The sequence below is a fragment of the Lepidochelys kempii genome, chromosome 14 (genome assembly GCF_965140285.1).
Source record: "Lepidochelys kempii isolate rLepKem1 chromosome 14, rLepKem1.hap1, whole genome shotgun sequence".
Classification (NCBI taxonomy): Eukaryota; Metazoa; Chordata; order Testudines; family Cheloniidae; genus Lepidochelys; species Lepidochelys kempii.
Genome location: NC_136393.1, coordinates 46,287,708 through 46,413,513, shown reverse-complemented (window position 1 = coordinate 46,413,513; position 125,806 = coordinate 46,287,708). Strand labels below are relative to the sequence as shown.

The 125,806-nt window shown below is 53.6% G+C and overlaps 7 protein-coding genes and 4 pseudogenes across 12 annotated transcripts; 3 read left to right on the top strand and 8 right to left on the bottom strand.

Moving 5' to 3' along the window:
• Positions 1–12,745: 12,745 nt before the first annotated feature.
• LOC140897532 (acetylcholinesterase pseudogene) lies at positions 12,746–13,520 on the bottom strand (annotated as a pseudogene).
• A 10,431-nt stretch (positions 13,521–23,951) lies between these two features.
• Positions 23,952–30,252, bottom strand: LOC140897531 (acetylcholinesterase-like; annotated as a pseudogene).
• A 4,660-nt stretch (positions 30,253–34,912) lies between these two features.
• Positions 34,913–38,955, bottom strand: LOC140897530 (acetylcholinesterase). The gene is made up of 3 exons (XM_073310247.2): positions 37,460–38,955; positions 35,882–36,048; positions 34,913–34,947 (listed from the first exon to the last, which is right to left on the bottom strand). Exons 1-3 carry the CDS (start codon positions 38,953–38,955, stop codon positions 34,913–34,915), a joined length of 1,698 nt encoding a protein of 565 aa, XP_073166348.1.
• A 5,535-nt stretch (positions 38,956–44,490) lies between these two features.
• LOC140897529 (acetylcholinesterase) lies at positions 44,491–48,539 on the bottom strand. Its single transcript, XM_073310246.2, has 3 exons — positions 47,044–48,539; positions 45,460–45,626; positions 44,491–44,525 (listed from the first exon to the last, which is right to left on the bottom strand). Exons 1-3 carry the CDS (start codon positions 48,537–48,539, stop codon positions 44,491–44,493), a joined length of 1,698 nt encoding a protein of 565 aa, XP_073166347.2.
• A 5,387-nt stretch (positions 48,540–53,926) lies between these two features.
• On the bottom strand, positions 53,927–58,814 carry LOC140897901 (acetylcholinesterase-like; annotated as a pseudogene).
• Positions 58,815–60,435: 1,621 nt separating this feature from the next.
• LOC140897527 (acetylcholinesterase pseudogene) lies at positions 60,436–65,127 on the top strand (annotated as a pseudogene).
• Positions 65,128–71,937: 6,810 nt separating this feature from the next.
• On the bottom strand, positions 71,938–80,283 carry LOC144929328 (uncharacterized). The gene is made up of 2 exons (XM_078848613.1): positions 80,163–80,283; positions 71,938–72,346 (listed from the first exon to the last, which is right to left on the bottom strand). The coding sequence occupies exon 2, from the start codon at positions 72,317–72,319 to the stop codon at positions 71,954–71,956; it is 366 nt and encodes a 121-aa protein (XP_078704739.1). The 5' UTR covers positions 72,320–72,346; positions 80,163–80,283; the 3' UTR covers positions 71,938–71,953.
• An 8,241-nt stretch (positions 80,284–88,524) lies between these two features.
• On the bottom strand, positions 88,525–96,338 carry LOC140897897 (uncharacterized). The gene is made up of 4 exons (XM_073311133.1): positions 96,235–96,338; positions 95,175–95,293; positions 93,236–93,352; positions 88,525–92,575 (listed from the first exon to the last, which is right to left on the bottom strand). The coding sequence occupies exons 2-4, from the start codon at positions 95,260–95,262 to the stop codon at positions 90,525–90,527; spliced, it is 2,256 nt and encodes a 751-aa protein (XP_073167234.1). The 5' UTR covers positions 95,263–95,293; positions 96,235–96,338; the 3' UTR covers positions 88,525–90,524.
• A 3,745-nt stretch (positions 96,339–100,083) lies between these two features.
• On the top strand, positions 100,084–125,341 carry LOC144929325 (uncharacterized). Of its 5 annotated transcripts, XM_078848589.1 has the most exons (3): positions 100,084–100,171; positions 123,208–123,398; positions 123,828–125,341. In XM_078848589.1, exon 3 carries the CDS (start codon positions 123,830–123,832, stop codon positions 125,138–125,140), a length of 1,311 nt encoding a protein of 436 aa, XP_078704715.1. In that variant the 5' UTR covers positions 100,084–100,171; positions 123,208–123,398; positions 123,828–123,829; the 3' UTR covers positions 125,141–125,341. The 5 variants fall into 5 exon arrangements, with proteins under 5 accessions (XP_078704715.1, XP_078704719.1, XP_078704716.1 ...); XM_078848593.1 differs by lacking the exon at positions 123,208–123,398 and having other exon boundaries at positions 100,093–100,171; XM_078848590.1 differs by having other exon boundaries at positions 100,093–100,171; positions 123,205–125,341.
• Positions 100,102–107,746, top strand: LOC140897526 (uncharacterized). Of its 2 annotated transcripts, none has more exons than XM_078848573.1 (3): positions 100,102–100,171; positions 103,370–103,573; positions 104,024–107,746. In XM_078848573.1, exons 2-3 carry the CDS (start codon positions 103,435–103,437, stop codon positions 106,585–106,587), a joined length of 2,703 nt encoding a protein of 900 aa, XP_078704699.1. In that variant the 5' UTR covers positions 100,102–100,171; positions 103,370–103,434; the 3' UTR covers positions 106,588–107,746. The 2 variants fall into 2 exon arrangements, with proteins under 2 accessions (XP_078704699.1, XP_078704698.1); XM_078848572.1 differs by having other exon boundaries at positions 104,021–107,746.
• LOC144929326 (uncharacterized) lies at positions 110,557–112,463 on the bottom strand. The gene is made up of 2 exons (XM_078848598.1): positions 112,343–112,463; positions 110,557–111,894 (listed from the first exon to the last, which is right to left on the bottom strand). Exon 2 carries the CDS (start codon positions 111,593–111,595, stop codon positions 110,660–110,662), a length of 936 nt encoding a protein of 311 aa, XP_078704724.1. The 5' UTR covers positions 111,596–111,894; positions 112,343–112,463; the 3' UTR covers positions 110,557–110,659.
• Positions 125,342–125,806: the final 465 nt, after the last annotated feature.

Here is a 125,806-nt window from a genome sequence, read left to right as displayed (position 1 = left end):
CCCCCTCAACCTTCCCCCCTCCCTGTGGCTAACAGCGGGGAACATTTCTGTTTAGCCACAGGCAAACAGCCCAGCAGGAATGGGCTCCTCTGAGTGTCCCCTGAAGAAAAGCACTCTATTTCAACCAGGTGACCATGAATTATATCTCACTCTCCTGAGGATAACACAGAGAGATAAAGAACGGATGTTGTTTGAATGCCAGCAAACATACACTGCAATGCTTTGTTCTACAATGATTCCCGAGTACGTGTTACTGGCCTGGAGTGGTAAAGTGTCCTACCATGAAGGACGCAATAAGGCTGCCCTCCCCAGAAACCTTTTGCAAAGGCTTTAGGACTACATCTAGGAGAACCGCAAATGCCAGGGCAAAGTAATCCTTTCACATGCTTGCTTTTAAACCATGTATAGTATTTTAAAAGGTACACTCACCAGAGGTCCCTTCTCCGCCTGCTGGGTCCAGGGGGCAGCCTTGGGTGGGTTCGGGGGGTACTGGCTCCAGGTCTAGGGTGAGAAACAGTTCCTGGCTGTCGGGAAAACCGGTTTCTCTGCTTGCTTGCTGTGAGCTATCTACAACCTCATCATCATCATCATCTTCTTCATCTTCTTCATCCCCAAAACCTGCTTCCGTATTGCCTCCATCTCCATTGAAGGAGTCAAACAACACGGCTGGGGTAGTGGTGGCTGAACCCCCTAAAATGGCATGCAGCTCATCATAGAAGCGGCATGTTTGGGGCTCTGACCCGGAGCGGCCGTTCGCCTCTCTGGTTTTCTGGTAGGCTTGCCTCAGCTCCTTCAGTTTCACGCGGCACTGCTTCGGGTCCCTGTTATGGCCTCTGTCCTTCATGCCCTGGGAGATTTTGACAAAGGTTTTGGCATTTCGAAAACTGGAACGGAGTTCTGATAGCACGGATTCCTCTCCCCAAACAGCGATCAGATCCCGTACCTCCCGTTCGGTCCATGCTGGAGCTCTTTTGTGATTCTGGGACTCCATCATGATCACCTGTGCTGATGAGCTCTGCATGGTCACCTGCAGCTTGCCACGCAGGCCAAACAGGAAATGAGATTCAAAAGTTCGCGGTTCTTTTCCTGTCTACCTGGCCAGTGCATCTGAGTTGAGAGTGCTGTCCAGAGCGGTCACAATGGAGCACTCTGGGATAGCTCCCGGAGGCCAATACCATCGAATTGTGTCCACAGTACCCCAAATTTGAGCCGGCAACGTCGATTTAAGCGCTTATCCACTTGTCAGGGGTGGAGTAAGAAAATCGATTTTAAGAGCCCTTTAAGTCGAAATAAAGGGCTTCACTGTGTGGACGGGTGCAGGTTTAAATCGATTTAACATTGCTAAATTCGACCTAAAGTCCTAGTGTAGACCAGGGCTCAGAGGCTAAGGAGAATAATTTTTCTCCTCCTCCTTGTAACAACCATTCATATTCTTGAAAACTGTTATCATGTCCCCTCTCAGTCTTCTCTTCTCCAGACTAAACAAACCCAGTGTTTTCAATCTTGCCTCATAGGTCACGTTTTCTAGACCTTTATTCATTTTTTTTGCTCTTCTCTGGACTGTCTCCAATTTGTCCACATCTTTCCTGAAATGTGGTGCCCAGAACTGGGCACAATATTCCAGTTGAGGCCTAATCCGCTTGGAGTAGAGTGGAAGAATGACTTCTCGTGTCTTGCTTACAACACTCCTGCTAATACATCCCAGAATGATGTTTGCTTTTTTTGCAACAGTGTTACACTGTTGACTCATATTTACATTTTGATCCACTATGACTAAGGCTGAGTATCTGTCACGGAGGTCACGGATTTTGTGACTTTCCGTGACTTCTGTAGCGGCCAGTACTGTCTCAGGGCTAGCAGCAGCAGTTTGGGTATGTGGAAGGGGGCTCAAGGCTGGGGCAGAAGGTTGGGATGCGGGGCGGCACTTAGCTGGTGGGTGGGTGGCGGGGGGGGGGGGGTGGAACCCAGCTCCCTCTGGAATGTCCCTGCAGCTCCTAGGGAGAGGAGCTAGGGGGTTCCATGCACTGCCCTCATCTGCAGCCGCTGCTCCCAAACTCCCATTGGCTGCAGGTCCCAGCCAATGGGGGCTGCGGAGTGGGCACTTGTGGTAGGAGTATCGCACAGAGCCCCCCTGGCTGCCCCTCTGCCTAGGACACATGAAGCCCCTCTGGCTGCCCCTCTGTCTGCAGGGACATGCGAAGCTGGGTATAGAGCCTGCGAGTCCCATCAACCCTCCCCACCCAGCACCAGTGGGGGTCCTGTACCGTGTGCTGCTGTCTGCCTCACACCCAGCACCAGCAGAGGTCCCCAGCACTCGCGGTGCCCCCAGTCCGCCCTCCCCCAGCAGCTGTGGCCCCCCTGGCCCAGGTTTTACTTATAAAAAAGTAAAATATATACATGCAACCCTTCTGCCCGTCAGAGTTGGCAGCAACAAGGGCCGGGTTCAGTATCTAGGGGATCCATTCCAATAACACAATGCAAACCGGCTCGAGCCCCCACCCCGTGACCTGGGACAAATATATACCACCCCCGCTGGGCGCCTCCAAGAAGCAATACTTCCCCTCTGGCAAGCACAGAGTCTGAGTGTAGCAAAAAGCCTTTTAATAACAGAGAGAAACAATGTGGCATTGTGTTGGGGAAACACCACCAACAGGATTCCTAACACAACCCATGAGCAAAAAAACCCACCCCAAGCAAATTGGGGCATGCCCTTTCCCTTTGGTTCTTGAGTCCAGCAACCCCGAATCACCCAAAGTCCCAAAAGTCCAATGACCCAAAAATCTCTGTCCCTGGTCAGGGAAGCCCCAGAGTTCGAAAGTTTATCTGCAGAGTTTTACCTCCCAACCTGGGTGGAGATGGGGGTGGGGAAGAGGTAAGGGGCACCTTACATGATCTGAAGCTGACTGCCCCAAAGCTCCACAGGGCTTCGCTCCGCTCCGCTCCACCAGCCGGTCCACGAACTGCTCCGCTCCGCGTCCCACAAGCAGCTCCTGCCATCTCGCAAACTCTTCCACGATATATCCTCAGGCTCCCCCCCTACTTAACACAACGCTCAGTGATTTCAGCTCTTAGTCAGTTTTAGCTCTTTGGTGATTTCAGCTTGTAGTAAGGGAGCCTTAGTGCTGGTGCACCATTAGCCCAAAGTGAATTCAGTTCAGCAGCCTGTAACTAGACTCCTAATAGAATCAAAACTAGCTCTGATATTCCACAGTGGAGCGAGGAGGAAGTGCAATTACCATGTAAGGCCTTCACCAGGGGGCCCATACCACCAAGTATTAATACCTACCCCCAGCCTCTCTCCATTCAGTGGGTTTTGGAACCGATGACCCTTGCCTAGCGAGTGCTGCTTAGTTGATGGTGAGTCCCTCCATCATAACAAAAAGCCAAGTACAGTTCTACTGTCCTTGATTCCCATAATCAGGGTAATAACAATTTATTCTTCCTGCCGCAATAACAGAGACACTGGGGATCTCACAGCAGCCAAAGTGACCATTTGGGCAGCTATGGCCTCATTCTAGGCGGGGTGGGTGTGCCTATGCAAATAAGATCAGCCCCTGAAGTTCTTCTCCACAACTTGCCACACCTCACCACCAGATGTCAGGGTGGAGCTCATCCTGACTCTGCTTACACATATATAGTATAGTACTATATATAGTAAAAGTCATGGACAGGTCACAGGCTGTGAATTTTTGTTGACTGCCTCTGACCTGTCCGTGACTTTTACTAAAAATATGACTAACACGTAGCCTTAACTATGACCCCAAAATCCCTTTCTGCAGTACTTCTATCTGGCAGTCATTTCCCATTATGTATGTGTGCAACTGATTGTTCCTTCCTAAATGGAGTACTTTGCGTTTGTCCTTACTGAATTTCATCCTATTTACTTCAGACGATTTCTCCTGCGTGTTCAGATCATTTTGAATTTTAACCCTATCCTCCAAAGCACTTGCAACCCCTCCCAGCTCGGTATTGTCTGCAAACTTTATCAGTATACTCTCTATGTCATTATCTAAATCATTGATGAAGATATTGAACAGAACCGGACCCAGAACTGATCCAGAACTGATCCCTGCAGGACCCCACTGCTGCCACCCTCTTAGCTTGTGAGAGCGCCTCCAGGGGAGATCCTGGTTCTGACAACATGTGGTTGGGTCATGAACATTATTGACAGCTTTGGGCATGTTTGTTTCTCCTGTGGGGTTGGTCTGAAATTGCCCTGAGGTCCCTGCGTTGCTTCTCATAGTCACATGGCAGTAGGGTTTTGTTATTTCTAGTTGTCACCATTTGTCTGAAGTTGGGTGAGTCACAGTGGGACCCTGAGTGCACATTATGCCAAAAAATGTAGCCTAGATATCTGTTGTGGCAGCAGGGGAAGGGAATTGCTGACGCGTGGGATTGAGGGGCATCAACAGTGTTGTGGGAGTGGGGGAGCCCAGGGCTGGGATAGCAGGGGGCTGGGGTTCGGGACTGAAGGGCATTGGATGAGCTGCAGGGTGTGGGGGGAGCTGAGAGATGGGTTAGCAGGAGGCTGTGGGTTGGGACCGAGGGCCATCAGCAGAGCTGTGGGGGGCATGGGATCCCAGAGCTGGGATACCAGGGGGCTATGGATCAGCTTTGAGAGGTATCAGCAGAGCTGTGGGGGGATGCCTAGGGGTGGGATACAGAGGGCTGGGGGTTGGGACTGAGGAGCAGTAGCATGGCTGTGGGGAGTGGGGGTGGGGGTTACGAATGAGTTGGTGTCAGCAAAGTTTTTTCCTGGGGCTAATTTAATGTATCCCCCATCCTGTTTGTTCTCCTGTTGATCCAAAAAGGCACTGTCCCTTTCCCTGAGTGATCCCCCGCTGGGAAATTCCTGCCTGGACGTTTCCCAGGCCTCAGAACCGGATCTGCTGCCTCCGGGGCAGCAGGGAACCTGTCGTCTCTCTGTGCTGGGGAATCATCTTTCCATGGCCCAGCATCTGCCAGTAACCTGGAGAAGCCCAGCATGGCCCGGACTCTGCTCCTCACAGCTGCTGCTCTGCTGTGCCTCATGCTGCAGGGGGGGGTTAGGTCTGGGGGAGGATGGCACAGCTCATTTGGTGCAGAGACTCAGGGACAGTTTTGGCTGGCTTGGCCCCTAGGGACAGCAGTAAGGATTCTGGTGCCGCAAGTACCCCACAGAATGAGCTGGCTACAGGGGGCTGTGCACAGATGGACACCCCCCTCTCTCCCGTCCCACATCTCTCTATCTCCCCCCACCCCGTCCGTTTCTCGGATTCCCTCTCGGTGTCCGTTTGCACCCAGCAGTGATAGAGCTCAGCATGGCGATGCTGCAGCCACAAGGTTTTCTGCAACATCCCCTGATGCCTCAGCAGATGCCTCAACACTGACACGGTAACGCTATATGGATGTAGACCTAACTCTCATACTGACACCATGACCCTATGCCCATAGTGCTAACCCTGACATCTTAACCCTATCCCCATAACCCTAACCCCCTCTATTCGACATTGGTGAGGCCTCATCTGGAGTACTGTGTCCAGTTTTGGGCCCCACACGACAAGAAGGATGTGGAAAAATTGGAAAACGTCCAGCGGAGGGCAACAAAAATGATTAGGGGACTGGAACACATGAGTTATGAGGAGAGGCTGAGGGAACTGGGATTGTTTAGTCTACGGAAGAGAAGAATGAGGGGGGATTTGATAGCTGCTTTCAACTACCTGAAAGGGGGTTCCAAAGAGGATGGCTCTAAACTGTTCTCAGTGGTAGCAGATGACAGAACAAGGAGTAATGGTCTCAAGTTGCAGTGGGGGAGGTTTAGGTTGGATATTAGGAAAAACTTTTTCACTAGGAGTGTGGTGAAACACTGGAATGCGTTACCTAGGGAGGTGGTGGAATCTCCTTCCTTAGAAGTTTTTAAGGTCAGGCTTGACAAAGCCCTGGCTGGGATGATTTAATTGGGGATCGGTCCTGCTTTGAGCAGGGGGTTGGGCTAGATGACTTCCTGAGGTCCCTTCCAACCCTGATATTCTATGATTCTATGATTCTACCTTAACCCTATGCCTATAGCCCTAACCCTAACACTGACATTTTAATCCTATGCCCATAACCCTAATATCTTAACCCTATTCCCAGCACCCTAACCTGCACAGTGACACCCCAACCCTAACACTCATTTCTTAACCCCACACCATAGCCAAATCCCTCACACTGTTACCTTAACCGTGTGCCCATAGCCCTAACCCTAACCCTGACACCTCAAACCTAACCCACACCATTGCTAATGCCCAAATGATATCCCTTAATCCTGTCTCCCAACCCTTATTCTACCCCCTAATTCAAACCCTATTATGCTCCTTGTATCCCATAGCCCTATAATCCTGTCACCTCGCCCAGCCCCCCCAGCGCTCTCGCTCTCTCCCCTTTACACTCTACCCCATCCCCACTAATGCTAACCAAGAACCCCACCATTTACCCCCACACCCAGCCCTACCCTATAAGCCTGTTGCATCTTCTACAATCCTAACAGTCACCCCGTAACTCTGAACTGAACAGTTCCAACTATGCCCCATCATCCTTCCACTTAACCCTAACCCTCAGCTGCAACCGGAACCCATAAATCCCAGTTCCCAGCCCTAACACCCTACTTATAATTCTGCTCCCCAAATCTGACCCTAACTCATAAACCTTTAACATTAAGACTAACCTTAGCCACCCTGCCCGTCAGCTCTCCTCAAGCCCTTCCCAGCTTTAGCCAGCTTCAGACTCCCAAAATTTAGGTTTGAACCAGCCCCAATCCCAACTCCGCTGCCTTCCTTGCCTAACCAGGATGTAAACCCATCACGACAAGGCCCATCAGCAGAGTCCCACTTGCCCTGTCTGAGCTGGAGAAATAATAATAAAAGTAGCAGAAAATGATGAGAGAAATAGTGGTTTGATGCTTCTTCAGCTGACATCTGACAGAGCTGAGCTGTGGGGCATGCTGGAAGTCAGGATCTGGGCGGCTTGCCCTTCTAAGAGAGTCTGAGCCTCTTTCCATGCCCTCAGTGCCTGTTCCTGTATATGAGGTATCAAGGTTCCCTCCCCACTCTGAACTCAAGGGTACAGATGTGAGGACCCGCATGAAAGACCCCCTACGCTTATTTCTACCAGTTTAGGGTAAAACTTCCCCAAGGCACAAACTCTTCGTGCTTGGAGGGTACACTGCCACCACCAAGTGATTTAACAAAGAATTAGGGAAAGGACCACTTGAAGTTCCTATTCCCCCAAAATATCCCCCCAAGCCTTACACCCCCTTTCCCGGGGAGGCTTGAGAATAAACAAGATGAGCAAAGACCAGCCTTGGGTTTTTAGGACCCTAAAAACCCAATCAGATTCTTAAAAAACAGAACTTTATTAGAAGAACAAAACAAAGATAAAAGAACAACTCTGTAAGATTAGAATGGAAGATAATCTCACAGGCAGTCAGATTCAAAACATAGAGAATCCCTCTAGGCAGAACCTTAAATTACAGAAAGAAGAAAACAAACAAACCCACAAACAAACCCCCCAGGAATACACAATCCCTCCAGCACGGCGAATTTCACAAGCCAAAAACAAAAGAAAATCGAATGCATTTTCTAGCCAGATTACTTACTAACTCTATAGGAGTTGGATTGCTTGCTTTCTTGATCTGTCCCTGGCAAAGGCATCACACAGACAGACAAAGCCTTCTTCCCCCCTCCCCAGATTTGAAAGTATCTTGTCCCCTTATTGGTTCTTTTGGTCAGGTGCCAACCAGGTTACTGGAGTTTCTTAACCCCCTACAGGGAAGAAAATTTTATAGTACTGTATCAGAGCTTCTTAACCCTTCCCTTTATATTTATGACATGAGGATCCCCTGCCCCTCTGGAGGGTGTTTGAACCCCTTTCCCGGCACCCTGCAAAGTACATGCTTTGGGGGTCCGCAATCCCAACCCCAGCTACTGGGACAATGAGTAGCTGATGGGATATGGGTCTTTCCCCTCTCGGGGCTGCTGGCTGTCATCCAGCCCCATGGACTGCAGGGTATTGTCTGGCTCATGGGAATGGGGAAAGGGAGATAGGGTCAGCTCTGATTGCAGTGTTGATCATTTCCATCAGTTCATAGTGAGCTGTGGAGGCTCTGCCCAGCCCCCCTGTCCCAAACCCCACCAGCCCCTGAGCAGGGAGGCTGAGAGCTGATTGGACCACAGAGTACCTGCTTCTCAGAGGGGATCTGTGCAGGGATATGGGTCATGGGAGGGGGAGGGGGTTGTGCTGTGTGTTTGTGGAGCTCTCCCTGTCCCTATACCCACTTAGCCTTCTCCTCCGCACCCTGCCAGCTCGCTGGGAAAGTACCTGTGTCTGTGGCTTGTATCGTATAATGGCCCACAAGTGTCATCAATAAACTACCCATTTACTGAGACTCCCTGGTGTGTACAGTTCTTCCTCACTGTCCACTGAGCACCAGCAAGGGGAGGGTTTGTTTCTAGTGGGTTAGAGCATGGAGGATGGGAGTCAGAACTCCTCGGTTCTCTCCCAAGAACTGGGAGGGGAGTGGGATCTAGTGGTTAGAGCAGAGGAGGGCTGGGAGTTAGGACTCCTGGGTGTTATCTCCAGCTTGGAGATGAGAGTAGGGTTTAGTGGAGTAGACAAATGTGAGCTGGAAGCCAAAATGCCTGGGTTCTATCCCAGTTCCATGAGGCAGTTGGGGTCTAGTTGGTTAGACCAGGGGAGTCTGGAAGTCAGAACTCCTGGGTTCCATATCTGGCTCTGGATGCACAGTGTGATCTCTGGGCTTTGTCATTTGCCTCTTCAAACCCCAGAGCATCATTTACTCCCTTATATAATCTGTGTCCCTCATTATCTCACCACTTAACTCCCAACCCCACCCACAATTCTCTCTCTCTCTCTCTCTCTCTCACACACACTGTCCCCCCTGCTCAGGAGCTTCTAATCAACCCACACACCAGGGCTCTGTCTCCAGACTGAATATACTTTAATGCACTGGGGTGGAGGAGATACAGAGGGAGGGTCAATTAATGGATTCCCAGCAGGTTTATGAGCAGGATTCTCGTTAATGAATCGGCGGGCGCTAATAGGAACTGGATGCTCTTGTCTGCATGGAGGGTTCCTCCCATCAGAGGATTGTAAGTGCTCAGCTCTTCATCCCCAGCCGCCCAGGCTGGGCACAACTTGGGTCTGCTCCTGCAGGACACAGAGCGAATGGGGTTAACAGCAGTGGGGATGAGCTCAGACTATGCAGGGTTAGGTCTACTTGCAAATGGGAGGGGAGACCTGCAGGGGAAACCAGGCGCTGCGTGGGCTCGGTATCGGACACTCGCCCCCTACAGTCAGTGCTATTCCCCGTGCACTAGGGGGCGCTTTGCTGCAGATAGTGGCATGGGGGGTTCAGCAGGGGGCAGTCCCTGCACGGTCAGGGCTGTCCCCTAGTGCTACATTGTTGCAGTAGGGGATGCTCTGCTGCTGGAGTTCCCGTGTTTCCCAGCATCTGTGAACCCCGGGGTCCAGTGTGCAAGGTTCTGTTCTGCCTCACCTAAGAGGGCCCCTGGCATTCAGGATTCCCAGCAGCCACTGGATTCTCATTCAGTCCCTGTTGTACACAATTACACAATGGCTGTGCCCCTCCCGAGACTCAGCTGCATGTCATTCTTTCACTGCCTCCTTTCTCTTCTGTACCATTACCAGCCACCTGCCCCCATCGCCCAGTGTCCTTGGATCCATCCCCATCCACCCTGCGAGGAATCCATGTGTCTGAGCTCATTCCTGCTTCATTGGAATGGAGGGTATATGGGGGAACCTTGGAGAGGAAACATGGTTGTCATCTTCCTACCCAGCCAAGCAATAGAAGAAGGGGTAGAACCTGTGTCTTCCCTACAGTAGATGAGTTCTGGAGTTCCCAGGGGATGCGATTTCTACCCCAGGCAGGAGAATGGGGCCTCTCTAGGAGGCCAGAAGATCCCATGGAAATAAGAATGTGAGCTGGGATCTTTCTCTTCTAGAGGGGAGCCATCTCCAATCCAGCCCCACGTTTGAGGAACTGGGGGACTCAGAGGGGTGGGGAGACACGGGACCTTTCCCCTCTAGGGCTGCCATCCTCCCATCCTACTGATGCTCATCTGGGACTCTTGGTTTCTCTGACAGCTGTGATGCCAAGAATTCACAGTGCAAGGTGGGAGATGCCTTCTCAACTTGGGGTGGCTTAAAGCTGACGCGCTCAAAGTTCTGCTTTGTGAGGTCATAGCGGGGCCACTGCTTTGCACTACCTTTCCCCACCATGGGTTTCCTTTGTGGAAAATGAACATGCTCCACTGAGGTTAGTATCAGGGATTGGCAGGGACAGGAACAGGGAGCTGGCACCAGCTGGCATCCCAGATGCAGGGGTGATGATGAGCCAACTTGAAAAGTTTGGCCCCTTTCCAAAATGGCTGCCATCTTGTGTTGTTTCAAATTAGAGTAAAGCCATAGGATGTTCTCAGTTAAGATGGCTGCTGCCACCCGGTCTTTACATATGGGGTGATGCTACAGGTTTCCCTGTATAAACATGGCCACTGTCTTCCAATTATCTCTATGAGATTGAAGCCACAGGCAGCCCTGAGTTATAATGGCTGCCATTGGCCTAGAGCCCCTTGTAAAGTGAGACCTTCCCTAGGGAAGATGGCCACTGTTTTCCATTGTTTGCAATGGGACTGAAGCCAGGCAGATGGGCATCCTTTGTGCTCACAGACACAGGAAAGGGCAGCGTGGGGGACAGAGCAACATGCAGCGGGGTGGGGGGGGTGGATGGGGAAGGACAGGGAATGACACTGGGATGTCAGGGAACATAGGAAGACCTGAATTGGGAAGGGAGTCTGAAGCCACCATTTGCCCTCATTTAAGATGGCCTCTCTCACTTGTCCTTTCAACTAGGATGATGTGACATGCTGCCCTAATAAAAACGGTCACCATCTTACACTGACCCAATATGGCAGTTCTTATGTTCTTATGTACTTCCCCTCTCGGAAGTCTGGAATCTGAGTGTAGGAAAGAAACTTTTCATGACAGGAGGGAAGTAACCCATCATTAATTTGGGAAAACGCCCCAAAAAGAGTTCATAAACATTAGGCATGAGCAAAAGACCCACTCCCGAGTAAGCTGGGCAGTTCCTTTTCCCTCAGGTTCTTAAGTCCAGCAACCAAATGTCCCTTTGACATGCCCGTCCCATTCCCTGTACCCCACTCACAGTTGTTGTCCTTGGTTAGTGCAGGCCCAGAGTTCAGAGGTGCATCTGCAGAGTTCACTTCCCCCCCCCGGGTGGAGTGGCGGGGAAGAAGGTACCTTGCTCGCTCCACTGTCTGGGCACTTGTTCACTGCTCCTCTCTGCTGGCCACCCTGCCAGCCCACTTGCCATGACGTTTTCAGGTCCCACCACTTAACACAGGTCTCAGTGATTTTAGCTGTCAGTGCACGAGCTTACTAATACATACTGGGCAGTCTCTTGCATCAGAGACACTGTCCCAAAGCAGATCTAATACTTAGAGCTGGTTATCAGTGATTTCAGCTTTGCGGTGTGTAATAAGACTCTCAATCAACTTGGTTATCACACACTAAAGAGAAAAAGGATTAAAGAATGTCCAGGGTACTTAAGCAAAGCCCACACCACCAGGCACAAGTGCTTATCCCCACCTTTTCATAACTCACGGAGCTTTGGCACCCATGTCCCCTGCCTAGCGAGTGCCGTTTAGTTGAGGGTGAGTCCCTCAATCAGGGTACAAGCAGTTCTGCTGCCCTTGATTCACACAACAAAGATAACAACCCTTTATTACCCCTGTCCCAATAACAAAGAGTCTGGGGATCCAACACCAGCCAAAAGTGATCATTTGGGCAAAGAAATGCCATCATGCTGAGCCCCTAGGCAGGGGGCTTGTGCCCATGCAAACGAGATCAGCACCTGAAATCCTCTTCTCCAGCTCATCACTCGATGTCAGGGAAGAGCTCATCCAGACCTTGCTTACACTTGTTTATTTTTTCTGCAAGGGAGCATGCCAGTCTACATATGCCCGGATGTACACTTAATAGTTAAGTTGCCACAGTTATCTCAGTCGGAGACGTGAAAAAAACATACCCAGACTGCCAAAGCTGTGCTGACTTAGCCCCTGGAGCAGCTGTAGTTATGTTGTTGGAAAGCGGCTTTTGTCGATGTGGCTCCTGGTTTTTGGGCAGGTGATTTCCTCCACCGCTGGAGCAACCCCTTTGGCTGCTGCAGACTGTATTGACATGATGGGTGCTATAGCGATGCCTGTATAGTATTTGTCGCATGGACAGCCCTGGAGTTTGTGTGGCAGGGCTGGGAAAGGGCAGGCAGAGCTTTGAGATCACTGGCTACTGGCTAAAAGTCTTGTTTCCTTGAATGAGGATGGGTGTGTTTGTGGGATCACCGACATCCTGATGCGGGAAGAAGGGAATTATCCCTAACTTGTAACTAGGGGGCTCAGATTTTACCTTCTTCAAGTAAGATGAGCTCTAGGTCAGGGGCTTCACCCAAATAGATTAAGTATTTTTCAGAGGGATCCCTTCTTCCACATGGCATTGACCCGGGTCTTCCTGGAAGATGTGGACACCTGGCCACAAAGATACAGCTGCGCTCAGGGTCTGGCTCATGGGGGCAAGGGGATTCTGGGGGATTCCCTCACCTGCTTCTGGTGAACGCCGCAACATACTGCAGCACCTTCTCTTCTGGTGCCTCTGGCACTATCAGCCTCACCACCTACAGCAGCTCCTCCCAGCCGATGGAGCTGGCATTCTCCAGGTTGAAGCTGGGGGTAGCAAAAATTAGTATGTAGGAGCCTTCGTTTGAGGAGGAACCAAATCCGATTGTCATAGGCTGGTCGTGCCTGGCCTGCAGGAGTCTTGGTGGTGCATCAGGGAGAAAATCCCCATCTGGTGGTGGCACAAAGGGCAGCCCCAGCTACTTCTTGCGGTTCAAAATGGAGAACTCGTGTTTGGGGAACTCTCCGGGTTCCTTTCCCCTGCAGGCAGCCCACCAAGGCCGTGTCATCGCTATCGGTACAGTCCAGCAGCTGGCCCAGCCTCTGGCCTCTCTCCTTGGCCTCCTCAAGCAAAATCCAAGCCCATGGTGCATTCGGGGCTCTGCTCTGCAGTGCGGCCCTGGTGAAGAGGGGCCGGCTCCCTGGGGAAAGAAGGTGGAAGCCGACTGACGCAGCCCCAGCGTCCTGGCCAAAGAGTATGAAATGGGCTGGGTCCCCACCGAAGGCGGCCGCGTTGTCCCGCAGCCAGCGCATCGCCAGTCGCTGGTCCCACAAGCCGGCGTTCCCCGGGGCGGCTGGGGGCAGAGACAGGAAGCCCAGTGCCCCCAGCCGGTAGTTCATGGAGGCAACAATCACTTTCCCAGTGGCAGCTAAGAAGCGCCCATCATAGATGTCGAGTGAGGCATGAACATTATTAACGGCTCTGGGCCTGTTTGTTCCTCCTGGGGGTAGGTGGGTCTGAAATTGCCCTGAGGTCCCTGGGTTGCTTCTCATAGCCCTGGTCTACACTAGGACTTTAGGTTGGATTTAGCAGCGTTAAATCGATGTAAACCTGCACCCGTCCACACAATGAAGCCCTTTATTTTGACTTAAAGGGCTCTTAAAATCGATTTCCTTACTCCACCCCTGACAAGTGGATTAGCGCTTAAATCGACGTTGGCAGCTTGAATTTGGGGTACTGTGGACATAATTCGATGGTATTGGCCTCCGGGAGCTATCCCAGAGTGCTCCATTATGACCGCTCTGGACAGCACTCTCAACTCAGATGCACTGGCCAGGTAGACAGGAAAAGAACCGTGAACTTTTGAATCTCATTTCCTGTTTGGCCAGCGTGGCAAGTTGCAGGTGACCATGCAGAGCTCATCAGCACAGGTGACCATGATGGAGTCCCAGAATCGCAAAAGAGCTCCAGCATGGACCGAACGGGAGGTACGGGATCTGATCGCTGTTTGGGGAGAGGAATCCATGCTATCAGAACTCCGTTCTAGTTTTCGAAATGCCAAAACCTTTGTCAAAATCTCCCAGGGCATGAAGGACAGAGGCCATAACAGGGACCCGAAGCAGTGCCGTGTGAAACTGAAGGAGCTGAGGCAAGCCTACCAGAAAACCAGAGAGGCGAACAGCTGCTCTGGGTCAGAGCCCCAAACATGCCGCTTCTATGATGAGCTGCATGCCATTTTAGGGGGTTCAGCCACCACTACCCCAGCCGTGTTGTTTGACTCCTTCAATGGAGATGGAGGCAATACGGAAGCAGGTTTTGGGGACGAAGAAGATGATGATGATGAGGAGGTTGTAGATAGCTCACAGCAAGCAAGCGGAGAAACCGGTTTTCCGGACAGCCAGGAACTGTTTCTCACCCTAGACCTGGAGCCAGTACCCCCCGAACCCACCCAAGGCTGCCCCCTGGACCCAGCAGGCAGAGAAGGGACCTCTGGTGAGTGTACCTTTTAAAATACTATACATGGTTTAAAAGCAAGTATGTGAAAGGATTACTTTGCCCTGGCATTTGCGGTTCTCCTAGATGTAGTCCTAAAGCCTTTGCAAAAGGTTTCTGGGGAGGGCAGCCTTATTGCGTCCTTCATGGTAGGACACTTTACCACTCCAGGCCAGTAACACGTACTCGGGAATCATTGTAGAACAAAGCATTGGAGTGTATGTTTGCTGGCATTCAAACAACATCCGTTCTTTATCTCTCTGTGTTATCCTCAGGAGAGTGAGATATAATTCATGGTCACCTGGTTGAAATAGAGTGCTTTTCTTCAGGGGACACTCAGAGGAGCCCATTCCTGCTGGGCTGTTTGCCTGTGGCTAAACAGAAATGTTCCCCGCTGTTAGCCACAGGGAGGGGGGAAGGTTGAGGGGGTAGTCACGCGGTGGGAGGAGGCAAAATGCGACCTTGTAACGAAAGCACATGTGCTATGTATGTAATGTTAACAGCAAGGTTTACCCTGAAAGAGTGTAGCCACTATTTTATAAAATGTGTCTTTTTAAATACCGCTGTCCCTTTTTTCTTCTCCACCAGCTGCATGTGTTTCAATGATCACAGGATCTTCTCCTTCCCAGAGGCTAGTGAAGCTTAGAAAGAAAAAAAAACGCACTCGCGATGAAATGTTCTCCGAGCTCATGCTGTCCTCCCACACTGACAGAGCACAGACGAATGCGTGGAGGCAAATAATGTCAGAGTGCAGGAAAGCACAAAATGACTGGGAGGAGAGGTGGTGGGCTGAAGAGAGTAAGTGGCGGGCTGAAGAGAGTAAGTGGCGGGCTGAAGACAGGGCTGAAGTTCAAATGTGGCGGCAGCGTGATGAGAGGAGGTAGGATTCAATGCTGAGGCTGCTGCAGGACCAAACCAGTATGCTCCAGTGTATGGTTGAGCTGCAGCAAAGGCAGCTGGAGCACAGACTGCCACTGCAGCCCCTCTGTAACCAACCGCCCTCCTCCCCAAGTTCCATAGCCTCCACACCCAGACACCCAAGAACGCGGTGGGGGGGCCTCCGGCCAACCAGCCACTCCACCACAGAGGATTGCCGAAAAAAAAGAAGGCTGTCATTCAATAAATTTTAAAGTTGTAAACTTTTAAAGTGCTGTGCTTAAAGTGCTGTGTGGCATTTTCCTTCCCTCCTCCACCACCCCTCCTGGGCTACCTTGGTAGTCATCCCCCTATTTGTGTGATGAATGAATAAAGAATGCATGAATGTGAAGCAACAATGACTTTATTGCCTCTGCAAGCGGTGATTGAAGGGAGGAGGGGCGGGTGGTTAGCTTACAGGGAAGTAGAGTGAACCAAGGGGCGGGGGGTTTCATCAAGGAGAAACAAACAGAACTTTCACACTGTAGCCTGGCCAGTCATGAAACTGGTTTTCAAAGCTTCTCTGATGCGTACCGCGCCCTCCTGTGCTCTTCTAACCGCCCTGGTGTCTGGCTGCGCGTAACCAGCAGCCAGGCGATTTGCCTCAACCTCCCACCTCGCCATAAACGTCTCCCTCTTACTCTCACAGATATTGTGGAGCACACATCAAGCAGTAATAACAGTGGGAATATTGGTTTCGCTGAGGTCTAAGCGAGTCAGTAAACTGCGCCAGCGCGCCTTTAAACGTCCAAATGCACATTCTACCACCATTCTGCACTTGCTCAGCCTGTAGTTGAACAGCTCCTGACTACTGTCCAGGCTGCCTGTGTACGGCTTCATGAACCATGGCATTAAGGGGTAGGCTGGGTCCCCAAGGATACATATAGGCATTTCAACATCCCCAACAGTTATTTTCTGGTCTGGGAATAAAGTCCCTTCCTGCAGCTTTTGAAACAGACCAGAGTTCCTGAAGATGCGAGCATCATGCACCTTTCCCGGCCATCCCACGTTGATGTTGGTGAAACGTCCCTTGTGATCCACCAGAGCTTGCAGCACTATTGAAAAGTACCCCTTGCGGTTTATGTACTCGGCGGCTTGGTGCTCCGGTGCCAAGATGGGGATATGGGTTCCGTCTATGGCCCCACCACAGTTAGGGAATCCCATTGCAGCAAAGCCATCCACTATGACCTGCACATTTCCCAGGGTCACTACCCTTGATATCAGCAGATCTTTGATTGCATGGGCTACTTGCATCACAGCAGCCCCCACAGTAGATTTGCCCACTCCAAATTGATTCCCAACTGACCGGTAGCTGTCTGGCGTTGCAAGCTTCCACAGGGCTATCGCCACTCGCTTCTCAACTGTGAGGGCTGCTCTCATCTTGGTATTCATGTGCCTCAGGGCAGGGGAAAGCAAGTCACAAAGTTCCATGGAAGTGCCCTTACGCATGCAAAAGTTTCGCAGCCACTGGGAATCGTCCCAGACCTGCAACACTATGCGGTCCCACCAGTCTGTGCTTGTTTCCCGAGCCCAGAATCGGCGTTCCACAGCATGAACCTGCCCCATTAGCACTATGATGCATGCATTGGCAGGGCCCATGCTTTCAGAGAAATCTGTGTCCATGTCCTGATCACTCACGTGACCGCACTGACGTCGCCTCCTCGCCCGGTATCGCTTTGCCAGGTTCTGGTGCTGCATATAGTGCTGGATAATGCGTGTGGTGTTTAATGTGCTCCTAATTGCCAAAGTGAGCTGAGCGGCCTCCATGCTTGCCTTGGTATGGCGTCCGCACAGAAAAAAGGCGCGGAACGATTGTCTGCCGTTGCTCTGACAGAGGGAGGGGCGACTGACGACACGGCTTACAGGGTTGGCTTCAGGCAGCTAAAATCAACAAAGGGGGTGTCTGTACATCAAGGAGTATTTCAGGCAGGACTTCACAGAGGATTCCAATAAGAAATGGTGCACCTAAGTTATCGTTCTTATTGGAACAAGGAGGTTAGCCTGGCCTCTGATTGATACATGGCTAGATTTACCTCGCTGCACCTTCTCTGTGAGTGACTACAGTGTGACCTAGAGGAATGAGTCCCCTAGACAGGGGAGGAGGCAAATGAATACAAAACAAATCTGGTCTATTTCTTGTTTTGACCCACTCCATCTATCTTTTACATCTTTGGCTGGCAGCAGATGGTGCAGAAGGACTGCATGCCATCCACATCTCATGGCTGCTCGGCAGAAGATGGTACAGTACGACTGCTAGCCATCCTCATCTCTTGCCTGCCTGGCAGAAGATGGTACAATACGACTACTAGCAATCCTCATCTCTTGCCTGCCTGGCAGAAGATGGTACAGTACGACTGCTAGCAGTCCGTATCGCCTGTCCGCTCACCATAAGACAGTTCAATAGGACTGACTGCAGGACTAAAGAGAATGACCTGGTCAAGTCACTCCAAATTTAGTCCCTGCGCCCATGTCTGCCCAGGCGCTCCCAGCCGACGTGGCCAGGAGCACCTCGGACATGACGATGAGGGCTACCAGTCGTACTGTACCGTCTGCTGCCACAAGGGAAGGGGTTGCTGCTACTGTGTAGCAATGCCGTACCGCGTCTGCCAGCACCCAGGAGACATAGGGTGACGGTTACCTGAGCGGGCTCCATGCTTGACGTGGTATGGCGTCTGCACAGGTAACTCAGGAAAAAAGGCGCGAAATGATTGTCTGCCCTTGCTTTCACGGAGGGAGGGAGGGAACGGGGGCCTGACGATATGTACCCAGAACCACCCGCGACAATGTTTTAGCCCCATCAGGCATTGGGATCTCAACCCAGAATTCCAATGGGCAGCGGAGACTGCAGGAACTGTGGGATAGCTACCCACAGTGCAACGCTCCGGAAGTCGACTCTAGCCTCGGTACTGTGGAAGCGCTCCACCGAGTTAATGCACTTAATGCACTTAGAGCATTTTCTGCGGGGACACACACACTCGAATATATAAAATCGATTTCTAAAAAACCGACTTCTATAAATTCGACCTTATTCCGTAGTGTAGACATACCCCTAGTCACTCGCCAATAGGGGTTTTGTTTTTTCTAGTTGCCATCATCGGTCACAAGTTGGTCACAACTGAGCTAAGTTGGGTAAGTCAGAGCGGGACTCTGAGTGCATATTAGGTGAAAAGGTTTAGCCCAGATTTGTGGTGTGGCAGCCGGAGAGGGGGAGCTGTGCTGCGTGAGACTGAGGGACACTAACAGCTGCAGGAATGGGGGAGTCCAGGGCTGGGACAGCAGGGTCTGCGGGTTGGGGTTGAGGGTTACCGATAGAGCTGTGTGGGGAGCCCAGAGCCGGGATAGCAGAGGGCTGGAGGGCAGGACTCAGGACTGACAGGCATTGGATGAGCCATGAGGTCTGGGGGAGCTGAGGGAGGGGTTAGCAGGAGTCTGTGGGTTGGGATTGAGGGTCATTGGCAGAGCTTTGGGGGGTGGGTTCTCAGAGCTGGGTTACCAGGGGGCTGTGGATCTGCATTGAGGGGTATCAGCAGAGCTGTGGGGGATGCCTAGGGGGTGGGATAGCAGAGGGCTGGGGGTCGGGATTGAGGAGCATCAGCGGAGCTGTGGGGAGCCAAGAGCTGTGAGGGGATAGCTGGGGGCTATGAATCAGGAGTAAATAGGTGTCAGCAAAGAGTTTTCCTGGGGCTAATTTAATGTATCCTGCATCCTGTTTATTCTCCTGTTGATCCAAAAAGGGACAGTTCCTTTCCCTGTATAATTCCCCCTCTGGGAAATTCCTGCACTGGCGGTTCCCATGCCTTAGAACCAAATCTGCTCTCTCTCAGGAATCAGGAATACTGTCGGGGTATCATCTCTCCCTGGCCCCAGCGTCTGCCAGTGACCTGGAGTAGCCCAGCATGGCCTGGGCTTTGCTCCTCACAGCCACTGCCCTGCTGTTCCTTGTGCTGGGGGGTAAGTCTGGGGGAGGGGTGGCTTGGCTCGGCCTGTGCAGAGACTCGGGGACAGCTTTGGCTGGCTTAGCTCCTAGGGCCAGCTGGGGGATTCTTCTGCAGCGTGTACCCCCAGGGATAAGCTCACTGCAGATAGGGCTCTGTGTGCAGATAGGCAAGCACCTCTCTCCATCCTCCATCTCTCTATTTTCCCCCATTCTGTCCATCTCTCTGACGCTCTCTCTGTGCCCATTTGTACCCACTGCGGGGGGCCTGCAGTGCCAGGAGTGCACCATTGCGATCCCCCAGGTTGGTTGCATGCCGAATGGGGACACCTGCACCCCTGAGCCAGGCCAGTTCTGCAGTGTCATCACAGTCATCACACTATTACCAGCAGGAGAGTGGGGTGGGGGAAGAGAAAACCTTTTCTAGTGGTAAACACCCATTTTTTCATGGTTTGTCTGTATAAAAAGATCTTCTGTACTTTCCACAGTATGCATCCGATGGAGTGAGCTGTAGCTCACGAAAGCTCATGCTCAAATAAATTGGTTAGTCTCTAAGGTGCCACAAGTCCTCCTTTTCTTTTTGCGAATACAGACTGACACGGCTGCTACTCTGAAACCTTAACAGTGAAACCCAAACCCTAACACTCATTTCTTAACCGCATACCAATAGCCCTAATGCTAACACTCTTGCCTTAACCCCATATCCATAGCCCTAACCCTAACACTGAAACCCCAAACCTAACCCGCCCAATTGCTAGTGCCCAAAGCCAATCCCTTAATCCTGTCGACCAACCCTTATTCTGCAGCAGGGGTCTCAAACACATGGCCCGTGGGGTTATTTTCTGCGGCCCGCCAACTCCCCCGGCGTTTACCTACAGAGGCTCCGGCCTGGCCCAGCCTGCACTGGGGGCAGGGCAGGCTCCCTGCCTGCCTGCCCTGCCCCCTTGCCGCTCTGGAAAGTGGCCGGGACCTGGGGGAGGAGGAGGAGGATGGGAGGGGGACAGGACATAGGGGTCTGTGTGTTGCCCTGGACGCGCCTCCAGGTACCTCCCCCGAAGCTCCCATTGGCTGCGGTTCCCCGTTCCCAGCCAATGGGAGCTGCGGGGGGTGGTGCCTGGAGGCGCGGCCAGGGCAATACACAGACCCCTGTGTCCCCCCGGCCCTCCCACCAGGTTCTGGCTGCTTCCCAGAGCGGCGCAGGGGCAGGGCAGGCAGGTGGGGAGCCTGCCCTGCTCCCGGTGCATGGGCTGGAGCCTGCCCCCAGAACCCCTCCTGCAGCCGAACCCCCTGCCACACCCCACACCCGTCCTGCACCCCGACCACCTGCCCTGAGTCCCCTGCTGCACCCCGCTCTCGGACCCCCTGCCCTGAGCCCCTTGCCGTACCCCACACCCCTCCTGCACCCCAACTCCCTGCCCTGAGCCCCCTGCTGCACCCTGCACTCCTCCTGCACACCCTGGGGGCAGGGAGGGGGTGAAGTTGGGGTGGGGATTTCAGGAAAGGGGTTGGAATGGGGGCAGGGAAGGGGTGGGAAGAGGTGGGGCAGGGGCAGGGCCTCATGGAAGGGGTGGAGTGGGGTCAGTGATGCGGCCCTTGGGCCAATGTACTAGTCCTCATGTGGCCCTCGTGGTCCTTTGAGTTTGAGACCCCTGTTCTACACCCTAATTGTAACCCTATTATGCTTCTCTTATCCCACAACCCTATCACCCTGCCACCTAACCCAGCCTCCCAGCCCTCTCATCCTGTCCCCACCTCTGCACTCTACCCCATCCCCACTAATGCTAACCAAGAACCCCACCATTCAACCCCACGCCCTGTCCTACTTTACAAGCCTGTTGCCTCTCCTGTAACCTTATCTGCATCACCCTAACCCTGAACGTAACAGTTCCAGCCACCCTACCACTTAACCCTAACATCCAACTGGAATTGGATCCGCCAAGCTCCAAAAACTGACCCTAACACCCTAATTATAACTCTGGTCCCAACATTTGACCACCTGACTCTAACTCTTAAACTTTTAACCCTTAAATCTACCCCGAGACACCCCTCCTGCCAGTTCTTCTCAACCCCCTCTCAACTATAGCTGGCTTTAGACCCCAAATTTTAGGTCTGAGCCAGCTCCAATCCCACCCTACTTCCTTCCTTGCCTATCCACACTGTAAACCCATCCCAGCACAGCCCATCTGATTCACCCCACTTGCCCTTTCAAAGCCAGAGAAATAATAATAAAGGCAGCAGTGAATGATGAGAGAAATGGTGGTTTGATGCTGCTTCAACTGAGATCCGAGGAGATCTGAGAGAACTGAGCCATAGGGCATTCTAGAAGTGGGGATCTGGAGGGCTTGCCCTTCTAAGGTGGTCTGAGCCTCTTTCCCTGCTCTCTTTGCCTCTGACAGTCTGTCCCCTATCCCACTAGGGGGTGTCTGAGCCCCTCTCCCTGCCCCCCAAAGGGGAATCATCTGCCTCAGGAGGATGGGGAAAGGGACATGGGGTCTTTGCCCTCGGGGGAGTGGGGACTCTGGTTCCGGAGTTGATCATTCCCACAATGAGTTGTGGAGGCTCAGCCCTCAGGTGGGCAGGTGCCCCTGTGCCAAACCCCACAAGCCCCTGAGCAGGGAGGCTAAGGGCTGAGCAAGAACCTGTCTCTGTGGCTTGTATCATATAATGGCCCACAAGTGTTATAAATAAACCACTGATTTGCTGAGACTTGCTGGTGTGTACGGCTCTTCCTCACTATCCACTGATTACCAGCAAGGAGGGGAAGGGGTTCAGTGGGTTAGATCATGAAGGCTGGGAGAGAGGACTTCTGAGTTCTATCCCAAGAAATGGGAGGGGAGTGGTTAGAGCAGAGGGGGTGCTTGGAGTTAGGACTCCGGGGTATTATCTACTCCTGGAGGAATTCTGTGTTATTGCACATGCGCAGAATTCATGTGCCACGCAGAATCCACCCCCATCCCCGCAACAGAAAATGCCTTCTGCTGCAGTTGTGCATTTTGCCCACTAGGATCCTCTGTGGTGCCAGAACAGAAAGCATCCACTCATTGGCCAGCCCCAGGTGGGGAGAGGGAAGAGAAGAGGCTTCCTTCCTCACAATGCCCTGCCAGTGGGGCCAGGTCAGGAGGCATGGTATATGTGGGGACAGACAGCGAGGGGCACATGGAACTTCTTGGGGGGGGCACAGACAGGGGTTCATAACAGCTGGAAGGGGGGAGAAACTGGAGCAGGGGCTGAATTGGAGTAGGGGTGCAAGGCCACAAGGGGATGCGGGGAGGGTGTTCAAGGATACATTGGGATGGGGAGGGTGTGCAGGGCCACATGGAGGAAGGAGGTGGCTGAGAGGGGGCACAGGGCCTCATGGGGACAGGGGGGAGGGTGTACAGGGAAACATGGGGGAGGGGATGGCTGAATGGGGGCACAGGGCCAAATGGGAACAGGGGGAGAGGGTGTAGGAACACATGGGTGGAGGACAGTGGCTGAGTGGGGATAGAAGGACACGTGGGGATGGGGGGATGGGGTGCAGGGACATATGGGGACAGGGGCAGATGTGCCTGACTACATGAGAGAGCCAAGGGGTCAGCCAGGCTCTGCATGGGGGAGGCTCCCTAACTCCCTAACAATCCCTCCCTGCCCCCCAAAACACTTGTCCAATATTTCTCCCACCCACTCCCAACAATCCTTTACAAGTCCTTTACAGGCTCCTTTCCAGCAATTACTTCACTCTCCCTTAGCTCTTCTGTTACCCCTGATTCCCCCAAGCCTTTCAACTGCTTCTGGGGGTGGGCGGGAAATTTGTTTCTGCGTTGTAGTTTAAATGAATTATTACTCAAAGTTCTGCATTAATATGCTTACTAAGGAAATGATTTGTCAAAAAACATTTCCTGAATCTTTTTTGTTGTCTGTATTGTTTCAGACATACTTGCTGACAGGTATTTTGAGATAAATTACCAAAATAATTGAAACACGTCTGATTATATTGTGTTACTTTGACAAATAAAATATGCAGAATTTTGCAGAATTTTAAAATAATGTGCACAGAATTTTTAATTTTTTGGCACAGAACTCCCCAAAGAGTAATTATCTTCAGCTTGGGGACGAGAGTGGGATTTGGTGGATTAGACAAGTGTGAGCTGGAAGCCAAGATGCCTGGGTTCTATTTCAGCTCTGGGAGGGGATCGGGGTCTAGTTGGTTAGACCAGCGGAGGCTGGGAGTCAGGACTCTTGGGATTCATTTCTAGCTCTGAATGCACAGTGTGATCTCTGGGCTTTGTCATTTGCCTTGTGAAAACCCAGAGCATCATTTAACCTCCTCACCCTCCCCACCAATGTAATCTGTGTAACTCATTATTTCAACATTTAACCCCAAAACACACACACACAAACACACACATACACAAACACACTCACTCTCTCTCCCCTGCTCAGGATCAGCTAATCAACATCACACACCAGGGTTTTGTCTCTAGACTGAATATCTTTAATGCACTGTATATGGAAGAGTTGCAGAAGGAGGGTCAATCCATGGATTCCAAGGGAGTTTATTAGCAGGAGCCTCGTTAATGAATCAACAGATACTAACAGGCACTGGATGCTCTTGTCTGCAGGGAGGGTTCCGCCTGTCAGGGGATTGTAAGTGCTCAGCTCTTCATTCACAGCCCCCTGAACCGGACATGTCTTCTTGGGTCTGCTCCTGCAGGACACAGAGCGAGTGGGGTTAACAGCAGTGGGGATGAGCTCAGACTATGCAGGGTTTGGTCTAGTCGCAGATGGGAGGGAAGACCTGCAGGGGAAACCAGGTGCTGCACGGGCTCAGTATGGGATACTCACCCCTTGCAGTCGGTGCAAATCCCTGTGCACTTGCGGGCGCTTTGCTGCAAAGAGCAGCATGGGGGGATCATCAGAGGGCTGTCCCCGCACAGACAGTGCTCCCCCACTGCTATATTTTAGCAGTATGGGATGCTGTGCTGGTGGAGGTCCTGTGTTTCCCAGCATCTGTGATCCCCACTGTCCAATGTGCAACATTCTGCTCTACCTCCCATAAGAGCCCCTCCGCCTCTGGCATAAAAGATTCCTAGCCTCTTTTGGATCCTCCTTCACTTCCTGTGCTGCACAGTTACACAATGGCCATGCCCCTCCCCAGAGCCAGCTGTGTGTTATTTTTTCACTGCCTCTTTTCTCTTCAGTGCCATTATGGGCCACCTGCCCCTAGCCCCCTCTGTCCTTGGATCCATTCCTCCATCCTCACCCACCCCTGTTAGGCATCACCCTGTCTTAGCTCATGCCTCCTCCACTGGAAAGGGGTGTGTATGGAGTTTGGCTGGTACAGGAAACACGGGTGTTATTGTCCTGCTCAGAGGGGTTGAGCAAGTGAAGATGGGGCCGAACCTGGGGCTGCCCCATAGTAGATGGATTCTGGAGTTCCCAGGGGACAAGAGATCTACCCCAGGCAGGAAAAAGGGGCATCTCTAGCAGGCCAGAAGATCCCATGGAAGTGTGAATATGATTCAGAGTCTTTCTCCTCTAGGACTGGCTGGGTCATGTTACGAATTACACCTTGTAGGACACGCACATAACTGCTGCGAATTATACCTTGTAGGACACGCACACAAGTGCTACGAATTACACCTGGTAGGACACGCACACAAGTGCTACGAATTACACCTTGTAGGACACGCACACAAATGCTGCGAATTATACCTGATAGGACACGCACACCAGTGCTGCGAATTATACCTGATAGGACACGCACAGTTCGAATCTAGGCTGAGGCACAGAAACAAAGTCCACAACTGCAGAGTTCCCAAAAGACACTAAGTTTATTACGCTCGAGCGTGGTGCCCCCCTGCTAGCCAGGAGGGGACCCTGAATGCAGATTATACAAAGGTTATATACTTTTTAGCAAAGCATGTTGCTCTCGTGCATCGGAAACCTTAGCTAATAAACAAACCCTTGTCTTATCTACCACCTATCCCTGCTTGGTGCATTCCTCGTGCTATACCAGTATGTTAATTACACAGCATGGTCCTAAAGCTATGCATCAGTAACTTTTATTATCAGGATGGGAGGCCTCACATCAAGGCCAAGAGACAGGGAGTTAGAGACTGACAAAAACCAGATACTGGGAGTCAAGGCAGGCTGGAGACAAGGAGGAGGATTTTCACAGGGATTCAATATCTGAGGATTACTCCTCCTGGTGTATGATGTGCTGGCATTTAAACAATGGTGGGCCCCAAACCAAAATGGAGTCACATGTGCTAACTTTTCCTTAACAGTCAGAGGGGTGGGGAGACATGAGGACTTTCCCCTCTAGGGCCGCTGTCCTTTCAGCCCTCTGATACTCACCAATAGAGCTCGGCTTCTATGTGAGCAGTGTTGCCAAGAACGTGCAGTGGTGGGCAGGGGCTGTCTCCTTGACTTGGGGCGGCTCCAGTCCGATGCGAAAGAAGTTCTGCTTTGTGGGGTTGTAGGGGTGCCATTGCCTCCCACTGACCCCTATCTCTTTGAGGATCCTGTGGGGAAATTCAACACACTCTGCAGAGATTAGTACTAGGCCTGGGCAGGGATGGGAACATGCTCTGACTTGAGTCTGACATCCCAGTTGCAGGGGTCATTAGGAGCCAATTTGGCCACTTTCCAAAATGGCTGCCATCCCTTATTCCCAATAAGAGTGAAGCCAGAGGCTGCCCTGAGTTAAGATGGCTGCTGCCTTGTACTTTCTTTATATGGGGTGACTCTACAGGTTGCCCATTATAAAGCTGAGTAATGTCCCCATTGATCTTGTTGACATGGAAGTCACAGGCTGCCCTGATTTATGATTGTTGCCATTGGGCTACGGCTCTTTGTAAAGTGAGACTGACCCTAGGAAAGATGACCACTGTTCCCCATTGTTTCTAATGGGACTGAAGCCAGGCTTCCCCCAGGGAAGATGGGCATCCTTTGTGCTCATAGACATAGGAAGGGACAGTGTGGGGAGCAGAGTAACATGCGTGTGTGTGTGTGTGTGTGGGGAGACAGGGAATTACACTGGGATGTCAGGGAACATAGGGGCATAGATAGGAGGATCTGAACTGGAAGGAAATCTGAAGCCACCATTTGTCCTCACTTAAGATGGCGCCTCTCAGTTGTCCGTCCAACTAGGATGAGGTCACATGCTACCCTAACCAAAAATGGCCACCATCTCCCAATGTGGTCAAAGAGATTGAAGCCACAAGCTGTCCTGAGTCAGCTGCCTTTTGCCTACAGCCCTTTCACGTGGCAGCCAGGGTGTCCCTAGGAAAGATGGCCACCACCTGCCATTGTTCTTAAAGGAGCCAATAGCCACAGGCTGCCCTAAGTTTAGAAGGTTTCCCTCTGCTTGAAGGCCTGCAAGTAGCAGGGACGTGGCCTGGAGGAAAGATGGTGGAGGTGGCCTGTGGGAATAGCTGCTCTCTGGCTCCCTCTGGAGGCAAAGTAGGGGAACAGAGGCCAGCTTCCTGGACTAATCTGCATATGCAGCTCCCCCGCTCCCCCTGTGGGGTAGATGGGGAAGTAGAAGGGGCACCATCCTGCTAGTAGGTGTAATTTGCAGATGTCCCAGGCACTCCATGCAGTGCCCAATGCTGCACAGTTGGGGATTTTCCCATGTGTAGAGCTCACAATATGTGTCACATTGGCTGTGTTACTGCAGGGATGGGAACAGGGTGGCAGGTGTGAGAACACATGGATAAAGGGTAGACAATGGCCCTTCCTAGATTCATAGATTCCAAGCCCAGAAGGGACCATAGTGATCATCTCATCTGACCTCCTCTATAACACAGGCTACAGGAGTTTCCCCAAACAATTCCTAGAGCAAATCTTTTAGAAAAAGATGCAAGCTTAATTTAAAAATCATCAGTGATGGAGAATCTACCATGACCCTTAGAAAATTGTTCCAATCATTAATTCCTCTGTATATCTTATTTGAAGTCTGAATTTATCTTGCTTTGACTTCCCACCTTTAGATCATGTCAGACCTTACTCTGCTAGACTGAAAAGCCCATTACTAAATATTTGGTTCCTAGGTAGGTATTTATAGACCTCTTCACCTTCTCTCAGTAAAGCTACATAGATTGAGATCCTGGATTCTGTCACTATAAAACAGGTTTTCTAATCCTTTTGTCATTCTTATGGCTCTTCTCTGGACCCTCTCCAATTTATCAACACCCTATAATTGCCCAGGTGATCTCATTTACCCCTTTTATAAATTGGCATGACATTATCTTTCTTCCCATCTTCTGGAACTTCCCCTGTGCTCCAAAATATTTTGAAAATCAACATTAATGAGCCAGAGAGCTCCTTAGTCAGCTCTTTTAAAACTCTTGGATTCAGATTATCTGGACCTGCTGATTTAAAAATGTCTAATTTTGGTAGCTTCTGTTTAACATCCTCCAGAGATACTAGTGTAATGGAAAGAGTGTTGTCATCCCCATATGATGAGACTATATCATCTGTTTTTCCCCCAAATACAGAACAGAATTATTTATTGTAGACTTCCACCGTTTCTGCATTACTATTGATAATTCTGCCATTTCCACCTAGTAATGGACTAATCCCATTATCAGGATTCTTTTTGTTCTTACTATCATTTTAAAAAATCCTTATTGTCCTTAACTCCACTGGTCATAGATTTCTCCTTGTGACTCTTTGATTCCCTCCTCAATTTTCTACAATTGCTAATGTCTGATTTATATTCATTGCTATCAAATTCTCATTTCTTCCATGTGTGGTATATTGTTATTATTGTTATTTTTTTGTATAGCTGCCGTCCCTTCCCTAATCTAGGAAACAACGGACCCAAGATGCGTGGATAGGACTAGAATGGGGAATGTTGAAGAGATTTTTTTTTGGAGTTTTGCTTGCTTATTTTTGACATAAGGGAGTGTATCTTTGTATCTATGCCCTGGTGTACGCTTAAAAGTTAAGTTGCCACTCTTAACTCAGTCAGAGATGTGAGAAAACCCACAAATATGACTGCTGCTCCACTGCTGGAAAAACCCTTTTGGCTGGTGCAGGCTGCATCTACTTGATAGTTGGTGTAGCCATGCCCGTATAGTCTCCGTAGCAGAGACATCCCCTGAGTTTGTGTGGCAGGGCTGGGAAAGAGCAGGCAGAGCTTTGAGAGTACTAGCTCCTAGCTAAAAACCTTGTTTCCTTGAACGAGGATGGTTGTGTTCATGGGATCACGGACATCCTGGTGAGGGAAGAAGGGAATTAGCCCTACCCTGGAATCAGGGGGTCAGATTTTACCTCCCTGAAGTAAGTTCAGCTCTCGATCAAGGGCTTCAACCAAACAGATTAGCTATGTTTCAAAGGGACCCCTTCTTTGCCATGGCTCTGAGTCGGGTCTTCCTGTATGTTACGGACACTTGGCCAAAGAGTTACAGGCTAGCTGTTTTCCCGGGCTGCCTCAGGGGCACAAGAAGATTCCCTTACTTGCTCCCGGCAAACTTCCCGCAGTACTGCATCATCGTTTGGCTCATCGTTGCCTCGGCCTCCGTGTGTGTGTGGTTGGCTTCTCCCACGGACGCCAGGGTCCCGAACAGGTAGGGCAGCCCAGAGCCGTATGGCACCCCCGTCCACTCAGGTGTAGATAAGCCGCTCGTGCGGTGGGTGAAGTAGTAGGCGTACACAGGACTTCGGGCCTCTGCCTCTCGCCTAGCCACCTCGGCTACCGGGCACACAAAAGGGTAGTCGCCAGCAATTTCATCCGTGGCCCATCGGTATCGTGCCTCGCCCTGCCCCTCCCCTTCCTTGCAGTACCGCTCTGCCACGGCTCGGATGGCCAATTCTGGGGCTTCTGGCACCATCAGCCTCACCACCTGCAGCAGCTCCTCCCAGCCAACATTGCTGGCGTTCTCCAGGTTGAGGTTGGGAGCACCATAGATAAGCATGTAGGAGCCTTCATTGGCGGTGAAACCGGCCACGATGGGCATAGGCTGGTTGTGCCTGGCCTGCAGGAGTCTTGGTGGTGTATCAGGGAGGAAATCCCAGTCTGGTGTCGGCACAAAGGGGAACGCCAGCAGGTCCTTCTGGAGCAACACAGAGAACTGGTGTTTGGGGAACTCCCTTGCTTCCTTCCCCTGCAGGCAGCCCACCAGGGCCGTGTCTCAGCGCAGCCCAGCAGATGGCCCAGCCTCTGGCCTCTCTCTTGGGCCTCTTTGAGTGAAATCCAAGCCCATGGTGCATTTGGGGCTGTGCTCTGCAGCGCTGCGTGGGTGAAGAGGGGCCGGCTTCCTGGGGAGAGGTGGCGGAAGCTAAGTGACGCAGCCCCAGCGCCCAGGCCGAAAAGGAGGAAGCTGGCTGGGTCTCCACTGAAGGCAGCTGCGTTCTTACACAGCCAGCACATCGCCAGTCGCTGGTCCCACAGGCCGGTGTTCCCCGGGACGGCCGGGGGCAGGGACAGGAAGCCCAGTGCCCCCCAGCTGGTAGTTCATGGAGGCCACGATCATGTTCCCGGTGGCGGCTAACAAGCACCCATCATAGATGTCGAGGGAGGCTGCACCTGAGAAGAACCCCCCGCCATGGATCCAGACAATCATGGAGAACATATCATTGGTCCGGGGATGGGGCACCCAGATGTTTAGGAAGAGGCAGTCCTCGGACTGTGGCATTTTGGGTGTCCATGTTTCTGCCTCAGGGTAACCAGTAAGTGGAGACTGCAGGCAGTCATTGCTGAAGCTGGTGGCCTCCAGGATCTGGCTCCAGGGCTGGTGGGGTATTGGCTTCTGAAAGCGCAAGGCTCCCACGGGGGGCTCGGCGTAGGGGATGCCCAGGAAGGCCGTCACTGTGCTGGAGCCGACCTGGAGGAGCTTGCCCCGGATGGGGCCACTGGTGGTGAGCACCACGGTGCCATCGTCATCGGAGCCAGAGCTGGGGCCCAAGAGGGAGAGGAGGAGCAGGTAGGGGAAAGCGAGGAGGAGTGCCAGCATCGCGGCAGCTAGAAGGGAAACCCCCTCCCAGAGGGAGTTATAGGGAACGAGATACGTGGCCTCTCCCCTCTACAGGGTGCTGGGTCCCCTCCAGTCCCAGCCACCTAAATCCAGATAGCAGGAGGATGCTCCCTACATCAGCATGGATCCGCTTTAGCAAATAGAACCCCCTGGTCCTTTCCACCCATGCTCTGGCTCCCTGCTGTATTCCCTGCTCTGCATCAATCCTGATTCCCATTCTGGGAGAGGACTGGGATCTAGTGGTTCAAGTTGGGAGGGAGGCTGGGATTGAGGACTCCTGAATTCTATCCTCAGCTTTGGGAAGGCAGGGCTAGTGGGCTAGAGCGTCGGGCTCTGGGAGCCAGGGCTCCTGGGTTCTATCCCCAGGTCTGGGAAAGGAATGGGGTATGGTGGGTTATACCACTGTGGGACCGGAGTCAAGAGTCCTGGTACTGGGCAAACTGGTTGAAATTATAATCAAGAACAATATTGTCAGACATAGAGATGAATATAATTTGTGGAGGAAGAGTCAGCATGGTTTCAGTAAAGGGAAATCATGCCTCACTAATCTACTAGAATTCTTTGAGGTGGTCAACTCAGGTCGACCACTAGATCCCAGTGGTTAGATCGCCGGTTCAGCAGGCCTTGATAGCCCTACCCAGCATGGCTAAGTGCCGTAGGAGGGATCGTCATTAGTAACCCTGTTGAGGCCACTCGGTGCTTCTGTCCCGGGAGCTGCAATGTCCTTCGAAGATACTGCAGCATGTTCATTCAGCAGAGCTCGATGTTACTCGCAAACGAAGACCACAGGCTCAGTCCGGTGGCGAAGGCGCTCAGCCAGGTTTATTGTCCACGAAGCCCGGTCCTGGCTCCCTGGGTCAATGCCTGGGTCAAGGAATCCCTGTTGAGGTTACAGGGACAAACCATCCCGATGAGTCGAAAGAATAGTAAATATGGCAGGCGACCAGCTTGGCTTAATGGTGAAATCCTAGCGGATCTTAAACATAAAAAAGAAGCTTACAAGAAGTGGAAGGTTGGACATATGACCAGGGATGAGTATAAAAATATTGCTCGGGCATGTAGGAATGTTATCAGGAGGGCCAAATCGCACCTGGAGCTGCAGCTAGCCAGAGATGTCAAGAATAACAAGAAGGGTTTCTTCAGGTATGTTGGCAACAAGAAGAAAGCCAAGGAATGTGTGGGCCCCTTACTGAATGAGGGAGGCAACCTAGTGACAGAGGATGTGGAAAAAGCTAATGTACTCAATGCTTTTTTTGCCTCTGTTTTCACTAACAAGGTCAGCTCCCAGACTGCTGCGCTGGGCATCACAAAATGCGGAAGAGATGGCCAGCCCTCTGTGGAGATAGAGGCGGTTAGGGACTATTTAGAAAAGCTGGACGTGCACAAGTCCATGGGGCCGGACGAGTTGCATCCGAGAGTGCTGAAGGAATTGGCGGCTGTGATTGCAGAGCCACTGGCCATTATCTTTGAAAACTCGTGGCAAACCGGGGAAGTCCCGGATGACTGGAAAAAGGCTAATGTAGTGCCAATCTTTAAAAAAGGGAAGAAGGAAGATCCTGGGAACTACAGGCCAGTCAGCCTCACCTCAGTCCCTGGAAAAATCATGGAGCAGGTCCTCAAAGAATCAATCCTGAAGCACTTGCATGAGAGGAAAGTGATCAGGAACAGCCAGCATGGATTCACCAAGGGAAGGTCATGCCTGACTAATCTAATCGCCTTTTATGATGAGATTACTGGTTCTGTGGATGAAGGGAAAGCAGTGGATGTATTGTTTCTTGACTTTAGCAAAGCTTTTGACACGGTCTCCCATAGTATTCTTGTCAGCAAGTTAAGGAAGTATGGGCTGGATGAATGCACTATAAGGTGGGTAGAAAGCTGGCTAGATTGTCGGGCTCAACGGGTAGTGATCAATGGCTCCATGTCTAGTTGGCAGCCGGTATCAAGTGGAGTGCCCCAAGGGTCGGTCCTGGGGCCGGTTTTATTCAATATCTTCATAAATGATCTGGAGGATGGTGTGGATTGCACTCTCAGCAAATTTGCGGATGATACTAAACTGGGAGGAGTGGTAGATACGCTGGAGGGGAGGGATAGGATACAGAAGGACCTAGACCAATTGGAAGATTGGGCCAAAAGGAATCTGATGAGGTTCAATAAGGATAAGTGCAGGGTCCTGCACTTAGGACGGAAGAACCCAATGCACAGCTACAGACTAGGGACCGAATGGCTAGGCAGCAGTTCTGTGGAAAAGGACCTAGGGGTGACAGTGGACGAGAAGCTGGATATGAGTCAGCAGTGTGCCCTTGTTGCCAAGAAGGCCAATGGCATTTTGGGATGTATAAGTAGGGGCATAGCGAGCAGATCGAGGGACGTGATCGTTCCTCTCTATTCGACATTGGTGAGGCCTCATCTGGAGTACTGTGTCCAGTTTTGGGCCCCACACTTCAAGAAGGATGTGGATAAATTGGAGAGAGTCCAGCGAAGGGCAACAAAAATGATTAGGGGACTGGAACACATGAGTTATGAGGAGAGGCTGAGGGAGCTGGGATTGTTTAGCCTGCAGAAGAGAAGAATGAGGGGGGATTTGATAGCTGCTTTCAACTACCTGAAAGGGGGTTCCAAAGAGGATGGCTCTAGACTGTTCTCAATGGTAGCAGATGACAGAACGAGGAGTAATGGTCTCAAGTTGCAGTGGGGGAGGTTTAGATTGGATATTAGGAAAAACTTTTTCACTAAGAGGGTGGTGAAACACTGGAATGCGTTACCTAGGGAGGTGGTAGAATCTCCTTCCTTAGAGGTTTTTAAGGTCAGGCTTGACAAAGCCCTGGCTGGGATGATTTAACTGGGAATTGGTCCTGCTTTGAGCAGGGGGTTGGACTAGATGACCTTCTGGGGTCCCTTCCAACCCTGATATTCTATGATTCTATGACTCTATACACTGCCACTCACACATGTATTAATACTTACCCCTAACAGCCCACGGGACCTGCAACCCCTGGGCTCCATTGCCCAACCCTAACACCCTAATTATAACCTGGCTCCCCAAATCTGACTACCTGACTCTAACTCTTAAGCCTGTAACCCTTAAACCTACTCCTCGTCAGCCCGCCCCTCAGCTCTCCTCACAGCCATAGCTGGCTTCAGACCCCAGATTTTAGGTCTGAGCCAGCCCCAAGCCCAACCCCACTTCCTTCCTTGCCTATCCAGATTGTAAACCCAGCACGACCCAGTCCAGCCCGCGTGCAAAGTGCCACTCACCCTGTCAGAGCAGGAGAAATAATAATAGATACAGCAGTTAACGATGGGAGAAATGATGGTTCAATGCTTCTTCAACTGAGGTCTGAGTTGAACTGAGAGAACTGAGCCATAGGGCATGCTGGAAGTCAGGATCTGGCGGGCTTGCCCTTCCAGGGGATGGGCGTTTTGCAAGAGTTGTGCCAAGCCCATGTGCTCTAGGGGTTTGCGACACCACCCCGGTTACTGGGACAATGATTAGGTGGTTGAACAGGGGCCTTTCTCCTCTAGGGGAGGCTGGATCTGATGTGGGGAGGGGCAGGGAAGGGGGAACCAGCTGGTTCAGGGGATGGGGAAAGGGACATGGGGCCTTTACTCTCTCTCTCGAGGGCACTGGTTCCAGATTTTGTCATTCCCATCAGTGTGCACTGAGTTGTGGAGGCTCAGCCCAACCCCCAGGTGGGCCAGGGCCCCTGTCCCAAACTCCACCAGCTCCTGAGCAGGGAGGCTGAGGAATGACTGGACCACAGAGTCCCTGCCCCTCAGAGGAGATCTGTGCAGGGAATGGGGTCATGGGGAGTGGGTGATGTGTGCATTTGGGGCACTCTCCCCATACCCTGCCAGCTGGCTGAGAAAACATCTGTCTCTGTGGCTTGTATTGTATAGTGGCCCACAAATGTCATCAATAAACCACCAATTTCCTTCGACTCCTTGGTGTGTACAGTTCTTCCTCACAGTCCAGTGAGCACCATCCAGGAGAGGATTGGGGCTAGTGGGTTAGAGCAGAGAGGCCGGGGGTCAGGATTCCTGGGTTCTCTCCCAAGGACTGGGAGGAGAGTGGGATCTAGTGGTTAGAGCAGAGGGGGGCTGGGAGTTAGGACTCCTGGGTGTTATCCCCTGTCTGAGGACGAGAGGGGGTCTAAGGGTTAGAGACATGTGAGCTGGAAGTCAAGACGCCTGGGTTCTATCGCAGACCTTGGAGGGCATTGGGGTCTAGTTGGTTAGACCGGAGAGGCTGGGAGTCAGGACTCCGGCGTTCCATATCTCTGGGTGCAGAGTGTGATCTCTGCACTTTGTCATTTGCCTCTTCAAACACCAGAGCAGCATTTACCCCCGATGTAATCTTTGTTCCCCATTATCTCAACACAACTCCCATCGCACCAACACGCTCTCTCTCTCCTACTCAGGAGGAGCTAATCAACCTCACACACCAGGGCTCTGTCTCCAAACTGAATACGCTTTAATGCACTGGGGGTGGAGGAATTGCAGAGGGAGGGTCAATCCATGGATTCCCAGCTGGTTCATTAGCAGGATCCTCGTTAATGAATTGGCAGGCACTAACAGGAACTGGATCCTCTGGTCTGCATGGAGGGTTCCCCCCATAAGGGGATTGTAATTGCTCAGCTCTTCATTCATGGCCCCCCAGGCTGGGCAGGTCTTCTCCTGTGGAACACACAATGAGTGCGGTTAACAGCAGTGGGGAGGAGCTCAGACTCTGCGGGGGTTTGTCTACTTGTAAACAGGAGAGGAGATCTGCAGAGGAAACCAGGTGCTGCAAAGGCTCAGTATGGGATGCTCATCTCTTACGGTCAGTGCTAATCTCTGTGCACTAGGGGGTGCTTTTCTGCAAAGAGCGGCTTGGGGGGGAGTCAGGAGGGAGCTGTCCCCCCACATTTAGTGCCCCCCAGTAATATATTCTAGCAGTGGGGAACGCTGTTCTGCTAGAGATCCCGAGTTTTGCAGCATCTGTGACCCCAGGGTCCAACGTGGAAGCTTCTGTTCTGCCTCCCATAAGCGGCCCCCTGGCACACGGGATTCCCAGTGACTATTCGATTCTCCTTCAATCCCTGTCTTACACAGTTACACAGTGGCTGCATCCCTCCCGAGAGCCAGCTGTATGTCATTCTTTCTTTGCCACCTTTCTCTTCTGTGTCATTACAGGCCACTTACCCTCAGCCCGCAGTGTCCTCAGATCCATCGCTTCATCCCCAGCCACCCTACCGGGAATCCCTCTGTCTGAGCTCATGCCTCCTCCCCTGAAATGGGGGCTACGTGGGGAGCCGATGGAGAGGAAACAAGGTTGTCATCTTCCTACCCAGAGGGGCTGAGGAAGAGAAGATGGGGTAGAGCCTGGGGCTGCCCCACAGCAGATGGGATCTGGAGTTCCCAGGATATGCAAGTTCTCCCCCAGACAGGAGAATCTAGGAGACCAGAAGATCCCATGGAAAAGGGAATGTGAGCTGGGATCTTTTGCTGCTGGAGGGGAGCCATCTCCAATCCAGCCCAAGGGTTGGGGGCCTGGATGGCTGAGAGGGGTGGGGAGAGACGGGGCCTTTCCCCTCTAGGGCTGCCATCCTCTCATCCCGCTGATGCTCACCTGGGACTTTTGGTTTCTCTGACAGCAATGATGCCAAGAATTCACAGCGTGAGACGGGTAATGCCCTCTCAGGTTTGGGCGGCTTCAGGCTGATGCGCTCAAAGTTCTCCTTTGCGGGGTCGTAGGTGGGCCACTGCTTCCCGCTATCCTCTCCCACCATGGGTTTCCTGCATGGAAAATGAACATGCCTCACTTAGGTTAGTATTGTGGCTTGGTGGGGACAGGAATGTGCCCCAGCTGGTGTCTAACATCCCAGATGCAGGGGTTTGGCCTCTTTCCAAAATGGCTGCCATCCCATGTTGCTGCAAATGAGAGTGGAGCCAGAGGCTGCCCTCAGTTAAGATGGGTGCTGCCTCCCAGTCTTTTCATATGGGGTGATGCTACAGGTTGCCCTTTATAAACTTGGCCACTTTATTTCGTTGTTCTCCATGAAATTGAAGCCACAGGCGGCCCTGAGTAATAATGGCTGCCATTGTAAAATGAGACTTCCTCTAGGGAAGATGGCCACTGTTTTCCATTGTTTGCAATGGGTCTGAAACCAGCCTTCCCTCAGCAAAGATGGACATCCTTTGTGCTCACAGACAGGTCAGAGTAGTGTGGGGAGCAGAGCAACATACGGGGTGCAGGGGGACATGGCCAGGGAATGTGGGGGCATAGATAGGAGGATCTGAACTGGAAGGGAGTGTCTAGTTTTGCTCTTACTTAAAATGGCATCTCTCACTTGTCCTTTCAACGAGGATGCCGCCCTATCAGGGTAAGCTGCCACCACCAAGTTATTTAACAAAGAATTAGGGAAAGGGCCACTTGGAGTTCCTATTCCCCCAAAATATCCCCCCCAAGCCTTACACCCCCTTTCCTGGGGAGGCTTGAGAATAATATCCTGACCAATTGGTTACAAAGTGATCACAGACCCAAAGCCGTGGGTCTTAGGACAATAGAGAAATCAGTCAGGTTCTTAAAAGAAGGATTTTATTTAAAAAAAAAGAAGGTAAAAATCACCTCTGTAAAATCAGGATGGAAAATAATTTTACAGGGTAACAAAAGATTCAAAAACACAGAGGATTTCCTTCTGGGCCAAACTTTTAGGTTACAAAAAGAAAACCAGAAATACACTTTCCTCTCAGAACAGAGAAAATCACAAGCCAAAACAAAAATAAGCTAATGCATTCCCTTGCTTGTACTTACTGATTCTGATGGAGTTGGATTGCTTGCTTCCAGCCAGGTTACCTGAGCTTCTTAACCCTTTGCAGGGAAAAGGATTTTGTGCCTCTGGCCAGGAGGGATTTTATAGTACTGCATACAGGAAGGTTGTTACCCTTCCCTTTATATTTATGACAGGCCCCTTAACCTTCTCCTAGTTAAACTACATAGATTGAGATCCTTGAGTCTATCGCTATAAGGCAAGGTTTCTAATCCCTTAGACATTCTCGTGGCTCTTCTCTGGACCTTTTCCAATTTATCAAGACCCTATAATTACCCAGGTGATCCCATTAAACCTTCTTATAAATTGGCATGGCATTAGCTTTCTCCCAGTCTTCTGGATCAGGGGGACAAGAGGATTGTGGGGGATTGCCTTACCCGCTCCAGGCGTACACCGCAAGGTACTGCATCACTCTGCGGCTCAGCGCTACCTCAGCCTCTGTGTGGTTGGATCCTACCACGGATGCCAGGGTCCCGAACACGTAGGGGATCTCAGAGCCGTGTGGCACCCCCATCCATTCAGGTATAGACAAGCCACTGCTGCGGTGGGCGAAGTGGTAGGTGTACACAGGATTTCCAGCCTCTGCCTGTTGCCTTGCCATCTCCAGTACCGGGCACACAACTACATAGTCACCAGCGATTTGTTCCATGGCCCATCGGTACTGTGCCTCTCCCTGCTTCTTCCCTTCCTGGATGTACCACCGTGCCATGGCTTGGATGGCCTTGTCTGGCACCCCTGGCACTATCAGCCTCACCACCTGCAGCAGCTCCTCCCAGCCGATGGAGCTGGCGTTCTCCAGGTTAAAGCCGGGGGCAGCAAAGTATAATATGTAGGATCCTTCGTTGGTGACGAAACCAAGCCCGATGGGTATTGGCTGGCCGTGCCTGCCCTGCAGGAGTCTTGGTGGTGTATCAGGGAGGAAATCTCCATCTGGTGTCGGCACAAAGGGGAGCCCCAGCTGCTTCTTGCGGTTCAAGATGGAGAACTGGTGTTTGGGGAACTCCCCGGGTTCCTTCCCCTGCAGGCAGGCCACCAGGGCCGTGTTGTTACCATCGGAGCAGCCCAGCAGCTGGCCCAGCCTCTGGCCTCTCGCCTTGGCCTCTTCAAGTGAAATCCAAGCGCATGGTGCGTTCGGGGCTCCGCTCTGCAGTGCGGCCCTGGTGAAGAGGGGCCGGCTCCCCGGGGAGAGGAGGTGGAAGCCGACTGATCGAGCCCCAGCATCGTGGCCGAAGAGTAAGAAATGGGCCGGGTCCCCACCGAAGGCGGCCGCGTTGTCCCGCAGCCAGCGCATCGCCAGTCGCTGGTCCCATAGGCCGGCGTTCCCCGGGGCGGCCGGGGGCAGGGACAGGAAGCCCAGCGCCCCCAGCCGGTAGTTCATGGAAGCCACGATCAGGTTCTCAGTGGCGGCTAAGAAGCGCCCATCATAGATGTCGAGTGAGGCTGCCCCTGTGAAGAACCCACCACCGTGGATCCAGGTGACGATGGCGGCTGGCGGAGAGGGACGGGGATGGGGCACCCAGACATTGAGGAAGAGGCAGTCCTCAGACTGTGGCACTTTGAATGTCTGTGTTTCAGTCTGAGGGTAACCAGTGAGCAGAGGCTGGTGGCACATATTGCCAAAGCTAGAGGCTTCCAGGACGTGGCTCCAGGGCTGGTGGGGAATTGGCTTCTGGAAACGCAAGGCCCCCACGGGAGGCTCGGCGTAGGGGATGCCCAGGAATGCCGTCACTGTGCTGGAGCCGACCTGGAGGCGCTTGCCCCGGATGGGGCCGCTGGTGGTGAGCACCACGGTGCCATCGTCATCGGAACCAGAGCTGGAGCCCAGCAGGGAGAGGAGGAGCAGGCAGGGGAAAGTGGGGAGGAGTCCCAGCATCGCGGCAGCTGGAAGGGAAACCCCCGCAGAGGGAGTTATAGGGAACTGGATACATGGTCTGTCCCCTCTACGGGGTGCTGGGTCCCATCCAATCCCAGCCACCTAAATCCAGACAGCAGGAGGATGCTCCCTATGTCAGCATGGATCCCCTTTAGCAAATAGAACCCCCTTGTCGGTTCCACCCATGCTCTGGCTCCCTGCTGTGTTCCCTGCTCTGCATCAATCCTGACTCTCATTCTGGGAGGGGAGTGGGATCTAGTGGTTAGAGATGGGAGGGAGGCTGGGATTGAGGGCTCCTGGGTTTTATCCTCAGCTTTGGGAAGGGAGTGGGGTCTAGTGGGCTAGAGTGTCGGGCTCTGGGAGCCAGAGCTCCTGGGTTCTATCACTGGTTCTGGATAGGGAATGGGGTATGGTGGGTTATACCACTGTGGGACCGGAGTCAAGAGTCCTGCTACCGGGCAGAAATAGGACAGAAAATATCATGTTGCCTTCATATAAATCCATGGTATGCCCACATCTTGAACACTGTGTGCATATGAGGTCGCCCCATCTCAAAAAAGCGATACTGGAATTGGAAAAGGTTCAGAGAAGGGCAAGAAAAATGATTCGGGGTATGGAACGGCTTCCGTATGAGGAGAGATGAATAAGACTGGGACTTTTCAGCTTGGAAAAAAGATGGCTAAGGGGAGATATGATTGAGGTCTGTAAAATCATGACTGGTGTAGAGAAAGTAGATAAGGAAGTGTTGTGTACTGCTTCTCATATCACAAGAACTAGGGGTCCCCCAATGAAATTAATAGGCAGCAGGTTTAAAATGAATAAAAGGAAGTATTTCTTCACACAGCGCACAGTCACCCTGTGGAACTCCTTGCCGGAGGATGTTGTGAAGGGCAAGACCGTAACAAGGTTCAGAAAAGAACTAGATAAATTCATGGAGGATTGGTCCATCGATGGCTGTTAGCCAGGATGATCAGGGATGGTGTCCCTAGCCTCTGTTTGCCAGAAGCTGGGAATGGGCGACAGGGGATGGATCACTTGATGATTCCCTGTTCTGTTCATTCCCTGTGGGGTACCTGGTATTGGCCACTGTGCAAAGACAGGATCCTGGGCTAGATGGACCTTTGGTCTGACCCAGTAGGGCCATTCTTATGTTCTTATGCTCTGGGAAGGCAGTGGGGACCAGTGAGTGAGAGCAGGGGGTGCTGGGAGGCAGGACTCTTTGGGTTCTCTCCCCAGTTCTGAGAATGGGGTCTGTAGAAAGGGTATTAGGTGGGTAACTGCCTAGACTGATCCCAATTCCTGCTGTTCTTCCACTTCATTCACTCCCTGGTCCCCTCTGTCCCTATCTTTGAGCCAGTGGGGCCCCGGGTAGCACAGACTCACCTGCCCTTCTCCTTGGCACACTCACAGTCGTGTCTTGCGTCTCAGCAGGAATGGGAGCTGGGTGGATGCCTCAGATAGCAAGATTAACAGTCAGGGAGCAGCCACGGGGACTTATTTATCCTCAAATCCATGTTCTCATTGGGCTGTGCACACACGGGGGAAGGAGGATTGGGGCCGACTGGGTGGAGCTGCAGGGGAGGAGTCAAGGGCTTTGGGAACAGAGATCCAGTTGGGTTCACAGGGTGAGAGGTCTAGGGCCTGAAGGGCCGTGATCCCTGAATTGCAGCCACCTCTGCGGAGGGGCAGCTGGGTAACAGGAAATGAACTGGGGATCCTGTGTCCAAAGAAAGCACAGTGTTGATTTTTGGGTAGGGGGCAAAATGGAAGAAGTAAAGGGGGTGTTTAGCCAGGGGACCCAGGCGCATTCCCCACCCTGGAAGGATAGTGCCTGGGGATGTTCAGTGACAAGCGGGGCTTATGGCTAATGAGCAGGTGAGCACTTGCTGTAGCCCAGCACCAGTCCGGGGCATTTGGGTCTGCACTGACTCCAAGGGGAGGGCGCCCCCTAGTGAGTCCCCACACCCCTCCCTGCTGCATTGATTCCCCTAATGCCACGCTGGGGTATGGAGGTCAGCACAGATTGTGAGGGGAGAGGACCCTAGTGAGTGAATGCGTCCCTGTGGTAGGGCACATCCAAATGCCAGACGCCTTCTTGTCAACTTGATTGAATTGGCCTCGTTGGTACTGACCCCGCGCTTGCTAAGGCAACTCCTATCTTTTCAGGTGCTGTATATTTATACCTGCCTACTGTATTTTCACTCCATGCATTGATAAAGTGGGTTATAGCCCACGAAAGCTTATGCCCAAATACATTGGTTAGTCTCTAAGATGCCACTAGGACTCCTTGTTGTTTTTGCTGATACACATCTGAAAGCTACCCCTCTGAAATCTGTCTGGGGACAGCACCGCTGCCCAGCTCCCTGTAGCATCTGCAGATTTTCCGAGGTCTCCCTTTCAAATCCTGCCCTTGCTGCAGCCCTCTTAGCTTGGGAGAGCCGCTCCAGGTGAGATCCTGGTTCTGACATCATGTGATTGAGTCAGGATCATTAATGACAGCTCTGGGCATCTTTGTTCCTCCTGGGAGGGTGGGAGTAGGTCTGAAATTGCCTGAAGGTGCTGGGCTGCTTCTTAACCTCATTTGGCAATAGGGGTTTTGTTTCTTCTAGTTGCCACCACTAGTCACAAGTTGGTCACTGTTGACCCAAGTTGGGTGAGTCATGGCAGAATGCTGACTGCATATTACTTTGGCGTGGCAGAAGTCAACGTTTATTTCTTTATAATTTTGATGGATAATATCAAAGTTCGTTTTAAAGGATTTTTTTTCAATTTTTATTAATTTCAGCTTTTGGGAAATTCTGGGGGCAGGTCAGACAATTATTTAATGGCAGGTGAGAGCCAATAAGTTAAAGTTTCATGCACTGTAAAACATCAATTGTCAACCCCCCCCTCTCAAAAGATATAAAGTAAGTTGAACTTCAATACATTTTCAAGCGGGATTTTCCTTATTTTGAGTATCTGTACATTTCATTGATTATCAATGGAAATATTTTTCCATCAGATTGTGTGTGCGCAGTGAAATCGATGTATTATGAAGTGTACCGATGTATTGTAATCTTTCCAAGCCTAATATCGCTAAGGAGATTTAGCATAGATATCTGGGGCAGCAAGAGAGCAGGGGAGTTTCTGCTGGGTGGGATTGCGGAGAACTGGCAGAGCTGTGGAGGGGGGAAGCCCACAGCTGGGAAATCAAGAGGCTGTGGCTCAGGATCTGTGGGGAGTGGGGAGAAGTGAGGGCTTGGATGGGGCAGGGTTTGCAGGAGGAGACTGATGGTGATCGGCAGAGCTGGGGGAGAGGGATGGAGCCCAGAGCCGTGATAGCAGGGGGATCAGATTGGGATTGAGGAGTGTCGGTGGAGCTGTGGGGAGAGGGGAAGCCCAGGGCAGTGAGGGGATAGCCAGGGGCTTGTGTGTCAGGAGTGAATAGAGATTAGGTGAATTTTTCCCCTGCGGCTAATTAATGCATCCTCGTCCTGTTCGTTCTTCTGTTGATCCAAACAACTCACACGTTGGGTAATCAGTCGACTTGTGTGTGCGTGTTCTTTCCGTGCCCTGTGCAGCTCTGTGCAGATCGCCGGTTCAGCAGGCCTCGAGAGCCCTACCCAGCATGGCTAAGTGCCGTAGGTGGGATCGTCATTAGTAACCCTGTTGAGGCCACTCGGTGCTTCTGTCCCGGGAGCTGCAATGTCCTTCGAAGATACTGCAGCATGTTCATTCAGCAGAGCTCGATGTTACTCGCAAACGAAGACCACAGGCTCAGTCCAGTGGCGAAGGCGCTCAGCCAGGTTTATTGTCCACGAAGCCCGGTCCTGGCTCCCTGGGTCAATGTCTACACTGCCACTCACACATGTATTAATACTTACCCCTAACAGCCAACGGGACCTGCAACCCCTGAGCTCCATTGCCCAACCCTAACACCCTAATTATAACCTGGCTCCCCAAATCTGACTACCTGACTCTAACTCTTAAGCCTGTAACCCTTAAACCTACTCCTCGTCAGCCCGCCCCTTAGCTCTCCTCACAGCCATAGCTGGCTTCAGACCCCAGATTTTAGGTCTGAGCCAGCCCCAAGCCCAACCCCACTTCCTTCCTTGCCTATCCAGATTGTAAACCCAGCACGGCCCAGTCCAGCCCGCGTGCAAAGTGCCACTCACCCTGTCAGAGCAGGAGAAATAATAATAGATACAGCAGTTAACGATGGGAGAAATGATGGTTCAATGCTTCTTCAACTGAGGTCTGAGTTGAACTGAGAGAACTGAGCCATAGGGCATGCTGGAAGTCAGGATCTGGCGGGCTTGCCCTTCCAGGGGATGGGTGTTTTGCAAGAGTTGTGCCAAGCCCATGTGCTCTAGGGGTTTGCGACACCACCCCGGCTACTGGGACAATGATTAGGTGGTTGAACAGGGGCCTTTCCCCTCTAGGGGAGGCTGGATCTGATGTGGGGAGGGGCAGGGAAGGGGGAACCAGCTGGTTCAGGGGATGGGGAAAGGGACATGGGGCCTTTACTCTCTCAAGGGCACTGGTTCCATATTTTGTCATTCCCATCTGTGTGCACTGAGTTGTGGAGGCTCAGCCCAACCCCCAGGTGGGCCAGGACCCCTGTCCCAAATTCCACCAGCTCCTAAGCAGGGAGGCTGAGGAATGACTGGACCACAGAGTCCCTGCCCCTCAGAGGAGATCTGTGCAGGGAATGGGGTCATGGGGAGTGGGTGCTGTGTGCATTTGGGGCACTCTCCCCATACCCTGCCAGCTGGCTGAGAAAACATCTGTCTCTGTGGCTTGTATTGTATAGTGGCCCACAAATGTCATCAATAAACCACCAATTTCCTTCGACTCCTTGGTGTGTACAGTTCTTCCTCACAGTCCAGTGAGCACCATCCAGGAGGGAATTGGGGCTAGTGGGTTAGAGCAGAGAGGATGGGGTCAGGATTCCTAGGTTCTCTCCCAAGGACTGGGAGGAGAGTGGGATCTAGTGGTTAGAGCAGAGGGGGGCTGGGAGTTAGGACTCCTGGGTGTTATCCCATGTCTGAGGACGAGAGGGGGTCTAAGGGTTAGAGACATGTGAGCTGGAAGTCAAGACGCCTGGGTTCTATCGCAGACCTTGGAGGGCATTGGGGTCTAGTTGGTTAGACCGGAGAGGCTGGGAGTCAGGACTCCGGCGTTCCATATCTCTGGGTGCAGAGTGTGATCTCTGCACTTTGTCATTTGCCTCTTCAAACACCAGAGCAGCATTTACCCCCGATGTAATCTTTGTTCCCCATTATCTCAACACAACTCCCATCGCACCAACACTCTCTCTCTCTCTCCTACTCAGGAGGAGCTAATCAACCTCACACACCAGGGCTTGGTCTCCAGACTGAATATGCTTTAATGCACTGGGGGTGGAGGAATTGCAGAGGGAGGGTCAATCCATGGATTCCCAGCTGGTTCATTAGCAGGATCCTCGTTAATGAATTGGCAGGCACTAACAGGAACTGGATCCTCTGGTCTGCATGGAGGGTTCCCCCCATAAGGGGATTGTAATTGCTCAGCTCTTCATTCACGGCCCCCCAGGCTGGGCAGGTCTGCTCCTGTGGAACACACAATGAGTGGGGTTAACAGCAGTGGGGAGGAGCTCAGACTCTGCGGGGGTTTGTCTACTTGTAAACAGGAGAGGAGATCTGCAGAGGAAACCAGGTGCTGCAAAGGCTCAGTATGGGATGCTCATCTCTTACGGTCAGTGCTAATCTCCGTGCACTAGGGGGTGCTTTTCTGCAAAGAGCGGCTTGGGGGGGAGTCAGGAGGGAGCTGTCCCCCCACATTTAGTGCCCCCCAGTAATATATTCTAGCAGTGGGGAACGCTGTTCTGCTAGAGATCCCGTGTTTCGCAGCATCTGTGACCCCAGGGTCCAACGTGGAAGCTTCTGTTCTGCCTCCCATAAGCGGCCCCCTGGCACACGGGATTCCCAGTGACTATTGGATTCTCCTTCAATCCCTGCCTTACACAGTTACACAGTGGCTGCATCCCTCCTGAGAGCCAGCTCTATGTCATTCTTTCTTTGCCACCTTTCTCTTCTGTGTCATTACAGGCCACTTACCCTCAGCCCGCAGTGTCCTCAGATCCATCGCTTCATCCCCAGCCACCCTACCGGGAATCCCTCTGTCTGAGCTCATGCCTCCTCCCCTGAAATGGGGGCTACGTGGGGAGCCGATGGAGAGGAAACAAGGTTGTCATCTTCCTACCCAGAGGGGCTGAGGAAGAGAAGATGGGGTAGAGCCTGGGGCTGCCCCACAGCAGATGGGATCTGGAGTTCCCAGGATATGCAAGTTCTCCCCCAGACAGGAGAATCTAGGAGACCAGAAGATCCCATGGAAAAGGGAATGTGAGCTGGGATCTTTTGCTGCTGGAGGGGAGCCATCTCCAATCCAGCCCAAGGGTTGGGGGCCTGGATGGCTGAGAGGGGTGGGGAGAGACGGGGCCTTTCCCCTCTAGGGCTGCCATCCTCTCATCCCGCTGATGCTCACCTGGGACCTTTGGTTTCTCTGACAGCAATGATGCCAAGAATTCACAGCGTGAGGCGGGTAATGCCCTCTCAGGTTTGGGCGGCTTCAGGCTGATGCGCTCAAAGTTCTCCTTTGCGGGGTCGTAGGTGGGCCACTGCTTCCCGCTATCCTCTCCCACCATGGGTTTCCTGCATGGAAAATGAACATGCCTCACTTAGGTTAGTATTGTGGCTTGGTGGGGACAGGAATGTGCCCCAGCTGGTGTCTAACATCCCAGATGAAGGGGTTTGGCCTCTTTCCAAAATGGCTGCCATCCCATGTTGCTGCAAATGAGAGTGGAGCCAGAGGCTGCCCTCAGTTAAGATGGGTGCTGCCTCCCAGTCTTTTCATATGGGGTGATGCTACAGGTTGCCCTTTATAAACTTGGCCACTTTATTTCGTTGTTCTCCATGAAATTGAAGCCACAGGCGGCCCTGAGTAATAATGGCTGCCATTGTAAAATGAGACTTCCTCTAGGGAAGATGGCCACTGTTTTCCATTGTTTGCAATGGGTCTGAAACCAGCCTTCCCTCAGCAAAGATGGACATCCTTTGTGCTCACAGACAGGTCAGAGTAGTGTGGGGAGCAGAGCAACATACGGGGTGCGGGGGGACATGGCCAGGGAATGTGGGGGCATAGATAGGAGGATCTGAACTGGAAGGGAGTGTCTAGTTTTGCTCTTACTTAAAATGGCATCTCTCACTTGTCCTTTCAACGAGGATGCCGCCCTATCAGGGTAAGCTGCCACCACCAAGTTATTTAACAAAGAATTAGGGAAAGGACCACTTGGAGTTCCTATTCCCCCAAAATATCCCCCCCAAGCCTTACACCCCCTTTCCTGGGGAGGCTTGAGAATAATATCCTGACCAATTGGTTACAAAGTGATCACAGACCCAAAGCCGTGGGTCTTAGGACAATAGAGAAATCAGTCAGGTTCTTAAAAGAAGGATTTTATTTAAAAAAAAAGAAGGTAAAAATCACCTCTGTAAAATCAGGATGGAAAATAATTTTACAGGGTAACAAAAGATTCAAAAACACAGAGGATTTCCTTCTGGGCCAAACTTTTAGGTTACAAAAAGAAAACCAGAAATACACTTTCCTCTCAGAACAGAGAAAATCACAAGCCAAAACAAAAATAAGCTAATGCATTCCCTTGCTTGTACTTACTGATTCTGATTCTGATGGAGTTGGATTGCTTGCTTCCAGCCAGGTTACCTGAGCTTCTTAACCCTTTGCAGGGAAAAGGATTTTGTGCCTCTGGCCAGGAGGGATTTTATAGTACTGCATACAGGAAGGTTGTTACCCTTCCCTTTATATTTATGACAGGCCCCTTAACCTTCTCCTAGTTAGACTACATAGATTGAGATCCTTGAGTCTATCGCTATAAGGCAAGGTTTCTAATCCCTTAGACATTCTCGTGGCTCTTCTCTGGACCTTTTCCAATTTATCAAGACCCTATAATTACCCAGGTGATCCCATTAAACCTTCTTATAAATTGGCATGGCATTAGCTTTCTCCCAGTCTTCTGGATCAGGGGGAGAAGAGGATTGTGGGGGATTGCCTTACCCGCTCCAGGCGTACACCGCAAGGTACTGCATCACTCTGCGGCTCAGCGCTACCTCAGCCTCTGTGTGGTTGGATCCTACCACGGATGCCAGGGTCCCGAACACGTAGGGGATCTCAGAGCCGTGTGGCACCCCCATCCATTCAGGTATAGACAAGCCACTGCTGCGGTGGGCGAAGTGGTAGGTGTACACAGGATTTCCAGCCTCTGCCTGTTGCCTTGCCATCTCCAGTACCGGGCACACAACTACATAGTCACCAGCGATTTGTTCCATGGCCCATCGGTACTGTGCCTCTCCCTGCTTCTTCCCTTCCTGGATGTACCACCGTGCCATGGCTTGGATGGCCTTGTCTGGCACCCCTGGCACTATCAGCCTCACCACCTGCAGCAGCTCCTCCCAGCCGATGGAGCTGGCGTTCTCCAGGTTAAAGCCGGGGGCAGCAAAGTATAATATGTAGGATCCTTCGTTGGTGACGAAACCAAGCCCGATGGGTATTGGCTGGCCGTGCCTGCCCTGCAGGAGTCTTGGTGGTGTATCAGGGAGGAAATCTCCATCTGGTGTCGGCACAAAGGGGAGCCCCAGCTGCTTCTTGCGGTTCAAGATGGAGAACTGGTGTTTGGGGAACTCCCCGGGTTCCTTCCCCTGCAGGCAGGCCACCAGGGCCGTGTTGTTACCATCGGAGCAGCCCAGCAGCTGGCCCAGCCTCTGGCCTCTCGCCTTGGCCTCTTCAAGTGAAATCCAAGCGCATGGTTCGTTCGGGGCTCCGCTCTGCAGTGCGGCCCTGGTGAAGAGGGGCCGGCTCCCCGGGGAGAGGAGGTGGAAGCCGACTGATTGAGCCCCAGCATCGTGGCCGAAGAGTAAGAAATGGGCCGGGTCCCCACCGAAGGCAGCCGCGTTGTCCCGCAGCCAGCGCATCGCCAGTCGCTGGTCCCATAGGCCGGCGTTCCCCGGGGCGGCCGGGGGCAGGGACAGGAAGCCCAGCGCCCCCAGCCGGTAGTTCATGGAAGCCACGATCAGATTCTCAGTGGCGGCTAAGAAGCGCCCATCATAGATGTCGAGTGAGGCTGCCCCTGTGAAGAACCCACCACCGTGGATCCAGGTGACGATGGCGGCTGGCGGAGAGGGACGGGGATGGGGCACCCAGACATTGAGGAAGAGGCAGTCCTCAGACTGTGGCACTTTGAATGTCTGTGTTTCAGTCTGAGGGTAACCAGTGAGCAGAGGCTGGTGGCACATATTGCCAAAGCTAGAGGCTTCCAGGACGTGGCTCCAGGGCTGGTGGGGAATTGGCTTCTGGAAACGCAAGGCCCCCACGGGGGGCTCGGCGTAGGGGATGCCCAGGAATGCCGTCACTGTGCTGGAGCCGACCTGGAGGCGCTTGCCCCGGATGGGGCCGCTGGTGGTGAGCACCACGGTGCCATCGTCATCGGAACCAGAGCTGGAGCCCAGCAGGGAGAGGAGGAGCAGGCAGGGGAAAGTGGGGAGGAGTCCCAGCATCGCGGCAGCTGGAAGGGAAACCCCCGCAGAGGGAGTTATAGGGAACTGGATACATGGTCTGTCCCCTCTACGGGGTGCTGGGTCCCATCCAATCCCAGCCACCTAAATCCAGACAGCAGGAGGATGCTCCCTATGTCAGCATGGATCCCCTTTAGCAAATAGAACCCCCTTGTCGGTTCCACCCATGCTCTGGCTCCCTGCTGTGTTCCCTGCTCTGCATCAATCCTGACTCTCATTCTGGGAGGGGAGTGGGATCTAGTGGTTAGAGATGGGAGGGAGGCTGGGATTGAGGGCTCCTGGGTTTTATCCTCAGCTTTGGGAAGGGAGTGGGGTCTAGTGGGCTAGAGTGTCGGGCTCTGGGAGCCAGAGCTCCTGGGTTCTATCACTGGTTCTGGATAGGGAATGGGGTATGGTGGGTTATACCACTGTGGGACCGGAGTCAAGAGTCCTGCTACCGGGCAGAAATAGGACAGAAAATATCATGTTGCCTTCATATAAATCCATGGTATGCCCACATCTTGAACACTGTGTGCATATGAGGTCGCCCCATCTCAAAAAAGCGATACTGGAATTGGAAAAGGTTCAGAGAAGGGCAAGAAAAATGATTCAGGGTATGGAACGGCTTCCGTATGAGGAGAGATGAATAAGACTGGGACTTTTCAGCTTGGAAAAAAGATGGCTAAGGGGAGATATGATTGAGGTCTGTAAAATCATGACTGGTGTAGAGAAAGTAGATAAGGAAGTGTTGTGTACTGCTTCTCATATCACAAGAACTAGGGGTCCCCCAATGAAATTAATAGGCAGCAGGTTTAAAATGAATAAAAGGAAGTATTTCTTCACACAGCGCACAGTCACCCTGTGGAACTCCTTGCCGGAGGATGTTGTGAAGGGCAAGACCGTAACAAGGTTCAGAAAAGAACTAGATAAATTCATGGAGGATTGGTCCATCGATGGCTGTTAGCCAGGATGATCAGGGATGGTGTCCCTAGCCTCTGTTTGCCAGAAGCTGGGAATGGGCGACAGGGGATGGATCACTTGATGATTCCCTGTTCTGTTCATTCCCTGTGGGGTACCTGGCATTGGCCACTGTGCAAAGACAGGATCCTGGGCTAGATGGACCTTTGGTCTGACCCAGTAGGGCCATTCTTATGTTCTTATGCTCTGGGAAGGCAGTGGGGACCAGTGAGTGAGAGCAGGGGGTGCTGGGAGGCAGGACTCTTTGGGTTCTCTCCCCAGTTCTGAGAATGGGGTCTGTAGAAAGGGTATTAGGTGGGTAACTGCCTAGACTGATCCCAATTCCTGCTGTTCTTCCACTTCATTCACTCCCTGGACCCCTCTGTCCCTATCTTTGAGCCAGTGGGGCCCCGGGTAGCACAGACTCACCTGCCCTTCTCCTTGGCACACTCACAGTCGTGTCTTGCGTCTCAGCAGGAATGGGAGCTGGGTGGATGCCTCAGATAGCAAGATTAACAGTCAGGGAGCAGCCACGGGGACTTATTTATCCTCAAATCCATGTTCTCATTGGGCTGTGCACACACGGGGGAAGGAGGATTGGGGCCGACTGGGTGGAGCTGCAGGGGAGGAGTCAAGGGCTTTGGGAACAGAGATCCAGTTGGGTTCACAGGGTGAGAGGTCTAGGGCCTGAAGGGCCGTGATCCCTGAATTGCAGCCACCTCTGTGGAGGGGCAGCTGGGTAACAGGAAATGAACTGGGGATCCTGTGTCCAAAGAAAGCACAGTGTTGATTTTTGGGTAGGGGGCAAAATGGAAGAAGTAAAGGGGGTGTTTAGCCAGGGGACCCAGGCGCATTCCCCACCCTGGAAGGATAGTGCCTGGGGATGTTCAGTGACAAGCGGGGCTTATGGCTAATGAGCAGGTGAGCACTTGCTGTAGCCCAGCACCAGTCCGGGGCATTTGGGTCTGCACTGACTCCAAGGGGAGGGCGCCCCCTAGTGAGTCCCCACACCCCTCCCTGCTGCATTGATTCCCCTAATGCCACGCTGGGGTATGGAGGTCAGCACAGATTGTGAGGGGAGAGGACCCTAGTGAGTGAATGCGTCCCTGTGGTAGGGCACATCCAAATGCCAGACGCCTTCTTGTCAACTTGATTGAATTGGCCTCGTTGGTACTGACCCCGCGCTTGCTAAGGCAACTCCTATCTTTTCAGGTGCTGTATATTTATACCTGCCTACTGTATTTTCACTCCATGCATTGATAAAGTGGGTTATAGCCCACGAAAGCTTATGCCCAAATACATTGGTTAGTCTCTAAGATGCCACTAGGACTCCTTGTTGTTTTTGCTGATACACATCTGAAAGCTACCCCTCTGAAATCTGTCTGGGGACAGCACCGCTGCCCAGCTCCCTGTAGCATCTGCAGATTTTCCGAGGTCTCCCTTTCAAATCCTGCCCTTGCTGCAGCCCTCTTAGCTTGGGAGAGCCGCTCCAGGTGAGATCCTGGTTCTGACATCATGTGATTGAGTCAGGATCATTAATGACAGCTCTGGGCATCTTTGTTCCTCCTGGGAGGGTGGGAGTAGGTCTGAAATTGCCTGAAGGTGCTGGGCTGCTTCTTAACCTCATTTGGCAATAGGGGTTTTGTTTCTTCTAGTTGCCACCACTAGTCACAAGTTGGTCACTGTTGACCCAAGTTGGGTGAGTCATGGCAGAATGCTGACTGCATATTACTTTGGCGTGGCAGAAGTCAACGTTTATTTCTTTATAATTTTGATGGATAATATCAAAGTTCGTTTTAAAGGATTTTTTTTCAATTTTTATTAATTTCAGCTTTTGGGAAATTCTGGGGGCAGGTCAGACAATTATTTAATGGCAGGTGAGAGCCAATAAGTTAAAGTTTCATGCACTGTAAAACATCAATTGTCAACCCCCCCCTCTCAAAAGATATAAAGTAAGTTGAACTTCAATACATTTTCAAGCGGGATTTTCCTTATTTTGAGTATCTGTACATTTCATTGATTATCAATGGAAATATTTTTCCATCAGATTGTGTGTGCGCAGTGAAATCGATGTATTATGAAGTGTACCGATGTATTGTAATCTTTCCAAGCCTAATATCGCTAAGGAGATTTAGCATAGATATCTGGGGCAGCAAGAGAGCAGGGGAGTTTCTGCTGGGTGGGATTGCGGAGAACTGGCAGAGCTGTGGAGGGGGGAAGCCCACAGCTGGGAAATCAAGAGGCTGTGGCTCAGGATCTGTGGGGAGTGGGGAGAAGTGAGGGCTTGGATGGGGCAGGGTTTGCAGGAGGAGACTGATGGTGATCGGCAGAGCTGGGGGAGAGGGATGGAGCCCAGAGCCGTGATAGCAGGGGGATCAGATTGGGATTGAGGAGCGTCGGTGGAGCTGTGGGGAGAGGGGAAGCCCAGGGCAGTGAGGGGATAGCCAGGGGCTTGTGTGTCAGGAGTGAATAGAGATTAGGTGAATTTTTCCCCTGGGGCTAATTAATGCATCCTCGTCCTGTTCGTTCTTCTGTTGATCCAAACAACTCACACGTTGGGTAATCAGTCGACTTGTGTGTGCGTGTTCTTTCCGTGCCCTGTGCAGCTCTGTGCAGATCGCCGGTTCAGCAGGCCTCGAGAGCCCTACCCAGCATGGCTAAGTGCCGTAGGTGGGATCGTCATTAGTAACCCTGTTGAGGCCACTCGGTGCTTCTGTCCCGGGAGCTGCAATGTCCTTCGAAGATACTGCAGCATGTTCATTCAGCAGAGCTCGATGTTACTCGCAAACGAAGACCACAGGCTCAGTCCAGTGGCGAAGGCGCTCAGCCAGGTTTATTGTCCACGAAGCCCGGTCCTGGCTCCCTGGGTCAATGTCTACACTGCCACTCACACATGTATTAATACTTACCCCTAACAGCCAACGGGACCTGCAACCCCTGAGCTCCATTGCCCAACCCTAACACCCTAATTATAACCTGGCTCCCCAAATCTGACTACCTGACTCTAACTCTTAAGCCTGTAACCCTTAAACCTACTCCTCGTCAGCCCGCCCCTTAGCTCTCCTCACAGCCATAGCTGGCTTCAGACCCCAGATTTTAGGTCTGAGCCAGCCCCAAGCCCAACCCCACTTCCTTCCTTGCCTATCCAGATTGTAAACCCAGCACGGCCCAGTCCAGCCCGCGTGCAAAGTGCCACTCACCCTGTCAGAGCAGGAGAAATAATAATAGATACAGCAGTTAACGATGGGAGAAATGATGGTTCAATGCTTCTTCAACTGAGGTCTGAGTTGAACTGAGAGAACTGAGCCATAGGGCATGCTGGAAGTCAGGATCTGGCGGGCTTGCCCTTCCAGGGGATGGGTGTTTTGCAAGAGTTGTGCCAAGCCCATGTGCTCTAGGGGTTTGCGACACCACCCCGGCTACTGGGACAATGATTAGGTGGTTGAACAGGGGCCTTTCCCCTCTAGGGGAGGCTGGATCTGATGTGGGGAGGGGCAGGGAAGGGGGAACCAGCTGGTTCAGGGGATGGGGAAAGGGACATGGGGCCTTTACTCTCTCTCTCTCTCGAGGGCTCTGGTTCCAGATTTTGTCATTCCCATCTGTGTGCACTGAGTTGTGGAGGCTCAGCCCAACCCCCAGGTGGGTCAGGGCCCCTGTCCCAAACTCCACCAGCTCCTGAGCAGGGAGGCTGAGGAATGACTGGACCACAGAGTCCCTGCCCCTCAGAGGAGATCTGTGCAGGGAATGGGGTCATGGGGAGTGGGTGCTGTGTGCATTTGGGGCACTCTCCTTATCCCTATACCCACTTCGCCTCCTCCCCATACCCTGCCAGCTGGCTGAGAAAACATCTGTCTCAGTGGCTTGTATTGTATAGTGGCCCACAAATATCATCAATAAACCACCAATTTCCTTCGACTCCTTGGTGTGTACAGTTCTTCCTCACAGTCCAGTGAGCACCATCCAGGAGGGGATTGGGGCTAGTGGGTTAGAGCAGAGAGGCCGGGGGTCAGGATTCCTGGGTTCTCTCCCAAGGACTGGGAGGAGAGTGGGATCTAGTGGTTAGAGCAGAGGGGGGCTGGGAGTTAGGACTCCTGGGTGTTATCCCCTGTCTGAGGACGAGAGGGGTCTAAGGGTTAGAGACATGTGAGCTGGAAGTCAAGACGCCTGGGTTCTGTTGCAGATCTTGGAGGGCATTGGGGTCTAGTTGGTTAGACCGGAGAGGCTGGGAGTCAGGACTCCGGCGTTCCATATCTCTGGGTGCAGAGTGTGATCTCTGCACTTTGTCATTTGCCTCTTCAAACACCAGAGCAGCATTTACCCCCGATGTAATCTTTGTTCCCCATTATCTCAACACAACTCCCATCGCACCAACACGCTCTCTCTCTCCTACTCAGGAGGAGCTAATCAACCTCACACACACGGGCTCTGTCTCCAGACTGAATACGCTTTAATGCACTGGGGGTGGAGGAATTGCAGAGGGAGGGTCAATCCATGGATTCCCAGCTGGTTCATTAGCAGGATCCTCGTTAATGAATTGGCAGGCACTAACAGGAACTGGATCCTCTGGTCTGCATGGAGGGTTCCCCCCATAAGGGGATTGTAATTGCTCAGCTCTTCATTCACGGCCCCCCAGGCTGGGCAGGTCTGCTCCTGTGGAACACACAATGAGTGGGGTTAACAGCAGTGGGGAGGAGCTCAGACTCTGTGGGGGTTTGTCTACTTGTAAACAGGAGAGGAGATCTGCAGAGGAAACCAGGTGCTGCAAAGGCTCAGTATGGGATGCTCATCTCTTACGGTCAGTGCTAATCTCTGTGCACTAGGGGGTGCTTTTCTGCAAAGAGCGGCTTGGGGGGGAGTCAGGAGGGAGCTGTCCCCCCACATTTAGTGCCCCCCAGTAATATATTCTAGCAGTGGGGAACGCTGTTCTGCTAGAGATCCCGTGTTTCGCAGCATCTGTGACCCCAGGGTCCAACGTGGAAGCTTCTGTTCTGCCTCCCATAAGCGGCCCCCTGGCACACGGGATTCCCAGTGACTATTGGATTCTCCTTCAATCCCTGTCTTACACAGTTACACAGTGGCTGCATCCCTCCCAAGAGCCAGCTGTATGTCATTCTTTCTTTGCCACCGTTCTCTTCTGTGTCATTACAGGCCACTTACCCTCAGTGTTCTCGGATCCGTCTCTTCATCCCCGGCCACCCTACCGGGAGTCCCTCTGTCTGAGCTCATGCCTCCTCCCCTGAAATGGGGGCTACGTGGGGAGCCGATGGAGAGGAAACAAGGTTGTCATCTTCCTACCCAGAGGAGCTGAGCAAGAGAAGATGGGGTAAAACCTGGGGCTGCCCCACAGCAGATGGGATCTGGAGTTCCCAGGATATGCAAGTTCTCCCCCAGACAGGAGAATGGAGCATCTCTAGGAGACCAGAAATGGAATTTCCATGGAATTTCCATGGAAAAGGGAATGTGAGCTGGGATCTTTTGCTTCTGGAGGGGAACCATCTCCAATCCAGCCCAAGTGTTGGGGGCCTTGATGGCTGAGAGGGGTGGGGAGAGACGGGGCCTTTCCCCTCTAGGGCTGCCATCCTCTCATCCCACTGATGCTCACCTGGGACCTTTGGTTTCTCTGACAGCATTGATGCCAAGAATTCACAGCGTGAGGCGGGTAATGCCTTCTCAGGTTTGGGCGGCTTCAGGCTGATGCGCTCAAAGTTCTCCTTTGCGGGGTCGTAGGTGGGCCACTGCTTCCCGCTGCCCTCTCCCACCATGGGTTTCCTGCATGGAAAATGAACATTCCCCACTGAGGTTAGTACTGTGGCTTGGTGGGGACAGGAACGTGCCCCAGCTGGTGTCTAACATCCCAGATGCAGGGGTGATTAGGAGCCAACTTGAAAAGTTTGGCCTCTTTCCAAAATGGCTGCCATCCCATGTTGTTGCAAATGAGAGGGATGCCAGAGGCTGCCCTCAGTTAAGATGGGTGCTGCCTCCCAGTCTTTTCATATGGGGTGATGCTACAGGTTGCCCTTTATAAACATGGGTACTTTATTCCGTTGTTCTCCATGAAATTGAAGCCACAGGCAGCCCTGAGTAATAATGGCTACAATTGGTCTACGACCCTTTGTAAAATGAGACTTCCCCTAGGGAAGATGGCCACTGTTTTCCATTGTTTGTAATGGGTCCGAAGCCAGGCTTCCCTCAGCCAAGATGGGCATCCTTTGTGCTCACAGACCGATCAGGGCAGTGTGGGGAGCAGAGCAACATGCAGGGTGTTGGGGGGGGGGAGCATGGCCAGGGAGTGTGGGGCCATAGATAGGAGGATCTGAACTGGAAGGGAGCGTCTAGTGTTGCTCTTACTTAAGATGGCGTCTCTCACTTGTCCTTTCAACTAGGATGCTGCCCTTACAAATCTCACTGTGATCAGGGAGACTGAAGCCACAAGCTGCCCTGAGTCAGCTGCCATTTGCCTACAGCCCTTGCACATGGCAGCCAGGTTGTCCCTAGGAAAGGTGGCCTCCAGAGATACTAGTGGAATGGAGGGTGTTGTCATCCCCATACAATGAGACTCTATCATCTGGTTTCCCCCCAAATACAGAACAGAATTATTTATTGAACGCTTTTGCCTTTTCTGCATTTCTATCAATAATTCTGCCATGTCCACCTTCTAAAGGACCAATCCTATTGTAAGGATTCTTTTTATTCCTAATATATTCAGAGAACTCCTTATTGTCCTAAATTCTGCTGGACATAGATTTCTCTGTGTGTCTCTTTGCTTCCTTTATCAATTTTCTATAATTCCTAATGTCTGATTTATATTCATTACTGTCAATTTGTGCTTTCTTCCATGTGTGGTCTATTATGTTTTTGTTTTTTACAGCTGCCTTCCCTTCCCTAATCTGGGAAGAAATTGGCCCAAGCTAGGTGGCTATAACCAAAACGGGGAATGTTGAAGAGGTTTCTTTTGGGGTTTTGCTTGTTTATTTTTCATGCAAGGGAGCATGTCTTTTTTTATCTATGCTCTAATGTGTGCTTAACAGTTACATCACCACAGTTTCCTCAGGCAGAGATGTGAAAAAAACGCATCCCTGACTGACACAGCTGTGCTGACCTCACCCCTAGGGGAGCTGTAGTTATGATGATGGAAAGGTGCTCCAGGGTAGCTCCTGTTTTCTGGGAAGGTGATTCTTCCCAAGTACTGGAGCAACTCCGTTTGCTGCCGCAGGTTGTATCGACAGGATGAGCTGACGTAGCCATGCCCGTAGAGGGTTTGTAGCATAAACATCCCCTGCGTTTGTGTGGCAGGGCTGGGAAAGGGCAGGCAGAGCTTTGAGGTCATTCACTACAAGCTGAAAACCTTGTTTCCTTGAATGAGGATGGGTGTGTTCGTAGGACCAGCGACATCCTGATGCGGGAAGAAGAGAATTATCCCTAACCTGTAACTAGAGGGCTCAGATTTTACCTCCCTGAAGTAATTTCAGCTCTAGATCAGGGCTTATCATAGAATATCAAGGTTGGAAGGGATCTCAGGAGGTCATCTAGTCCAACCCCCTGCTCAAAGCAGGGCCAATCCCCAATTTTTGCCCCAGATCCCTAAATGGCCCCCTCAAAGATTGAACTCGCAACCCTGGGTTTAGCAGGCCAATGCTCAAACCACTGAGCTATCCCTCCCCCCAAGGGCTTCACCCAAATAGGTTAACTATTTTTCAAAGAGACCCTTTCTTTGCCATGGCATTGAGCCGGGTCTTTCCAGATGTTGCGGACACCTGGCCAAAGAGTTACAGTGGCTCTCATGGTCTGACTCAGGGGGACAAGAGGAATGTGAGGGATTTCCTTACCCGGCGCTGTCAAACACCTCAGCATACTGCATCACCTTGTGGCTCAGCAATACCTCAGCCTCCGTGTGGTTGGCTCCTACCACGGACGCCGGGGTTCTGAATGGGTAGGGCAGCTCAGAGCCGGGTGGCACCCCTGTCCACTCAGGTATAGTCAAGCTGCTAGTGCGGTGGGCGAAGTGGTAGGTGTAGACAGCACTGCCGGCCTCTACCTCTCGCCTAGCCACCTCTGCTACCGGGCACACAAAGAGGTAGTCACCAAAGATTTGATCCATGGCCCATCGGTACTGCCCTTCCCCCTGCTCCTCACCCTCCTGGCTGTATCTCTGTGCCATGGCCTGGGCGGCCTCTTCTGGTGCCCCAGGCGCTATCAGCCTCACAACATACAGCAGCTCCTCCCAGCCGATGTTGCTGGAATTCTCCAAGTTGAATCTCGGGGCAGCAAATAGCAGTATGTCGGAGCCTTCACTGGTGGTGAAACCGGCCACGATGGGCATCAGCTGGCCGTGCTCAGCCTGCAAGAGTCTTGGTGGTGTATCAGGGAGGAAATCCCGGTCTGGTGTTGTCACAAAGGGCAATCCCAGCTGCTTCTTGCGGCTCAAGACGGAGAACTCGTGTTTGGGGAATTCCCCTGCTTTCTTCCCCTGCAGGCAGCCCGCCAGGGCCATGCTGTTACCGTTGGAGCAGCCCAGTTGCCGGCCCAGCCTCTGGCCTCTCTCCTTGGCCTCCTCAAGTGAAATCTAAGCCCATGGTGTGTTTGGGGTGCCACTCATCAGCACGGTGCTGGTGAAAAGGGGCCAGCTCCCTGGGGAGAGGAGGTGGAAGCTGACTGACGCAGCCCCAGCATCCTGTTCAGCGAATATGAAATGGGCTGGGTCCCTGCCAAAGGCGGCTGCATTGTCCCTCAGTCAGTGCATTGCCAAGTGCTGGTCCCACAGGCCGGCATTCCCCGTGGTGTCCGGGGGCAGGGACAGGAAGCCCAGAGCCCCCAGCTGATAGTTCATGGAGGTCACAATCACTTTTGTTGTGGCAGCTAAGAAGCTCCCATTATCGAGGTCTAGTGAGGCTGCACCTGAGAAGAACCCCCCGCCATGGATCCAAACAATGACAGGGACCGGTGTGTGGGGCCGGGGATGGGATACCCAGATGTTGAGGAAGAGGCAGTCTTCGGCCTGCGGTGTTTTGGGTGTGAACGTTTCAGCCTCAGGGTAACCAGTAAGTGGAGGCTGGAGGCAGGCATTGCCGAAGCTGGTGGCCTCCAGGACGTGGCTCCAGGGTAGGTGAGGAAGCAGCTTCTGGAAGCGCAAGGCCCCCACAGGGGGCTCAGCGTAGAGGATGCCCAGGAAGACTGTCACTCTTCTGGAGCTGACCGGGAGGTGCTTGCCCCGGATAGGGCCAGTGGCAGTGAGCACCATGGTGCCATCGTCATCGGAGCCAGAGCTGGGGCCCGGCAGGGAAAGGAGGAGCAGCAGAGGAGCATGGGAAGGAGTCCAAGCATCACAGCAGTTGGAAGGAAACACTGCCCCGTCCCTGCGAGGGAGTTATTGGGAAAGGTATGGGGCCTTTCCCCCTTGGGTTGCTGGTTCCCATCCAGAGCCAGCTACATAAATATAGACTTGAACAGAGGGGGAAAGGGAGTGGAGGAAGTGGAATAACAGCTAGAATTGGGATCACTCTTGGTAATTACTCACTTGATACCCTCTCCACAGATCCCATTCTCAGAGCTGGGCATAGAACCCAGGAGTCCCGGTCCCCGTCCCCACCGCTCTAACCCACTAGACCCCACTCCTCTTCCAAAGCTGGGAATAGAACCCAAGAGTCCTTGTCCCCAGCCCCCCTGCTCTAACCCACTAGATCCCTCTCCTGTCCCAGAGCCAGGGACAGCAAGGGAAGGGAGCATCTGATCTGCCTTTGGTTGTTTCCTCCTGGCTGTGCAGTGAATTCTCACTACTGAACCCATTGCCTGCCTCCTCCTGGCACCCAACAGGCCCGAACCAGCAAGGATCCCCGAGAGAGCATCTGCCCAAGGAGAGCCCGGGGTCACAGCTGCTGGGCTCAGGGATACAATTCTGGCAGGCGCTGTGAAAGGCAACTTCAGGCAGGACACCTGGGTTCTATTCCCAGCTCTGGGAGGGGAGTGGGGTCAATTGGTGAGAGCAATGGGGGCTGGGAGACAGGATTTCCGGGTTTTATCCCTAGCTCCGGGAGGGGAGTGGGGTCTAGTCAATTAGAGCAGGGGTGGGCGCTGGGTTCTATCCCCAATTGTGGGAGCGGACGTTGTGGTCACCCCACAACCTCTTCCACTCCGTTCCCCAAGAACTCAGTTCCACTCCAGTCCGGTCGCTCTGGTCCCTGTATTTGGCACACAGCAAAGCTACGCTCAGTGGATCAGACTCAAGTGTAGGGGGCGGGCGTAGGGCCTACCCCACTCCCAAAGCTACGCAGCAAACCTCTTCCTTTGTAGACGTTTACACGTTACTCGGCATTCGCGACACATTGCATCCCGTATTTTGGGACTGGCTCCGTCACTTTGCAGGAACAAATCCCTCTGCAGCATGCACTGTCCATGCACTGTCATTGGACGACTTACTCTTTCCCTCATCTTACGTTCCAGGCTTCTCTTGTCCATTTTTATCATGCCCGTCGTAAATGGCTCCCTGGGGGTTCCCCCTTATTTCAGCTCAGACAGACTTTCTGCTTCCAGCCTGCTGATTTATTTACCTCCCTAATCCTGTCTCCCAAGAGATGAGGCCTCACCCATGTCCAATTATTGATGTCAAGCCAGGACTACAGGAGAATGGGGTCTAGTGGTTAGAGCAAGGGGCTGGGAGGCAGGACTCTTGGGTTTTATCCCCAACTCTGGGTGGGGAGTGAGGCCTAATGGGTTAGAGCAGGAGGCCTGGGAGTCAGGGATGACACAGATCTGGGACTGGGAGAACGGGGTGACTGACCAGATGCTGTATTTTTGAAAGGGGATCAAGACTGATATGGGGAGCTCCCACAGCTGTCTGGATTTGCGTGGCTGGGACTGGATGGGAGCCAGCGCCCCCTAGAGGGGAAAGACCCCAGATCCCGTTCCCTATAACTTCCTCGGGAGGGTTTCCCTTCCAGCTGCCGCGATGCTGGGACTCCTCCCTGCGCTCCCCTGCCTGCTCCTCCTCTTCCTGGCGGGCCCCAGCTCTTGGCTCCGATGACAACGGCACTGTGGTGCTCACCACCAGTGGCCCCATCTGGGCCAAGCGCCTCCCGGCCGGCTCCAGCACAGTGATGGCCTTACTGGGCATCCCCTAGGCCGAGCCCCCCATGAGGGCCTTGTGCTTCCAGAAGCCAAAACCCCACCAGCCCTGGAGCCACGTCTTGGAGGCCACCAGCTTTGGCGACGCCTGCCTCCAGCCTCCACTTACTGGTTACCCTGGTGCCTATATTTGCAAATCCAAGATACCGCAGTCCGAGGACTGCCTCTTCCTCAACATTTGGGTGCCCCATCCCCAGCCCTGTGAGCCAGCCCCCGTCCTCGTCTGGATCCATGGCATGGCTTTTGTCTCTGGTGTAGCCTCCCTTGACGTTTGCGATGGGCGCTTCTTAGCCGCCACCAAGAACGTGATCGTGGCCTCCATGAACTACCGGCTGGGGGCACTGGGCTTCCTGTCTCTGCCCCCAGCCACCCCAGGGAACGCCGGCCTGTGGGATGAGCGCCTGGCGCTGCGGGACAACGCGGCCGCCTTCAGTGGGGACCCAGCTCGTTTGATGCTCGTTGGCCAGTGTGCTGGCGGTTCCTCAGTGGGCTTCCACCTACTCTCCCCAAGGAGCCAGCCCCTCTTCACCCGCGCTGTGCCACAGAGCGGAGCCCCGACAGCACCATGGATTTGGAGTTCCCTGGAGGAGGCCAAGGAGAGAGGCCAGAGGCTGGGCCAGCTGCTGGGCTGCACCGATAGAGATGAGACCGGCCTGGTAGGCTGCCTGCAGGGGAAGGCAGCAGGGGAGTTCCCCAAACACGAGTTTGCCATCTTGTGCCGCAGGAAGCAGCTGGGGTTTCCCTTTGTGCCGACAGGAGATGGGGATTTTCTTCCTGATACACCATCAAGACTCCTGCAGGCTAAGCAGAGCCAGCCTATGCCCATCCTGACCGGCATCAACGCCAGCGAAGGCTCCTGTATAGTAATCTATGCTGGCTCCAGATTCAATGTGGAGAATGCCAGCTCCATCAGCTGGGATGAGCTGCTGCAGGTGGTGAGGATGATAGTTCCAGAGGCACCAGAAGAGGCCGTCCGGGCCGTGGCACTGCGGTACAGCCAGGAGGAAAAGGGGTAGGGTGAAGCACGGTACCGATGGGCCATGGATCAAATCCTTGGTGACTACTTCATTGTGTGTCCAGTAGCCAAGGTGGCTGGGCGAGAGGTGGAGACCGGCAGTCCCGTGTATGCCTACTACTTCACCAACCACAGCAGCGGTTTGTCCACACCTGGGTGGATGGGGGTACCGCAAGGCTCTGAATTTCCCTACCTGTTCAGGACCCTGGCATCTGTGGGAGGAGCCAGCCACACGCCCATGGAGGCCGAGGTGGGGCTGAGCTGCAGGGTGATGCAGTACTTTGCGGTGTACCCCTGGAGCGGGTAAGGGAATCCCCCAGAATCCTCTTGTGCCCCTGATCCAGACCGTGAGAGCAGCTCTAACTCTTTGGCCAGGTGTCCACAATATGCAGGAATATTCTCAATGCCATGGCAAAGAAGGGGTCCCTTTGAAAAATAGATAATCTCTTTGGTTGAAGCCCCTGACCTAGAGCTGAACTTACTTCAGGGAGGTAATATCTGAGCCCCTTGATTCCAGGTTAGCGATAATTCCCTTCTTCCCACATCAGGATGTCGCTGGTCCTATGAATACGCCCGTCCTCATTCAAGGAAACAAGGTTTTCAGCTCGTAGTGAATGACCTCAAAGCTCTGCCTGCCCTTTCCCAGCCCTGCCGCACAAACGCAGGGGATGTTTATGCTACAAACACTATACGGGCATGGCTATGTCAGCTCATCCTGTCGATACAACCTGCAGCAGCAAACGGGGTTGCTCCAGCTGGGGAGGAACATCAGCTGCCCAACAAATCGGGACCGACATTGACAAAAGCATCTTTCCATCAACATAACTACAGCTCCCCTAGGGGCTAGGTCAGCACAGCTGTGGCAGTCAGGTGTGTGGGTTTTTTCACATCTCTGACTGAGACAATTGTGGCAACATAACTTTTAAGCATACACCGGGGGATAGATAAGAAGACATACTCCCTTGCACTAAAAATAAGCAAGTAAAACCTCAACAAAATGTCTTCAACGTCCCCCATTCTAGTCCTAACCATCCAGCTTGGGACCATTGATTCTCAGATTAGGGAAGTGAAAGCAGTTGGGAAAATTAAAAAAATAATATCCAATACATAGAAAAAAGGGACGGTTGATAGTAATGAATATAAATCAGACATTAGGAATTGTAGACATCTGATAAAGGAAGCAAAGAGACACATGGAGAAATTTATGGTCAGCAGAGTTGGGGACAATAAGGAGTTGTTTGAATATATTAGGAATAAAAAGAATCCTGATAATGGGATTGGTTCATTTATTATTAGGTGGAAACGGCAGAATTATCAATAGTAATGCAGAAAAGGTAGACGTGTTCAATAAATAATTCTGTTCTGTATTTGGGGAAAAAAACAGATGATATAGTCTCATTGCATGGGGATGATAACACTCTTTCTATTCCACTAAAGTCTTGGGAGGATGTTAAACAGAGGCTATTAAACTTAGACATTTCTAAATCAGCAGGGCCAGATAATTTACACCCAAGTGTTTTAAAAGAGCTGGCTGAGGAGCTTGCTGGCCTGTCTATGTTGATTTTCAGTACATCTTGGAGCAGCGGGAAAGTTCCACAAGACTGGACGATAGTAAATGTTGTACCAATTTATAAAAAGGGTAAATGGAATGAACTGGGTAAGCATAGGGCTGTAGTAAAATGGCAGCCAACTCAGGGCAGCTTGTGGCAACAATTTCATTGAGCGCAGTGGGAGATGGTAGCCATTTTTAGTTAGGGCAGCATGTGACATCATCCTGTTTGGAAGGACAAGTGAGAGGGGCCATCTTAAGTGAGGGCAAATGGTGGCTTCAGACTGCCTTCCAGTTTAGACCCTCCTATCTGCACTCCCATGATCACTAACACTGCAGTGTCCTCTCTGTCGCCCTCATCCATATTGTTCAGACTGCCACACTGCTTCTTCCTATGTCTGTCAGCCCATATTCCCTGAGGGAAGCCTGGCTTCAGTCCCATTGGAAACAGTGGCCATCTTTCCTAGAGGCAGTCTCCCTTTAGAAAGGGCTGTAGGCCAATGGCAGCCATCATGACTCATGTCAGCCTGTGGCTTCAATGTCATCAAGATCAATGGGAGATAGCCACCATCTTTATTAAGGGCAACCTGTAGTGTCACCCCATATAAGGAGAACAAGTGGAAGCAGCCATCTTAACTGAGGGCAGCCTCTGGCTTCACTCTCATTGGGAACAATAGGGAATGGCAGCCATTTTAGAAAGGGGCCAAACTTTGCAAATTGGCTCCTAATGACCCCTGCCTCCAGGAGACAGACTCTGGCCAGAGCCCGTTCCTGTCTCTGTTAAGCCCGGGTACTAACTCTGTGTGCTCTGTTGAATTTCTCCCTAGGATCCCCTTCAAGAGAGAGCAGTGGCCCCTCTATGACCCCATAAAACAGAACTTCTTCTGCATTGGACTAGAGTCATTTGAGGTTGAGAAGATGGCCCTCACCCAATGCTGCAGCATCTTGGCATCACTACTTGTAAAGAAGCTGAGCCCCGCAGGTGAGCATCAGTGGGGTGAGAGACAGCAACCCCAGAGGGGAAAGGCCCCATGTCCCCCTCCCTCTGAGCCAGGCAAATCCCCCCACCCCTGGGGTTGGATTGGAGCTGGCATCCCATAGAGGGTGCCACTAGTACCCTGGAATACATTCCCATTTCCAGGGGATGTTCTGGGCTCCTCGAGATGGTCCATTCTCCTGCCTGGGGTAGTTCTCGCATCCCCTGGGAACTCCAGAACCCATCTGCTGTGGGAAGCCACAGGTTCTGACTCATCTTCACTTGCTTGACCCCTCCAGGAGGGCAATGACACCCGTGTTTCCTGTATCAGCCCAACCCAGTGTGCCCCCATTCCAGCGGAGGGGGCTTGAGCTCAGAGAGGGATTCCCAGCAGGGTAAGTGGGGGTGAAGGGATGGATCCAATGACAGTGGGGGCTCTGGGCAGGTGGCCCGTAATGGCATGGAAGAGAAAAGAGGCAATGACAGAAAGAAACACAGCTGGCTCTGGGGAGGGGCGCGGCCGCTGTGTAACTGTGTAGCACAGGGAGCGAAGAAGAATCCAATAGTTACTAGGAATCCTGTGTGCCAGGGGGCCTCTTCTGGGAGGCAGAAGAGAACCTTGCTCGTTGGGCACCGGGGTTCACAGGTGCTGGGAGACATGGGAACTCCACCAGCACAGCATCCCCTACTGCTAGAATATAGCACTGGGGGGGAGCCCTGACCGTGCCGGGACAGCCCCCTGCTGAGCCCCCCATGCCGCTCTTTGGGGCTCAGCACGGGGATTAGCACTGACTGCTGGGGGTGAGCGTCCCACACCGAGCCCACGCAGCGCCTGGTTTCCCCTGCAGGTCTCCCCTCCCGTTTGCAAATAGACCAAACCCTGCATAGTCTGAGCTCATCCCCACTGCTGTTAACCCCACTCGCTGTGTGTCTCACAGGAGCAGAGTCAGGACGTGCCCAGCCCAGGGGGCTGTGAATGAAGAGCTGAGCACTTACAATCCCCTGATGGGGGGAACCCTCCCTGCAGACAAGAGCATCCAGTTCCTGTTGGCGCCTGCCGATTCATTAACGAGGATCCTGCTAATAAACCCCCTGGGAATCCATGGATTGACCCTCCCTCTGCAACTCCTCCACCCTGAGTGCATTAAAGCATATTCAGGGGATGGATCACTTGATGATTCCCTGTTCTGTTCATTCCCTCTGGGGCACCTGGCGTTGGCCACTGTAGGAAGACAGGACACTGGGCTGGATGGTCCTTTGGTCTGACCCAGTGTGGCCGTTCTTATGTTCTTATGTTTAGTCTGGAGACAGAACCCTGGTGTGTGCGGTTGATTAGCTGCCCCTGAACAGGGGGGACAGCGTGTGTGTGTGTGTGTGTGTATGATAGAAGAGCTGTTTGTGTGTGTGTGTGTGTGTAAGGGCTCTGGATTGGAGTGCTTTATATATATATGCAGGGGTGGCAGTTGTGAAGGTGTGGGCTCTATCCCTGGGACCTGAGTCAGAGATCCCCATCCTCCCCCACCCCAATCCTGGGAGTTCACACGCTTCTGTGCAATGCAGATGCTGTTAACCTGTAGTACTCCTTGCTGCAAGATATTGCCCTTAAGGCTCATGCTCCTGCCCTCTCACACACACTGTGGCTGATTCATACTTGCCACCCACCTCCCCTCTGCCACTAATGCTCTCCGCCCCCCCGCCACTCCCAGGTGAGCCACCAGTCCCACCCTGTGCCCTTGGTCGGCCTGGCCCGCCCCCAGCTATTCCTGGCTTTGCTGAGGGTAGCGCTGGTGGATGGGATGTACTGAGACTGAGGGAGGGAATTTGGAATGTTCTTGCCCCTGGCAAGGGGATGGGAGAGATCTTGGGTGCTATCCCCTCCAGGACACCACTGACCCCAATGGCACCAGGGGGCGCTGTGCTGCAGGGACTCAGTAGGGGGCGCTCTCCCCTTGCAGTCGGTGCTGACCCCAATGGCACCAGGGGGCGCTGTGCTGCTGGGACTCAGTAGGGGGCGCTCTCCCCTTGCAGTCGGTGCTGACCCCAATGGCACCAGGGGGCGCTGTGCTGCTGGGACTCAGTAAGGGGCGCTCTCCCCTTGCAGTCGGTGCTGACCCCAATGGCACCAGGGGGCGCTGTGCTGCTGGGACTCAGTAGGGGGCGCTCTCCCCTTGCAGTCAGTGCTGACCCCAATGGCACCAGGGGGTGCTGTGCTGCTGGGGCTCAGTAGGGGGCGCTCTCCCCTTGCAGTCGGTGCTGACCCCAATGGCACCAGGGGGCGCTGTGCTGCTGGGACTCAGTAGGGGGCGCTCTCCCCTTGCAGTCGGTGCTGACCCCAATGGCACCAGGGGGCGCTGTGCTGCTGGGACTCAGTAGGGGGCGCTCTCCCCTTGCAGTCAGTGCTGACCCCAATGGCACCAGGGGGCGCTGTGCTGCTGGGACTCAGTAGGGGGCGCTCTCCCCTTGCAGTCGGTGCTGACCCCAATGGCACCAGGGGGTGCTGTGCTGCTGGGGCTCAGTAGGGGGCGCTCTCCCCTTGCAGTCAGTGCTGACCCCAGTAGCACCAGGGGGCACTGTGCTGCAGGGACTCAGTAGGGGGCGCTCTCCCCTTGCAGTCGGTGCTGACCCCAGTAGCACCAGGGGGCGCTGTGCTGCAGGGACTCAGTAGGGAGCGCTCTCCCCTTGCAGTCAGTGCTGACCCCAATGGCACCAGGGGGCGCTGTGCTGCTGGGGCTCAGTAGGGGGCGCTCTCCCCTTGCAGTCGGTGCTGACCCCAATGGCATCAGGGGGCGCTGTGCTGCAGGGGCTCAGTAGGGGGCGCTCTCCCCTTGCAGTCAGTGCTGACCCCAATGGCACCAGGGGGCGCTGTGCTGCTGGGGCTCAGTAGGGGGCGCTCTCCCCTTGCAGTCAGTGCTGACCCCAATGCCACCAGGGGGCACTGTGCTGCAGGGAGCCCTACAAAAACATCAGCAAGAAGCAATGGGCAGATTCAAGCGGTCCAAGGGCCTTTATTCACACAAAGAGGCTAGTGGCCTGATAGGTGGACTGATCCCCTCCCCTCTTAGGGCTGGGAGACCTGAACCTCCTTCTTGTGGGGGTCGTACCACACCAGCAGGATCAACTGGGCGTTTCCGACCCTGAACTCCACCCAGCACCCGTCGCTCTGCAAGACGAGCCTGCTGTCCTGACCCAGCCACATCCAGACAGGCTGGTGGCTCTTCAGCAGCTCCATGGCCCGGCTGAAGCAGGCAGCCAGCCCCTCCATCATCAGCCCCTTCTCCTCCAGCTCATTCTTCTTCCTCAGCACTTCGGTCTGGCTCAGGTCTTCACTGCAGTGAACCACGTCTTCCATGGGATGCTCTACCCGGGGGCTGTGGCGTCTCGGGCGGGGGCCATGTGCCCTCTGCTGAGTTTGGTTCTGATGGAGGTCGATGATCAATTTGCACCAGGTTTTGGGGCCAGATCAGCTGTTCGATCCCCTCCCCCTAGATGACAAGGTGGGAAATACATGGGTTTTGGATCCCCCTGGTCAGATCCATGGGCCCATCCAGCCCAGCATCCTGGCCCCATGCCACCCTAGATCAACGGGCCCGTCAATCTGGTATCACCCCTCCTCCCTGCCACCCTGGATCAGACCCATAGGCCCATCTAGCCCCGTATTCCCCCACCTCCTTTTTGCCCCAGATCAGAACCAGGGGCACATCCACCCCCACCCTCTCACACCACCCTGATATCCTCCCCCATCACCATCCTGGGTCAGACCCATAGGCCCATCTAGCCTGGTATCCCGCCTCCCTAGATCAGACCAGTGCACCCATCTAGCAACCTACGGAGAGCCAAGCTCCTAACAGATCCGATGCCCACTAGCCAGAGGCTGATGCTAGAAATCCAGGGCCAATTTGCCACCTTGTGTACATTGCAGCCTCCCTCTGCAGCCTGGGGGGGCCGGGGGGGCACTCACAGGTTTAAACCTGTGTCAGTGGTGGATTCTCTGCCACTTGAAGCCTGTCAGTCACGATTTGAGGATGCCAGGAACTGAGTCAAAGGTTCAGGTCTATCACAGGAGTGGGTTGGCAAGGTTCTGTGGCCTGCGACAGGCAGGAGGTCAGACTAGAGGATCAGGACCCGGGCTGTGGCCCCGCCCATGCTCCACGCTTGGGCCTGCGTCCTGGAAGTTGGGCCAGTGCTCAGGCCGGCCGGTAGCCCGGGGGTCAGAGCGGCTGGGGCCTCAGGCGGAAGGGGGCAGGGCCAGGGCCTGGCCTCCCCAAAATGGGGGTTCACATGCCGCCCGTGCCTTCTGACCTTAAAGTCTATGAGTCCAAGGTCAGTGGATCCGGGGCAAGTGACTCCCGTGGGGGATCTGTCCCGTCGCCTTTACACGGTAGGTGATGGAGAAATTGAGAAGAGTCGGGCAGGGGGCAGCTGAAGAGATGCAACGTCAGATGATGTGTCCCATTCCCCCCACAACTCTAATCCCACTGTGACACTCAGCTGGGATCCTCGCCCGTGGATGCCAGCTCCTTCCCCCATACCCTAGTCCAGCCTCCCCAAGGCTGGGACACCAGCTTATCTGCCTCCTCTGCCCTAAACACACAGCTCCCAGCTATTGACCTTCAGCTCCCAAGGGCTTTGGCCCTGGCCCAGACGCAAGCAGGATGGAGCAACTCCCCCCCCCACCCCCACGCACACACACAGGGCTTTGTCTCTTTCCCCTGAAACTGTCAACGGAGCAGGAGAAACTGCTTCTCAAACACACACACACACACACAGAGTGGATAAACAGGATTGTTCCCATGCTCCAGAAGGGGAAACTGAGGCACAGAGCAGGGAGAAGTACCCTGTGCCCCTCCCAGAGCTGGGGCTAGAACCCAGGAGTCCTATCTCTCAACCCCCACTGCTCTAACCCACTCGCCTCCCAGAGCTGGAGACAGAACCCAGGAGTCCTGTCTCCCAGTCCCTTCCTGCTCTAACCACTTGACACCACTCCCTCCCAGAGCTGGGCACAGAACCCAGGAGTCCTGTCTCCCAGTCCCCTCCCGCTCTAACCACTTGACCCCATTCCCTCCCAGAGCTGGGCACAGAAGCTAGGAGTCCTGGCTCCCAGCCCTCACTAGTCCAACCCAGGAGAGAATATTTACTCCTTCTCATTATTTACTCCATCTCCTAACACAAAAACTAGGGGTCACCCAATTAAATTAATAGGCAGCAAGCTTAAAACAAACACAAGAAAGTATTTCTTCACACAGTCAACCTGTGGAACTCCTTGCCAGGGGATGTTGTGAAGGACAAGACTATAACAGGGTTCAAAAAAGAACTAGATACATTCATGGAGGATGGGTCCATCAATGGCTACTAGCCAGGATGGGTAGGGATGGTGGCCCTAGCCTCTGTTTGCCAGAAGCTGGGAATGGGTGACAGGGGATGGATCACTTGAGGATTACGTGGTCTGTTCATTCCCTCTGGGGCACCTGGCACTGGCCACTGTGGGAAGACAGGATCCTGGGCTAGATGGACTTTTGGTCTCACCCAGTATGGCCGTTGTTATGTTCTTAATTCTCAAGTCTCCTGAGCTGTGTTCAGAGCACTGGGTGCATGGAGCAGAGATTAAAGGCCCGAATGGATGTTTTTCCTCCTTGTTTTTTTCCCGTATAAATAGGAGAAGGAGGGTCATATCTCAGCTCCATGGCGCTGGGGGAACGCTTGCTAGAGGACGCTCATGCAGCCTGGGACCTTTCTCAGCTATTCATTGCAGGAGGGTGGAAAGGGGTTTGAACCGTTAACAAAAGAAATTTTCCAGATGGAAAATGAGGTTAATACACCTCCCCAACCCTGTCTGTATTTAGACTGTCTCTCGCTGTGTGTCTGGGCAGCGCCCAGCACTACGGGGCCCTGATCTCAGCTGGGGTAGGGGCTGTCTCTCGCTGTGTGTCTGGGCAGCGCCCAGCACTACGGGGCCCTGATCTCAGCTGGGGTAGGGACTGTCTCTCGCTGTGTGTCTGGGCAACGCCCGGCACAACGGGGCCCTGATCTCAGCTGGGGCAGGGACTGTCTCTCGCTGTGTATCTGGGCAGCGCCCGGCACCACGGGGCCCTGATCTCAGCTGGGGTAGGGGCTGTCTCTCGCTGTGTGTCTGGGCAGCGCCCAGCACTACGGGGCCCTGATCTCAGCTGGGGTAGGGGCTGTCTCTCGCTGTGTGTCTGGGCAGCGCCCAGCACTAAGGGGCCCTGATCTCAGCTGGGGTAGGGGCTGTCTCTCGCTGTGTGTCTGGGCAGCGCCCAGCACTACGGGGCCCTGATCTCAGCTGGGGTAGGGGCTGTCTCTCGCTGTGTGTCTGGGCAACGCCCGGCACAACGGGGCCCTGATCTCAGCTGGGGTAGGGGCTGTCTCTCGCTGTGTGTCTGGGCAGCGCCCAGCACTAAGGGGCCCTGATCTCAGCTGGGGTAGGGGCTGTCTCTCGCTGTGTGTCTGGGCAGCGCCCGGCACAACGGGGCCCTGATCTCAGCTGGGGTAGGGGCTGTCTCTCGCTGTGTGTCTGGGCAGCGCCCAGCACTACGGGGCCCTGATCTCAGCTGGGGTAGGGGCTGTCTCTCGCTGTGTGTCTGGGCAGCGCCCAGAACTACGGGGCCCTGATCTCAGCTGGGGTAGGGGCTGTCTCTCGCTGTGTGTCTGGGCAGCGCCCGGCACAACGGGGCCCTGATCTCAGCTGGGGTAGGGGCTGTCTCTCGCTGTGTGTCTGGGCAGCGCCCAGCACTACGGGGCCCTGATCTCAGCTGGGGTAGGGGCTGTCTCTCGCTGTGTGTCTGGGCAGCGCCCAGCACTACGGGGCCCTGATCTCAGCTGGAGCCTCTGAGTGTTGCAAAAGCAGCTGTTTAACGGGCTCTGTAACGAAGCCAAACAGGTACATTTTAGAATATTGCTTGTGGCAGTTTCTCCCAGAGACACCTATGTGCTTTAATTAACTAGTAATCTCCGCTCCCCCAGCTCTTTCCTCACCTGGGACCTCTGGTTTTTAATGTCTGGGATGGTTTCCCCTCCCTCCAGGATTGCTGTTGCACAAATTTCAGAGGCACCTATCGGCGGCAACCGATATCAGCACGAGACGATCCCTGCCCTGAAAACCCTACAGTCTAAATGGACACAGGCAGGTTCATTCTCCCCATTTTACAGACACGTACTGACTTGGGCAAGGTCACCCCAGTGGTGGATTGCTGCATGGGCCCACGGGGCCCCAGCCAATTTGGGGCCCCGGGAAAAATCTCTCCCCCACCCGCTGTGGCCCCGTGGCCGGAGGAGCTCTCACTCCCCACTGTGGCTCCAGGGAACAGAGCTTCTCTGGTGAGCAAGCTGCCGGGGGGGGGGGAGGGCGCAGCGGAAAGGAGCGAGCAGAAGGCAGGGCTATGGGGGAAGAGGCAGAATGGGGTGGGGCCATGGGCGGGGCCACAGGTGGAAGGAGCAGAATGGGGTGGGCTGTGGGCGAGACCGCAGGTAGAAGGGGCGAGGCTGTGGGCGGGGCTGCAAGCAGAAGGAGCGGAATGGGGGCGTGGCCGCAGGAGGAAGGGGCAGGGCCCCACTTGCTCCGTCCCAGGGCCCCAGGAGACCTTACTCTGCCTTTAATGGGGTCACGCAGAGAGTCTACGGCAGAGCCAGGGTTTGAGGAGCCACACTTCCGGCCTCCCTTCTGCCTCAGAGCCGCCCCCCGAGTGCGTCTGTGGAGCCTGATTCTTCACCCTGGGAGGCGAAGGGAGCGGATCTGAAATGCTCGGCGGAACAAGGAGAAAGGAGCGAGATCTGGGTGGCAGGGTGTTTTATTTTGCCATGGCGCTAGGAGGCGCAGGACAGAAGCCCCAGCGCGGGGCTCCCATGCGGTGTTCCCTCACGGTGCCGGTGTGGGGGTCGTACCAGACCAGCAGCGTCTGCTTGATCTGGCCGGCGCGGAGCTCCAGCCACTTCCCGTCACTCTGCAGGACGAGCCGGATGTTGGTCCAGGGCTCCACGGGCCGCTTCTGCACCACTTCCATGGCCCGGCTGAAGCAGGCGGCCAGCCCCTCCGTCATGGGCCCCAGCCTCTCCGCCCCGTTCTTCAGCCGCAGCAGCTCCAGCGCGTTCAGGCCGTGGGTGCACACCCCGGCCAATGTGCCGCCCCCCTCTGGGAGAGCTTCCTCACTCTGCATGAGTGGGTGTGGCGTGGGCAGCGCCTCCTGCAGGGGGAGAGGGTGAAGCGCAGGAGCTGAGGACACGCGGAGGGTCCGATCCTCACCCAGCATGGGATCGGCCTCTGTGATTGCACACAGCGCCCCCCGGCTGGTGCTCCTCAGCTCTGCCCTTGCAAAGGATTCCCCCTCCAGGGGGCAGAGGTGAGGTTTGTCTCCAGGGCCTGTCTGGTCCCAAATCCCTCCCCGGTGTCCCATGAAAGGTGGCTCCACTCCTGGCAGCATCTGGGACTGTTCTCTGCGGGGAATCAGGCCCACGTGTTGTTCTCCAGTTCACGAACCAGAGAGAGAAAGAGAGACGCAGAAACAGAGAATGTACCAGAGACCCCGTCCCCTATGCCCCACTGACCCCAAGAATTCTGGCTCCCAGGCCCCCCTGCTCTAACCACTAGGCCCCACTCCCCTCCCAGAGCTGGGGATAGAACCCAAGAGTCCTGGCGCCCAGCCCCCCTGCTCTAACCACTAGGCCCCACTCCCCTCCCAGAGCTGGGGATAGAACCCAGGAGTCCTGGCTCCCAGACCCTCCCCCTGCTCTGACCCCAATTCTAGGGACACTCATCTGCAGCACTCAGGTGACCTGAGGTTGGCTAATGCATGTGGTTGCCAGCTCCTTCCCCAGGGCTTGGGGAGAGCCCCCACCGGTCACCTTATCCCAGCCCCCAAAGGGCCAGGATACCAGTGTATGTGGCTCAGTTCTATCCAGCCCATACCCCTCTTCCCACTGCGGTCCGGCTGGCTGCCTCTGGGCCCTGGAGCAGTGCAGGGCGGGGGAGATGGTTACAAGGATTCTGTGACCATCTTCTTTAAGGGAAGGGAAAGGCGCAGCTCTCTCTGTAAGCAGAAGTTGGGTCTGGGGCTGTGGGGAGAGGCCAGGCCTGCAAGGTCACTCCTCTAATGGAAGGGTTTGTCTCAGTGGTTGGCCTACGAGGCTGAGCGTCCAGATTCCAGGATTCTGTCCCTGTTTCTGTGAGAAGAGTGGGGTGTAGTGGGTTAGAGCAGGGGGGCTGGGAGCCAGGGCTCCTAGTTTCTCTTCCCAGGTCTGGAAGATCCAGCGGGTTAAAGCAGGGGGGGTAAAGATCCAGCACACCTGGGTTCTAGCCCCAGCTTGGGGAGGTGAGTGGGGTTCAGTGGGTTAGAGCAAAGGGAATTAAATTCCATATGCTACTGAGACTTTCTTTCATTCTCGCGTGTTTCCTCTCACATTCATTTCTCTTCCCAACACACATTCCTCTCTTCCAATCTCTCCCCTTCCTTACTGCCCCTTTTCCCCTTAGGATAGGAACTAGACCCGAGTCCTGCATGGCCTCCCGTCCTGAGCGGTGTTGCAGAAAGCTGAGGCTGATGGGACGACAGAGAAACAATGGGATCCCCCTTTTCGGGCTGCTCAAGCAACCAGGCCTGCATGAGACATTTCAAACATCACCTGAAGCTCGGGAAGGAAGACCACACCTCAGGCTCTGCGGAACTGTCTGATAGGGGGACAGCTGCTCCAGGCAGGAGACGGGGCTTTCTCAGGTGGCTGGTCCCAGACTGTGGATCAAACTCCCCCAGGAAGGAAGAGCCACCCCAATCCTACCTCCCCTTCTGCTCCAGGGGCCAGGTATATGTCTTTGACCCACCTTCTCTGACACACATATATAGCAACATGTGTATTTAAAGGGGGCACGCTTCCCTCACAGTCAGTGGTGACCCCAATGCCCCAGGGCACTGCTAGGGGGTGCTGTGCTGCAGGGAATGGGGTGGGATATGCAGTAGAGGACACTTGCCCCTCAAGGTCAGTGCTAACCCCAATTTCCCAGAACAGTGCTAGGGGGCACTGAACTGCAGGTAGCTGGGGATTCAGTAGGAGGCACTCTCCCCTCACAGTCAGTGCTGACCTCAAAACCCTAGAACAGTGCTAGGGGATGGTGGCCTGCAGGAGGCAGGGGCCCTCTCCCCTTGCAACAGACTACCCCTGTATTCACCCCTTGCACACTGTTATAATAATCTTTGTACAAAGTACACCTTGTGAGGTATCATTTGTAAACTCATAATTTGCTGGACATTATTGTCCTGATAAAATATGTGTGGCAACAGCGTATGTGAAGTTATAAGATGTTGGTGTATGGTCTTGTTAACACATTTTTCCAAACCACAGCCCTGCCCAAACAGAAGTTGGGAAAAAGGTCTGTCCTAAACAAAGGAACGTATGCTCTGCTTCATTTGCATTTAAGCAGCAATCAGAGGCATCAAGCAGGAAGGGTAGAAAAGGAACCACAAGCAGGTGAGGAAGAACAGCAGGAAACATCCTTTCTTGCACTCTCTTTGTCTCCTGCATCTCAGCTGGAAATGTTTTCTAACAGAGGGGCTGACACTATGAAAATGAGGGACAAATACCCCTTCTCTTTCCTTTCTCTCTGTCCATGGATTCACTGCACCACGCGGAACAAAGGAAGCAGCTGTTGAACTGGGGCTGGGGTCCTGACCTAAGAAGTTTGGCCAGTAAGACTATTGAGAGCATGTGATGAGCTTCAAATTTAACAAAGTTTGTTAAGTTAGGCATTTAGTTGAGTTTTATCTATATTTTTCTTGTAACCATTTCTCACTTTTATGCCTCATGACTTCTACTCCCTGAAAATCTCTCTCTTTGTAATTAATAAACTTGTATTGTTTTATCTAATCCAGTGTGTTTAAATTGAAGTGTCTGGGAAACTCCATTTGGGATGGCAAGTTGTGTGCATATTATTTCTATTAAAGAAAAACTGACTTTGTATTAGCCAGGAGAGGGCTGGGCAGTACAGGACATACATTTCGGGGGAAAGGGGGACGGAATCTAAGACTGGGAGTGCATTGGGGTCATCCTGCAGTACAACCCAGGTTGGTGAGAGCCAGAGTGTAACCCAAGTGTGGCTGGCAGGCTGCAGTTACACACACAGAAGCCAATTCCAGTTTGGAGGTGTCATGGGCATTTATTTAGGGGCAGCAAGGAGAGGGACCAAGGCCCGGGGACCATCCAGCACGATTGTTTCCCAGCCTAGGACGGGGAGGAGACTTGAACCTCCTTTTTGTGCTGGTCGTACCACACCAACAGGTGTTGGCTGGCGTCTCCTGTCCTGAACTCTAGCCAGCGTCCATCTCCTTGGATGATGATCCTGGCATTCTCCCAGAGCCAGTACTGCCTGGGGTCCTGCTGGGCCACCAGATCTATAGCCTGGCTGAAGCAGGCAGCCAAACCCTCCGTCATCAGCCCCTTCTCCTCCAGCTCATTCTTTTTCCTGAGGACGTCTATTGGGGTCACTTTCTTGCCGCATTCAACAGTGAATTCCATGCTGAGGCCAAAGGTTCCTTCCCTGACCTCCTGGTTGAAGGCTGCCAAGAACTGAAATAAATCGATGCATTGTGGATTAAGGGAGTGGCGGGTGGGGGTGGAGTCCCACTGTGCTGCAGTATCTCAGCTTTCATGCAAAAGAAAAAAGTTTGTTTCTAGCCCTCACAGCAGTGAAGAAAACATCCCAAACGTGGAGTTGGTGTAACCAAAGCAGTGATGCCTGAGTCTGCAGGCAGCCTGGGCCAGTCGCTCTGAGAGGCTGCCGCCTTCACCATGGTGGAACGTTGACTCTGAACCCTAATGACTACCTTTCAAACACATTGGTGATCAAAGCATGTAAGAACAGAAAGGAACTAGCATGGTCTGACGATCCACACGTCCCTCTGCAAGAAGCAGTTTTTACTGGTGTTGTGAGTGGATGGGGTTTTGGTTGTGGGTGGAGCCTGGGAAATACCACTACCCATTTGGGGGGAGAAGGGTGTGAAGGGACAGCATGTTGATAAGGAATCCCATTATCCTCCAATTTCTTGTATTCTCTATACCTGCAGCACTGCCTACAGACCCCACCCAAGAGGGAGGGCTTATTTGACTAAGCACTGTACATGCATATAGTGCAGTGGTTCTCAAACTTTTGTCCTGGTGACCCCTTTCGCAAAGCAAGCCCCTGAGTGCAACCCCCCCCCCCTTACACATTAAAAACACTTTAAAATATATTTAACACCATTATAAATGCTGGAGGCAAAGCGGGGTTTGGGGCGGAGGCTGACAGCTCGCGACCGACCCCCCCCTCCATGTAATAACCTCGCGACCCCCTGAGGGGTCCCGACCCCCAGTTTGAGAACCCCAGTTATAGTGTATATCTCTTACTATTAGAACCTAATCTAGCCCCAGAGCTGAAGCTAGAACCCAGGAGTCCTGACTCCCAGTCCCCCTTGCTTTAACCAGTAGGCCTCACTCCCCTCCCAGAGCCAGGAAGGTGGGAGGAGGGCAGACAGGAGATGGGAGCGTGGAAATTCTCACATTTGGGGGTGAAGGAGGAAAGGTAATTTTCTCAGGGGAGTTGGGAGGGGGCTGGAGAGATGTGGGGTTGTGGGGGGCGGGGACAGGGTACAAGCCCCGTGACCAACCAGCTCCTTCGCCGCCGGGAAACCTGGCGTCTGTTGCTCTGTCCGCTTAGCCTGTGATTTGCTGCCAGCGACGCAGCACCTGTGCCAGGCCGGGGCAGGCCCTGAACACGTGGGACGTGCAGCCAGATGCGACTGAGTAACCGGGCAGGGCGTGGAGCCAGGCGATAAGGGTAAAACTGATCTGGGCGGGAGCCAGAACTTTTCCAAGGGCCAGGCCCTGACTCTGGACTGAGTGCCCCCAGGAACAAAAGGCAAGGCCAGCCCAGCCCCCTGTTGTCCGCTCCGTGTGCCAGCTGCATTCGTTGACCTGCCTTCTCTAGCAATATGTGGATTAGTGGGAAGGGGGGGCACGCTCCTGGAGCTCCATTCCTCCCCCGCCCCCAGCTTCCTCTATTTCCCTGCTGCTCACCCAGATCTTCCCCCTGTGTCACCCTTATTCCCCCCTCCCCGACTTCCAGCTCCCCCCATTCTCAGCTCAATGCTAGGGGCTCACTGTGTCCCATCCCCCCTCGGTCCCCATGCCACAGGCTCCATCTGCCCCCATCCCTCCTCACTCCCCGTGCTATGGGCTCGCTGCCCCCATACTCCCCTCGCTTCCCATGCCATGGGCTCTGGCTGCCCCCATCTGCCCTCGCTCCCCATGCCATGGGCTCTGTGTGCCCTGCCATCACCCCTCCCCCCAATGCCCAGGGATCTGTCTGCCCTGCATTCTTCATACCAGAGTCCCCCACTTTCCCTCCACCAGGGATGCTGTGTACTGCACTCCCCCATCCCATAGCAGGGTACCCCATTATCCCCTGCATGCCAGAGGCTGAGTGAACTCCTGCTTTGCTGCCACACCCATTATTTGTCCGGGAGATAAATCATTCAAGGTGCCAACAGGTTCATCTCCACTGGGAGGCTGGGCAGGGGTATGTTTAAGCTGGAAAGCATTGGCTTGTCGCTCTGGCACAGGTGCTTGATGTTGGGCTGCGCTAATCCCGGGCGGGGCAGAATTCGATGTTTTATTTTTAAATTTTTGAATTTCGATAGGGAAAAAAATTGGTTTTTATTTTTTAACCTGTTCGTCCCAATTATGATTGATTTTAATTTAAGTTCTTACAGGTGACAGTGGCCAGGACGAGCGCCCCTCCCCCCCCCCCAAATGCCGGGGGAGGCCACCCCTCTGCTGAGTTTCCCCCCTCCTCACAGGCCTGGCTGGGGGGGCGGGGTGTGTGACACTCTGTACCTCAAAGCAGCACCCTGGAACCCCCATATTCACTCCTGTCATATAATTATGTCCTATTTCATACAAAGCATGTCACATAAGATAGTGATTCTCAACCAGGGGCTCTTCCAAGGATTACATCAACTCCTCTGGATATTTGCCACATTTTACAAGAGGCTAATTAAAAAGCCCTAGTGAAGTCAGTGCAAACTAAAATTTCAGACAGACCATGACTTGTTCATACTGCTTCATATGCTACACACTGAAAGGGAAGTACGATATTTATCTCCCAATTGCTTTATTTTATAATTCTATGAGAAAGGCAGCAATTTTCCAGTGCGAGCGGCTGTGACAGGTCTGTATTGTTATGTCTGATTCTATAAGGACGTCGTTTTTAAGTGAGGTGAAACTTGGGGGTAGGCAAGACAGATCAGACTCCTGGAAGGAGGACAGTCGTCTGGAAAGGTTGAGGTGCTGTAGGAAATGAGCAATCCTGTAAGCGATTGGCTTTGCCTCGCCAGCCTCAAGGGGAAGGAATAGCGAAGGCTCATGAATGTCTCCTCACGGGTCACTTGGGAGAGGAGGCCCAGGACCGAATGGCTAATTCAACATCTGTGCACTCAGGCACCCAGCCTGGGACTCAGGTTTTGAGAGGGACCTGTGTAACTGACCACCCAGAGGGGAGCAGGCACACAGCTGACTTCTTGGGGACAGAGATTGGGGTGACAGAGGGTACCCCAATCCAGGTCCCACCTTTTCAGGACGCGGGTCCTGATAGGCGTTTGGAAAGGAACCGTGTCTCTTTAAATCAAGGAGAAAAAATGTGGTCAAAGGCTGTATTGTCGTGTTCAGAAATAGTATGGAAATCAGTGGTTTTCAAACTTTTTGTATTAGTGATCCCTTTCACACAGCAAGCCTCTGACCCCCTCCTTATAAATTAAAAAGGGGGGAGGCAATTTAATTTAATGGGGGCTCGGTGCTGTCAGCCCCACAGAGCTGACAGCTCATGACCCCTATGTAACTACCTTGTGACCGCTGAAGGGTCACGACCCCCAGTTTGAGAACCCCTGATAAATAGACCTGACCTGACATTATCATGTTTATACAGAAGAAAAAGTCCGGCTATATAGCCAAACTGTATAGCAATGTCACCAGATTCTTTAATCGTGCATTATCGTCATACCTACAGTAAGTGCTGTGACTGCAGACAAAACTAGCCATCCTATGAACCAGTATAATGTAACTTAAACAGCTGCTGTTTTCTTGGAAAGGCTAGCATACCTCAAGATTTTCCCTCTTCTTCCACTGTTAATTCTTAGAATAACTATTTTATGTAACATTTTCTTTTCGATTGCCCCCAAATTTCCAATTCTCCCACATGTCAGGAAAAAAATGGACCCCCTTCTATTTTTTCCCAGACGTTTACAGGTTTTTTTCTCCTAGACCTTCACATCTCTAATCTCAGCTTTCATTCAGAACAAAAAGAAAGTGTCTAGCCCTAATGATTGCGAAGAAACCCTCCCAAATGTGTCCTCTGTGTATGTCTGCCTGAGTTTGTCCAGAGCCTGAGCCCATTGATCTGAGAGGGAGAGATGCTTTCTCAGGTGCAACTGATGCAGTGACTTCTGCCTGAGTCTGCCGAGAGTCTGAGCCGAATGCTCAGACAGCAGGAAGCTGCCCCTTGTATCTCTATAGGGCATTAAGTACCTGGGGCCGGGGTGCTGTGAGGAAGAGCACAGCTGACCCAACCCCCTATCCAAGCAGGAACACCCTAACTGCTGCATTCAGTACTGCGGGAGAGGGGCTCCTGTCACCCCTGTGGTGCAGAAGGGGGGCCTTGTACCACTGCCTCTTGGGAAGGTTGGGAGAGGTAGTGGAGCAGGTTCTGCCTCTCAGTCTCACTCCAACTGGGTGCAGGGCCAGTGGGAAGGATGCTGGGCATGTCCCTGGGGCTGGAGCGGGGAGGGTCCTGCAGTGGGGGAACAGAAAAAGAAGGGGGGCACAGGAAGGGGAGACAAGGACAGAGGGGGTAGGATCCAGACCAGGGGAGGAAGTGGGAAATCCCCACACCTTGGGGAGGAGGAAAGCTATTTTTCTTAGTGCGAGGAGAAGACAGGAGAGAAGCAGGATGGTGGGGGTAGGGGGTACGAATCCCAGACCTACCAGTTCTGATGCTGCTCCTGGGTCCCTGATGTGCAGCTTAGCAGCAAGCAGAGAAGAAGCTGGCTTTCCCCTCTGCTTAGCTTTCGCTTTCCTTTCCTCCCTGTGACGCACTGCCCAAATGGGAAAGGGAGGGGCAGAGATTCTGCCAGGCTTTATAAGCATGACAAACCAATTAGCCAGGTTTCAGAGTAGCAGCCGTGTTAGTCTGTATTTGCAAAAAGAAAAGGAGTACTTGTGGCATCTTAGAGACTAACGAATTTATTTGAGCATAAGCTTTCGTGAGCTACAGCTCACTTCATCGGATGCATACTGTGGAAAGTACAGAAGATCTTTTTATACACACAAACCATGAAAAAATGGGTGTTTACCACTACAAAAGGTTTTCTCTCCCCCCACCCCATTCTCCTGCTGGTAATAGCTTATCTAAAGTGATCACTCTCCTTACAATGTGTATGATAATCAAGGTGGGCCATTTCCAGCACAAATCCAGGGTTTCACAAGAACGTCTGGGGGGGGAGGGGGTAGGAAAAAACAAGGGAAAATAGGTTACCTTGCATAATGACTTAGCCACTCCCAGTCTCTATTCAAGCCTAAGTTAATTGTATCCAATTTGCAAATGAATTCCAATTCAACAGTCTCTCGCTGGAGTCTGGATTTGAAGTTTTTCTGTTGTAATATCGCAACTTTCATGTCTGTAATCGCGTGACCAGAGAGATTGAAGTGTTCTCTGACTGGTTTATGGATGTTATAATTCTTGACATCTGATTTGTGTCCATTTATTCTTTTACGTAGAGACTGTCCAGTTTGACCAATGTCCATGGCAGAGGGGCATTGCTGGCACATGATGGCATATATCACATTGGTGGATGTGCAGGTGAACGAGCCTCTGATAGTGTGGCTGATGTTATTAGGCCCTGTGATGATGTCCCCTGAATAGATATGTGGGCACAGTTGGCAACGGGCTTTGTTGCAAGGATAGGTTCCTGGGTTAGTGGTTCTGTTGTGTGGTATGTGGTTGCTGGTGAGTATTTGCTTCAGGTTGGGGGGCTGTCTGTAGGCAAGGACTGGCCTGTCTCCCAAGATCTGTGAGAGTGTTGGGTCATCCTTCAGGATAGGTTGTAGATCCTTAATAATGCGTTGGAGGGCTTTTAGTTGGGGGCTGAAGGTGACGGCTAGTGGCGTTCTGTTATTTTCTTTGTTGGGCCTGTCCTGTAGTAGGTGACTTCTGGGAACTCTTCTGGCACTGTCAATCTGTTTCTTCACTTCAGCAGGTGGGTATTGTAGTTGTAAGAATGCTTGACAGAGATCTTGTAGGTGTTTGTCTCTGTCTGAGGGGTTGGAGCAAATGCGGTTGTATTGCAGAGCTTGGCTGTAGACGATGGATCGTGTGGTGTGGTCAGGGTGAAAGCTGGAGGCATGTAGGTAGGAATAGTGGTCAGTAGGTTTCCGGTATAGGGTGGTGTTTATGTGACCATTGTTTATTAGCACGGTAGTGTCCAGGAAGTGGATCTCTTGTGTGGACTGGACCAGGCTGAGGTTGATGGTGGGATGGAAATTGTTGAAATCATGGTGGAATTCCTCAAGGGCTTCTTTTCCCTGGGTCCAGATGATGAGGATGTCATCAATATAGCGCAAGTAGAGTAGGGGTATTAGGGGACGAGAACTGAGGAAGCGCTGTTCTAAGTCAGCCATAAAAATGTTGGCATACTGTGGGGCCATGCAGGTACCCATAGCAGTGCCTCTGATTTGAAGGCATACATTGTCCCCAAATGTAAAATAGTTATGGGTAAGGACAAAGTCACAAAGTTCAGCCACCAGGTTAGCTGTGACATTATCAGGGATAGTGTTCTTGACGGCTTGTAGTTAGCCAGGGTGAGCCAGACCCCCTTAGGAGACTCACCTCCTCTTCTAAAGGGACTCCTGGGTTCTCTCCCCAGCTCTGGGAGGGGAGTGGTGTGGGCCTCGTGTTTAGAAGCAGGAGGGGGCTGGGATTCAGGACTCTTGGGTTCTCTCCCCAGCTCTGGGGAGTGGGGTCTAGTGGTTAGAGCATAGGGAAGCCAGGACTCTTGGGTTCTATTCCTATTTCTGGGAGGCTGTTTATCCCGCACTGGGGGGTTGTGTTGAGCATGGGGACCAGATCTGAATGGGTGGGGGGGGGGTGAGTGTGACTCAGTGGCTGGGTTGACACTGGGTTTGTGGGGTGTGTGGCCCCAGTTGTTAATGGGGTAGCTGCATCTCCCACCAGCACTGCCCAGCCCCCCGGGGTTAGTGGACTCAGCAGGGTGGTTGAGAGCAGACCCGGTCCCAGAGCCCCAACTCCCTTCTGACCCCTAGAGGGGATCCCTGCAGGTGCAAGGCTGAAGTCCATGTGTGTATGAGTGTGTATGTCTAGGGTCAGTCCCCAGTGCGGGTGCAGCAGCTGGGCAAGTTCCTCTTGCCCACACAGTGCCCACTGCTGGTACACCTCAGCCTCGCACCTGCAGTTACCCCCCTGCCTCCAGCCTGACCTCCCCTTACTGTGAGAGTGGGGCCCGCAACTGGCTCTTAAAAAAATCATAGTCTCTAGCAAAATGTGGTGGGAGCCAAATCTTAATAACTGTCTCTGCATCTCCGTTTGGGATGTGACACACACACACTGTTTCTGTCTCATGGGGCTCTTCTCCGCATGTCTTAGCGGAAGGCATAATTAAAGACAAGCAAACAAACAACTACTTTATTATTAAATAAATGAAAAATATATGAAACAAACCCAAACAGTAAACAGTCCCAATCTCTGCTCTCCGGTTCTCTCTGGGGAGCGTTTTCAACAGATTGTGTGACATGGGGACACTGAGGAAAAAAAATAATCCAAATTCACTTTTAAAATGGATTAGTAGAACCTCATTAAATCCCTGTGTGGATGCTCTTATTAAGAATTAGAGCCCTGGTCTACACTAGGACCTTAGGTCGAATTTAGCAGCATTAAATCGATGTAAACCTGCACCCGTCCACACGATGAAGCCCTTTATTTAGACTTAAAAGGGCTCTTAAAATCAATTTCCTTACTCCACCCCTGACAAGTGGATTAGCGCTTAAATCGGCCTTGCTGGCTTGAATTTGGGGTACTTGGGACACAATTCGACGGTATTGGCCTCCGGGAGCTATCCCAGAGTGCTCCATTGTGACCGCTCTGGACAGCACTCTCAACTCAGATGCACTGGCCAGGTAGACAGGAAAAGAACCGCGAACTTTTGAATCTCATTTCCTGTTTGGCCAGCGTGGCAAGCTGCAGGTGACCATGCAGAGCTCATCAGCACAGGTGACCATGATGGAGTCCCAGAATCGCAAAAGAGCTCCAGCATGGACCGAACGGAAGGTACGGGATCTGATCGCTGTATGGGGAGAGGAATCCGTGCTATCAGAACTCCGTTCCAGTTTTCGAAATGCCAAAACCTTTGTCAAAATCTCCCAAGGCATGAAGGACAGAGGCCATAACAGGGACCCGAAGCAGTGCCGCGTGAAACTGAAGGAGCTGAGGCAAGCCTACCAGAAAACCAGAGAGGCGAATGGCCGCTCCGGGTCAGAGCCCCAAACATGCCGCTTCTATGATGAGCTGCAAGCCATTTTCGGGGTTTCAGCCACCACTACCCCAGCTGTGTTGTTTGACTCCTTCAATGGAGACGGAGGCAATACGGAAGCAGGTTTTGGGGATGAAGAAGATGATGATGATGATGAGGTTGTTGATAGCTCACAGCAAGCAAGCGGAGAAACCGTTTTTTGTGACAGCCAGGAACTGTTTCTCACCCTGTACTTGGAGCCAGTACCCCCCGAACCCACCCAAGGCTGCCTCCTGGACCCAGCAGGCGGAGAAGGGACCTCCGGTGAGTGTACCTTTTAAAATACTATACATGGTTTAAAAGCAAGCATGTGAAAGGATTACTTTGCCCTGGCATTCGCGGCTCTCCTGGATGTACTCCCAAAGCCTTTGCAAAAGGTTTCTGGGGAGGACAGCCTTATTGCGTCCTCCATGGTAGGACACTTTACACTCCAGGCCAGTAACATGTACTCGGGAATCATTGTGCAACAAAGCATTGCAGTGTATGTTTGCTGGCGTTCAAACAACATCCGTTCTTTATCTCTCTGTGTTATCCTCAGGAGAGTGAGATATAATTCATGGTCACCTGGTTGAAATAGAGTGCTTTTCTTCAGGGGACACTCAGAGGAGCCTGTTCCTGCTGGGCTGTTTGCCTGTTGCTGAACTGAAATGTTCCCTGCTGTTAGCCGGGGGGAGGGGGGAGGGTTGAGGGGGTAGCCACGCGGTGGGGGGAGGCAAAATGCGACCTTGTAACGAAAGCACATGTGCTATGTATGTAATGTTAACAGCAAGGTTTACCCTGAAAGAGTGTAGCCACTATTTTATAAAATGTGTCTTTTTAAATACCGCTGTCCCTTTTTTTTCTCCACCAGCTGCATGTGTTTCAATGATCACAGGATCTTCTCCTTCCCAGAGGCTAGTGAAGCTTAGAAAGAAAGAAAAACGCACTCGAGATGAAATGTTCTCTGAGCTCATGCTGTCCTCCCACACTGACAGAGCACAGACGAATGCGTGGAGGCAAATAATGTCAGAGTGCAGGAAAGCACAAAATGACCGGGAGGAGAGGTGGCGGGCTGAAGAGAGTAAGTGGCGGGCTGAAGACAGGGCTGAAGCTCAAATGTGGCGGCAGCGTGATGAGAGGAGGCAGGATTCAATGCTGAGGCTGCTGGAGGACCAAACCAGTATGCTCCAGTGTATGGTTGAGCTGCAGCAAAGGCAGCTGGAGCACAGACTGCCACTACAGCCCCTGTGTAACCAACCGCCCTCCTCCCCAAGTTCCATAGCCTCCACACCCAGACGCCCAAGAATGCGGTGGGGGGGCCTCCGGCCAACCAGCCACTCCCCCACAGAGGTTTGCCCCCAAAAAAGAAGTCTGGCATTCAATAAATTTTAAAGTTGTAAACTTTTAAAGTGCTGTGCTTAAAGTGCTGTGTGGCATTTTCCTTCCCTCCTCCACCACCCCTCCTGGGCTACCTTGGTAGTCATCCCCCTATTCGTGTGATGAATGAATAAAGAATGCATGAATGTGAAGCAACAATGACTTTATTGCCTCTGCAAGCGGTGATTGAAGGGAGGAGGGGAGGGTGGTTAGCTTACAGGGAAGTAGAGTGAACCAAGGGGCGGGGGGTTTCATCAAGGAGAAACAAAAAGAACTTTCACACCGTAGCCTGGCCAGTCATGAAACTGGTTTTCAAAGCTTCTCTGATGCGCACCGCGCCCTCCTGTGCTCTTCTAACTGCCCTGGTGTCTGGCTGTGCGTAACCAGCAGCCAGGCGATTTGCCTCAACCTCCCACCCCGCCATAAACCTCTCCCCCTTACTCTCACAGATATTGTGGAGCACACAGCAAGCAGTAATAACAGTGGGAATATTGGTTTCGCTGAGGTCTAAGCGAGTCAGTAAACTGCGCCAGCGCGCCTTTAAACGTCCAAATGCACATTCTACCACCATTCTGCACTTGCTCAGCCTGTAGTTGAACAGCTCCTGACTACTGTCCAGGCTGCCTGTGTACAGCTTCATGAGCCATGGCATTAAGGGATAGGCTGGGTCCCCAAGGATAACTATAGGTATTTCAACATCCCCAACAGTTATTTTCTGGTCTGGGAATAAAGTCCCTTCCTGCAGCTTTTGAAACAGACCAGAGTTCCTGAAGATGCGAGCGTCATGTACCTTTCCCGGCCATCCCACACTGATGTTGGTGAAATGTCCCTTGTGATCCACCAGAGCTTGCAGCTCTATCGAAAAGTACCCCTTGCGGTTTATGTACTCGCCGGCTTGGTGCTCCGGTGCCAAGATAGGGATATGGGTTCCGTCTATGGCCCCACCACAGTTAGGGAATCCCATTGCAGCAAAGCCATCCACTATGACCTGCACATTTCCCAGGGTCACTACCCTTGATATCAGCAGATCTTTGATTGCATGGGCTACTTGCATCACAGCAGCCCCCACAGTAGATTTGCCCACTCCAAATTGATTCCCAACTGACCGGTAGCTGTCTGGCGTTGCAAGCTTCCACAGGGCTATCGCCACTCGCTTCTCAACTGTGAGGGCTGCTCTCATCTTGGTATTCATGCGCCTCAGGGCAGGGGAAAGCAAGTCACAAAGTTCCATGAAAGTGCCCTTACGCATGCGAAAGTTTCGCAGCCACTGGGAATCGTCCCAGACCTGCAACACTATGCGGTCCCACCAGTCTGTGCTTGTTTCCCGAGCCCAGAATCGGCATTCCACAGCATGAACCTGCCCCATTAGCACCATGATGCATGCATTGGCAGGGCCCATGCTTTCAGAGAAATCTTTGTCCATGTCCTGATCACTCACGTGACCGTGCTGACGTCACCTCCTCGCCCGGTATCGCTTTGCCAGGTTCTGGTGCTGCATATACTGCTGGATAATGCGTGTGGTGTTTAATGTGCTCCTAATTGCCAAAGTGAGCTGAGCGGCCTCCATGCTTGCCTTGGTATGGCGTCCGCACAGAAAAAAAGCGCGGAACGATTGTCTGCCGTTGTTCTGACGGAGGGAGGGGCGACTGACAACACGGCTTACAGGGTTGGCTTCAGGGAGCTAAAATCAACAAAGGGGGTGTCTGTACATCAAGGAGTATTTCAGGCAGGACTTCACGGAGGGTTCCAATAAGAAATGGTGCACCTAAGTTATTGTTCTTATTGGAACAAGGAGGTTGGTCTGGCCTCTGATTGATACATGGCTAGATTTACCTCGCTGCACCTTCTCTGTGAGTGACTGCAGTGTGACCTAGAGGAATGAGTCCCCTAGACGGGGGGGGGGGGGGGAAGCAAATGAGTACAAAACAAACCTGGTCTATTTCTTGTTTTGATCCACTCCATCTATCTTTTACATCTTTGGCTGGCAGCAGACGGTGCAGAAGGACTGTATGCCATCCACATCTCTTGCCTGCCCGGCAGAAGATGGTACAATATGACTGCTAGCCATCCTCATCTCTTGCCTGCCCGGCAGAAGATGATACAGTACGACTGCTAGCAATCCGTATCGCCTGCCTGCTCACCATAAGACGGTTCAATAGAACTGACTGCAGGACTAAAGAGAATGACCTGGTCAAGTCACTCCAAATTTAGTCCCTGCGCCCATGTCTGCCCAGGCACTCCCGGCCAGGAGCACCTCGGACACGACGAGGACGGCTACCAGTCGTATTGCACCATCTGCTGCCAGAAGGCAATGGGTTGCTGCTACTGTGTAGCAATGCCGTACCGCGTCTGCCAGCACCCAGGAGACATACGGTGACGGTTACCTGAGCGGGCTCCATGCTTGCCGTGGTATGGCGTCTGCACAGGTAACTCAGGAAAAAAGGCACGAAACGATTGTCTGCCCTTGCTTTCACGGAGGGAGGGAGGGAAGGGGGGCCTGACGATTTGTACCCAGAACCACCCGCGACAATGTTTTAGCCCCATCAGGCATTGGGATCTCAACCCAGAATTCCAATGGGCAGCGGAGACTGCGGGAACTGTGGGATAGCTACCCACAGTGCAACGCTCCGGAAGTTGACTCTAGCCTCGGTACTGTGGAAGCGCTCCACCGAGTTAATGCACTTAATGCACTTAGAGCATTTTCTGTGGGGACACACACACTCGAATATATAAAACCGATTTCTAAAAAACTGACTTCTATAAATTCGACCTTATTCCATAGTGTAGACATACCCAAAGTGACCTCTATCAGAAGCAAATTAAGCTAAACTGAATTAACTGAAATGAAATGAAGGTGAGAGACAAGTAAAAGATACATGATCTCTCTAACATCCTAGGACCGATACGGCTACAACAACACTGCAAATGATTAAACAAATGTCTCATTCCACCCCTTTATTTTATACCATGATCCACTTGCCTGCTGCATTATTTCCCATGTATTTGTTGTTAACCTTTTCCTGAAGACTTAAGAGGGAAAAAAACCCCAACAACCTAATTCTGGAAAAAAGCCCACACTTTTAAATACTGTTTGCCCTGCACTGTCGAACCTGAGAAGACAACAATTACAGGGGGAGTTTTTAAAAAACAATGTAGCAAATGGAGAAATATTATTTTAATGACGAATTGATAGCACAATGGTTCATTTTCTCTGACATTCCCCTTCCCCCTGAGGCCCAGCCCCCACGACACCCCTTCTCCCTGAGCTCATGCCCCCACACCGCCCCTTCCCATGAGGCCCCACCTCCATGCTGCCCCTTCTCCCTGACCCCCGCCCTGGCCTTGCATCACCCCTTCCCCCTGAGGCCCTGCTCCCGCCCTGCCTCTTCCCCCCCAAACCCCGCCCCCTGGTCACTCTTCTCTGCCCCTCCCCGGGCCAATAAAAAGTGGGAAGGCCATGGCCCCCTGACCCGCCCTGTGCTTGTGCCCCTGGAACCCAGGTGTCCTGCTACCAGAGCTCTAGCTGGAGCATGCTGCCCCCTAGGGCGGGGTACCTGTCTTGCCCGGGTCTCCTGATTTACAGACCTGCTAGGCTGCACTGTTTTCTAATAGGCAACAATTCAAATGCCCAGAGAAAGTGGAGTTCAGTAATCCAGTTGCTAGTGGGACTGGATAGGACAGCAGGTGGCCTCATCAGCAGGGGGCAAGTCATAGCAGCCTCCAGGTCTCAAAACCCAGTTGAGGCTTTTATGCCCCCCTGGGCAGGTTTGTGAGGGTGAATGGGACACAGACAGTCTCTGTCATCCCCACCCAGGACAGGTGACCAGCTGCGCTAAGTGACGGGACCCGGCCTGGATTCAGGACCCACGAAGGGGCGTCATCTCCCCCAGCTTCCTTCTCAGTTCCGCTCAGGGTCATCCCCTAAGAATTACGGGGTTACTTCTCCTGGGATGGCCTCCCAGCCCTTCCCACGCTCCAGCCGGCCCCCGAGAGATTTCCTGCCTCTCGCCCCTGCATTGAGTTAACAGTTCTCAGTCACCAGGTCCCCAAGAGCAAACCTGGTGGTGTCCCTATGTAATCCACTGGGTGAGCGTTCATTCCCAGTCCCCCTCTGTGCCAATCCACAAGGTATGAGTTGTGACAGAACCTGACTCAAAGCTTTAAATCAAGCTGTAGCAGACTACTCATGCTTTTAACTCTGGCTGTTCCTGGTTCAATCCCAGCATTTCGACCAGCTCCCGCCTCCCTCCTCCTGACTGCATCAGGAACCACTAAAGGGATCAAGATCTAGCTTCCTTCCCCCCCATTTCAGCCTCGTCTCCCAGACTCGACTACCAACGTCCGTTCTGGTGAAAATCCTGGATCCTGCTTTGAAATGTTTCCTGACACAGCAGCTCGAAGAATCGCTGAGCTAATGGGGAACGGTATAAAATGTGGTATTCTGGCTAACAGGGAATGGTGTAAACGTGACACTCCGGCTAATGGGGAATGATATAAATGTGACACTGACTAAAGGGGAATGAAATAAATGTGACACTCTGGCTAATGGTATAAACCTGGTATTCTGGCTAATGGGGAGTGGTATAAATGGGATGCTCGGGCTAATGGGGGACGACATAAATGTGGCACCCAGCCCCGCTTGCTCCTGGGACTTAGCGCCTTTAGCCTGTGAACGCTTGCCAGAAACCATCCCGAAATGGGCCCTTATCCTGCAGCAGTGAGTCCCATGGGTCCGTTCTGCCTCCCATTTCCAGGCGTTCTCCTTTTTGACCTTTGCAGCCTGGCCTCCTCTCCTCCGGAGTGCCTGAGTGCTGGGTGCTGCCCACTGAGAAGCGGTACCTCCGCCTTTCCCCAACTTCTGTCCAGTGCCTCCTCTGAAACCACCTATGGGTCATGGATTGTTCTGTGCGAAAAGTTTCTCTCTCAAGCCTTTATTTCATCCACGGACGAGCGGGAGGCAGCCCTGACGCCTGCCCAGTGGAGGGGAGATAGAGACCGGGGAGAGGGCGTGCGTGAGGGTGGACGTCAGGGGTCGATGTGGTTTAGGGAAAGTGACGGCACCTCCCCTCCCTCTGCTGCTTCCCATCCAACTTGGGTGAGAGGAGGAGATTCCTCTTCATGGCGTGCCGGCCACTAGGGGCTCACTGATCAGCGGCTGGGTGCAGCCGAACACGCGTGACGGACGAACATTAGCCCCAGTTAGTGCATGGATTGGAATTCTTGGCCCTGAGAGGATTCCCCGATGCCTAATACAGATCAAACTCAAAGGGGTTCCTCTCCCAGGTGGACTCCTTGTTATCTCATCCCTAGCAGACACCTTCCCTCTTAGTTGCACCTTTGGCAGGAAGGTTCCTGGGGTTGGTTTCCCTGTTGTCTCATTAGGGTCCCTTCCTGGTGGTCGCGTTCCCCCTTACTCAGCCCCTTGGGAGGAGGGTTTCTCTCTGGGGTGGTTCCTCTGATGCCGGTAGAGATGGGAGCTGCGCCCGAAGCATTTCCCACAGTCGGCGCACTGGAAAGGCTTTTCGCCGGTGTGGACACGCCGGTGCCGCTCCCAGTGGGAACTCCAGGCGAAGCCCTTCCCGCAGTCAGCACAGCGGAAGGGTTTCCCCCCAGCGGCGTGGAGCCGCCGGTGCCTGGCCAGCGCCGGTGCCTGGCTGAAGCTTTTCCCACAGTCCCCGCACCGGTAGGGTTTCTCCGCTGCGTGGGAAGGCCGGTGCTGGTCGAGGTCCGTGACGCAGCTGAAACTTTTCCCGCAGTCGCCGGAGCCGTGGGATGTGTCCTCTCTGCCAGCCCGGTGCTTGGCCAGCGCCGAGCTGTGCCCAGAGCTCTTCTGCTGGCCTGCGTGCACCCGTTTGTGTTTCACCAGGTGGGCGCTCTGGCTGAAGGCCTCCCCGCACTCCCCGCAGGTGTGGGACCGCTCGCCGGTGTGGACCCGCCGGTGCCGGGCCAGGTGCGAGCTCCAGGCAAAGGCTTTCCCGCAGTCTCCGCACCGGAAAGGTCTGTTGCCCCAGCGATGCTTGGTCAGCACGGCGCTCTGTGGGCACTGGTGGGGCGGACCCGCTGCGTGGAGGAGGCGCCGGTGTCTGTCCAGCTGGGAGCCTCGAGGGAAGTTTTTCCCGCAGTCGGGGCAGGGATGGGGGGAGTTGTCCCCCGCGGGGCTCGTCTGGGCTGAGCTCTCCCCACTGTCGGGCTGCCTTTCGGTGTGGCTTTTCCGGTGCCTCACCAGCGCCGCGCTCCGAGCAAAACTTTTCCCACAGTCGCTGCACTGATGGGGTCTCTCTGCCGCTGGGCGTTTCGCAGCCAGGCGGCGTCTCTCCCCGCCGGCGTGGCACCCCCGGTGTTTGGCCAGTGCCGAGCTGTCCCCAAAGCTCTTCCCGCAGTCCGGGCACCCGTAGGGCCTCTCGCCTGTGTGCACCCGCTTGTGTTTCACCAGGTGGGCGCTCTGGCTGAAGGCCTCCCCGCACTCCCCACAGGTGTGGGGCCGCTCGCCGGTGTGGACCCGCCGGTGCCGCTCCAGGTGGGAGCTCCAGGCAAAGCCTTTCCCGCAGTCCCCGCACCGGAAGGGTTTGTCTCCCCGGTGGCTCCGACGGTGCCGGGCCAGAGCGGCGCTGCGGGGGAAGCTCTCCCCGCACTCGGGGCAGCGGTGGGGCTGCCGGGGGGCTGCGTGGGCCCGCTGGTGCTTGTGGAAGAAGGCGCTGCTGTTGAAGGCCTTGCCGCAGTCCGGGCACTCCAGGGGCTTCCCGCCGGCGTGGGCCCGCTGGTGCCGGTAGAGGTGGGAGCTGCGCCCAAAACATTTCCCGCAGTCGGCGCACTGGAAGGGCCGCTCGCCGGTGTGCAGCCGCCGGTGCCGGGCGTAGTGTGAGCCCCAGTCGAAGCCCTTCCCGCAGTCGGCGCACTGGAAGGGCTTGATCCCGGTGTGGAGGCGCAGGTGAGTGGCCAGGTGGGAGCCCACCCGGAAGCGCTCCCCGCACTCCGAGCAGCGGTAACGCTTCCCGCCGGGGGCCTGGGGACGGCGGCGCGGGCCGGGCTCCTGCCCCGCGTGGGACCGCTGGTGCGTAAGGAGGGCGGAGCTCTCGATGAAGCTCTCCCCACACTCCGGGCACGGGTAGGAGCCCTGCCCCACGTGGGATCTCTGGTGGGTAAGGAGGGCGGAGCTCTCCGTAAAGCTCTCCCCGCACTCCGGGCACAGAGAGGGCTCCTCTCCTGCACTGAGCCTGGCTTCGGGGCTCTCCCCCAATCTGCCTCTCCGCGGGGCTGCCCCATCCCGGACTTTCTTGAAGCCTCCGTTGCATGGAGCTTCTCTGCCCTGTCTCTTCCCCGGCGGCTTTCCTTGCTGGCCTCCGGACCTGCCGGCCTTGCCCCCTTTGGCATTGCGGGCCACCTTCCCCCCGCTGCTTCCCGATGATGCCGTCTCAGGGCCTCCTGTCTGTGGAGCCTCCCCTTCGGTCTCGCTTGCTGTCCCTGGGGTAAGGAGAGAGTCCAGATGTAAGCCAAGCCATGTGCCGGGGGGCATTGCAGGGACTCCCCACCACCTCTCCTCACTCCTCCCTTCCCCCCATACTCCCTGTTCCCACTGTGCCAAGGGCTCTGTGTGTACCCCCAATCTTGCTGTGCCCCCTTTTCTAGAGGCTGTGAATGCCCCTCTTCTTTCTGTCTGGGAGAGAAGTCATTCCAGGGGCCAGTGGGAGGACGGGCAGAGAGGAAACCAGGCAGTAGTTATGTTAGAAAGCGCTCACGGCACCATCAACCAGCGGCTTGATCAACAGACAACTGCAGAGGTGCTGGAATCTTGGCTGGGCTCCTCAGCTGGCAGGGGCTCCGTGTGTCTTGTCTCCCCCCACCACCCCCCATTTTCGGTTGTCTGATTTTCCCCAAAGTGGATCGGGTTCTGACCGCTCGTCCCGAGAACATGCCCCGAAACTTTGGAATCGAGCGGACGTGGCATCCCAAAGTCATTGCAGACACTGTCGTGTTGAGTGGAAGGGCCCCCCAAAAAGCTTGGCCGTCAAGCCAAGGTGCTGAGCCGGAAGTGGGAGAGCTCCCAGGGGGGCTTCCTTGGGAAAGCCAGCTCCCGACTTTGCTCCCAGATGGTTTCTGAGCTGGTCGAACGGGTTTCCTCACCTGGGCTGGCGTCTCTCGGGAGGTCTCTTCCCCCAGAGCCCTGGAGATCCGGGGGGACCCACGGCTCTTCCCCTTGCTCCAGCCGGGAGATCACGTCCGGTTTAGGGATGGGATATTCTGCACATGGGTACGGGGATAAAAGAGGGGAGAGATTAGGGTTTGTCAAGCCATTCACCTGACAGCCTCCTTAATACTCTGCATCAGCCGCCACCTCCCACCCAGCGTGGGCTTTCCCAGTCCCACCGCACCCCACCTCCTGGCCTGTCTCTCCTGCCTTCTCACCAGCTGGGCCTGGTGCAGTGTGTGAGCTTGTCTCCCCATATTGGCTGGCCCCGGTACTGCTACTGGGTTGATCCCTCGGGATTTCCTGAGGCAAGCTGTGTTCCTTAGATGCATGAGCGGGGCACCTATGGCCCCTGCCACATGCAGCTGCCCCACCCGTGAAGCATCCTTGGCCCATATGCAGCACCATATGCAGAGATGGTATGATAGGATAACATGATTTTGCCAATTAATTGATCTTTAAATATTCATGGTAAATAGGCCCAATGGCTTGTGATGGGCTGTTAGATGGGGTAGGATCTGAGTTACTACAGAGAATTCTTTCCTGTGTATCTGGCTGGTGAATCTTGCCCATATGCTCAGGGTTCTGCTGATCGCCATATTTGGGGTCGAGAACGAATTTTCCTCCAGGGCAGATTGGAAGAGGCTCTTGGGGTTTTTCGCCTTCCTCTGTAGCATGGGGCACGGGTCACTTGCTGGAGGATTCTCTGCACCTTGAAGTCTTTAAACCATGATTTGAGGACTTCAATAGCTCAGACATAGGTGAGAGGTTTATTGCAGGAGTGGGTGGGTGAGATTCTGTGGCCTGCATTGTGCAGGAGGTCAGACTAGATGATCATAATGCTCCCTTCTGACCTTAATATCTATGAATCTATGAACCCAGCACTCTTAAATCCCAGCCCAAAACCCTACCCACCAATTCATTCCCTTTCTCTAATCCGTGAGCTCTATTTGCAGTTCTGTGCAAGCCGGCGAGTCGGGCAGCCTTGGTAATCGAACCTGCTTCTCCTTAAACAAAACCGAACCACAACCTCGGAAATGAAATGAAAACAAAAATCGTCGTGAATCCAGCCCTACAGCTGAGCCATGATGCGCTCACAAGCCAGACCGGGGCAGAGACGCGGTTTTGCTTTTTTCGGGTCAAAGCCTTATGGAACCTCCATGGCCTCGGTGCTTGAGCGCCCTCTTGAAGCCAGCCCTTAACTCCGCCCCTTCGTGCCCACCAATGAAGCTACAATCTTGAATGAACTGAACTGGTAGAAACGTTTTCATTGGAAAATGGGGTTCTGTCAAAACTGACATTTCCCCCACTGGGAAAATGTCGATTTCAATGGAATTTTTCCAAAGTGTTTCGTGTCCTACGAGGTAGGGCTGGCTTCTGATCTGTTACGCCCGAGGTGACACAAAATCAAATATTATTACTAATTCATCCTTGCAGTATTCACCCAACATAAGCACGGCCAAACCGGGGCAGAGCAATGGTCCATCTAGCCCAATAGCCTATCTCGGCCGCTGGCCAGTACCAGAGCTGCAGGGGGACAAGACAAAACTCCTACTGATTTCAAAGGTGCTTTGTGAGGACTGTGGGACTCCGGTCACTAGGGCAGAGCTGTTCTTTGCATCCCAGGGAGCACAGAGGTCCATGAGAAGCAAAGAGTAACTTAGAGCAGCCTTGGAGCTGCTCTTACTCATGCTGACCAGCACCGTGCACAGCCCCAGTGTATGAGACAACTTCATAGACTCATAGAATATCAGGGTTGGAAGGGACCTCAGGAGGTATCTAGTCCAACCCCCTGCTCAAAGCAGGACCAATCCGCAACTAAATCATCCCAGCCAGGGCAGACCATCCCATAACCGAAGGCAGACAGTTCCTTACTGAGGGACATCAGGGTCTCATAGCTCTCCTGCATGACATCTCTGTACAGGGCCCTCTGCCGAGGATCTAGGAAGAGCCACTTCTCCATCGGGAACACGCAGCTGGCTCCTTTAAAGCAGCTGAAAGAACAAGAGAGCCCCACTCAGCACCTGCTGCTCCTGGGGCGATCCCAGCTTCCCCCAAAACCCCATATGCCGTTCCCAGGAGTGCTGATTGGTTAGACTCCCCCTCCTGAACAGAACTGGGTGCTTTGGGGAGCTGCTCCCCCATCCCACAGATGGGGACATTTCCGCCTCCTCTGGCTTTTGTCTCTTCCAAACAATACGGCCTCAGATGAGCCGAGTCCCAGAAAGTTTGTCCCCCAAAGAGTGAGAGGATCCAGAGCGAATTGTGGCCGTTATTCGGCAGCCTGCCAGGATGGAGCAAGGCGACTGGGGTGGGGCCTGAGTCCATATCACCCCCCGAATCCCCACCACCCCCCACTCTCTCCCTGCAGACAGATGGATTGGGCCAGGCTGGGTCACTTTATCCCAGCCTAGCCCCGGCCCTTCCCAGCAGTACTGAACCCACCCAGTGACCGAGTCTTGGGACCAAACGCCAGCAAAGAGCCAAGTCAAAGGGGCCGCTTTGGGGGATCCCCGCCCGACACTGTCCCCCAGGACTCAGGCAAGACAGGACCTGGCTTTTCCTCTCCCAGCTCCTCACCTGGGTCCCAGGAAAGTCAGCTCTGCCCAGGGATGGATTTGGCCAAGGCTGGGAGCTGGGAACCTCCTTCCCCACTTATTGCTCCGGCTGCCCCTCCCACTCCCCCCCCCCCACCCACCCCCCATTTTTCTGTCTCCTTCCCCCTCTGCCTAGGAGACTGTCCTGTTCCCGGGGGCGTTCGCTCTCCCCGCGCCGGATCAGCGGCTGAGAGCCTGGGGGCGGCGGGGAGCTGAGGGGGCAGCAGCTCTGGGACTCGCAGGATCCCCGGGGAGCAGAGCTGGGGCGAGCAGGGGCCCTGGGTGCAGAGACACTGTCCTGCCCGGCCCCGGCCCTTTCCCCCGGGTCCCCCCATCACCTGCAGGCTCCGGCCCCGGGGGCTGGTGCGGGCCGAGCCCGGGGCTGGTGGCAGCCGCCGCAGACGGTCCCCACCCGGGCTGGGCACAGCGGGGGCCTGGCTCGGCGCTACGGAAGCAGCAGCCGCTAACCCGGGAAGTTCAGCCCCCGGATCTGCTGATCACAGGAAACGCCCGGCCGGGGGAGCGGGAGAGGGCTGCCGCCTCCCGTCCCTGAGCCAGAGCCAGAGCCAGAGCCCACTCGCGGGGGCAGCTCCGGGGACCCCCCCTTCCCAAGCTCCCAGAGGTGCTGGACTGGGGTGGGGTGGGGGCTGCCGCCCCCCCTGGCTTGAAGCGGTTCCCATCATATGCAGGGTTTGCAGTTTGGGTCAATGGCTCTCCGCCCCCGCTCCCCCCCCCCCACTGTACAAATTGTTGCGGCCCCCCTGTAGGACTGAAAGTCTCTATCCAGGGGAAATGGGGCCCGGCTGGGGCCAACCCTCGGCCCAGCAACCCCATGTGGAGGAGAGACACCCCCCCACACACGCACCCCATGCTCTGTCACAAGTTGCTACCCCGCCTCCAGCTGCTTGACCCCCACCCGCACCTCCACCCCGGGCCAGTCAATTTCCACCCCCTGGCCACCCGCCTCCTCCACTTTGCCCCTTTCTAACCCCTGTAAAAAGCAGTCAGAAGAATCTGGTGCCAAGTGAGGGCAGGGTGAGGGCAGCGGGCGGCTTCAGCACATGTTACTGAGCCTGCTCAGTACGCACCCTCAGTAGCAAATGATGTCAGGTAGCAATTTGGGACAGTGCACCCCCAGGAGCTAATTCTCCTTTCGACCTAGCGCTGGCCAGGCTGGGGCTTAGGTCGGTTTAACGGCATCACTCAAAGTAGTGGATTTTTCACACCCCTGAGTTATACCGACCAATTTCCTAGCTTAGACCAGCCCGATGTCTACACTCCACACTAAGCCCGGGCTCTGACCCAGGGTTGAGTCCAAGCCCCCTTTTCTGTCCACACACAAATCAGTCTGACTCGGCTCAGGAAGCGCTCTGGACCCAAGTCCTAGGACCTCGCTGTGGGGGTGGGTGAGAGCCCAAGTCCCGCTATGACTCGGGTCCAAGGCCTGTCATTTTGCAGTGTGGACGTGGCTCAAGCCGCAAATCTGAGTCAGAAGGCCTACGTCTTGGGGAGACCAGGTCTGGCAATCGTAAGGCCAGGTTTACAATGCAGCGTGGACGCTGCAAGCCCAGGTGCCACCTGTCCACAAGCAAGTCCACAAACACCAAGACTACAAGCCCGGGCTTAATTTGCCATGCAGACGTAACCCGGCCTAGCACTGTCAACCCCGGGGGCTAGGTCGGGCGAACTGTGTTGCTAGGGAGGTGGCTTTTTCACACCCTTGAGCAAAGTATCTGGGTTGACCAGACCTGAAGCTCATGACCTGCAAAGGGTTACACTGAGCCTGAGTATGGGCAGACAGAGGAGCCTACAGGACGTACAGAGTTTTAACTAAAAAGAAAAGGAGGACTTGTGGCACCTTAGAGACTAACCAATTTATTTGAGCATAAGCTTTCATGAGCTCATGAAAGCTTACACTCAAATAAATTGGTTAGTCTCTAAGGTGCCACAAGTCCTCCTTTTCTTTTTGCGAATACAGACTAACACGGCTGCTACTCGGAAACCAGAGTTTTAACTGCAGCTGCAAGAGCGTTTCAAGTGTAGACAAGCCCTAGGCGTCCCCCAAATCTGTGTGCCTACCCAGATTGTCCTGCAATTTGCTGTGCCTTACGGGGGCCCAGGAGAGGGTTGGTGACTCAAATGTCAGGTCATTTGAGCATGAGATTACTGAGATACTGCCCCCCCCCAACCAAAACAAACCCACTTTTCTTCGAGGTCACAGGTTCTACCAACACACCTGTGCATACCTGGCTTCAGAACTGCTGGTGACTAAATGGGACGGGAAAGGGAGGGTGAGCTGGAAATGGGGCAGAGGGGGGCGATATGCTGTGGGGGGGAAAGGGGAGGAGAAAGACGCAGCACAGCACTCCTCACTCACATGCTTCGTGATCAGTGACGGGAGCAGCGGAAATGCCCTAAAAGTGGGGGGCCTCATGCGTCCGAACCATGGCCCCATGCGCTGCACCGCCCCCCCTGAGGCCCCACCCCCGCACTGCCTCTTCTCCCTGGTCCCCCACCCTCACATGGCCCATTCCTCCCCCAGGCTCTGCCTTTGCACCACCCGTTCTGCCCCAGACCCTGTCCCTGCACTGTCTCTTCCCCCAAGGCACCCTCCCCTCCCCGCTCGCCCTTATGGACAGTAAAAAGTGGGAGGGCCATGGCCCTCTAGCCCCCCCTGTTCTGGTGCCCTGATTAGTGATCCAAATGTGGGGTCATTTGGGCAAGGGACTGAGGTAGGCTTGGAAGGATTAGTTAGAGGCTCACCTGTAAACATCCGTCAACGTGGATTTCACCGCCCAGGCACAAACCCATGAACCAATCTCCCCATGGATAACAACTGAAAGGTACCGCAAGGCAAAGTAAGAAACATGCCTCTTGGCAGCTTAGTCGAATTTGATTTAGGGCCATTTATTTGGCATATTACAACATGGGATGGTGACGGCTGGTGTTTTAATGGTACTAAAACTTGGACTTTTTGAATCTTCGTGTCATTCCACAATGAACCCCCCCCCCCCATTGTCTGACCCTCTGGAACCATGAAAATTTAAAGAGAGAAAACTGCTTAAAAATAAACATGGGTATTATCCATTCAAATTATAAACCAGTAAAAACCCAGTTCTACCAAGCCTGGATTGAGAAATTTAGTGCACTCCCGCGCTGAGCAACTAGAATAATTACACAACACCCAGATCTGTCTATTGGTCCACTGATCCCCCAGACAAGTCTAGCCCCGCATGTCCCCAGCTATCCATTGCCAGGCATATATACCTGTGCGAATTATAATTCTGCCTGATCATTACCTATCTCCCTGTGCTCCCGCTGTCTCTCTGGCCCTCTCATCTAGGCCACAGGTTCTCACACTTCATTGCACCGTGACCCCCCTTCTGAGCACAAAAATTAATACACGACCCCAGGAGGGGGGATCGAAGCCGGAGCCCACCCGAGCCCTGCCCGCTGCCCTGGGGCCAAAGCTGAAGCCCAAAAGCTTGTGCCCTGGCCAATGGGGCTCAGGCTTTGGCTTCGGCCCTAGGCCCCAGCAAGTCTAACACCAGCCTTGGCAACCCCATTTAAAGGGTTTAATCTTTGCGAGCTCCTGATCTAGGCCCAAGTGTCCCACCTTGGTTTAGCTGTGATGCTCTGCTTAGTTCCCCAGCCCTGAGGCAGGGCTCTGTGTAAGCTGGGAAGACTGTCTCTCTCCCCAACAGAAGCTGATCCAGTCAAAGATATCACCTCCCCCACCTTGGCTACCATCGAGCCAGGGCATTTCTAGGGCCCGCACAAGGGGGAAGTCCCGGGGGGGGGTGTGTGCTTTCCCCACAGACAGACCCGCTTGTGGGCTGCAATCTTGGGGCGAGGTTTCTGCAGCTGTCCCCACTAGATGGCTCTGGTATATTGCTCAGGGCTGGGAGCCTGCTGCCTCCCTCTCTCTGTCTCTTTCTCCCTGGGTTTCCTGTGAGCAGCAGATCTGGGGCTGAACTTCCCGGCTGAGAAGGGAGCCGCTGGGTGCTGCCGCTTCGGTAGCCACCCCGGGGGGGGGGAGCCGGAGAAACCCCTCCTCAAAGCCCCCTCTGTGCCCAGCCCGGGGTGGGGACTCTGTGCGGTGGCTGGAACCAGCCCCTGCGGCAGCCCCGAGCTCTGCCCGCTGAGCCTCCAGGGGATGGAGAGGAGAGAGAGACCAGCAGGAGCAAGAAGTGGGGAGGGAGGATCCCAGCTCCCAGCCCTGCCCGGATCCATCGCTGCAGCGTCCCTGGGCAGACTGACCCTCCTGGGATCAAGGTAAGGAGCAGAGAGAGGAGAAGCCAGTTGCTGCCCCTGCTGAGTGAGGGGAGGGATAACTCAGTGGTTTGAGCATTGGCCTGCTAAACCCAGCGTTGTGAGCTCAATCCTTGAGGGGGCCATTTAGGGATCTGGGGCAAACGTTGGGGACTGGTCCTGCTTTGAGCAGGGGGGTTGGACTAGATGAGGTCCCTTCCAACCCTGATATTCTATGATTACCACCTTTGAAAACTCCCCCCCCCCCCAAAAAAAAAAAATCCAGCATGCAGCCCCCAACCACGAGGCAACTCCGCAACCCCCACCCCCCTTCAACTGTCACTTATAGTGATTCATGCCTAGGGCCCTACCAAATTCACGGTCCATTTTGGTCAATTTCACGGTCCTAGGATTTTAAAAAATCGTAAATTTAGTGATTTCAGCTGTTTCAATCTGAAATTTCATGGTGCCGTAATTGTTGGGGTCCTGACCCAAAAAGGAGCTGTGGGGGGGGTCGCAAGGTTATTGTGGGGGGGGGGGGTTACGGTGCTGCTACCCGTACTTCTGTGCTGCCTTCAGAGCCGGGCAGCTGGAGACGGCGGCTGCTGGCCAGGAACTCAGCTCTGACGGCCACCAGCAGCAGAGCGGCTGGCAGGTACGGGATTGCCCCCCTTACTTCTGTGCTGCTTCTGGCAGGGCGCAGCCTTCAGAGCTGGGCGGCCGGCCAACGGCTGCTGCTTCCTGGCCACCCAGCTCCGAAGGCAGCAATGCAAAAGTAAGGGTGGCAATATCGTGACCCCCCCCCAAAATAACCTTGCGACCGCTGTGCAACTCCCTTGTGGGTTAGGACCCCCAATTTGAGAAATGCTGGTTCTGCCGTGAAATCTGGTCTTTTGTGTGCTTTTACCCTACACGATACAGATTTCACGGAGGGAGACCAGATTTCACGGTCCGTGACGCGTTTTTCATGGCCGTGAATTCGGTAGGGCCCTACCCGTACCCTTTCTCTCACACCTGTGCACTGCGCTTGCATATGGATGGGCAGACAGCTGCTGTATTTTCCACGGTTTTGATCTATTATTGCTTAAACTGCGGGAAATACAGATGGGAACGTTGCAGCACCTTTAGCTGGACACAGAAACTTTCAACAGTGGATAGCCCAGTGTATTGTGAGAATAAAATGAAAATCTTTAGACCCATGTACAGAAACCAAAAACCTGGCAGATTGACTTATTTTTCTGACAACTAGCAAATCCATAAAAAAAACTGGCCAGGCCAGTCAAATATGCGCCACGTGGTAACTCTATGGCTACGGAAGAGCTCTCCCTCTCGTCGGCACAGAGTGTCTTCACCGGACTAGCCCTCTAAGAACTTTCGACAGCTTTCTACAGCCGCAATTGGACTTGCTCTGCCCTGTGCTGGCTGGCTGATTGCTGCAACCCTCCCATTCCCTTCCTGCCTGGTCTACACTTAAAAATTGTCACTCCCTCAGCACTGTAGTGAGGTTGACCTAACTCCTGGTGCGGACGCGGCTAGGTCGACGGAATGATTGATCCCCCGACCTAGCTACCTCCGCCTCGGAGAGGTGGAGGGACGACAGCGATGGGGAAAAAAACAAAACAAAAAAACGTTCCAGAGATGTAGGAAGTGGCAGCTTAGCTGCAATGCCATAGCTGGATGCAGTGTAGCCATACTAGGGATGTAAATAGTGGTTTAAAAAGTTAACCAGTTAAACTATTAAAATTATATCATTTAACCGGTTAACTGTTAACCAAAGTAGCTCTGGGGGGCCTAGCACGGGGGTGGGGGAGGCTGGGGGCTTGCTCCGACCCAGCTGGGGCTGGGGTCCCACCGACGTGACCAGGGCTGGGGACCGGCCAGTGCGGCTGATGGTGTGGTCCCTCTGGCTGGCCAGCCCGACGCAGCTGGGGCTGCTCCAGCCATTGTGGCCGGGGCTGGGATCCCTCCCGCCGGCCCGGCATGGAGCGGCCAGGGTTAACGGTTAAGGTTTGTTAACCGGTAAGCCTAACGCTTACCAGTTAACCGGTTAACCTTTTACATCCCTAAGCAATGCACACAGTCTCTTCATCTCAGCATCGCTCCATACCTCTCTATTCCTCACCACCTCCCCTACCCTTTCCTTTCCATTGAGCTGATCCCCGCCTAACTGACCCCTCCTCTACAAAAAACAACCACCCACCATGGTACTAGCATGCCGTTTGCCACGACCACGTTGTTCGCTCCGCTTGTGTGTTGTACCCCTTCCACACACTGTGTCTGTCTGGGTCGTTTTAGACAGGAAGGTCTGTGGGGTAGGGAGTAGCGTTTGGTTCTGTCGTTGGACAGCACCTAACACAGGGGGGGCCCCGGTCCATGCCTGGAGTCCCCAGGTGCTATGCTAATACAAATAATAAATGTTGATAATAATAATAATTAATAACAGGTGAATTTATTTTGGAGCATTTGAGGCTAAACCTCTTAGCCTTTGTTCTGAGCAGGCGCCGTGGAGGTGGGGAGCATTACGTTTTGCCATTTGAAGAGTGTTGTCAGAGTTTGACCAATTCCAGCGCCTTTGGGGATGGAAATTTTACATTTGACAGAAAGAGAATTACTAGGTCAGGCGCTTTCCTCTCTGTCGTCTGGTGAAAATCGGTTTGGATGCAGATTTGTTATGAGAGTGGAGTGAATGTCTCTTGTGCGGGAACACGGATTATTTCCGCCCTTGATAAGGTTTGTTTCCTCACGGAGGAGCTGAGCCCGGTAACGCGCACACCCATTTGTTTGGGACTGTGCGAACAGTCCCATTAACGTTCTTAAATTTAAGGAGAGAGTTTGAAAATCTCTCAGTCCTGGTGTGGGAGCGGCATTGTGCTGAAATAAAAAGACACAGGCTGGGATCTTTCAATTCAGGAGCCTAAATTTAGGCTCCTGAATCCATATTCAGGCCCCTGGGTAAGTGGCCTATTATCAAAAGTTCTGGGCACTCAGAACTGAACCCCAGCGACGCCCGCTCGGGATTTGTAAAAACCAGGATTCTTATTCAGGATACAGATTGATGAGGTGAACTTTAGGATGGTATTTGAGGCAATCACGTCTCGTGTGTTACGTCCAAACGGCACAGTCTAGAATTTCTGTCTGCAGGGAGCTTGCGAAAGGGAAATGGGTGTGAAATGGACTCAAACCGCTGCTGAAACTTCCCCATTTGCGCTTCTCGCCTGACAGGCTGCAGAAGAACGTCCGTGTTTCACTCCAGGTTGTCCGGTCCTCCTTGGGGACAGGAAAAGGGAATGGCTGCAGCAAAAGCAGTGACCTTCGAGGAGGTGGCTGTGTATTTCACCGCGGAGGAGTGGGCTCTGCTGGACCCCGCTCAGAGAGCCCTCTACAGGGACGTCATGCAGGAGAATTATGAGAATGTGACCTGGCTGGGTAAGTCACCATGAGCATTTTCCACCTACTCGGGTTGCAGGTCCTCGCTGGCCAACGTAGGGCTGGGATCTTCCCAGTATCGTCTGTGTAACGAGGAAACCGGGAATCTGTAACCAGCCCTGATCGCTCCGGTTCTCTCTTCCCCGGGCAGGATTCCCCATCCCTAAACCTGACCGGATCTCCCGCATGGAACGAGGGGAACAGCTGTGAGTGCACCAAGCAGCTATTCCCTCCCTTCCTCTATCCTCTGTGCTATGGTATCGATGCTGAAGCTCATTAGTTGCCAGCTGTGGGGAGGAGTTTGGGGAATATTCCCCTGCTGACTGTTCAGCTGATCCAAAAGCTTCTGCCGGTGTGACAAACCCTTGCCGATCCCCTTTCCCCGGGGCCCTTTCCTCCCTCCCTAGCACAGGGCGTGACTCATGCTGGGTTCTCTCCTTCCCCCAGCAGGTGATAGGATGGCCAGGGAGACCGAGGAGGAGAATCCCCAGCAGGGAGGCCCTGAGTTGGCAGAACCACACGGGACATTCTCGGGAAGGTCCCAGGGGAACATTTGCCAGGGAGGAGCTAGCATGAGTCAGGGCAGGTCGGAGGAGCAGCGGGGAAACCTGCCCGGGGAGAGAGAGGGTAAATCCTCTCCTGAAGAGGGATGTTTCAAGAAACTCAAATTGCTGCTGGACCTTAAGGGGAAGCACAACAGGGGGACGGGAAATACAGGTGCTGAACATGGGCAGGGCTCAGGAGAGATGCTCTGTCCGGGAACCCACCCAGAAGACACATCCCACAGATGTGGGGGAAGCCCCCAGCAGAGCTCGGCGCCTCCACAACATCCAAGTGGGACCCCCCATCGATGTCTCCACTGTGGGAAAAGCTTCCGCTGGAGATCACATCTTCTGAGACATCAGACGGTGCACAAGGATGGGAAAAGCTCCAACCCCAGCGCAGCCCGCACCATCCAGCAGAGAATCCTCTCGGGGCAGAAACGCTGCCAGTGCCCCGACTGTGGGAGAAGCTTTGATCGGAGGTCGACCCTCATTGCACATCAGAGGCTCCATACAGGAGAGAGACCCTACAAATGCCCTGATTGCGGGAAAGGCTTCGCTGACAGCTCCAACCTTATGAGGCATCGGAGACTCCACTCGGGCGAGTGCCCCTATCAATGCCTCGCTTGCGGGAAAGCCTTCCGTGTCAGGTCCAAGCTCCTGGAGCACCAGGCCACGCATTTCCCAGGGGAGCCTTTTGCATGCCCCAAGTGTAGGAAATGTTTCCCCAGCAAGGCCCTCCTCCTCCGGCACCAGAGATCCCACATGGCGGAGTGGCCCTACAAGTGCCCCGACTGTGGGAAAGGCTTCGTGCAGCGGTCGCATCTGGTGCGGCACCAGGGGATCCACGCTGGGATCAAGCCCTGCGTCTGTGCTGACTGCGGGAAGAGCTTCGTCAAGACCTGGAACCTGACCAAACACCAGTGCTGCCACTTGGGGCAGAGACTCCGTCAAAGTGCTGAGGGTAGGGAAAGAGTCCGTCTGCGCTCAAACCTGGCTAACGAGGAGGGACCCGATGGTATGGCCCTGCCGGAGCGTCACACAGCAGAGAGACCCTACCGCTGCCTCGACTGCGGCAGGACGTTCAGCCGGAGCACGGACCTGCTGGCCCACCGGAGCACCCACACAGGTGAGCAGCCCTACAAGTGCCCGGACTGCGGGAAGGGCTTCCGCGTACGCTTCAACCTGATGGTGCACCGGAGAGTCCACACGGGCGAGCGACCCTATGCGTGCCCCGACTGCGGGAAGGGCTTCAGCCAGAGCTCCAGCCTCACGGCTCACCGGAGAGTCCACACGGGCGAGCGACCCTACCTGTGTCCCGACTGTGGGAAGGGCTTCAGCCGGAGCTCCCACCTCAAATTGCACCGGAGAGTCCACACGGGTGAGCGACCCTACCCGTGTCCCGACTGCGGGAAGGGCTTCAGAACCAAAACGGCCCTGAGCACTCACCACCGGAGCCACACGGGCGAGAGACCCTACAAATGCACCGAGTGCGGGAAGAGCTTCAGCCAGAAGGCGCATCTGGTGCAGCATGAGAGGACCCACCTGCGAGGCAGACCCTACAAATATGCCGAGTGCGGGAAGAGCTTCAGCCAGAACGCCCACCTGGCCAAGAACAGCCGGACCCACTGCACGGAACGGCCCTGCGTCTGCACATACCGCGGGAAGGACTTCGGCGACACTTTAACCCTGATCCAACACCAGCGCACCCACACGGGGGAGCGTCCCTACCAGTGCACCGAGTGTGGGAAAGGCTTCAGATGGCGGGCGCACCTGGTGCGGCACCAGAGGACACACTCCGGGGAAAAGCCCTATGTCTGTGCCGACTGTGGGAGAAGATTCACGGAGAGCTCCACCTTGATCAAGCACCGGCGGATCCACACCGGGGAGAGACCCTACAAATGCAAGGAGTGTGGGAAAAGCTTCCGCCAGCACTCCAACCTGGCCCAGCATGCCTGGGTCCACTCAGGAGAGAAACCCGGCCAAGACCACGGGGGCAGCTGCACGGACCTCACGGCCCTGCCGGAGCGCCGCATGGCGGAGAGACCCTACCGCTGCCTCGACTGCGGCAGGACGTTCAGCCGGAGCACGGACCTGCTGGCCCACCGGAGTAACCACACAGGTGAGCAGCCCTACAAGTGCCCGGACTGCGGGAAGGGCTTCAGCATACGTTTCAACCTGATGGTGCACCGGAGAGTCCACACGGGTGAGCGACCCTATGCATGCCCCGACTGCGGGAAGGGCTTCAGCCAGAGCTCCAGCCTCACGGCTCACCGGAGAGTCCACACGGGTGAGCGACCCTACCTGTGTCCTGACTGCGGGAAGGGCTTCAGCCGGAGCTCCCACCTCAAATCGCACCAGAGAGTCCACACAGGCGAGCGACCCTACCCGTGTCCCGACTGCGGGAAGGGCTTCAGCCGGAGGTCCAATCTCACCGCTCACCAGAGAATCCACACTAGGCCAGCTGATTAAGGGCTGGGCAATAACTTGGATACAGGCGACGACCTCTGAAATCCCGGACAAACCTTACTGAATTTCTGTTTAACACCTCTGGGGTTTATGCAAATAGAGTTACAAATGCAAATGTTTCTGTGCTAAAGTGGGATTGTTTGGAACTCCATTATCAAGAAGACAGGATTAATACAACTGCTGGGACATATGCTGCACATGGAAGGAACTTTTTGCAATGGGTGTAAAGCAGATTTTCAGGAAATCCCTGTGGGTGAGGGAAGTGCATGCCTCCCTTTGGAAGGTAAGCCCTGGGGAGAGAAACCAGTTGTCTGCTAATTACCCACACCTGGAAACTCCAGCTGGGCAACCCCTGGACTGTATAAAGGGTGAACTAAATGTGGCAGAAGCGGGCTTGTTGTGAGCCGAAGCTATGATGAACTTGAAGCCCCTGAGACCCCTTGGGTGGGGCTCTGAAGGACTTCTCCTACCAGACCCATATGAGAGTGGGGGGTCAAATCTGTGGAGCTTATTTGCACGCGTGCAGAGCTCTGTGATTGGTTTGACTGTTTCCTCTGCAGTGGAATAAAATAGGCTTACACAGGAAGTGCGGTGTGGTACCTTTTATAGCTGGGCAATTCCATTGCGTACGATCCTGGAGGGGGAAACCAAGCAGGCCCCCCAGCCTGGGTGGAGCCTCTGTCTGCCCCTTCTGCCCCACCCCCCTGGCCTGGAGGAGCCCCTCCCCCACCATGTGGCCAGAGAAGCCCTGGGCCAGCGGTAGCCCTGAGCCCCTCTCCCGCGCCCAGAAGAGCCCCCCCCAGCTGCGCCACACGTCCCCAGACCCCAAGCTGCCCCATGGGAAAAGCTCTCGTCTCTTCTCTTCTGGATGAAGAACCTGAGCTTTTGATAGGTGCCATGTAGGTTCCCGGGGCGGCCGAGGAGGCGGTCTGTGTTCATCAGTAACCTCTCTGGAGTCCAGGGCCATTGCTGATGAACCCAGCAAGCTGAATAGCACATTCCTCCACCGCCTCGGAACCTGCATGGGGCCTAATAAGAAGCAAAAACGTCCCCTGCCGAACCCCGTAACTGGCGTTCGGCAGCAGCCTCCCCGGTGGATTAAACCCACCGCACATGTTCGGCAGTCTGACTTTTCTGGGAATTACACAGGGAAGTGTTTGGCCTGGGAACACGGGCTCCGGCTTTTGGGTTTGCCGGCAGGTGCTTCTCTCTGCCCCTCCCACCCTGTGCAAGCGGTGAGCGGGGCCTGTGGGGGAAGAGGCTGAGTGGGGCAGGGCCGTGGGGCAAAGGAGCGGAGCAGGGGCTGGGGCCTCAGGGGAAGGGGCAGAAGAGGGGCAGGGCGCCAGGGCCCACAAAAGACTAATCCGGCCCTGCTTGAGTCTTGGAGCACCCACAGAATCGGCACCTATGTCTGGGAACATCCCAGTCAGAAGGGAGAGAGACATGGACCCCAGACAGGGACCGGCGGGGGGGAGGGGGCAGAAGGTTGAATGTGGGGGCCCTTGCCGAACTGCTAAGGGGCAAGACAGGTGCAGTTGCCCCGAGCTGCGACAGCTGGCTCTTCGACTGCTGTCCCTTTGGGGGTTGGGGGCTCTTTGTTTTGTGCCTGTACAGCGCCTAGCACAGTGGGGTGCTACTCCATGAGACAGGCTCCTTGGTGCTCTAATTAGCTCCCCTGGGAGGTGGTGGGTGGCGGCAGGGATCAGGGAGGGGATGGATAACCAAGCGGGGAAGATGGGGCGTCACATTGAGGGCTAAGCCGCAGGGTCTGGTGGTCAGAGCATTGGGTTGGCCCCAGGACAGCTGGGCTCCGTTCCTGTTCGGCTGCTGACCTCCATGATGGCCAGGTGGGCCCTTAATTGGCTGAGCACAGCACGGTCTAAGGTTCGACTGGCTGGCATTTGTCTGCCTATGGGAATGGCAGGAAGGGGGTGGGGAGCCTCCAGAGACCCGGGATAGGGGGTGCATACAGATTTCCTGGCACGGGGGGAATGAGGGTACACGGAGCATGAGGAGGAGGGGAGCTCATGGGGAGCTTGGAGCTATGCAAGAGGCCTGCAGCAGGTGCTTTTCGCTTGGCCGAGAGGAGCAACAAAACATGCAACCAAATGGATCCCTAGTGCTGTCTCTACGCTGCAATGGAAGCCCTGGTGCAGACTCAGGTTTGAGCCCCAACCCTTCTGTCTACACACAAGTCTCTCAGGCTCGGACCTAGGGTACTAGGGCCCTGCAGGGTGGGAAGGGCCGAGCCCAGCCAGGATCCAGGGTTCGAGACTCTGATCCCAGAGGCCCTGTTTCAGCCAGGCCCATTGGGGTGACCCCTCTTCCTTTAGGGCACAGGACTCCAGGAGTGTGAGGACCCCAATGACCCATCGCCCCCCCGCCCCCAACTCGCAGCCCACAGCCTGGCTCAGCCCGGCCCATTTCAGGCAGAACCAAGCCCATGGGGCCACCCCAACCATCAGCCTTATTAAGGGGATGGAAAAGCACGGATCCACTGGGGGGAGGAGACACTGCAATCCCGCTACTCAAGGAAATCCCGGGATCAGGGTTTAGCGGGAGCCGTGGTTACAGGGTGTCATCGTGTTAACCCCTTCTCTACTGGCAGCCACCCTCCCAGGAAAAGATTGGTTTCTGCAGGGTCAGGGGTGCTGATCCCAGCTGAGACTTTAATTATCTTCTTGTGGGAGGGGACGGGGGTGCATGGTGGATGGGGGCAGACAGTCTGTCATCCCCTTGCAGGACAAGGCAGATAAAGGGGATGCCCAGTGGGGTGACAGAGTCCTCTTCACACTCTGGCTTCAGTGATGGTGGCTGCGGGGGGCATCTGGATTCCCAGCCCATTGGGTGGGGCTTGTCTCATGCAGGTTCCTTCCTGGGTACGGTCAGCTGCAGCATTTCAGGGTGGTAGGGGCTGAATCAAATGTAAAGTCAATCCAACCTGTCCCAACTGGCCATGAGCTGGGTGAGGTTCCACCTGGCCACAAGAAAGCCTAGGTTTAGACCCCCTCTCTGCTGGGCTACGCCCCTGCTTACGGTGGCTGTATCAGTCACTGGAACCCCCAGGGCGGTCGTTAGCAGCCAGCCCCTGAATTTTCTCCCTGGAGGGGAGAAAATTTTCTTAATTGTGCTTGGTCTCCTGCCATCCCTCGCAAGTGGGGAAAAGTTCCCAGCAGTGATCTACAAAGCCACCGGCTCGCCCTGACTCACGCCTCTCCTCTGCCGTGGTGGAGATAGGTGACTGCAGCCTGGCAGCTGTGAGCTCTGCTCCCAGCTGGCTGAGGACCATGTGCATCCCGTTAGATTTCTCACCCGCCCCATCCGACCTGCTGGTTTGCCTCATCCAGCTGTTACCCCTGGTCTTTTGAACTGCAACCTCTTTGTCAGCTCCTAAGGACCTCAAGATACAGATTGTGGTGCATCAAGGACTGTGCTGGGAGGGCAAGCTATCACTTCAGATGTGGTGGGGGTTTCTGGTCCTGCAAGCAGGCTAGGGGCTCTAGGGAAGCAAGCAGTCAGAGTCAGTCTGGAGAAAGCCAGCTTAGCGCAAGGGTAAGTTGTTCCTCTCTGTCTCAGAGAGCAGCCTGCTTTGTCTCTCTCTGTTTTTGGTTTGTGGTGTGTGAGCGTACTGAATTCTACAAAATGTAGTTGTGTTACAGGGCAACCTTCCACTGAGAGGATTTATGCTTTTATTGAAGGTCTTGCCGTGTATGCCTAGAGTATAACGCAGAGAAGTGCCTACATCCCATTGAAATCAAGAGGGGAGACCATGGTGTATCATGGGAGAGGCAGGCTGACGAGGGAGACGGGCCTAGAGAGGAGAATGGGAGCATAAGTAAACCACAACTCCATGACACCGAGGCACCGCAGCAAATATTTCCGTTGTTGGCCAAAATGTTTTAGCGTTAGAAATTTCCCTGAAAAGTTAAAATTTTCCATGGAGGGAAAAATAACCCAAAAGAAAACCCTATTTTCCAACCTGCTCTTCTGAAGACTGATTGACGTGGAGTCTCCAGTGCACCATAAGGTCGGATCTCTGCTTGAAGCTGCTGCCTCAGTGGGGGCATGAATTGCATCACTTGCCAGCATGGACTCTCCCATGCATTGCAAGGTTGAAACGCAGGCCAAAGCCTTTCCCGCAGCATGAGCACATGTAGGGCTGCTCGCCCGTGTGGCCACGCTGGTGGGCGAGCAGGTTAGAGCGTCTGCTGAAGGTCCTGCCGCAGTCGAGGCAGCGGTAGGGTCTCTCTGCCACCCGGTGTTTTGGCAGGGCTGTACCTTTGCTGCGGGGCCTCTCCTCTGGGGCCGGAGAGCGCTGGGCCAGGTCGGAATGCCGGCCAAAGCTTTTCCCACCCTTGTGGCGTTTGTCGGGCCTCTCTCCCATGTGGCCCCGCCAGTGTTTGATTAGGGCCGAGGCGTTGAATCTTTTCCCAGAGCTGGTGCAGACACGGGGCTTTTCCCCGCAATGAGCCCTCCCGGGCTGCCCCAGGGGTGCCTGCCGGCCGAAGCTTTTCCTGCAGTTGGGTTGCTCCCCCTCATGGGCCCTCTGGTGCATGGTGAGCTTGGCTCTCTGGTTGAAGCCCATTCCACAGTCAGGACACAAAAAGGGGCGCTTGCCTGTGTGGACCCTCCGGTGCATCGTGAGGCTGAATCCTTTCCCGCAGTCTGGGCACGCGTAGGGACTCTCTCCGGGGTGGAATTGCTGGTGCTTCGTCTGGGCCGAGTTCTCAGCAAAGCATTTCCTGGATTCTGGACACTGGAATGGGTTCCTCTGCAGGTCGGGGTATTTGTAGAGCCTCTCTCCTGTGTGGAGCCTCTGATGTGCCATGAGGGTTGAGCTCCAAACAAAACTTCTTCCGCAGTCGGGGCACTGGCGAGGTTTCTGCCTCGAGAGGATTCTCTGCTGGATGGCGAGGGCTATGCTCTGATGTTGTGGAAGCACTGAGTTTTGCTGGGGGCTTTCCCCACATCTACGGGATGCCTCTTCCAGTTGGGTTTCCAGATGGAGCATCTCTTGTGAGCCCTGCCCACGTTCAGTGCCTGCTTTTCCTGTTCCTCTGTTGTGCCTCCCCTTAAGGTCCAGGAGCTCTTTGAGTTTCTTGAAACATCCCTCTTCAGGAGAGGATTTATCCTCTCTCTCCCCGGGCAGGTTTCTCCGCTGCTACTCCGACCTGCCCTGACTCGCACTAGCTCCTCCCTGGCAAATGTTCCCCTGGGACCTTCCCGAGAATGTCCCGTGTGGGTCTCCCAACTCAGGGCCTCCCTGCTGGGGATTCTCCTCCTCGGTCTCACTGGCCATCCTATCACCTGCTGGGGGAAGGAGAGAACCCAGCATGAGTCACGCCCTGTGCTAGGGAGGGAGGAAAGGGCCCCGGGGAAAGGGGATCGGCAAGGGTTTGTCACACCGGCAGAAGCTTTTGGATCAGCTGAACAGTCAGCAGCGGAATCTTCCCCAAACTCCTCCCCACAGCTGGCAACTAACGAGCTTCAGCATCGATACCATGGCACAGAGGATAGAGGAAGGGAGGGAATAGCTGCTTGGTGCACCCACAGCTGTTCCCCTCGCTCCATGCGGGAGATCCGGTCAGGTTTAGGGATGGGGAATCCTGCCCAGGGGAAGAGAGAACTGGAGCGGTCAGGGCTGGTTACAGATTCCCGGTTTCCTCGTTACACAGACGATACTGGGAAGATCCCAGCCCTATGTTGGCCGGCAAGGACCTGCAACCCGAGTAGGTGGAAAATGCTCATGGTGACTTACCCAGCCAGGTCACATTCTCATAATTCTCCTGCATGACGTCCCTGTAGAGGGCTCTCTGAGTGGGGTCCAGCAGAGCCCACTCCTCCGCGGTGAAATACACAGCCACCTCCTCGAAGGTCACTGCTTTTGCTGCAGCCATTCCCTTTTCCTACCCTCATGGAGGACCGGACAACCTAAAGTGAAACACGGACGTTCTTCTGCAGCCTGTCAGGCGAGAAGCGCAAATGGGGAAGTTTCAGCAGCGGCTTGAATCCATTTCACACCCATTTCCCTTTCGCAAGCTCCCTGCAGACAGAAATTCTAGACTGTGCCGTTCGGACATAATGTACGAGACGTGATTGCCTGAAATACCATCCTATAGTTCGCCTCCTCGAGCTGTATCCTGAATAAGAATCCTGGTTTTTACAAGTCCCGAGCTGGCGTCGCTGGGGTTCAGTTCTGAGTGCCCAGAACTTCTGATAATAGGCCACTTACCCAGGGGCCTGAATATGGATTCAGGAGCCTAAATTTAGGCTTCTGAATTGAAAGATCCCGGCCTGTGTCTTTTTATTTCAGCACAACGCCGCTCCCACACCAGGACTGAGAGATTTTCAAACTCTCTCCTTAAATTTAAGAACGTTAATGGGACTGTTCGCACAGTCCCAAACAAATGGGTGTGCGCGTTACCGGGCTCAGCTCCTCCGTGAGGAAACAAACCTTATCAAGGGCGGAAATAATCCGTGTTCCCGCACAAGAGACATTCACTCCACTCTCATAACAAATCTGCATCCAAACCGATTTTCACCAGACAACAGAGAGGAATGCGCCTGACCTAGGAATTCTCTCTCCTTCAAATGTAAAATTTCCATCCCCAAAGGCGCTGGAATTGGTCAAACTCTGACAACACTCTTCAAATGGCAAAACGTAATGCTCCCCACCTCCACGGCCCCTGCTCAGAACAAAGGCTAAGAGGTTTAGCCTGCATGTGGGACCCTTGATGTGCTTAGAATCAATCTGTAGGTGAGTGTTCACAGAACTGACCCTTAAGTGAGGAAACAATTCTGATCAAAGGGGGAAAGAAGCTCAGTGTGTCTGCACATTAATCTTTTATTCACCTCTGACGACAAAGCTGTAGCAGAACCGGTGTTTATGAGCCTACAGCGAGAAGCGTGTCTGACTTGGAAATTCTCACCCTGCCATAAAAATTCTCACCATAAAATTCGTTGTCCAAAGGTAACGGAAGTGTTGAAAAACTGACACAGGTTGTAACTTGCGCCTCCCCTCTGGCCGCTTCTCAGGAAAAGGCTCAGAGGTTTTATCCTCAAACTTTGCCAAACTAAATTCACCCCCTGGGCAGAGACCTTCAGCCCAAAAGATGAACCTAAGCAGTGCCAGCCTGGATCAGAGCTGAGGCCCAGCTAGTAGCGTTGAGCGTGGTGTAAGCCTGTGGCTCTCAACCTTTCCAGACTACTGTACCCCTTCCAGAGTCTGATTTGTCTTACGTACCCCAAGTTTCACCTCACTGGAAAATGACTTGCTTACAAAATCAGACACAACAATACAAAAGGGTCACAGCATGCTAGTACTCTAAAATTGCTGACTTTCTGATTTCTACCATATAATTATAAAATGAATCGACTGGACTATAAATATTGTCCTTACATTTCAGTGTATCGTCTATAGAGCAATATGAACAGGTACATTGTCTGTCTGAAATTTTAGTTTGCACTGACTTCACTAGTGCTTTTTATGCAGCCTGTTGTAAAACTAGGCCAATATCTAGAGGAGCTGACATCCTCCCTGAAAGATCTCGGAGTACCCCTAGGCGGGGCACGTACCCCTGGTTGAGACCCACTGTTGTAAGTAACTGGACAACTGGCTTCACAATTTCAACCCAACCCTACCTGTCTGTTCCCCTGTGCGCTCCAGCTAGAGCAGGTTCCAAGGAGTAGCTTTGGAGGAATTCCTTTCCCTGCGGCCCAGCCCCTGACAAATGAGAGCCAGAACGGATTTGTCCTCTCTCTGCTCAGACACCTCATCCCCAGGAAAGCCAGTAGGGCCAGGGATGACGCAGGGAGCAGATCTGGGCGGGTCGGGCAGCTGGGAACCACCCTCTCCACTTATTGCTCCTGCTGCCCGGTCAGATCTCTCTCCCTTTCCCCTCTGGCCGGGAGATTTGGTCCCTGGCCCATGCCCTTGGGGTGTTTGCTCTCCCGTAGCTGAGACCCAGAGTGGGTCAGGGAGGGCAGCAGCCCTGGGACTTGCAGAGGGGGGAGCAGAGATGGGGCTGTTGGTGCAGAGTCACTTTCCTGCCCAGCCCCAGCCCTTTCCCCCAGGTCTCCCCATCACCTGCAGCAGTTAGAATCATAGAATCATAGAATATCAGGGTTGGAAGGGACCCCAGAAGGTCATCTAGTCCAACCCCCTGCTCAAAGCAGGACCAATTCCCAGTTAAATCATCCCAGCCAGGGCTTTGTCAAGCCTGACCTTAAAAACCTCTAAGGAAGGAGATTCTACCACCTCCCTAGGTAACGCATTCCAGTGTTTCACCACCCTCTTAGTGAAAAAGTTTTTCCTAATATCCAATCTAAACCTCCCCCACTGCAACTTGAGACCATTACTCCTCGTTCTGTCATCTGCTACCATTGAGAACAGTCTAGAGCCATCCTCTTTGGAACCCCCTTTCAGGTAGTTGAAAGCAGCTATCAAATCCCCCCTCATTCTTCTCTTCTGCAGGCTAAACAATCCCAGCTCCCTCAGCCTCTCCTCATAACTCATGTGTTCCAGTCCCCTAATCATTTTTGTTGCCCTTCGCTGGACTCTCTCCAATTTATCCACATCCTTCTTGAAGTGTGGGGCCCAAAACTGGACACAGTACTCCAGATGAGGCCTCACCAATGTCGAATAGAGGGGGACGATCATGTCCCTCGATCTGCTCGCTATGCCGCTACTTATACATCCCAAAATGCCATTGGCCTTCTTGGCAACAAGGGCACACTGCTGACTCATATCCAGCTTCTCGTCCACTGTCACCCCTAGGTCCTTTTCCGCAGAACTGCTGCCTAGCCATTCGGTCCCTAGTTTGTAGCTGTGCATTGGGTTCTTCCGTCCTAAGTGCAGGACCCTGCACTTATCCTTATTGAACCTCATCAGATTTCTTTTGGCCCAATCCTCCAATTTGTCTAGGTCTTTCTGTATCCTATCCCTCCCCTCCAGCGTATCTACCACTCCTCCCAGTTTAGTATCATCCGCAAATTTGCTGAGAGTGCAATCCACACCATCCTCCAGATCATTTATGAAGATATTGAACAAAACCGGCCCCAGGACCGACCCCTGGGGTACTCCACTTGATACCGGCTGCCAACTAGATATGGAGCCATTGATCACTACCCGTTGAGCCCGACAATCTAGCCAGCTTTCTACCCACCTTATAGTGCATTCATCCAGCCCATACTTCCTTAACTTGCTGACAAGAATACTGTGGGAGACCGTGTCAAAAGCTTTGCTAAAGTCAAGAAACAATACATCCACTGCTTTCCCTTCATCCACAGAACCAGTAATCTCATCATAAAAGGCAATTAGATTAGTCAGGCATGACCTTCCCTTGGTGAATCCATGCTGGCTGTTCCCGATCACTTTCCTCTCATGCAAGTGCTTCAGGATTGATTCTTTGAGGACCTTCTCCATGATTTTTCCAGGGACTGAAGTGAGGCTGACTGGCCTGTAGTTCCCAGGATCCTCCTTCTTCCCTTTTTTAAAGATTGGCACTACATTAGCCTTTTTCCAGTCATCCGGGACTTCCCTGGTTCGCCACGAGTTTTCAAAGATAATGGCCAATGGCTCTGCAATCACAGCCGCCAATTCCTTCAGCACTCTCGGATGCAACTCGTCCGGCCCCATGGACTTGTGCACGTCCAGCTTTTCTAAATAGTCCCTAACCACCTCTATCTCCACAGAGGGCTGGCCATCTCTTCCCCATTTTGTGATGCCCAGCGCAGCAGTCTGGGAGCTGACCTTGTTAGTGAAAACAGAGGCAAAAAAAGCATTGAGTACATTAGCTTTTTCCACATCCTCTGTCACTAGGTTGCCTCCCTCATTCAGTAAGGGGCCCACACATTCCTTGGCTTTCTTCTTGTTGCCAACATACCTGAAGAAACCCTTCTTGTTACTCTTGACATCTCTGGCTAGCTGCAGCTCCAGGTGCGATTTGGCCCTCCTGATAACATTCCTACATGCCCGAGCAATATTTTTATACTCTTCCCTGGTCATATGTCCAACCTTCCACTTCTTGTAAGCTTCTTTTTTATGTTTAAGATCCGCTAGGATTTCACCATTAAGCCAAGCTGGTCGCCTGCCATATTTACTATTCTTTCGACTCATCGGGATGGTTTGTCCCTGTAACCTCAACAGGGATTCCTTGAAATACAGCCAGCTCTCCTGGACTCCTTTCCCCTTCAAGTTAGTCCCCCAGGGGATCCTGGCCATCCGTTCCCTGAGGGAGTCGAAGTCTGCTTTCCTGAAGTCCAGGGTCCGTATCCTGCTGCTTACCTTTCTTCCCTGCGTCAGGATCCTGAACTCAACCAACTCATGGTCACTGCCTCCCAGATTCCCATCCACTTTTGCTTCCCCCACTAATTCTACCCGGTTTGTGAGCAGCAGATCAAGAAAAGCGCCCCCCCTAGTTGGCTCCTCTAGCACTTGCATCAGGAAATTGTCCCCTACGCTTTCCAAAAACTTCCTGGATTGTCTATGCGCCGCTGTATTGCTCTCCCAGCAGATATCAGGAAAATTAAAGTCACCCATGAGAATCAGGGCATGCGATCTAGTAGCTTCCGTGAGCTGCCGGAAGAAAGCCTCATCTACCTCATCCCCCTGATCCGGTGGTCTATAGCAGACTCCCACCACTACATCACTCTTGTTGCACACACTTCTAAACTTAATCCAGAGACACTCAGGTTTTTCTGCAGTTTCGTACCGTTGTTTCAGGGCTGCCCTAGGAGGCCAGTTCCCTACTCTCAGCTAGGCCTAGTGCTTGCTTCAATCTCTCTCCGGCTGCTCCCCAGCTGTACGGGCTCTGTCCAACCCAGGAAGTTTAGTCATCTCTTGATCAGTTCACAGCAGAAAACTCGTGGCCAAGGGAGAGTCAGGAATTAGCCCAGGAGAGAGTCAGGAATTAGCCCAGCCTTGCTTTGAGCTGTAACCCAGAGCCCTCTAGTGGGGTCAGAAAGGAAAACCCTCTTCCCTCGCTCCTCCTAGGGGTGCCCAGATGTCCTGGCTTTATAGGGAAAGTCCCAATATTTGGGGCTTTGTCTTATAGAGGCACCTATTACCCCACCCCCGTCCCCATTTTTCACACTTGCTATCTGCTCGCCCTATCCCCTCCCCGGGCCAGACCACGGCCCAAAAGGGTTCCCGTCCATGAGCGTTAACAGCTCTGTGCCCCCCGCCCCGTGACTTCCTTTCAACACAGATGGGGTCCCAGCCCCTGCCCCGGAGCCATCCCTGCAGGTGCAAACTCTCAGATTGCTGCCACTCCTGACTCCGGGGGGGCCCACGTGGTGCAGGCTCCATCACCCACCTGTTCCACTCGCAAACCATCTCCTGGGTTAGTGTGTTCACACTGTTAACACCCACTGAGCCACCGCCTTACCCTCCTGCAAAACCCTCCCTGAGCCTCTCATGTGCCCTGGGACCTGCAAAACGCTTGCCAGCAATGAGGCTGCAGGCGTGCGGAGACCACGGCCTATCACGCTGAGCAGTGGCGTTCCCTTGGGCTCCCTGGTCGGTCTGTCACGGATACGGATACAGAGATCAAGAGTAGCCAGTGCTATGATGGTTCTGGCTTAGAAAACGGGACATCCCACGGTGTTGGCCCAAGGGTCCCCTCCCCCCTGTGTGCGGCGCTGGTCTGAGCCCCCCCCCCATCAACCCCTGCAGGTGGGGGTGGCCCGAGGCCCCCTCTCCCGATGTGCAGGGCCAGCCTGAGACCCCCTGCTGCCCGCGGGGCCATCCCGTCCCAAGCCACTCTCCTAAGCCCGCCCTGCCACATGGGGCTGGTGTTGCTGCTCTCCCCCCACCCCACCCCGTTCCTCCACACCCCGCTAGGGGTTGTGCCCCATTTGGGGGGGCCAAACTATGCATTTGTCCAGTTTGCTCTTTCCAACTGACGGCAAATGCCCAGTTTTGCCCCCCAAAAAGTGTCAAAATGGCTGGGACAGGGCCTCTAACTATTAAGAGACCAAGATGACCGGCCACAGAAAAGAGTGATTTAGGAGCATGGTATTATTATTACCTCGCATCTGCTCCTGCAGGTTTCTGAGCCCTTCCTCTGACGCATCTGGGACCAGCCACTAGCAGAGACCGAACTAGAAGGACCTCAAGGCTGAGCCAGTCTGGCGATGCCTGGGCTCCTCTTAGGAAAAGCATCACCTGTTGGCTCATAAGAATGTGCCTTGTCATTCAGAGGTGGCTTCAATACAGTCCCTACTTCCACAGCATTAGGGTTTCTGTCTGCAGCTCCAAAGCTGTCCCCACCAGAGGGCTCTGGCTGTGCTAAGGGGAAGCGGCTCCCTCTCTCCTTGTCTCTCTTTCTCCTCGGTTCAGCACAAGTTTCCTGGCTGACACAGATGCAGCTGCGACTGAGCAGCTCCTGCCCCCTCAGTGGGGTGTGGACCAGGGGGAGACCTTCATCTAAGCCCCTCTGTGCCCAACCCGGGTGGGTACCTTCTCCGGTGGCTGGAACCAACCCCCAGGCTCTGCCGACACCAGCTCTTGAGCTGGATCCTGCAGGTGATGGGGAGACCTGGGGGAAAGGGCTGGGGCCAGGCAGGAAAGCGACTCCTCATCTCACTCCCCCACCCCTGTATCTCTGCTCTCCATGTCTCTGCCAGTTCCAGATCTGTGGCCATCACTGACACACATTCCCAGTCCTGCAAGCAAAGAGCCATGGGAATGGGTCAACCAGTGCTTAATTTGCACTGGGGTGAGCCCTAGCACCTCGAGCCTGGCAGTTCAGACCCCTGGCACCTCTGAGCCTGGCAGTTCAGACCCCTGGCACCTCTGAGCCTGGCAGTTCAGAGCCCCGGCACGGCATCTCTGGGCTTAGCAGTTCAGAGCCCTGGCACCTCTGGGCTTGCCACGTCAGTTATGCATGTAAAAAAACTGCTTGAGTCCTGGCACCTGTTTCATTACAAATTAGCCTCCCAGGCAAGGGGGAGGAGAGACCAGAGCAGGAGCCATAAATGGGGAGAGGTTCCCAACTCCTAGATCCATTCTCTTGTGTCTTTCTCTAAATCCTTATTGATTGGTGATGACAAATCCATCACTCTATAATTATTTTCCATAGATCCTAGTCTGCTAATTTATCTGTGTACCACCCCCCTAGAGCAATGGATCTCAACCTATTTACCACTGTGGGCTGTATATGCAGCTCTGTGTGTATTACGTTAAGTGGGCCGCATCCACACTATATACTACCTGTATGGCCCGGAGGATGTCACAACTGATTGGCTGTCAGCAGCCCACAGGTTGAGACCCAGCGCTCTCCAGTGATTATCTCCTTGGTGTCTAAGCACTGTACATCAGGTGACCAGCTAGCAAGTGTGAAAAACTGGAACAGGGGTGTGCGGGTAATAGGTGCCAATATAGGAGAAAACCCCCAAATATCAGGATTGTCCCTATAAAATCAGGACAGCTGGTTACCCTACCTGCACAAATGCATAAAGCATCAATGAGAAAATGTGTCCTTTTTCTCTCTCTCCTCCTAATGCCCAGTGGCAAGGGAGGTGGTAAGCCACCATTTGAATTACTTGTGCTATGGTCAGTTAGGGCTCCGTCGTGGGAGGCACCACATAAACTCCAGCCCTACACCTGTGAAGACTCTGGCCCCAGCACCTGTTAACTCAGGCGAGGTGTGCTTGTTGAAATCAACGGACATCTGCTGTTTATTTACGTGAGTCTTCACAGGATCAGGGCCAGAGTTTGTACAGTGCCTAGCGTACGGGCCCCTCCGATGTAGCGTGGTGCAAATTGTGGCCCCAGTGAGTTTGCAATCGGAGAGGATGACAGGCAGGAGACAGATGAACGGAGGCCGTGGAGCAGGCTGAGTCAGGTACAAGCAGAGTTGTGTCACACGTGGCTAGATGGTTTTGTCAAAGAGCTGATTTTTCAAAGTGCTCTAAAATCCGCACGTGTGCTCAGGTTGTCTTGAAAATCAGCAGGAGAGTGAATTTCTGTGGGGGGGTGGAGGGTGAGAAAACCTGGATTTGTGCTGGAAATGGCCCACCTGATGATCACTTTAGATAAGCTATTACCAGCAGGACAGTGGGGTGGGAGGAGGTATTGTTTCATATTCTCTGTATATATATAAAGTCTGCTGCAGTTTCCACGGTATGCATCCGCTGAAGTGAGCTGTAGCTCACGAAAGCTCATGCTCAAATAAATTGGTTAGTCTCTAAGGTGCCACAAGTCCTCCTTTTCTTTTTGCGAATACAGACTAACACGGCTGTTACTCTGAAACTTGAAAATCGCTGTGCATCATGAGGGCTGAGGGTAGAGTTAGCAGTGTGAATCTGGGGACAATTGATCCAGCGGTTCCAGAGATTAGGGGGAGCAGAGAGAGGAGGAGAATTAGGACACGAGGAAGGGTGGCCCAGTGGTTAAAGCACCAGTTTGGGGCTCAGGAGTTCCCTGCTCCGTCATAGGCTGCATGTGACCTTGGGAATTAGATGCCTAAATTCCTTTACAAATCTTGCCCACCTCCCAGGGGTGTAGCAATGGGAAATACACAGGGCCTAAATTCTCCGAGTATTTCCCAGAGCCCCAGGGCTTCTGCTCCACAGAAGGTGCTGGGGAGGGGGTTGAGCCTTTAGTCCCATGGGAGGTGCTGGGACTCCCACTGATTTGAAAATAATTACCAGAGCTCTGTTCCGGTCAGCTCCAGCTGAATGTAAGCCCTGGCAATGCATTAAAGTTTGTGAGGTGCTTATATATGAGGGCAATGGGACCCTATTAAGAGCTAAGAGTCACTCCAAATGCTGGGGGAAGAAAGGAAGTTGCAGAGAAGCTGAATTGAATCACCCTAACTTTTGTGCAGCCCCTGATTTCTCCAAACATTTCCTCGGATGCGGGGATCAATTCTGTGTTGACACTGAGAGAAAAGAAGGGGGGATAGATACATGGCCAGGTGGCAACTTGTACTAGGTATGCACCTGCCTTGGAACATCATCTTGTCATTGCAGGTGTTGCCCTTTGAGGGTCCTTGACAAGAAAACTCTTGGTCCAGTGCATGATCTGACTTGGTCTGGAGAGACCCCTCAGCAGGGAGTACCCTGCTCCAAGCTCCCCCTGAGCTTGTCTTAGGGCACTGTTAGAACATGATCTTGGACTACTCTGTAGTCAGTGCGGACAGGGACAAGATGTGATCAGTATCAGGTCAGCAGGCTGTGGTTAAGGGTTTGTTTATGTGAGGAATTTGACCAGAATAAATACCCCAGAATAGCTTCCTGTGTGGAGACGCTTATCCTGGGAGAATTATCTGGTACACTTCTTCCAGTGTAGACTAGGCCTGCGTATAAGACAAGAGACAAACAGATGAATACAAGGAAACAATGAGACAAAAGCGGCCAGCACGATCGGTGGTGTTCTCAGCACACCAGCAGCCTAAACCGTGTTAAGTTTGTATCCTGGGAAGGGACCATAAGGGATAGCCTTTACAACCATGTGAATAACGTTGTGCTAATTAGCAATCGATTAACTAACTCTAATATAGACAAGTCTTTACACAGGCTGGGCCTGTGTAGTACTTGGGGCCTGATTCTGATCTCAACTGCACGGATGTAAATTGGGGATATGTCATTACATCATTGTAGCTAAACAGGCATAACCCTGTAGCATAGACGCAGCCTGCAACAATGGAAGGGAGTTTTCCATCAGTGTAGGAACCCCCCCTCCCACCATTACATCACCAGAAGCATTCTTCCATTGACAGCTGTGTCTACACAGGGCGTTAGGTTGGCATAGGGTTTTTTTCCACACCCCTGACCGACAAAGCTACACCAAACTAACTCTTAAGTGTAGTCCAAGCCATGGAGTGGTTCCATTGAAGTTGGTGTGAACAGAGAGCAAAGGCAGAAGCAAATCATGGCATTCAAGTGTCGGGGGTGGGCGGCAATTCCTTTTAACAACCTGAGGCACTGAGGGTATGTCTCCACTGCAAAAAAGAGTTGTGTTCTTAATTTGGATTCACTCACAAAAATTCAATTAAAACCCAACAACCTCTCTCTGTCTGTGACACTTTTGGGTTAACTGGGTAGCTATATGGTGTTATACACTCCCAGAACACAAAAGGGAAACCAGTTTTCAAGCATGGCCCTAGTCAAACATAGCTTGTTTGCCGTTCCCATGAGTAACGGCAACGGAGAACATCCTGTTCCTAAAGCCTGGGGTGCAACTTGAACTGCTAACCCCAGTCAAAGGCCGAGTTGCTGCATCTGCACTGTTTTAACCCCAGTTACGAACACATCTCTTTTTTTAACTCTGAGGACATACCCAGGGAGAGCAGTAGGCCAGGCTTCTAGGGACCTCTTGTCGGTCTGGGCAGGGGGTTAGAAACGGCCAAGAGATTTAATCCTTGTGCTGGGCTGAATCGCTAACTCCCAACCGTGTGTGGCAATCCCTGAATCCCTTACTTGGACCATTGTACATCAGCCCCCGCATGCGGCGCTTTGCCAAAGGGCATCTCCATGGGCATTTCCCATCTGCTTCATGTTACATGTTCCCTCTGACAAACATAGGGGCAAGGCTTAAAATCCTGGCACCTTCTGTGTAATGGACCCCAGGAATCTGTAACCAACCCTGATCTCACCTGTTCTCTCTCCCTGGAGCAGGATTCCCCATCCTTAAACCTGACCTGATCTGCATGGAACCAGGGGAAGAGCTGTGGGCACTGGATCTCCAGGGGAGGCACCCGCCCAGGTGAAGAACCAGTTAAACCAGCTCAGAGACCATCTGGGAGAGAAGGCCAGCGCTGGGATTCGCCTTGAGCCCTTGTGAGCTTTTCCAGATCTGCCCTTCTCAGGTAGCTCATCATAGAACTGGAAGGGACCTCGAGAGGTCATCTAGTCCAGTCCCCTGCACTCATGGCAGGACTAAGTATTATCTAGACCATCCCTGACAGGTGTTGCAAACAACACCTGTCCTCGCTTCAGGGCAAATGTTGTACCCTTTCTGCCTGAAAGCAGCTACCAACCCTCGCTCTGCCTATTGAGATGGGAAGGGAAGGGAAGCAGGATGGGTCCCCTCCAGTGAAGGACTGGAAGGTGGTTTTGTCCAAGTTCCCCAATACATTATTTCAGTATAACAGATTCTAAAGCCAGAAGGGATCATCTAACCTGACCTGCATAGCACGGGGCAGAGAATTCCACACAGGAATTGTTTCCCCCCCCCCCCCTTTTCCTCCCCCAGTTGGCGGGGAATGTCTTATATGTGGATTCTCTCCATAAACCAGGGATGGCAACAAGTGTGAACGAGGAGGCAAATCTGCTGTGGGGAAGCCCTGAGTCAGCAGAAGCTGAGAAAGCAGAGGGGCACATTTGCCTGAGAGAAGCCAGCGAGAGTCAGGGCGGGTGGGAGAAAGAGGAGGAAGGAAATCTTCCAGGGGGGAGAGAGGATAAATCGTTTCCCCCAGAAGATGTAAGGCAACTCTGGGTGCAGCAGAGAGAAGGGGAAGGTAATGGGTCTAGGGAAGGCTTCATCGAGAGTGCCCAACCTGATGTCCAGTGGAGCGCCTGCAAGGGAGAGAAATGCCACCGGTGCCCTGACTGTGGGAAAACCTTCAACCGGAGCTCAACCCTTAGGGCCCACCTGAGGATCCACACGGGGGAGCGCCCCTATATATGCCCTGACTGCGGGAGAGGCTTCACGCAGCTGGCTCACTTGACCCAGCACCGGGGGACACACTCGGGAGAGGAACCCTATCGCTGCGCTGACTGCGGGAAGGGCTTTGGGGTCAGTTCCCGCCTGGTGGCGCATCAGAGGAGCCACACAGGCGAGCGCCCCTACAAATGCCCTGAATGCGGGAAGAGCTTCCGGGTCAGCTCAGTCTTGGTGGTACATCAGCGGATCCACTCTGGAGAGAGACCCTATAAATGCACCGATTGCGGGAAGAGCTTTAACGTCAGCTCCAACCTCATTAAACATCAGAGGATCCACACGGGGCAGAAGCCCTACAAATGTACTGAATGCGAGAGGAGCTTCAATGAGAGCTCAGCCCTGATTGCCCACCAGCGGCTGCACAAAGGGGAGCGGCCCTACAAATGCCCTGACTGCGGGAAGAGCTTCAATGTCAGCTCCAACCTCCTGGAGCATCAGGGCACCCACAGGGGCCAGAAACCCTACAAATGCCCTGAGTGTGGGAAAGGATTTGCCCGCAGTGCCCACCTCTCTCAGCACAGCCGGACTCACACAGGCGAGCGACCCTACAAATGTGCCGAGTGTGGGAAAGGATTCGCTGTGAGGTCCCATCTGGCCCAGCACTGCCGGGTCCACACCGGGGAGAGACCCTACAAGTGTGCTGACTGCGGGAAGGGCTTCACGGCCCGTTCGTCCCTGACCACCCATCGCCGGACTCATACAGGAGAGCGACCCTATAAATGCCCCGAGTGTGGGAAAAGCTTCAATCAGAACTCGCACCTGGCTCAGCACTGGAGAACCCACTCGGGAGAGAAGCCCTATCACTGCCCTGACTGCGAGAGAAGCTTTGGGGACAGCTCTGCTCTCATTAAGCATCAGAGGATCCACCTGCAAGAGAAACCTTGTTAATGCCACCCCCCAGCTACTGGTAAAGCTTTGCTTGGAGCTCAGCACTTATGACTGGAACGGGGCAGGTAAGGGCTTTTTCAGTGAGGTGGCAATTCAAAAAAACCAAACAAACAAACCATGTTGAGTGCCCCCAAAACACAATGTTTCAAAAATGGGGGGGGGGAATAGAAAAGTTTAAAATAAAAATCATCTTGAGTTGAACTCTTTTGTGCTACATGAAATCTTTCATCAGGATTTGGAACAGCTTTAACATCCTTTTAAAAATTAAATGGAAGGAAAGGTCAAAACCAAAAATAATTCTGATTTGAAGATGTTCAATCTTTTGGCTTCCAGATTTTGGGGGGGGGGGGCACGAGGGAATCAGCTGGAACAATTCAATGAAACAGAAAAAATTGCGAAACATTTTGAAGTTAGTGGATCTGCATTTTTCACAGAGAAAAGAAGTTTCCAACAAAAAATGTTGCCCAGGTCAGCTCATGACACTTCAGAGACTCCATGTGGGGATAACCCTGACTGATGGGAGTGATATTGGTGACATTCAGCTCCTCCCACTGGGTGGGTCCCAATGTAGCAGCAGCCCATCTCTAGCTGATCTGTGACTCTGGTCGGCCGCTGAGACCTTGCTGCAGCCCTGCAGGCTAAGCATAGGATGGAGAAGAGAAAATA

What these genes read in the sequence shown, in the direction of transcription:
- LOC140897530 (XM_073310247.2), bottom strand. Translation starts at nt 38,955, where the DNA reads ATGCTGGGACTCCTCCCCACTTTCCCCTGCCTGCTCCTCCTCTCCCTG. An exon ending in GCGGTGTACGCCTGGAGCGG is followed by an intron (nt 36,049 to 37,459) that starts GTAAGGCAATCC and finishes TTTTCCATGCAG; the next exon opens with GAAACCCATGGTGGGAGAGG. An exon ending in AGAGAAACCAAAAGTCCCAG is followed by an intron (nt 34,948 to 35,881) that starts GTGAGCATCAGC and finishes TGTGTTCCACAG; the next exon opens with GAGAAGACCTGCCCAGCCTG.
- LOC140897529 (XM_073310246.2), bottom strand. Translation starts at nt 48,539, where the DNA reads ATGCTGGGACTCCTCCCCACTTTCCCCTGCCTGCTCCTCCTCTCCCTG. An exon ending in GCGGTGTACGCCTGGAGCGG is followed by an intron (nt 45,627 to 47,043) that starts GTAAGGCAATCC and finishes TTTTCCATGCAG; the next exon opens with GAAACCCATGGTGGGAGAGG. An exon ending in AGAGAAACCAAAGGTCCCAG is followed by an intron (nt 44,526 to 45,459) that starts GTGAGCATCAGC and finishes TGTGTTCCACAG; the next exon opens with GAGCAGACCTGCCCAGCCTG.
- LOC144929328 (XM_078848613.1), bottom strand. Translation starts at nt 72,319, where the DNA reads ATGCAGAGTGAGGAAGCTCTCCCAGAGGGGGGCGGCACATTGGCCGGG.
- LOC140897897 (XM_073311133.1), bottom strand. Translation starts at nt 95,262, where the DNA reads ATGGAGAAGTGGCTCTTCCTAGATCCTCGGCAGAGGGCCCTGTACAGA. An exon ending in TGAGACCCTGATGTCCCTCA is followed by an intron (nt 93,353 to 95,174) that starts GTAAGGAACTGT and finishes ACCCATGTGCAG; the next exon opens with AATATCCCATCCCTAAACCG. An exon ending in CCCGAGAGACGCCAGCCCAG is followed by an intron (nt 92,576 to 93,235) that starts GTGAGGAAACCC and finishes TCCTTACCCCAG; the next exon opens with GGACAGCAAGCGAGACCGAA.
- LOC140897526 (XM_078848572.1), top strand. Translation starts at nt 103,435, where the DNA reads ATGGCTGCAGCAAAAGCAGTGACCTTCGAGGAGGTGGCTGTGTATTTC. An exon ending in TGAGAATGTGACCTGGCTGG is followed by an intron (nt 103,574 to 104,020) that starts GTAAGTCACCAT and finishes TCCTTCCCCCAG; the next exon opens with CAGGTGATAGGATGGCCAGG.
- LOC144929326 (XM_078848598.1), bottom strand. Translation starts at nt 111,595, where the DNA reads ATGCTCCATCTGGAAACCCAACTGGAAGAGGCATCCCGTAGATGTGGG.
- LOC144929325 (XM_078848589.1), top strand. Translation starts at nt 123,830, where the DNA reads ATGGCAACAAGTGTGAACGAGGAGGCAAATCTGCTGTGGGGAAGCCCT.